The 144,179-nt window shown below is 39.4% G+C and overlaps 1 protein-coding gene across 2 annotated transcripts; it reads right to left on the bottom strand.

The window, feature by feature from the left end:
* Positions 1-67,205: 67,205 nt before the first annotated feature.
* LOC126162035 (tubulin-specific chaperone E) lies at positions 67,206-143,948 on the bottom strand. Of its 2 annotated transcripts, XM_049918262.1 has the most exons (12): positions 143,792-143,948; positions 142,759-142,986; positions 130,452-130,655; positions 103,646-103,834; positions 103,365-103,512; positions 91,107-91,237; positions 90,705-90,834; positions 86,832-86,963; positions 70,737-70,902; positions 70,559-70,624; positions 67,723-67,871; positions 67,206-67,536 (listed from the first exon to the last, which is right to left on the bottom strand). In XM_049918262.1, the coding sequence occupies exons 2-12, from the start codon at positions 142,971-142,973 to the stop codon at positions 67,447-67,449; spliced, it is 1,620 nt and encodes a 539-aa protein (XP_049774219.1). In that variant the 5' UTR covers positions 142,974-142,986; positions 143,792-143,948; the 3' UTR covers positions 67,206-67,446. The 2 variants fall into 2 exon arrangements, 1 of the variants encoding a protein (XP_049774219.1); XR_007534986.1 differs by lacking the exon at positions 67,206-67,536 and having other exon boundaries at positions 67,733-67,871; positions 70,733-70,902.
* Between the last annotated feature and the right edge of the window lie 231 nt (positions 143,949-144,179).

Genomic DNA, 144,179 nt, shown 5'->3' with positions numbered 1-144,179 from the left:
GCTGGCAGGTCGATAGACACACAAATAAACACAAACATACACACAAAACTCTAGCTTTCGCAACCAAAGGTTGCCTCGTCAGGAAAGAGGGAAGGAGAAGGAAAGACAAAAGGATATGGGTTTTAAGGGAGAGGGTAAGGAGTCATTCCAATCCCGGGAGCGGAAAGACTTACCTTAGGGGGAAAAAAGGACAGGTATACACTCGCACACACACACATATCCATCCATACATACAAGACGCAAGCAGACATTTGTAAAGGCAAAGTTGCCTTTACAAATGTCTGCTTGCGTCTTGTATGTATGGATGGATATGTGTGTGTGTGCGAGTGTATACCTGTCCTTTTTTCCCCCTAAGGTAAGTCTTTCCGCTCCCGGGATTGGAATGACTCCTTACCCTCTCCCTTAAAACCCATATCCTTTTGTCTTTCCTTCTCCTTCCCTCTTTCCTGACGAGGCAACCTTTGGTTGCGAAAGCTAGAGTTTTGTGTGTATGTTTGTGTTTATTTGTGTGTCTATCGACCTGCCAGCGCTTTTGTTGGGTAAGTCTCATCATCTTTCTTTTTAAATATATTTTTCCCACGTGGAATGTTTCCCTCTATTATATATATATATATATATATATATATATATATATATATATATACCTAAAAACAAAGATGATGTGACTTACCAAATGAAAGTGCTGGCAGGTCGACAGACACACAAACGAACACAAACATACACACAAAATTCCAGCTTTCGCAACAAACTGTTGCCTCATCAGGAAAGAGGGAAGGAGAGGGAAAGACGAAAGGATGTGGGTTTTAAGGGAGAGGGTAAGGAGTCATTCCAGTCCCGGGAGTGGAAAGACTTACCTTAGGGGGAAAAAAGGACGGGTATACACTCGCACACACACATATGTGTGTGTGCGAGTGTATACCCGTCCTTTTTCCCCCCTAAGGTAAGTCTTTCACACACATATGTGTGTGTGCGAGTGTATACCCGTCCTTTTTTCCCCCTAAGGTAAGTCTTTCCGCTCCCGGGACTGGAATGACTCCTTACCCTCTCCCTTAAAACCCACATCCTTTCGTCTTTCCCTCTCCTTCCCTCTTTCCTGATGAGGCAACAGTTCGTTGCGAAAGCTTGAATTTTGTGTGTATGTTTGTGTTCGTTTGTGTGTCTGTCGACCTGCCAGCACTTTCATTTGGTAAGTCACATCATCTTTGTTTTTAGGTATATTTTTCCTTCGTGGAATGTTTCCTTCTATTATAACCATATATATATATATAATAGAGGGAAACATTCCACGTGGAAAAAATATATCTAAAAAGATAGATGATGAGACTTACCAAACAAAAGCACTGGCAGGTCGATAGACACACAAACATACACACAAAATTCTAGCTTTTGCAACAAACGGTTGCTTCGTCAGGAAAGAGGGAAGGAGAGGGAAAGATGAAAGGATATGGGTTTTAGGGAGAGGGTAAGGAGTCATTCCAATCCCGGGAGCGGAAAGACTTACCTTAGGGGGAAAAAAGGACAGGTATACACTCGCACACACACACACACACACACACACATCCATCCGCATATACACAGACACACAAGCACCCATATCCTTTCGTCTTTCCCTCTCCTTCCCTCTTTCCTGACGAAGCAACCGTTTGTTGCGAAAGCTAGAATTTTGTGTGTATGTTTGTGTGTCTATCGACCTGCCAGCGCTTTTGTTTGGTAAGTCTCATAATCTTTCTTTATATATATATATATAATAGAAGGAAACATTCCACGAAGGAAAAATATATCTAAAAACAAAGATGATGTGACTTACCAAATGAAAGTGCTGGCAGGTCGACAGACACACAAACGAACACAAACATACACACAAAATTCGAGCTTTCGCAACAAACTGTTGCCTCATCAGGAAAGAAGGAAGGAGAGGGAAAGACGAAAGGATGTGGGTTTTAAGGGAGAGGGTAAGGAGTCATTCCAGTCCCGGGAGCGGAAAGAGGGACTGGAATGACTCCTTACCCTCTCCCTTAAAACCCACATCCTTTCGTCTTTCCCTCTCCTTCCTTCTTTCCTGATGAGGCAACAGTTTGTTGCGAAAGCTCGAATTTTGTGTGTATGTTTGTGTTCGTTTGTGTGTCTGTCGACCTGCCAGCACTTTCATTTGGTAAGTCACATCATCTTTGTTTTTAGATATTGCCAGGCTGAGTGAGAACTTGCACCTTCCCTTCATACAATCACATGTGAAATTCAAGGAAGTGTTCAGGAATGTGTGAATAACATTACAAATATGATTTAATGTTTCACTTGACATGTCCACTTCTGAGACCAATGGTCAGCTCAAGAAGTAGCCAGTTTTTTGGCAGTGATGAATGTCTTTATGCAGTCAGGCAGGTATCACTGTGGCAATTTTAAGATTTAGCCCAATATCACAATATTTTGGGCTGAGATGACAAAGGCACATGTGAACAATTAAATAAAGCAGTAAGAATGTTAATGAATAGAGGTCTTGATTTCAGTACATAGTTTGAAAAAATGTAGTATAGTATGGGTGCTTATATGGAGGATTTGAGACAGAGTGATGTAAAGTTCTCAATAACATCTGTGCTTTTGAGCTGAAAATTATCAATGGGGTTTACAGGCCCACAAATAGATTTAGCTAGTCTATTGTCAAACTTCAGAGTTAAAATTCCTTTGTATCTCCTTAAATAATAATTTAAAAGGAAAGCAACACACTGATAAGCTGATCAAAACTCTCTAGACCTACTTTGCACTATATGTATTCTATTGTCTTGATCTACACACAATAACGCTATCACATTTTGCATATTTCTACCCTTACAGAATGATCTCAGGCATTGCAATAAAGGGCAACAACCTAATCAATGTCAAAAAAGTAAGCAATAAGAATGTTACATACCAATAATAAATTAATCTCTTGCAGAGCCCTCTTCAAGGATCTAGAAATTCTTTAACTAGGGTGCTACTACTTTAGTGTTACTCGTTGCAAACAATAAGGGTCAGTTTCATTTGAAGTGTGATGTACATGTAAATACACAACACAAATGCAATCTGATGTATAACATCTGCTTTCCTGTTTAGGATGAAATTAAAGTTCTTTTTCTCATGCAAATCATTGCTGACAAACATACTGTGGAAACTCAAATTAAAATCAAATTTTATTACACACTAATCCTGTAAATGGTCTGAATATCTCAATTCTGGGTTTGTAATTCCTGTTAGCAATGCAAAATCTGAGTTTTTGTTGTTATAAATAATGTCAATTTAATAACAAAAACAATCAATTTTTGACAAAATAATTTAACTGGATAGATAGAAAATCTACTCACCAAGCAATGGCAGAAACCACACACACAAAAGGCAGTTGTAATTAGCTAAGCTTTCAGAGCCAGTGGCTCCTTCTTCAGGCAAAGGGGTTGAAGGGGAAGGAAGAGGGATGAAGGAAAAGGACGGGAGGGGTCGAGGAAAAGAGGTGGATTTTGGGAAAGTCGCCCAGAACTGCAGGTCTGGGAAGACTTACCGAAGGGGATGAGAAGGAAAGACTGAACGTTGGGGATTGCATTGGACAAGATTTGAAAACCTGAGAGCTTAAAGCAACATGAGTAATATGCAAGACAGAGATAACTGCTTGAACATCATGCATGAGTTGATAAGAATGAAAAGCTAAGTGCATTTACATAACAGAGGTGAGAGGGGGACAGCAAAAAAATACAGGTCAGACAATGAAAGACACAGATAACTAAAACAGAGTAAAGCAAGGAGTAGTTACTGTGAAGAAATGCTGAGACAGAAGGAATTAACATAAATTAAGGTCAGCTGGGTGGCGAAAACCGAGGACTTGGTGTAGCACTAGTTCCCACCTGCGTAGTTATGAGAAACTGGTCTCTGGGAGAAGAATGCAGATGGTGCGTGTGGTGAAACAGGTGCTGAGGTCATGATTGTCATGTTGTAGAGCATGCTCTGCAACAGTATATTGCATGTTGCCAGTATACACCCTCTGTCTATGCCCATACATTCTAATTGATAATTTTGTGGTAGTCATGCCAATGTAAAAGGCCAAACAATGTTTACATAACAGCTGGTATATGATGTGTCATTTCACATGTAGCTCTCCCTTTGATGGTATATGTTTTGCCAGTTACAGGGATGCTATAGGTGGTTGTAGGAGGGTGCGTAAGGCAAGTCTTGCAGTGGGGACGGTCACAGGGGTATGAGCCATAGGGTAGGAAGATGGGTGCAGAAGGAGTACAGGGTCTGACAAGAATATTGCGGAGATTGGCAGAGCGACAAGAAGCTATTCTAGGTGTGGTAGGTAAAATCTCAGACAGAATGTATCTCATTTCAGTGCATGACTTTAGGAAGTCATGGCCCTGTTGAAGTAGGTGATTAATACATTCCAGACAAGGATAATACTGAGTCACCAGTGGTGTGCTCTGAAGTTGTTTTATGGAGGTATGAACAGTACCAGGAATGGATATGATGGCCTGGGAAACGTACTTTTGAACTAGGCTGGTGGGGTAATTACGTGCAGTAAAGGCTGAGGTGAGAGTGGTGGTGTATTGCTGTAAACAGTCTGCGTCTGAACAAATAAGTTTGCCTTGGATGCCAAGGCTGTATGGGAGGGAGCATTTGACATGGAAAGGATGGCAACTGTCAAAATGTAAATACTGTTGTTTGTTGTTCAGTTTAATGTGGACGAAAGTGTGTAGCTGGCGTTCGGTGAGGACGAGATCAACATCAATGAAAGTGGTATGTGACTTTGAATAGGATCATGTGAAATTTAATTGGGATAAGGTATTCAGAGATTCCAGGAATTTTAACAGGTCAGCCTCACCATGAGTCCATATGGTAAAAATGTCACTATGTATCCAAATCAAACCAGGGGCTGAAGACTTATGAATCCCAGGGAAGTTCCCCCCCTCCCCCCCACCCCCAAGCGACCCATGAAAAAGTTAGCATAGGAATGAGCCATCCTGGTTCCCATGGCTGTATCTCTGATCTATTTGTGTGTCTCCCCACGAAAGTAAAGTAGTTGTTGGTAAGTGAGTATGAAGGGTGTCATAGGAGTGGAATCAGGTGGGGCTGACTGACAAAATATTCAACAGCAGACAGACCATGTACATGAGGGATGCTGGTATAGAGGCAGGTGGCAACAGTGGTGACAAGCAAGGTGTGTGGTGGGAGTGGGACAGACACGGATTTCAGACATCTCTACAACATGACCCTAACTTGTCCTCTGGAGAACTCCAGGCTCTACATTCCCTAAAATCTGATGACTCCATCATTATCCTCCAGCAGACAATGGATCTACCACTGTAGTACTTGACCGAAAGGAGTATGGTAGTGAAGGTCTATGCCAGCTGTCTGACACCTGTATTTACAGCATTTGCCATCAAGATCCCATCCCTGTGACTCTAACTGACCTGCAGTCCCTCCTTAAAACCTCAAACCTCTCACTAGGACTAACACCTCAATCCATAGAACTTATGACCCAACTCAAACCACACAATCCCAACTTTTACCTTCTTCTTAAGATCCACAATGGTTGTCCTACTGTTTCTGGCTTGAAAGCACACACCAAACCGTATATCTGCCTTAGTTTATCAGCACCTGCATCCCATAGTACAAAGACTCCCCTCCTGTATCAAAGATACCAACCATTTCTTATATCATCTGAAATCTATGCCTGTCCCACTCCTACCATGCACCTTGCTTGTCACCATTGATGCCACCTCCCTCTATACCAACATCCCCCACATACATGGTCTGTCTGCTGAACATTTCCTCAGTCAGTGGCCACCAGATTCCAAACCTATGACATCCTTCCTACTCACCTTAATCAACTTTATACTTACCAACAACTACTTTACCCTTGAGGGGCAGACATACAAACAGATGAGGGCTATGGCCATGAGAACCAGGATGGCTCCTTCCTATGCCAACCTTTTCATGGGTCGCTTGGAGGGGACTTTCCTGGGATCCATAAGCCTTCAGCCCCTGATCTGATTTAGATACATTGATGACATTTTTACCATGTGGACTCATGGTGAGGCTGACCTTTTAAAATTCCTGGAATCTCTGCATACCTTCTCCCAATTAAATTTCACGTAATCCTATTCCGAATCCCATGCCACTGTCATTGATGTTGATCTAGTCCTCACCGAAGGCCAGCTACACACTTCTGTCCACATTAAACCCACCAACAAACTACAGTACTTACATTTTGACAGTTGCCATCTTTTCCATGTCAAATGTTCCCTCCCATACAGCCTTGGCATCCAAAACAAACATATTTGTTCAAATGCAGACTCTTTACAGCAATACACCACCACTCTCACCTCAGCCTTCACTGAATGCAATTACCCCATCAGCCTGGTTCAAAAGCAGATATCCCGGGCCATTGCATCCAATCCTGGTACTACTGATACCTCCAAAAAACAACTTCGGAGCACAACACCATTGACCCAGTGTTATCGTGGTCTGGAATGTATTAATCAGCTATTTCAACAAGGCCATGACTTCCTAAAATCATGCCCTGAAATGACATCCTTTCTGTCTGAGATTTTACCCACCACACCTAGAATAGCTATTCGTTGTCCTCCCAATCTCCGCAATACTCTTATCAGACCCTGTGCTCCTTCTGCACCCATCTCCCTACCCTATGGCTCCTATCCCTGTGACCATCCCCGCTGCAAGACTTGCCCTATGCACCCTCCTACCACCACCTATAGCACCCCTGTAACTGGCAAAACATGTACTATCAAAGAGAGACTACATGTGAAATGATACATGTCATATACCAGCTGTTATGAAAACACTGTTCAGCCTTTTACATTAGCATGACTACCACTAAATTATCCATTAGAATGAATGGACACAGACAGAGGGTGTGTACTGACAACACGCAATATCCTGTTGCAGAGCATGCTCTACATGACAATTGAGACCTCAGAAACTGTTTCAACACATGCGCCATCTGGTTTCTTCCCCCAGACACCAGTTTTTCAGAACTTCGCAGGTGGGAACTAGTGCTACACCACACCCTTGGTTCTCGGCACCCACCTGGCTGTAATTTATGTTAATTTCTTCCATCTCAGCATTTCTTCACACTAACTATTCTTTTCTTCACTCCGTTTTAGTTTTCTACATCTTTCATTTACTTAACTGTCTATTTTTCACTGCCCCCCCGCCCTCCCATCTCTGTTATGTACCATGTACTTAAGTTTTCACTCTTATTAACTCATGCATTATTTTTAAGCAGTAATCTCTATCTTGCACATTACCCTGTCTTCCACATTTAAGCTCTCTGGTTTTCAAATCTTGGTCGATGCAATCCCAACAATCAGTCTTTGTTTCTCATCCCGTGCAGTAAGTCTCTCCTGACCTGTGTTCTAGGTGACTTTACTGAAACCTACCCTTTGTCCTAGACCTCTCCAGTCCTTTTCCTTCACCCCTCTTCCTTCCCCTTCAACCCCCCTGCCTGAAGAAGGAGCCACTGCCTCTGAAAGCTTGGCTAATTACAACTGCCTTTTGTGTGTGTGTGTTCTGCCATTGCTTGGTGAGTGGTTTTTTATCTATCCAATGAATAAATAATGTCAGTTGTACAATATGCAAATGCCCATAAGTTAGGAATCAAGACATCTGAAAGAACATTGTGCCATGGCAACAATATGCTGACTAAACTCTGGCAAAGCAAAAACAGAGACTTTTCACATACACAGCACAACAGGAGGAAATCAAAGTGTAACATCAAACACATTTAGATTAACTATGTGTATCACATTGCTGTCAGGCTGTGTATTTCACCTGTGAGAGTTTATTCAGGATGTTCAGTGATCCATCAAATGTATTCACGTCACATGAAAGCATTGTGTGATCAGATGAATGTGATATCTTGTCCACTGTGAATGAAGCTAGAACAGTAGGATAATGTCCTGTTCATGGATGAGTTGCAGTTTAGCTGTGTGTGTGATGGTCTCTGTCTGAAGTCACATAGCAACACAGCCATTATTGCCGAACAGTACCAGTATGGCTTTGCTAGTTTTCTTGTCTGATTGATGGATTGATTTTTTATTGGTCCAGTTATATCATACAGCACAAATTGCACAATTGATATTGGACAGGTCAAATAAAAGTTGAAGTAATATCCTGAAGATGAAGTAATGAAGATGTCTTAGCAAAGAGTAGCAAATTAAAATTAAGTACATATTCTTCCAATTTAATTTTTAAGTTTTTTTTTTTTACATATTCAGAAATTTTTTTACAGAATAGAAACAGTGCTTTATTAGAAATGCCTTTAGTTGCTTTAAATATTGGATAGTGGCAATTTTTATTTCCTTCAGTTTCTTATTTTATAGTATTACACCAACATTAATTATTCTCTTCTAATACACTGTAGTTCTGTGATATTTTTGGTGAATATTTGATTTTCCTCTTGTACAATAGTTGTGTCCATTTTTGTTTTGTAGTAGATTGCCTGTTTTCAAGAGGTAGTCTCTAGTGAACAAGATAGTTTTATAAATGAACAAGCTTGGAACATTCAGAACACTAAGCTCAGTAAAATGAGATTTACAAGACTCCATATTTTTAAGGCCAAAAATTATTCTTAGAACCCTTTTTTGCATTCTAAGTGTTGAGTGTCCCCTAGGGCATCGAGATGTTGATATGGTTACAGCTGTAATCTATAAGAATGACATCCTCCAATGGTATGTGAACATACTCGTATTTTGTGGTGCATGTGGACCTAGGTTTCATCAAGGGATGATAATGCCTGACTACACAGGGCTGGTATTCCAGATGAGTACCTGCAGCATAAGGGCATGCCCCAAGTGGCCACCCTGGTCCACAAATTTAAATCAGCAGAACCTGCATGGAACAGTCAGTGGATTCCTGCCATAACACTGCCATCATGGAGCATTTATAATCAGCTTCTAATCTGTGTGTTGGTAGTGTTATGCTGAAATAATAATAATACTTATGCGGTGAGAAGAAAATATAAGCATTAGAATTACAATTCCTCATCATTTTTAAGTTGCTGTTGAGAGAAATAATTTTTTACTTGGCTTGCAGTGGTAGGATCCTGCTTGCAAAAGAGTTTCAGATTTTCAGTATATATTGTAAAAGCGTGTTTTATTAATAATCTTGTCACATACCCACATCCAACTAATGGCAGATCCAAAATACAGCACTGCACCCCAAACATGCTCTACACAATACTAATACTTTAATGATACGAATTCCCTTCCTCCTGCCACACTGACTCCAAACATGATAACAGTAAAAAGTAAAGCAGTCAACAATTTGAAGATTGTTTTGAATACTACAGTGCTTTACTAGGCTAGGTCCTGTTAGAGGTGATATACCATTTCCTTCCTCCAACCTTTGAGCTGACTTATCCAGCCAGTTATTGTGGGACTTACAGTTTATAGTTCTGAAGCATAGAGCAGCTCAGCATTTTTCACTTGAACACACATTGCCAGAGCTGATAGAAGCACTAAGTGACAGATAAGAATGCTAGGACTTACCAGTGATCGAACCCAAGACCTTTGCATTTGTCGTATGGCATTTTAGCAATGAGCCACCATACATTATAAAATTATCAGTCACACTTCATACAAAAGCAGCTTATTCCTATTGCAAATTTTTTATTTTGTAAATGTTTCAATAATAATAATAATAATAATAATAATAATAATAACAATAACAATAATAACACCCAATGTATCCAGTTATGCAAAATGTGTACAACAATTCTGAAATTACATCATTAGAGTGAAAGCAATTTTTATTTCTGCATTTTCTATTAATACATACATTAATGTTAAATTAATAATACCTGTATTATAATTATAAATATAAATTATTGTTGTATATGTTTTATTGAATCACAGTGTAAGTGTACATGTTCTTTACTGAATAATGAGAAAAATACCACTGACCAGTTTCATTACACACTTCAAACATTACATCGTGGTTTGCAGTACAGTCTGTAGTATACAGAGAAGTTGCAGCATTAGAAAATTGCAGCGAAATGCAGGAAGGTCTGCAGCGGATAGGGACTTGGTGCAGGTACTGGCAACTGGCCCTTAACATAGACAAATGTAATGTATTGCAAATACTTAGAAAGAAGGATCCTTTATTATATGATTATATGATAGCGGTAGCAGTTACTTCTGTAAAATATCTGGGAGTATGTGCACGGAACGATTTGAAGTGGAATGATCACATAAAATTAATTGTTGGTAAGGCGGGTGACAGGTTGAGATTCACTGGGAGAGTCCTTAGAAAATGTAGTCTATCAACAAAGGTGGTGGCTTACAAAACACTCATTCAACCTATACTTGAGTATTGCTCATCAGTGTGGGATCCATACCAGGTCGGGTTGACAGAGGAGATAGAGAAGATCCAAAGAAGAGCGGCGCGTTTCATCACAGGGTTATTTGGTAAAAGAGATAGCGTTACGGAGATGTTTAGCAAACTCAAGTGGCAGACTCTGCAAGAGAGGTGCTCTGCATCGCGGTGTAGCTTCGTTCCAGGTTTCGAGAGGGTGCGTTTCTGGATGAGGTATCGAATATATTGCTACCCCCTACTTATACCTCCTGAGGAGATCAAAAATGTAAAATTAGAGAGATTCAAGCACGCATGGAGGCTTTCTGGCAGTCGTTCTTCCCACGAACCATACGCTACTGGAACAGGAAAGGGAGGTAACGACAGTGGCACGTAAAGTGCCCTCCGCCACACACCGTTGGGTGGCTTGCGGAGAATAAATGTAGATATAGATGTAGATGAACTGTTTTGAGAGTACAACATTTATATTGCCGTTCAATATTCCACTAGTGGTGAGAAATAGTTTTTAACTAAAGTAATCTATAGCAGCAATTCATCACAGCTGTAACTGAGGTACTGTCTGTTTTGAACTCCTCCGTTCTGCCTTCTTATGAGATCTAAGGAACACAAAGTAAGAGTAGCGGATGAGGCCTCAGTTCTCACATTAAAGAGGAATACAGCATCCCTTTTCTGCATAGCAAATGGAATATGCATTACAAGACAGTTGATAGTGGCACAGAAACTGCTCACAGTTTGGTGTACCACAGCAAATTGCGACTACTTTCAGGACGCGCCAAGGAGTCTTAAACTCTATGACACCATGTCAGCACCATGACAAATTCTCAACTTCACGGAAAGAAGACATTTCAGTCCCATATATCAAACCAGGGAAAGCATCCTCTGAAATTATTATATTGTGTCTTCACTAACTATATAGAGAAGTCCTTCAAGCACATGGTGAATCATTGCTTGATTTAGATTTTAAAATCTATGAAGCATTCTTGTCACTCTCATGTGGGCTGTGCGATTGACTCATTTGACAACTTGACACTCTTTACAACAAGCTTTCCTGTATTGGAATATATCCAACAAACAATTGTGGTCAGTGGATGTAAGTGCTCCTCTATTATGAAGACGTTGGTGCAAGAGAGCAAATTGTGCTGCATCAAACCAGCCAAATGACTGACAATTGCCACAAAATATTATGAGTTTCAGGGTGTATAGCTAAATCTTAAAACTACCATAGTGATGCCAGCTTGACACCATAAAGACATTCATTAGTACCATAAGACTGGCCACTTCTGGAACTGACCAGTGGTCACAGAAGTGGGCTTATCAGTGAAACATTAGATCACATTCATGATGTTATTCACACATTCCTGAATACTTGTGGTGGGAGTACCTGTCTCTGCAGTGTGTGTCCCAAGCAGCCTCAAGTGACACTCCCCCTCTGCACTTAAACACATTTTTAAATTTTTATTTACACATTTTCTTTATCTTACAGTTTTATTTTCTCACCATGTTTTAGTCATACTGAATATGATGATCCTTCTTGGTTCATCCTTCAGTGATGCTGATATTGGACAGGAGTAGAGAGTGCACTTCTCACCACAGATATATGGCATGGGGAACTCCAGCTGCAGCCGCTTCCACACTGGTATCCATTTTCCATGAATGGCTACAGTTTCTAATTGCCTCGGTTTTATCTCACTAGGTCCACAACTCGTGGTCTCACAGTAGCGTTCTCGCTTCCTGAGCACGGGATCCTGGGTTCGATTCCCGGCGGGGTCAGGGATTTTCACCTGCTTCATGATGACCAGGTGTTGTTGTGTTGTCTTCATCATCATCATTCATCCTCATTTTGGTCGGAGGAAAGCAATGGCAAACCACCTCCACCAGGACCTTGCCTGGTACAGCAGTGCAGGTCTCCCACATCACTCCCCTACGCTCTGTAAAGGAGTATGGGACTTTGTCATCATCATCATCATCATCATCATCATTATCTCACTATTAACCATCCAACTTATGCTACTTTCATGCAGATTTTCTACCACAGTGACAAGTCACATACCCTGGAGCTGACAAAATTCCTTTTCTCATTTCACATTGTTTTATGTGAATTTTCATTGCAATTAAGGACTGATATCCAAGATGCATAATCCCTTTAAACCCATAATCATCATACATTGCCTGACAAAACAAGGGAAGCACTCAGAAAATACTGTAAGATATCAATGTAACTTTGTTCACATACACACCATTGGGCGGGTACATAAATGATTAAAGGTGAAATTCCCTGTGACAGGCAGAATTACCACCAGAGAGCATTGATGTTGTTACCACGCTTGTTAGCATATATAAGACGCATGAACAATGTCAGATGTTTTTTCACTGTGAAGGACATGAGGATGCTACACCCAGTATTAACAGCACTTGACAAAGTATGAAAGGGGCCTCATTGTGAGCTTCCATTTGACCAATTGGTCAAATCATGCAGTATCCATATTTGTGAGGCACTCAGATGTGACAGTGACAAAATGCTGGACTGCATGGGACTGCAGGTGTGCTCATCGTCAAGATTCCAGTCGAAGACATCACACCACCACCACCACAAGGGAGGACTGTTGTATTGTCCACCAAGCATTGTATCCCGTTCGCCTATGCACCTGCCATCTGAGAAAAAGTAATGGATTCCCTGCAACATTCTGTGTAATCCTGCACCACTGACCAGAGGCTCACAGCAGCCACACTGGAGAATTATGGTCCCATGTTAAGTATACTGTTAACACAACAACACAAATGGCTATGATTGGATTGACTCTGTGACTAGGATGCGTAGAATGCTGATGAATGGTGTCACAATGTGTTTAGCTATGAAATCACGGTTCTGCACTATCCCAGGTGACCATCATCAACAAACATAGCAGTAACTTGAGAGAGGTCCTTCTCATCCACTGTTTTGGAGAGGCACAGTGGTGTCACTCCTGGTGTTATACGAGAACCATCAGGTACGACTTCAGGTCTGGGTGACAGAGACTGAGGGAAAACTGATAGCACAATGGCGCATCGTGGACATTCTATGATTCGTGTGTTATCTCTCACACGACAGTATTGGGGTGCCATTATTGAACAGAACAATCCTTGTCCTTACATAGCACATCTCTGTGAAATGTATGTTTGATGTTGTGGTGCTCCTGTGGCCAGCAAAATCTTCAGCTCTGTCCCCAATAGAACTAGTGTGGAACCAGCAAGGGCATGAACTTCATCCCAGTGCCAGTATCCAGGATATCAAGGACCAGTTACGACAGTTGTGGATCAGCTTGCCTCAGGAGAAGAGACAGTGGCTTTATGACACCATTACCAACTGAATCCAAGTCAGAGGGTGTGCAATGTCATACTGATAAGTGGGCTGGTACTGCCAAGTTCTTTGCAAATTTGACTCAGTTCTCTAATCACTGAAATAATCTCACATCCCTTCGGTCTATGGAGATACAAGCACTGTTATAATAGCTGTATGCACTGAATTAGAATCAGGTGTTTCCATATATTGCCCAGCTATTTGCAATACTATCATATCATAGCCCAGTGAAAACTCTAATCAGCATCATTGAATGATGAACCAAGAAGTATTAGCATATTCGGTATTACTAAAACAAGGTGAGAAAATAAAAAATATAAGGACTGAAGAGCTAATTACCTTGAACTGTAAGGTAAAGAAAATAAGTGAGGCCACTTGGGACACATGCTGCAGAGCAAGCTACTCCTGCCACATTCACAGCTCACACTGAAGTGCCTTACAGTTTTTCTATAAATTCCACTTTCCCACTTTCCCTCAGGAAACTTATGACTGTTAACTGCTATCCCATCATCAGATAGTATCTGGGAAAGGTAGGTCAACAGATTGATGGCTCATCTCAGACCACTCAGCAGGCCACACTGAAAAAATAGCTTACTGAGAGATGACTACCACAACCCTCCTGGCAGTGGAATGTGTTAGCAAGTGGCTTCCATACCCAAGTCCCACCTCAGTTATACATTTCACAAACATTTTGAACGCAGTCATGCACCTTCATTATGATAACACTAATCTCAGAAAGTTATAGCTTTCAAGAATCGCAGAAGAACTGTTTTGTATGCACCTCGAGATATGTTGCTGAGAAACCTGAGAGTATTAAGTTTCCTAATGCAGTTTGCTTTTAGCTGGCATACATGTGGTGTAACTATGTTAAGTTATTGTCAGATAAAATGCCTAAAAATTTAAAATTTTCAATTACTTCAAGTAACTGTTTACTGATGGTACAGTTCTGGGTGCAGATGCACAGTCCTGAATCGACTAAAGTGCGGGATGTGAGTTTTCGTGGGGGAAAATTTACATCCATGATTCAAGGCACAGTTATGCACTCTCTGTATGCACTACTGAATTTGGTGCAATGATAGAGGGCTGTAATATACACTCCTGGAAATTGAAATAAGAACACCGTGAATTCATTGTCCCGGGAAGGGGAAACTTTATTGACACATTCCTGGGGTCAGGTACATCACATGATCACACTGACAGAACCACAGGCACATAGACACAGGCAACAGAGCATGCACAATGTCGGCACTAGTACAGTGTATATCCACCTTTCGCAGCAATGCAGGCTGCTATTCTCCCATGGAGACGATCGTAGAGATGCTGGATGTAGTCCTGTGGAACGGCTTGCCATGCCATTTCCACCTGGCGCCTCAGTTGGATCAGCGTTCGTGCTGGACATGCAGACCGCGTGAGACGACGCTTCATCCAGTCCCAAACATGCTCAATGGGGGACAGATCCGGAGATCTTGCTGGCCAGGGTAGTTGACTTACACCTTCTAGAGCACGTTGGGTGGCACGGGATACATGCGGACGTGCATTGTCCTGTTGGAACAGCAAGTTCCCTTGCCGGTCTAGGAATGGTAGAACGATGGGTTCGATGACGGTTTGGATGTACCGTGCACTATTCAGTGTCCCCTCGATGATCACCAGTGGTGTACGGCCAGTGTAGGAGATCGCTCCCCACACCATGATGCCGGGTGTTGGCCCTATGTGCCTCGGTCGTATGCAGTCCTAATTGTGGCGCTCACCTGCACGGCACCAAACACGCATACGACCATCACTGGCACCAAGGCAGAAGTGACTCTCATCGCTGAAGACGACACGTCTCCATTCGTCCCTCCATTCACGCCTGTCGCGACACCACTGGAGGCGGGCTGCACGATGTTGGGGCGTGAGCGGAAGACGGCCTAACAGTGTGCAGGACCGTACCCCAGCTTCATGGAGACAGTTGCGAATGGTCCTCGCCGATACCCCAGGAGCAACAGTGTCCCTAATTTGCTGGGAAGTGGCGGTGCGGTCCCCTACGGCACTGCGTAGGATCCTACGGTCTTGGCGTGCATCCGTGCATCGCTGCGGTCCGGTCCCAGGTCGACGGGCACGTGCACCTTCCGCCGACCACTGGCGACAACATCGATGTACTGTGGAGACCTCACGCCCCACGTGTTGAGCAATTCGGCGGTACGTCCACCCGGCCTCCCGCATGCCCACTATACGCCCTCGCTCAAAGTCCATCAACTGCACATACGGTTCACGTCCACGCTGTCGCGGCATGCTACCAGTGTTAAAGACTGCGATGGAGCTCAGTATGCCACGGCAAACTGGCTGACACTGACGGCGGCGGTGCACAAATGCTGCGCAGCTAGCGCCATTCGACGGCCAACACCGCGGTTCCTGGTGTGTCCACTGTGCCGTGCGTGTGATCATTGCTTGTACAGCCCTCTCGCAGTGTCCGGAGCAAGTATGGTGGGTCTGACACACCGGTGTCAATGTGTTCTTTTTTCCATTTCCAGGAGTGTAGACAAAAGTTGTCCGAAACTACAGTGAGACCATGGACAGCACTACAGTCATGATACCATTGATTACAATAGTGAACAGGGTTACACTAAGAACCAGTCCCCGAAGCTCCATTTTCCTTTACGCATAGACTGCTGACAGCTGAACCTATACGGACCTGTGTTATGATACATATTACTTCAGAGTATTATTCCTCAGTTGTTCCGACTCAACAATATGTGGCAAGTCACATTACCATTTTTATCTTAGTATTGGTTATTGAATGCATATTAGTAGAAATTTAAATTGAAAAAAAAGACTAAAAAATGACTGTTTCTTTTTTACGTGAGCAACACTGCAAATATGTGAGAGACGATAGCAGTTTTCACCGCAGCACTAGAGTTTGCATTGCCAGGTGTAATCCTCCCAGAGTAGATGGTCATACACAGGAAGAAAATGCCTAAAGTGGCACTGAATTGCTGTGTTAACTGCTACAAGAATGTAAAAAATAAAAATACTGTATGTGATGGAATATGTTCAGTTCTGATCTGGGCGTAACTGGTTTTCCATAGATGCTGATTAAATTGAAGTTTCATTATTTGGCAGTAGAATGTACATTTCTCTGTGCATATGTTTGATATGTTGAAGAGAACAAAATATGTCGGTGTAGTGATTTGTTACATATTACCCTAACAAACATATTTTTGAAAATTATCTACTGAGGAGACACTTAAATAAATTGATAGTAATGATTTAACACTTACAGGCCATTAAGACATTACAGTGATATTTTATAGTTTATGTTATGAATACTTGAATTTAGCATTGAATATTGAATATTTTGATGTTAGTGAAAGGATAGGAGCAAGGCGTTGCCTGTGAAAAGTGTAATACTTAAATATCCGAAATGTAATCGTAGTCTTAGTGGTACATGTTGCTATAAAGCATAGCAGCCGGTCTCACTTTCCTTTTACTAGACCAATGAAAGATGTCATGTGAAAAACATGACTAATTAGTAGTAGCGTAAAGAGCATCCACTGTGTCCAGGTTTGTCAGAATTAATGAGCAGATATGAGAAAGATAACTCCATGCACAGCCCAGAAAGTGACAATTGATGTGTAAATTTGGACTGGCCTGTGAGGGGCACTTGCATTTTGCAGTCATGCTTTTGGGGTGCTGAGGACTTCAAAGAAGAAAGGAGTCTGGTGACAATAGTTGAGCACTAAAGAAAAACAAACGTTGTTACATAAGACTCTATGCCGTGCTATTTTGAGTCAACTACAAACTTATGGTTTTGGCCATGCATTGAAACATCATGTATGAATAGGTTGTCTGAAAAGCTTTGTCAATTATCAGTTATTGCAAGTTGAGAACTTATTTGAATATAAAAGAATTATAGAAACTGCGCTTCGTGATTTTGTAGTGAGTTGTTTAAATGTAGAAGCTCTCTTGTAGCCCTTGCCCCTCTACAATCAGAAAAGAAGTCAGCAGTCAAAAACATAGCACTGCCCTAGCAGTACCACATCAAGAGAAAACAAAGATGGCCATTGGGAAATTCAGAAAAGAAGGTAACTGTTAGTACAGGGAATGAGTAAGACTTGGCATCCTACAATATATCAATCACTTAAAATCGACCCACAACAAGAAAAACACCTCATAATGGACACAGACTTCAAAATACCAGTTAATAATGGACTGAAATTAACTATTTTACTTTTCACGGGTTGTTGCATACTATGACACTGCACTTGTAGATTATCTCTGGTTGATACAGTAACACAATCAACTACACAACTAATACACATCTTTTTATTTGAACATTTAGATATTTGTTATTATAAAAGGAAAGAGACATTGTGCCCACAATTTAACTGCAAGAAAGTGGTAAAGTATCTGTTTCGAAACAATTGAAATATTTGGAAATCAGAGAAGTGTGACCCTAAGGGTGGTAGCCAATTCGATAACAAAACAACAATACTGATGTCAATTCAATACAGCACAGTCATTATGCTAACACCAGAAGTGTCATACCATTTCAATATAGCAACCATTTAGAAGAATGAATTGTGGGCATAAATAATGTAATAAAAAAATTACCTGAAAAAGGAGAAACAACAGATAATAGGAAGTAAAGCTAGAAGAAACAAAATGTAAGTAAGTAAGTAAGAAGAAGACAAAGAAGTAGTAGTTAACTATGCATGTGCAAGAAAAGAATAAGACACCATTTGGGGGGAAAGGAATTTTTTTGTACACATGTTGATACCAATAAGACAGGGTGAACTTCCAAGATGTCCAGCCATAACCAACCCTTTCAGTCAATGTTGTTGCAGTTTGCAGTGCTGTGCTGAGCCAAATTCCTGCCAGTACACCACAATCAGGCAGTTGCTGCACATCACAACATCACCAGTGTCTCCTGCTACCATCAGACACACTCAGAGTTGCTTTGGACTCACTATATCATAACTGACATGTTGTGTCAGATTAATTGGTAGACCCTTGGCTAAGCATTTAGTGACTCTAAAGTAAACATTACAACTCACTGAAATAGCTAGTTTGTCACTCAGATAAGATGGAAAGCTCAAGAAGATTTTGTTTCAAGATTAGTGTTTGGCTAAATAATAGGTATTTAAGGTGTTGTGGAACTATCATTATTTTACAAAATAAATTATAATTATACAAAGTGGAAACATGGTATCTTCATCTGATCTTTACCATCTTATCAAAGAACTATCAGATATAGCTTATAGGCAAGAAAAAGCAATGAAAGGAGTTACTGATAGTTTAATAGCTACCAATACCAAATAAAAAATAGAGCTGTGAGGTAAAATGGAAGAAATGGCAAATAATAATGACAGTAAAATGGAAGACATAACAAGTAAGCAGGATGATCATATGAAGCAAGTTTTAGCTAGGACAGAAAGAAGGTCAGCATTGGTTGTAATATGATCCTTGTACATGCCAAAGTTGTATTGTAATATGTACTGTTGTAACTATGCTAAGTCTACATGACTATCTGTAACACACTGATGATAGCTCTCCTGTTAGCTGAAATCTAGATCTGCAATAAAATACAGATGATATTTTGACGGATGCTGACTTTCTTCCTGTTTTGGATTACATCATGGTTGTGGGGCACAATTATTCCCATGGAATCAAACCTGATGTAGTTTTAGTTGTTAGTAATAACAAGATAAGATAAAATAGGAATATCTGATCAGTAGTACCCTAAAGATAAAAACTGAAATGGAGGAAGAAAAAATTAATGTAACTGAACAATTAGATATCCATGTTAAAGAAACTCAATTAGAAAAGGAATCCATCACAGCACAAACAGAAAATTTTAACACTACAAGTTTAGATGCACACTTTCAGGAGTATACATTAGAAAAAGAACAAATGAATCAAAAGGTACATAAGCCAAAGAAATAAGTAATTTTAAGGCTATGTCTAGAGAAAATCTTGAAATGAAGCTAAAGAATGTCCAATAGAGAGTAGAAAAGAAAGTTGCAGTAATAAGGGGAGGTTTAATGTATTTGTTAGAAACATTAAGGTCAGACAGCGCCAAACTACATGAAGAGAAATTTAAAAAGGTAGAAGATACAGCAGAGCACTTAAGAGTTCAAATATAAAATATTAATGTACAAAGAGAAAGTGACTAAACAGAGCTTGATAATATAAAAGCACAGCTTAAAAATTTGTGTTTCCCATGAGTAAGAAGTTGGCTATGGGAATCCTAAGATTTCTAATGAAGTAAATCAACTGAATCCCAATACGTTTTCTTTGCAGTTATCAGAGGCTAGCATTGATGACAGTTCCTATGATGTAAGCTTAAATTGCTCTTAGGAGAGATTGCAGGAAAAATCAGCATTAAGCGGAGGAAACTCCTAGTTCAACTAGAAATCTACAAGATGTATGTCATTTTGAAAGCAGTAATGGTATCACAAATAAGTTCCAAACTCTAAACCTGGCAATATGGTACACCTCACCAGGTTTTAAGAACATTTGAGCCTGCTTTTCCATCCTGGTGGGATATAGAAAGATTCAGTTTCTTATAGGATATTTAGGAAGAGAAGACTCAGAATAGACAGTATTGAACTAGCTAGAAGGAATTTTGTAGAATATTTAAAGAAAAATGTTGGTCCACAGCAGAGCAGCAGAAGCTCTTCAGTGAGTTAACTGATCCAAGACAATGTGGAAATAATTGGGGAAGGGTGGGGGGGATGTAGGAAATATTTCAAATGGCTTGTGAATGAAGTGAAATTAATAGAGGCATCCATTGATGAAAGGCAGTTGGTAGGAGTATTGACAAACCTTCTACCCAGTCAAGTGACCAACAAGATGTTAGGGAAAGATCTGAGCAAAGCAGGCAAAATATTAACCTATCTAGAACAGTTCTATAGTTTAGATAAGGAAAAAGAAGACAAGTGGGGGGGGGGGGGGCCTGCAGGAATGAATACAGGTTTCAAAATGGAAACGATAATCTAAAAAGGGATGCAGAGGTAGTGAATAGACAATATTATGAAATGTAAATGACAAAATTTAACAGTTCTGAGAAATGTAACCAAAAAATTATAACAGTCAAGTACAATATCACTGAAGCTCTCTCAAGAATCACATCCAGTAACAACAGAGATTAATGAAAATATGTAAAACAAAGGAGGTCCCACAGGAGGAACCAAACTGGGAGCCCAATAATGAGTAGCAGGAGGTCCAAAAGATTATGAATACAAACATAATATCAAGAAAGAAGGCTGAGGCAATAGCTATTAGATGAAAATGAATTTCAACAAGAAGTTGAACGTACAAGACTGGTAGTGGCAGGATAGGTGGGAAATCAAACTATGAAGATTGCTCTAGATTCTGGTAGTTACATCAGTGTGTTGAGCAAAGATTTTATGAGCAAGTAAGTAAGAAAGAAAAATATCCTAAATTCTTTGTAATGGGGGTACATATTGTTGGTGTAGCTGGTTGTAGAGAAAAACCTATAAAAGAGGTGGTTCTGATAGCATTTTCAATTGTAAATGTACTGTGTGACCACAGTTTCCTAATTATCCTTATTATAAATGTTTCTATACTCATGGGATTAGACTGGTTGGAAAAACATCAAGCTTTATTAGATTTTGCCCATAAAAGGTTAGTTCTGCCTTACCTAAATCCAGTAACTGAGATCCCCTTTATCAGTAATAGTCAAAGGAATGATAGCAAACCAGTTGATGGTTTGCACCAATGCTAATAACATAGGATTTTCAGTTAATAAAAATATTGATGATGATAAAAAGGCAGAAAATAGGGACATCAGATATAAAGTTTTGGAAAAAGTTTGAGCTAGTGAGGTATTAAGTTGAACTAAGAAGGAGGAATTACTGAACATTCTGGTACATCACAAGAAGATATTATTGAATCAGCTGGAGACTATACAAGCTTATGAATGTAAGACAAGAATTAAGAACCATAAACTTTTCTGCATTAAACCTTATCCTGTTATCTTTGCTTTAAAGGAGGCAATCAGTCACGAGATTAGCAAAATGCTTCACCAAGGCATTACTGAGCAATCATGAGGTTTATATAACAATCCTTTGCATGTTGTAAAAACATCTTGTGGAGATATTATGTCTAGTACCTGATGCCTGTATCCTTAACAAAAATACTGCAATGGAAAGAAATAGCACTGACATGGAGAACAGATGCCTTTTGTAGTCACTCCTCTGGAGTACAGATGCTATGTTCCTTTCTGACTAATCTGCCTACTGCACCATATCAATGGCCTCCATTTCCACTGTAATTGCCATTTAGGCTTAACAAAAAGAAAATGATATAAGATCCATGAGGAGTTGGGACCATAAACATTGAAGAGTAACCTTATCTACCACAAGTAACAACATTTAAGTATCCTAGTGATAGTCAACTTACAGATAAAGTCAACACAAGGACACAGGCAGCCTGGATGAAGTGGTAAATGACAACAGGATTCTTCTGTGATTGGCGGATGATGGATCATCTGAAGTCAGAGACCTACCAGACTGCTACCTACCCCACCACTCTCTACAGCACAGAGTGTAGGCCAGCTACAAAAGAGGCAGAACAATGGAGATGAAGGTGTTTGTTTGGATTGACAAGTGGCATCACTCAACTTGAACTTGTTTCAAATGATACCCTCAAGAAACATTGTGGGGTCACATAGATGCAGAAGAAAATTTGAGAAAGCTTTCTGCAATGGTTTGGACACATGCTGCATGGAGAGGACAATTCTTTAGCAAAAGCCAACTATACACTGGAAGTCATGGGAAAGAGACCCAAAGGATAATCAATGATATGCTAATACTCTGCACAATGACCTGAAGGCTGTAAATCTTCATCCAGACATAGCCCACAACAGAACAAAATGGAGACAACAAATCCACTCAGTGGACCATGCTGCCAGGTGAGACATCTGACGAAGAAGAAGAAGAAGAAGAAGAAGAAAGAAAGAAATATTCTTATTCCCATTGAAAAAATTCTGGTAAAACTAGAAGGTATCAAATATGTAAATTACACGAATCTCACCTCTGGATATTGGCAGGTTCCTTTACATCCCAGTTCTATGCTGATTAAGGCATTCTTATTTGAAGGCAGGTCTTACCAATTCACATTTCTACCATTTACAAAAACTTTTGGAGAAAAGAATCACTATAAAATTGTGAGTCAATTTTCTTTCGGCAATCAAGAGGTTAATTATTTAGGGGGTTGGGTTGAGTTGTTTGGGGTAAGAGACCAAACAGCGAGGTCATCGGATTAGGGAAGGACGGAGAAGGAAGTCCGCTGAGCCCTTTCAAAGGAACCATCCCAGCATTTGCCTGGAGCGATTTAGGGAAATCACAGAAAACCTAAATCAGGATGGTCGGACGCGGGATTGAACTGTCGTCCTCCCGAATGCAAGTCCAGTGTGTTAACCACTGCGTCACCTCGCTCGGTCTAATTATTTAGGGCACACTGTAAATGCAGAAGGTATAAGATCTGACTCAAGTAAAATAGAGGCCAATGAATGAGAGAATGAAGAGAATCATTGAAGTATTATGTTTACCAGCTGAGTTTTGGGGAAACACAAACTAAATTGTACTATCACTGAGAAGGAAGCTTTTGTCATAATTCAGGGATTCAAAAGATTCCAGTATCTATGGGCAGGACATAGAACTATAGTATACACAGACAACAAGGCTCTCTCATTTCTAATGAATAGCAAACAGCTGCATGAAACAACTGAAGAGATGGGTATTATTTCTTTAGGAATCGAAGTTTGAGATGCATTACATGGAGGGCAGTAGAAATGTCATATCAAATGCTCTATCAGGATTGCCCATAGGATTAGAAGACCATTATGTGAGGGACATATGGGAGAATGAGTGCCACATTTATTTCCTGAAATCAAGAGTCAAGAATGTAAATGAAAAGGCACTAGTATTAGGTATAATGAGCAACCAAGGCACAGATCCTTATCTACAAAAGGTCATATGGTCTTTGGAAAATAAGAGCTGACCCAAAGACTAAACAACAATTGGCTAATTTTTCAAGGTATATTTTACTGGAGAAGTGATTTGGAAAGTGACAGCTATAAGATTTATATACTGAAACCTGTGGTAGACCTGCTGATTTCATATACTCATCAAGATTATGGTCATTTTGGTATAAAAAAATTTTAACCCACATAAATAAATTTTATTACTTGGTGCTTGAGGAGCTGTATAACATGCCAGTGGGCAAAAGATATATACACCAGATGTAAATTCCAATTGAATGTCAATTTAATTGTGGTTGACTTCTATTGACTATGTCGAAGGGAAGACATAGTTTAAAGCATGTATTTATTATATTAAAGTGTTGGTCTAAGTTCATATGACCATATTCATTAAAATATAGTAAGGTTAATAGTGTCATTCATTGCTTAAGGAAAGATTATTTTATAAAGTATCAAATTCCAGAGTGATTAATATCTGATATTGAGAGTCAATTCATAGAGAAAAGTTTAAATTGTTCTTAGAAGAACACAGAGTTGAGAATATAAAAATTTCTAAGTATCATCTCCAAGGAAACCCCTGCGGGTGATGAAAGAATTCGGAAGATCATGTGGGACATATTGTACAAAGTGACATAGCAAATGAGTAGAAAATCTAACAGATTTTGAGACACGGCTAAATGAGTTACACATGAGAGTAGCGCCACTGAAAATTTTGGACAGAAAAATAATGGGAGAGTCATCGTTAGTTACTCTAAAATGCCCCCCCCCTCCCCCACCCACGCCACCAATGTAAAAGAGATATACTAGTTTCATCACATATCACTGAATAAAAGCATAAATGGAATGCTCAGCAATGACTAAAAAAACATAATGCACTTGCCTATCTATCTACATTTTATATACGGGATTTGGTAATGGTAAAAGCCCATGAACATAGTTCCAAGTTAAACAAAAAGATGGAAAAATTTTGTTTCAGAAACCACAGACCAAGGGAAATTGTTCAGATAAAACACCCAAAAGCAGTAACACTGAAATACCATAATGCAGGAGAATATAAAGGCTTACATAATGTAGAAGAAACGAATAAGTGCTGATTATTATAGATATGTAAAGATGCTGGTACTGTAACTTTACAAATATTAGAAAGTGGAGTGTCTGGGAGAGGTATGTTTCAGCTCATATTATTTTTGTTTAGGCTTAGCAGAATATTATGGAAATACTGCATCTTATGATGCTCAAAAATACAAATTACAGTTTAGGTATATGGACAGATACCGTGATCTAACATACATAAAAGAAAAGGTGGGATGATATCATGTATTTCACATATAAAAAAAAGTAATGTGGTTTCATATGTTCCACATTCACAAAAAAAAAAAATTGACTGCAACTGCCAACACATGCAGCAGAAACTACAGATGAACAATACCGATTATGAGTTTTGGGCAAATGTTACCTTGACAGAAACATAACGGAATGAAGTACCCTACTAGATACACACATAAGAACTGACCAAGCGATATGGCGCAGTGATTAGCACACTGGACTTGCATTTGGGAGGATGATGGTTCGAACCTGTGTCCAGCCATCCCGATTTAGGTTTTACATGATTTTCCTAAATCACATCAGGCAAATGCCAGGATGGTTCCTTTGAAGTGCATGGCCGACTTCCTTCCCTATTTCCAATGGGACACTAATCTAATGGGACCAATCACCTCACTGTTTAGTCCCCTCCCCCCACATAAACAACCCATTAGTACTGAACTAATAAAGCCAAACAAATAGTAAGTGGGTGATGGTAAGAAGTTCGCAATGATATGTTACACTCATTATGAATGGATGTAGCATCTTAGTTATTCTTAACTAAAAAAAGGATAACACATGTGGTAGTTGACTGCTAAGTATTAGTGACTGCATTGCTTATTAGTTAAAGTGATTAACTATTTAGTATTAAGTTACTAGTACTGATGGATTCTGCAGCACAGCAGACATGGCAGGTAATGAGGACAGGCTGTTAAAAAAAAAAGTTTCAAATATTTTTAGAGGTGGCAGACCCATCAAAATGAGGAAAAAAGTCCATGACACATGGGTCTGGAAATGCTTGCTTTCTGAGATCTACACACTTGCTCATACTGAAAACAAAAGTGTCAAATATTGCGAGTGGTGGTAATACACATCACAACATGAAAACAGACAGGTCCAGAAACACATACTTTCTGTGACCTCCTCTAGCACTACTTTTCCTCAACAGAAGTAGTCAACACCAAGAATAATTACAAATTTTTAGACAGATTAATATTATCTCAACTGTGTTTTTAAAAGAACTGCCAATGATTTTGTATGTGATGTATTATATTTCAGGCTAAAATGTAGTAAAAGAAATTACATTATTTTCATTGTTACAATCGATATGTACTAGCTCTGAATGGTACAGTTGAAATTATTTTCTTTTAGAAACATTTGAAATTATGAAATATTCAGTACACTTAAAATTTGTATTATTAATTATGCAATGTGACACTAATTATTAAATTTATTTCTGATTTCATTTATAAAATAATGGTATAGAAATTAATAGAAAGTCTTTTGTGTAGAAAATTTGTAAACTCTTTGAAATATTGTTAGTATCGCAGAGCGGATTAGTAGTTGGCATACCTATGATGTGGTTGGACATGTTTTTATTTTTGGCAATAACAATGTAATTTTCAGTTTTGTTGAAGTGGAAATTGTAAAGACAGTGTGATACAGAAAAATTTGAGAGAACAAAATTAACATAGAACTGTAAATTGCTGCTCAGGCAATTCTTCATAAGTTATTACATTAACTGGAACCATGAGAACCTATAATGTCAAAAATTTCAGCTTAAGAATCAGCCCCTTGATGTGAAGAATGGGAGCCAACTATGAGAAAAGAAATTAAGTTAAAAGTTTATTGTTAATCTTACTCCTCTCAAAGCTTATTAAAAGAGTTTACTCTGAAGACGGAGACAATCAACAAATGATGTGCATGAGGGGTAGATTACAACCTGCATACTTGTTCATAGCAGAGATGAAACCTAATGTCCATTCACAACATTATAGGAGGTACTCAACATGACTCCTGTCCATGGCAATACATCCCTTGTCAGCATAAGGAATCATACACTCTTTGGAATACATGCATTGCCGGACACAACTGCTAGAGTGGCATGGACTAATGTATTCAAGTGTCTTCATAGCCAAAAATCGGGTGGACTGAAGCCTGGGGAATAGGGAATGCCAAGCTGTGGGGCCTCCTTGACCAATCCAGTAGACTTGAAATGTCGGCATCAAATGTTCACTCACACTGTGGAGGAAATGTGCTGATGTGTCATTATGTATAAACCACATTTCTAGGCTTTGCTGACACGATACGTCCTGTGACAATGTAGGCACAACATTAACAAGAAATTAATGATAATGAGCCCCATTTAATTTTATGGTAGGATGTGTGACCCTAGTAATTTATAACCATCCATTGGTGGAGAAACAGTGTTGATGCCCTCTTTTTGCAACGGCATACAGATCTTCAACAGCCCAAATATGCTAACTATAAAAGCTCACAATGCCTATCTTGTGAACACCACCTCATTGGTAAATGAAATCTTTAATAAAAACAGTCAAACTGCAGCACACTTCTGCAAGAGTCACTGACAGAACTGCAGTCTGCTACATTGGTCTTCTGGACTGCCTGAATGCACTGAAGACGGTATGAATACGTCAAATGTTCATTAATACCACCAAAATAAGATGATGACTTACGTCTTCTGCTCCTGTGAACTGCCACACACTGGTTCCAGGTTTTTTGTCCAATAAATGAAGCACATCTCCTCCATCTGAGGTGCGCAGGCCAACTGAGGCCATACACTGTTCACCTTGTGGAATGTTAGAGAACCTGTGTGCCGAAGACAATGAAAAGTCAGCTGAACAACTTACTAGGTGGTATTCCATGACACAGATATTTTTATGTATAGAGGGCATGGGCTTGCAGGCTACTTCCTTTTGCTAAGCAACAGCAGAAAATCTTATCTGCTATATTAATTGTGGAATAGTACACTTCCGTTGCTAACATGTGGAAGAGAAAATTTACTTAACCATTCATGTATGGGACAGTACAAACATCTGTCACAGAGGAGTACACATTCACAATCAGATGTCTTCCACCATTAGAGATAAATGTGTAGATCTCAGAGAGCATAAACTTCCAGAGTCACATGTAATGGACTTCTTTTCTTGTTTTGATGGTTACTACCCTCCCAAAATATTTGACACTTCGTTTACACCCTGTATATTTTAGAATAGGTGGAGGAAGCTTCTCATCATCGCTACATATTATGGATTGCTGGGGATTTCTCATGGGAGCAAGTCCCTTGGTGTTTCTTACAAGAGCAAGGCATCTCTTGGACCATTGGGTCTGTGAAGTAAGCCAATGGTGGCCATCAAAAGATTAGTTCTTTATTTTTTTTAAGTTCACGGTAGACTTGTAACATAAATAGACATATCCACACATGTATTCTGTTAAGAAGAGAATGGCTGGAAATTAACTTAATCTCTGGGGTACTATTGATAGTTGGAATAAATGGATCCAGTGGTATACCAGCATAACACATTCTTGTTAAGAGGGGTTTTACTATCTCTTGGTCCAAAAAATCGATATTTTTTTTCAAAAAATTGCATTTTTGGATCCATAAAAGTGTTTATAATCCACCACTGAAACGTTTTTTCCAAATACATAACAGAAATTTTTGTTATTCGCAGTTGAACAAAAAAATGCACCTGCCTGAAATCGGCCTTTTTCATGCACCAGTTTTTTACGGGAATTTCGACTTCGTAGCCATGAAAAATTATTCTATGTGCTTGCCCATGACTAAAACTGACTCGAGCGATCGCTAGATGGTGCTGCATGTCTACTTCATTTACTGACTGTTGGTAAATATTGTGATATAGATTCCTATGTAAGATTCACTTCTTGGACCAGTTTAGTCCATGTTCCCGGCATGTGAACTTGTGACGAAAATACCGCGAAAACCCAGGAGAGACCATTGCTCGATTGAAAGTCCAAGGAAATTCAAAGGGAACCAGCACACGGCTGAGCATGAGACTAAGTTCGCGAGCACATCAGCAAAAAAGCCGAAATTCACTGAATATGATGACATCGAGATTGATCCTGGATTTTCCTATGTGATTCTGGACTTTTTGGCAGTCTTCAATTTTTTATTGACAATGTTAAAGTGCAAGACATGCAATGGTGATGTTAAATTCACCTGGACCAGTGAACGAGGCCTTGGTTTCAAGCTGACTTTGCAAGTGTCCTGTACGTCATGTCAAATCAACATTGATGGTGAACCAGTCGTATGAAATTAATTGTCGCTTTACAGTCATTATGTGCCTGTTAGGACAAGGTATGAGCGGCGTGAACTTATTTTGTGGGCTCATGGATGTGTGAGATGGCTTCTCTACTTCTCTGTACTACAATTGCCTGTAAAATGTGTATGTTGCTGCGAAGGCTGTATTTGAGGTCGTTCAGATGAGAGCAGTATCTGAGGAAGTTGAACTAAATGGACAGAGGGGTCATAAACGAACACATTTGTCAGTCTCAGGTGATGGATCATGGAAGAAGTGTGGCTTTTCCTCATTGTTCGGAATAACTTCGCTCATCGGCAAATATTCCAAGAAAGTATTAGATTGTCAAGTAAAGCCATCGTTCTGCCAGAGTTGTTGTGATAAGAGAGCATCACTAGATAACGCAGAGTATGAAAAATGGTACAAGTCTCATGAAGAACAATGCAGCGTGAATCATTCCGGAAGTGCGGGAAAAATGGAGGTCGACACCGTGAAGGAGATGTTTTGTCATTCGGAAGAGTTATTCAGCGTGAAGTACAAGTACTATATTGGGGACAGCGATACAAAAACTTTCAAAGGCCTCGTTCATTTGAACTGATAAAGTGATCAAGCTTACAACATACTATGGCTTGGCAATTCGACGGCATTCCAATTCAGTGGAACAGATGAAGAAGGCTATTTGGGCAATGTATTTCCACAAGTGTTCGACAGATGACCACCCACAACACCAAAATTGTCCGGCTGGGGAAACTAGTTGGTGCAAGTGGCGCATTACAGCGGCTACCGGACATCTGGACGAGTATCAACACGACGAGTCGCTCTCCAAAGAAGTTCAGAAAGTGATTCATCCAATCTACGAGGCCCTTCCAGAGGATGAGTAATTGTACTGGTGCTTGGGAGGAAACACACAAAATACAAATGAAAGTTTGAATGCGTGTGTTTGGAAGTCAGCCCCCAAGCACTTGCATTCTGGTGCGAAGACTGTGGAGATTGCGACTTTCCTGGCAGTGAGCAGCTTTAACAAAGGGTATTCAGCAATTCTGAAGGCCATGACAATGATGGATGTCACCCTGGGACTCTATTCGATGCAGTTCACCAAGCATTCAGATGACCACCAGATTCAAGCGGCCGAAAACTGCTTGTCGCTGGCTGTCCGAGCGGCTCTGGAGCAGCGCAGGATGGCCCAGATTAAGCAGAATGCCCTCTATGAGGAACAGTAAATACTAGTTTATGGACCTGGAATAGCAGATTGAAAGTAATTTGCATAATATTGCATTTATATGTAGTTGAAACTTCAAACGTGTTTTTCTCAAAATGACTTTTTTTTTTATCACGCAGTATGGTAACTTCAAATCTACTGAACCGATTGGCATGATTCTTTCTTTCTGATGAAGCTAACTAAATTGTCTAGGAGTTGTACCACTTTTATTCTGACCCATCAAGTATAAATATTTTTACTTGGCCGACGAAGTCGAAAAATCGATGACAAAAACCCTATTTTTTTTTTTTTTTCAAATGGCCTCCATTTTGTTTCCTGTGGTCCAAATAACTTAAGCAAGGTATAACCCCTAGAAGTGCCATCGGAAGGAAACAAAATTTCCTTTTCCTTCACCCCTCTTCCTTCCCCTTCAACTCTTCTGCCAGATGAAGGAGCCACTGGCTCCCAAAAGCTTGCGGTGTGTGTGACTTTTTTATCTATGCGATCACATTATAAAGCATTTATAGTGTAAGACAATAAGTAATTTCTTTTCTTATCAGTTATTTACTGATGTATTATAATCTTGAAAAAGAATTATTGTGTAATTTGGTGTTTCCTAATGTAAAGCAAAAATAATTTGCAATATAAAATAATTTCCTTAATGTTAACAGAATCTTTCGTCGGTTCTTGGTAGAACAACATTATAATAAATGAAAAGCACCAGTAATATTATAGAACAATATTGTAGAAACTGGTGCTTTTCGTTTATTAATTTCCTTAATATTAATAATGGGTTTGAAGTTGATGGAACTATATATTGCGAGACTTTGGTGTATCATTTTGTAGTTGTGCTGCCTCAATGATATATGGTGAGTCACTTTACCATTTTATCATAGTGTCGGTTAATGAACACATATTAATAGAAATTCAAATCGGAAAAAAGACCATGAAAAGGTTGCTCACATTTGTTCCTTTGTTACAGGAGCAAACAGCAATGTGTAGGAACAAATGGCAGTTTTCATCTCTTGAAAGGGTATGGGATTTGCTGCTGTTTTATTGTTACGGATTTCAAAAAAGGAAACCATTTGATTAATAGGAAAATCCCATACTAGCTTGACATATAAGTGAAGAAGTGTACATTGTTGTGCCTTTTGGTAAAGTTGAGTAGAAAGGTCCTTTTGAGGGTTAGAACAATCTTTATTATGTATGAAGGTTTATTACAAACACATTGTATTGTGGTTGTTCTAATTATTTGCCTGAGGTATTCCTGTGACAAGAACTGTAGTGCTCCTTGAAGCAGCAGAACCAGGTAGAGCAGAGCAGAGTGCCAGCAGGTATAACAGAGCAGTGGAGGTTGGCAGTGGAGTTGCAGTTCACTGAATCACTACAAGATGGCACTAACAGAGTAGCAGTAGCCAGTCGCAGCAGTTGTGGATAATGTGATGTGATGAGACATAACTCATGACAAATCAGCCCGGTAGGTGCAACAATATTTATTTTATTTTATTTTATTTTTTTATGAAGCGTTGCGATTTTGTAGAGAAACAGATGCTGGTACATGAGATATAGATTTCTCTAGTCAGTTATTATAATGCAACACATTTACCTACAGGGATCATGAAGTTAGGCAGATAAGTAATGAATTATGTTTGTACATTAGTAAATTTACCTTTTGTGGTTTAACACAGAAATATGTAGATTTCAGACTACGAAAAGGACTTTTGCAGAGTGTGGTATGACCATGGAAGAATTCATGCAGACAATCTTAGAACAATTTACACATATGAATAACAGATTCACATAAACTGAAAATGGATTCGCACAAATTGACAACAAATTAACGCAAATTGATAACAGGTTTACAAATTTAGAGATTAGATTCAGTGATATGGATGTTAAACTTGATAACCCCACTGCCCAGCTTAACAGATAAATGATTAGATTAGAAACACAATTGAACTTAGGATTTGTCACATTTCAGAAACAGATGAGCAATTAGAAATTATAGAGAATAAGGTTGATGGTAAACTTCAACATGTACATGATGTAAAGACAAAACTGACAAAATGTTGCACAGCAATTGAAGCTTTAGAAAAAGAACTGTCAGACACTAGAACGCTGTTACATAAATATGCAAATAAGAATATTGATATTTTGTCTCCAATTATCAATGAATTAGAAATTATGTTGCAAAAGCTTGAACTAAAAGGACAGTCACAAAATAAAGAATCGCACACTAAGTCTAAATAATTTTTCAAAAATAGGTCCACATGTCCCGCAGCTACACTTGTAGCAGAGGGAGCTTTAATAACAAACAGTTGTGGAAATTTTTCTATCCCTACAAAAGAAGGACCCCACAGTAATACTTAAAGTATATTACATAATTATATTACATTACATTTATCATTTTCCATGGATTCCTTTGAGAGGAGTCTCTGGGATATGGAAAGAGTCAAAGTTTTTTTTATTTTAATTAAGTTCAGAAGAAACAACAAAGGAATTAAGAAAGGAAGTAGAAGACCTGTTAACAAAAAGTAGAATAGTAAGCAATAATTGTGACAATTTCACTCTGATACAAAGTAAAAGATTGAATAAAAAATTTACACTTTCAGGAGACATGCATCCTGTACCGTTTCTAAAATCTTTTAAGGATATGTTACCAGAATATTTTGACTGATTGCAATATGATATGATTTGTAATAAGTCATATGACAGGCAATGCAGCCTAATAAGATATACTACAATTAGAATATTTTACAACTTATCATGATTTTGAAACAGTTTTCAAATCTAAATACTGTAGTGATGATGCACAAAGGAAATTATGATTAGAACTTTCAGGTTCCAAACCTTACAACAGTAATGCATGGAGTGACTATAGAGATTTTGTAGAATGGCACATTAACAAGGCAAAGTATTTAGGCAATCCAATAAGAGAAGAATGCTTACTGAAGGTAATAATTAGCCAATTACCATGGAGAGTGAGAGACAAGCTAGTAGAAAAGAAATGGACAAAAGTTAACAATTTATTAGAATACCTAGAATGAGCTGACACAGGGAAAGACAGTCAGGAAGATGGCAAATAGGTAACATTATCAGTATAACAGTAACAATATAGAATCCTGTTTACCTAGAGAAGACACTAAAAATGTAGCAAACAGAGGACACAACAGTAAGGATCATATTCAGTATGGAAATAGATACAAAAATGGAGATAACAACAAAAATTATCATATTAGTACAATCAACAACAGCATGAACACAAAGAGGAAAAACAAATACACTTCCAGAAAGAGGCTTTGTCCTCTGATGCAATGCAAAATGAGCCACAAGAAATTGCTTCAGGTTTGATAAGGCATGATCATGACAATACATTAACAGAAGAATTACTGAAAGAGAATATACAACCAGTTCATACTGTTATCGTCAATTATAGGCTTAAACTTAATTGAGCTCTTTTAAAATTTTGGATAACTGTAGGCCTGTCCTCATTCAAAACAATCATTCCCTAATTTAATTGTACAATTACATGAGAAATGGATTATTCTTGAAAATTCTTAGACGTTTACAAAACTATATTTTCATACGTTACTGGTACGAGTGTTTTGGACACAATTTATTTCATAGTAATCAACATTTGTTGTTCACTGCTCTGCCAAGAATATGTCACCCCTGAATTTCATTGTAAATTAACAGAAATAAAAGTGTGCTTTTGAGAATTTTTGGAAGGTACCATTGTCCTTTGCATAACTATGAGCAATTTGTAGTAAATCAGCATTTGTGATGTAGTTACTGTAGCAGATATTCTAACTAACTTACTTTGTTACATGTACTTTTTCCTTAAAGATGAGTAGTGCTGTATATTATCTGCATCTGTCATAAATAATATTTGAGTTAACAAACAGCTATAATTTACTTCAAAAGTTTTAAGAAACTGGTAATTTTTACCACAGGTTTTTGTATTGGTTTAATAGAAATCTTGTTTTGTGTATTTGTTTCAATCTTTACAGAGAATTAGCAACTTTTTAACTCAACAGATTAAAAGATAATCAGTAGGTTTAAATTAAAGTTATTGTTTCATTGCCTTGTGCTACATTGCACCAGCCAATGCTGTTCTCAAACAGAGGATGACTTGGTTGACATTCATATGCAGTTGGAAATCACCCTGACTACTGTCAAATGACTGGCAGCTGCTACAAAATCAGTGTGCTGGAAGAGCTCCTGAGAGTTATGTACCTGTGATACTGGTACCAGAGGTACCTCACATACTATCATCTCCTGTGGATCCTGTCTCCTCTGCAGAAAGTACAAGATCTGTCATTACCTGTCCACTTAATGGTGAGTGGCTTGTCAATGGTGCCATGTGCGGGATGGACAGAGACCAGGGAAGACTCAGAGTGTTGTACTGATCCCCCTAACCAACAACTTTCAGGTGCTGACTTTCACTGAAACTGAGCCAGTGGGACTCACTTAGCCTGTTTTGGGGAAACCTATTTTGTCTGGTGTCAGGAGAAGGTAAACGCAAAAGGCTAGGGGTCTATTAATCGTCGGCAGTTCAAATGTATGGTGAATGATGCTACCCCTGAGGGAAATGGCAACAAAGGACAGGAAAGGACACCAGGTGCACTCAGTGTGTATGCCTGTGGGCCTCATTCAACATGATGAAGAACATATTCCAGCATCCATTGAGGGAACAGGGTGCAACCAACTGCATATTGTGGCACGCATTGGAATAAATGATGCCTGTTGTCTGGCATCTGAGGTCATATTTGGGTCATTCCAGTGACTGGCAGAGAAGGTTGAGAACACCAGCCTTGCGCATGGAGTCTCAACAAAGCTATCAGTTTGCAGCATTTTCCCCAGAAATGATCATGGCCCTTTGGTCCTGAGTCAAGTGGAAGGACTGAGCCAGAGACTTCTAAGGTTCTGTGACATGCTAGGCTGTGACTTCCTGGACATGGATCACAGGGTTGAGAGCTGTAGGATCTCCCTAAATAGGTCAGGTGTGCACAAAACATCAGAGGCTGCTATTCAGGTAGCTGCTGTGTGTGGGATGCGCACAAGGTTTTTTTTTTAGATTAGGTGACTCTCCAGCCAACCCAGATACAAAAGCTGTAGGAAATGCAAAAGTATCAATGTAAGATCGAAAGAAATGCTTCTCACAGGTGAGAGTATTAAAATCTTAAGGTAAACTGCTGAAACATTTGCAACAAAGTGCCAAAGTTTGAAGTGTTCATGAAAAGCAGTTAAGCTCACGTAATACTAGGTACAGAAAGCTGGTTGATGCCTGAAATCAACAGCAATGAGATTTTTGCAGAAAATGTTAAATGTATATCAAAAGGATAGGCAAACAGGAAATGGAGGTGGTGCATTTCACACAGGAGACAAGAAACTCAAATCCACCCAGATTGAAATCAAAGCTGCATGTGAGATTGTTTGGGCAAGACTCAGTAACAGGTGTGGGCTTAAAATGATAATTGGATCCTTCTACTGCCCACCAGACTCATCTCCTGATGTAACCAAAAACTTTAGAAAAAACCTCAGTTCACTTGCATGCACTTGTATGTAAGTTCACCAATCACACTGAAATCATTGGTGGTGACTTTAATCATCCAACATTTAATTGGGAGAGTTACACTTTTGTTAATGGTTGGTGTGAAAAGACATCCTGTGAAACAGTACCAAATGCCTTCTCTGAAAACTACCTAGAACAGATAGTTAGGAACTCCACTCATGAAGAAAACATATTGGATCCAATGGTAACAAAGAGACCTGACCTCTTTGAGGACATTCGCGCTGAAACTGTTATCAGTGACCATGATGTGGTTGTGGCAACAATGATTACAAAAATACAAAGGACAACTAAACCAAGCAGAAAGATATATGTGTTCAGTACACTATATAAAGAAATCAGTACTCTTGTATCTCATTGAGGGACTTGAAACTTTCAGCACCGGGCAAGAGCATGTAGAGGAACTATGGCTTAAGTCTAAAAGAATAGTTGGCCATGCACTGGATATATATGAACTGAGTAGAACAGTTTGTAACAGGAGGGAACCTCCATGGTACACAGTCACTGTAAAGAAACTTGTGCAGAAACAAAGATTACTCCATAATAGGTGTAAAATAAAGCATAGGGCTATAGATATGCTGAATGGACATGTTTGGCTGTCAAGGGAGCAATGCGTGATGCCTTCAAGGACTACCATAGCAGAATACTGTCAAGTGATCTTTCACAGAACCCAAAGAAATTCTGGTCATATGTAAAGGCTATTAGTGGCACTCAAGTTAGTGTGCAGTCGCTAGTGAATGAGACAGGAACTGAAACTGAAGTTAGCAAAGCAAAAGATGAAACGTTTAACTCCATTTTCAAATGTTCCTTTACAAAGGAAAACCCAGGAGAATTGCTCCAATTTAACCCTTGTACCACTGAAAACATGAATGAAGTAAGTATTAGAATTGGCGGTGTTGAGAAACAGCTGAAATAGTTAAAATTTAACAGAGCTCCAGGTCCAGTGGAATACCTGTAGGTTCTATATTCAATCTGCAGCTGAGTTAGCCCCTCTTCTAGCTACAATCTATCGCCGATCCCTCGAATGAAAGACCATTCCAAGTTCTTGGAAAAAGGCACAAGTCACACCTGTCTACAAGAAAGGTATTAGAAGTGATCCACCAAACTACCAACCAATGCCTTTGGCATCTATTTGTTAATCTTAGAATGTATTCTGAGCTCAAACACAATGAGTTATATTGAACAGAATGACCTCCTCAATGCCATCCAGCATGGGTTTTGCAAACATCGATCACATGAAAACCGACACGCAGTTTTCTCACATGACATATTGAAAGCTTTGGGTCAAGGCAATTAGGTAGATGCTGTATTTCCAAAAAGCGTTGGACTCAGTACCACACCTACACTAATTGTCAAAAATATGATCATAAGGGTATCAAGTGAAATTTGAGACTGGATTGAATACTTTTTGGTAGAGAGGATGCAGTATGTTATCCTGGATGCTGACTTGAAGAAACTGAGCTTGTAGTGACCCATGCCACACATGGAAGGGCATGTATCATGTACGGTAAATATAGAGCTTACACTAAAGGTGGTGGTGATTAGTGTTTAACGTCCCGTCGACAACGAGGTCATAAGAGACGGAGCGCAAGCTCGGGTTATGGAAGGATGTGGAAGGAAATCGGCTGTGCCCTTTCAAAGGAACCATCTTGGCATTTCCCTGAAACGATTTAGGGAATCACGGAAAACCTAAATCAGGATGGCCGGAGACGGGATTGAACCGTCGTCCTCCTGAATGCGAGTCCAGTGTGCTAACCACTGCGCCACCTCGCTTGGTGAGCTTAGACTAAAGATGTGCATGATCCCAATTAGTTTGCAAACATCAGGCCACATACTGTGGGAGAATATTACTCAACAGGTGTGCAGTTTACTGCTGTAGAGCATTTGTAATCTCCATGGAGTGAGGAGGAATGAAGGAGCTCCGGTACCATGGAAGATTTCTGGCACCGAGGAAGATGATATTATTTGTGTAAGCAATTGTTGTTATATACTATTCACAGAATGTTAACGAGAGGTCTTTTAGACAGTTGTATTAGTTGGTTCCCATGTAACATGTAACATTTTGTGAAAGATTGTGACAATATAGAGAGTTAACTGGAACCAATCTACACTTTATTTAAGTAGAGAAGCACTGTCTTGCTTTATAGCTTTTTCACACATAGGAATCTGCATGGAACAAAGAACTTTGATGCCGAGGAAGAACAGGGCACAGCATAGCTGGACCCTGAGGTAAATCACAAGAGTTACAAGGTTAAATATTTACACCAGTCTAAAAGGGAGTGTTAAGGCAGCAGTGTTAGGTGTAGATGGATGGAGTGATAGTTCTAGAACAGGCATTGCTCAACCAGTCAAAACGTCACCACACTAGCTAAATACAGCAGTCATCAGCTGCTAATAAATGCTACATGTGGTGATCATAAGGTTACAAATGGAATGTGTCAGATAGAAAACAGATTGAAAGGAAGAAATTCTGTAATAAATCAGCAAAGAGAAGACGTGTTTTCAGGGGCAACAGGGAGCATAAATAACAACTTCGATGCACCTGGGCTAAGAGCATCTGTCTAAACCGACAAAACACGCAGCCCTAGATCACCTGCCACACGCGAGCACATAGCCAGTGATGTCCAGCCAGCATGCAGCCTTTGATGACTGATCCATTAACAGAGCGCAGTCTACACATCGCGACACCGGCACACAGTCCATGCCATTGCAATGCCAGCACGCAGTCTACACCACCGCAGTGTCAGCATAGAGGCTAAACCACTGGGTCATCATCACACACTCTTCGACAACCACACCACTGCCAGCATGCAGTAAAACTACGGTGAGCTATACCCAAGTTTCACTTCAAAATTGTTTTTATGGGTGTAGTATGGTGATTCAGCAATATTTGTGAGTTTGTTTATGCCAGTGATAACAAGGAAAATGTCAATAGAGGTTAATAGTGAAATGTTATTATAAAAACTGAAAACACACACAAACACTTAGGAAATCAGATGAAAGACACTCATAAGCACATAGTGAAAAACCAAAACAGACTGCGACAAGAATAAGAAACTCAGATTAAAGACACTTATGAAGTGTTAGGGGCGCATTTATGACATAAACTAGACCAAAGACTCATTGTGTTTACAGAAGAAATTCACACCAAAGTCTTGAAACAATGTGACTTAGTTTGGGAAGAGATTCATGAACATATTAAAGATTTGCATACAGACATAGATAGTTCATGTAACTTCACAGAAACAGAATGTGACTTGGTATAAGATCAGATGCCAGATACACAAATGTGCATAGAAATGTTAGAACAGAGAAGTGACAATGCAGATTCCATATATTCACATGACATACATTCAGGTTTGGAGGAAAAAATACAAGCATTGTTAGATCAAAAATTTCTGGAAACTCCATGCACTTTAGGAAGTGGGCCACTTTCTGTGGAGGAAGTCACTAACACCAAGGAGTTTAAAAGATCATGGGACGGACTGGCAAAAACTAAAAGGGAATTAACATAAAGTCAAATTTTTCCATACAACAGCACTATTACAGGAATTACAGCTGGGAAATGGAATGAATTTTATATGCATTTTCCAAAGTTTAAACCAGATGGGGAAGTACATCCAACGTACTTACTGCAAGTGTTTCCCAGGTCATTATCACAAAAGTAGGAAGACTCTACAAAGATAGATTTCTTTTGGAGAGTAAAGAAAATTAGTCTCAATTGGAGACAGTATATACCGAAATCTGTAGAAGCATTTAATTACTTTTATTCATCAAGGGTATGGACACTTTGGGGTAAGAAATTGTGTTCAACTTAGTGTAAAATTTTACTGCTTGAAGAACTTAGGTAAAAAAGTACTGTCTCTACTACATGCATGTCAAACGTGCCAAAATACAATAATCAATTGGTATTGTTTAAGTTAGACTCGATAATAGCTATAGGCTTATATGACCTCACGGCTGGTAATTTCTTTGGCCAGTTACCAATGAGCAGTGATAGCACCATTATTGTTTACAATATATATAAATGATCTAGTAGAAAGTGTCAGATGTTCTTTAAGGCTGTTTGCAGATGATGTGGTTGCCTAAACAAAGTACCAGTGACAGAAGATTTTAACGATTTACAGAATGACCTCCAGATGAATGGTGCAAGCTCTAGCATTTGACCCTGAACATGAATAAATGTGACATATTGCACACACATAGGAAAAGAAATCCACTACTGTATAGCTACACTATTGATGAGAAACCCCTGGAAACAGTATCTGCCACAAAATATCTAGGGGTAACTATCCAGAGCAACCGTAAGTGGGATGACCATATAAAACAATTAGTGGGAAAAGCAGATGCCAGACTCGGTTTCATAGGAAGAATCTTATGGAAACATAACTCATCCATGAAGGAAGTGGCTTATAAGGTGCTTGTTCGACCCATTCTTGAGTATTGTTCATCTATCTGTCTGGGATCCAGCCAGATAGGACTGATAGAGGAGAGAGAGAGAGAGAGAGAGAGAGAGAGAGAGAGAGAGAGAAGAACCAATGAAGAGCGGCACATTTAGTCAAGGGATTATTTACTCGACATGAGAGCATTACAGAGAAGACATTACAACAGAGGCACTGTGCATCACGGAGAGATTTACTACTGAAATTTTGAGGCAGCACTTTCAGGGAAGAGTCAGACAACATATTACTTCCCCCTATTTATGTCTCGCGTAATGACTCTAAAAAGAAAATTCGAGAAATTAGAGCCAATACAGGGGCTTACCAACAATCTTTCTTTCCACGCACTGTTATGAGTGGAGCAGGGTTGGAGGAATATGTAGTGACTCATGCAGTTCATCAAAGGGCATATACCACATATATCAAATATAAAGCACAGAGTAAAGATGTGCATGAGCCCAATTAGTTTGCAACATTGGGCCACATACTGTGGGAAAGTATTACTCAACAGGTATGGAGTTCACGTGCTGAAGAGCATTTGTAATCTCTGTGGAGAGAGGAGGAATGAAGGAGCCCTGGTACCATGGAAGATTTCTGGCACCGAGTAAGATGAATATTGTGAATATAAGCAATTGTTGTTATATGCTGTTATATACTATTCACAGAATGTTAATGAGAGGTCTTTCAGGCAGTTGTATTTGTTGGTTCCCAAGTAACATGTAACCTTTTGTGAAAGAATGTGACAATGTACAGGGTTAATTGGAACCAACCTACACTTTATTTAACCCTAGATCAGGCGCGCCGTTTCTCATAACATGAGCAGGCGCATGGCGTACTTTGTACACATGTATAGAATAGCTTTCCTTATGTTACCAAGGTAAGTCAGGTATGATCAAAATCACAGTTTAATCTTAGTTTATTTAAACAAGGAGTAAATAAACTTACATAATATGAGCTAAACTACTGTTTTATTAAACAATAATGAAATAAATTTTCACTATAACTATCTGTGACCAAGGACAGGTGTTAAAGAGACAGTAATGACTCATTCAAAGCATTAAGCAATGCATTTGCATCAGGTCTTGGTCAGCTGCTTATTTGACCACTAATTATCTCATAGACAGCTGCCTCAATGTGGGATTATGTTGCTAGTTTGTAACTGGGATCATTTTTTTGAACTGATTGTAAATTTTTTCTCACCTAGCTTGCTTTGTATTTTATATTACTGCTGCTCACTTGGACATATGGCAACACAAATTATCGCTGTGTTACCTGAAGCAATACTGAAGGCATAGGTATAGGTTTGCAGTTGAGGGTTAAGTAGAGCAGCACTGTTTTGTTTTATAGCCAATTCATTTATAGAAATCTGCACAGAAGAAAAAAATCTGATGCCAAGGAAGAACAGGGCACAGCATAGTTGAACCCTGAGGTAAATCACAAGAGTTGAAAGGTTGAATATCTACACCAGTTTCATAAGGCAGTGTTAAGGTAGCAATGTTAGGTGTAGATGGATGGAGTAATAGGTCTAGAACAGACATTGCTCAACCAGTCAAAACATTTGCTACACTGGCTAAATCGGCAATCATCAGGTTGCCAGTAAACACTCCAAGGTGACCACATCAAGGGTGTCCAACCTGTCTAGTTCCACCTTCACGATGTCCTGGAGGACGTGAGGAATTGGACATGCCTGCACAAAGCACGAGGCTGAACCTGGCATCAAATGAAGGTGTACCTTGACAGATGCCAACTGATCCAGACCTGGACTGAACAAATCTGAAAAGGATGTCGTCAGATCTTCAATGCATTGAAACTCAGTATCCAGGGATACCAAATGTTCTCAGAAATGAAAAACTCAAACTGCTTGAAGCCATCTAACCCAAAAATGTTTTCCACTGTTCCCGAAGAAATCACCAAAAATGAAAGCAAGTGGGGCACATTTTTATATAAGACCTCTGTCAAAAACACACCCTACACTGGAATTTCACCACTTCCTCTGAAATGGGGACAGTGGAGGAGGGCACAGTATCACACAGGTAAAGCTGTTGATCAGAGAAGAAAAAGTATCAGTATCCACCTGGAAAGCTACCACCTCACCCATCACGTGCAGTGTGACTAGGAGCTTGACAGGTTTCCCTTATGCCACATTAAGCACAGTATCAATGGTGTGAATGGCACCAGCAGGAAAAAAATGATGCCATGCACAACCATGACATCACTAAGCCTCTGTGTGGGCATGACACAGCACAAAGAAACAATGTGGCCACCAGCACCACAGGCAAAACAGATAGCTGACCAGTGCAGACAGCACAAGTGTGAATGCTGAGGGAAACACTGAGGACATGAGGGCACACCACATTACCCCATGTGATTGCCAGATAGGGAAGGAGACATAACCTCCAAAAAGGAACTATGACTGCCAGACAGGGAAGGAGACACAACCTCCAAAAAGGAAGTACGACTGGGAACACTCGATGTATTGCTGTCCAACTCAGAATGACTGCAGGGAACAAGTAGTTTACCCGGAATGCTAGGATGCACCCTGGTTTTCCTAGTGCATGCTAATGGTATGTGCGCTACCAAGCTAGCTCTCATGGCTGAGACTCTCCTCTACAGCCTCTCCAGTCCAAGTCCCATGTGAGTTCAAAAGCCACAGCAACTTTACGAATTTCGTCTAAGGAAGAATCTGCATGGCACATAGCTTGTGTGCACACTTCACTATCTGGTGCAAATTGAAGAAGAAAATCCCTGATCACAGAACCAGGATACAATCTATGACAAGCATCTGCCAAGCAGGTGAAAATGCAATGATGACTGATACCCTGAAGCTCTGTGACCCTATCCTTATATGATTCTGGCAGCAACTTCCACCACTGATAGAATTCCAACCTAGCACATGCCACCTGAAACTGCCACTCACAGCAGTCTGACAACAAAGTGCAAATAACAGGAATTGACAAAATATCGGGATTTGCCATAGAAGACAACTTGTGGAGGCAAAGCTAACATATCTTGAGAGGACCTTGGCAGAAGAAAGGATCACTTCCAATTGGTTTTAATTACCTGGTACACTTCAAAATGATTGCTGAGGCGCTGTAAATGCCTGTCCCACTGTCAAGCTATCCACAAAGGAAGGAAATGAAGGAACAGCCAGGAGCGAGTCACCCCTCGCAGATAACATCAACAACTGTTATTGCGGTAGGCCCAAATGCTGATGCTAATGCTAATGCTGTTGCTCCATTAACTGCCCATATAACACAGGTTGGTCCTGTTGTTGTGCCTGCTACTGCTGCAACAATTCTTGGTCCATAATGTCAGAGTAATCAAGGCACTGCAGGTCCAAAAAGACTCGTCACCACTGTTGAGGTTAACACTTACTAACACTCATTATTCGTTATTCACTGGATAGACTAATAGTGAACAAGAAGTACAGAGTCACACAGTCGAAGAACAATCTGAGTCCTAAGTGGTAGTTGTCATCACAAGGTGGCTGGCTCAATATGTGAGTCATATGTAACAGCAATGGGAAGTGAAGTGCCCACTTAAATGAGGCAGGTTGGCTACCAGATCCCACCAGGTAACATGGCAATCACCTCGTGGGCGTGGCTTCCTTCCAGCATTTGTCTTGTAGTGGCGAATCACAGCTCACAGCAGCATCAGTAGTGTGGACAGCACGTACAGACTGGTTTTGGACAGTTGTGATATATCCATTTCACGTTGGAGTTGGTTGTATCAGAAGACAGACCTGAAGGACTGATACCCATCTCACCCCCTACCCCAGTCCTCGACAGGTTCTTTACCAAAGAATTTGTGAATGAAGTTGTTTGGCATACCCTGCAGAACGGACTTCGCCAGCTACAACCATACAGGTCCTGAAAAGTGGTTAAAGAGAAAAAAAAAAAAACACACACACACACACACAAAACCACACTTGAGAGTGTGGTTGCATTTGCATGAGAGTTTGTGTGTGTGTGTGTGTGTGTGTGTGTGTGTGTGTGTGTGTGTGTGTGTGCGCGCGCGCGTGCGTGTGTTTTCTCTACTGTTGGTGAAGGCCTTTCTGGCCGAAAGCTTTATCTGTGACAGTCTTTTTGTTGTGTCTACCTGCGACTCAGCATCTCCACTACAAGGTGAGTAGCAACTTTCCTTGTCAAAATACTGCTACATACCATCCTGGATTTTCCATTGTTTGAAAAAGAAAATAGAAATAGAGATTCTTCTGAAAGTAGTATATGAAACTCTACAAAAATCACAGAGCTTTACTGGGATGTGGCCTAGTGTAGTTGTTACAGGGAACATTACATTGACTGTTATAAGGCCAGTTTCCTCATCAAACACCTCCAGCACTCTTAAACTGCCACTGAAGCAGAGGTTACATGTTCTAAACAGTTAACAAATATTTGTCGGGCACTTGTCTCATTATCATGGCATCTTTAAATTAGCAAGTTGTAAGGGAACAGTTCAATCCAACACATCAAAACCTACCCTGAAAACTTTCACGTATATCAAAAGAAATGCACTGTCCAAATTTTAGCTGTTAAGGCACACTGCAAGTATTTTTTTAAAAAAATGATGAAAATTTCCAAATTTATAGCTTGCCAGGCAGCTGTAGAAACATATACCCCTACTACAGCTGTAGCAGAAAGCCCATGCATAACATGGCATGCACATATTCTTGACTAACAGCACATCAGTAAACAATCATAATTTGTAATGTGAATTTCTGTTTCCATTGTTAGTTTCACTGACACATTTGTTCACAGTTACTATTCACTCATATCTGTAAGTCATTTACTATCGATAGTAATTAGCAGGTGTCTTTGTGATATCACTAAGTGTTGAGAATGGAGGTAAAACTGAATTAATTTTCCTTGTATTTTCCTTGTACATGCTTGCTAACAGCATTTGTCCTTGTGCAGGTTCCAGAGTTTCACAATAACGTGGTATCCAATCAATGTTTTCAACCTCACAAAGGCAAAATAAAAAAGTGGTATGCATTTGAAATCAGCTGTCTCTCCTGAAGACCACCATATTGTTATTTATTAGTTAATTTCTTGAGCATTCATTCGAATGATGTTGACATTTCATTTGGATTGTGGAAACAGGGATGTCATTAATAGCTAGTAGTACAGACAAATTTGTAGCTTCTTGTTATCACCTATAATGATGTGTATAAAGCCAAAGCCAAAACCAAAACCAATGAGTCATGTTTCATGCATGAAGTGTGCAAACTGCACTTTATCATATCGAGAAAAAACAAAGAAATAAAACCACTTTCACAGTTGATGAAGAAGCTATGACACAGTTATATGCAACAATGCTAGTGGTATCAGTGGATTACTGTTTCTGCACCTTTCTTATTTGTCTTAAGGGTCCTCAAGGGAAATTAGGGCCAAAAATTAAAAAAAAAGGCCTGTTTCTATGCAAAAATCCTTTAACATAGAAAAATTGGAGAGAACAATTTTCAATACTACATCCAAAATGTTTTCTTACAAGTAGTAAGACTTTTGTTAGACTCGTGGCCTGGACATAACAACACCTCTGTCTTGAAGAGGATGAAAAGGTTGTTAATATAATTTGGATTCCACCTGGAACTAATAATGTGATTCAGCCCTTCAATAACGAAATTTTTCAACAGTGTAAAGCATGTTTCAGAAGACTGTTGGACAATATAATTTCCAATAATTCTTTGTCATTTCAGCTTTATCAGTGTAACATTATTGTTAAACTACAATCATTTGTACAATATCTGTCTGCATCACTGTGTTTCAAGTATGTCTGGCATGCAACACAAAATGTAGGACAACAGCCATGATCCTTTCTTACTCCATCCTAGTTCTGTCTAAATAAAACTAGTAATTACTGTGAAGTGCCTGAATGGATTAATTTTGCTTTTATCAGGTGTGCTTTGTATAAGGAAATTGTTTGTTTTCATCATCCAATATACATTTTGCATTTGTGTTAACTGCTGGGAATTAATAAGGAATGTATAATTGTTAATAAAATATACATTATTCAAAAATTATCATAAAAACTGTGCTATGGCAATTTTTACAAAATATTTGTCAGCAAATTAAAGTCTTGACTGACAGATGTTGTCTGTAATGTAACAAATGTAACATGCTGCCCTGGTAGAATCATACCCTATTTTTTAAATCATCAAATGTACAGACTCTTGGTCTCAGGCTGATTGCTTTAATTTTTAAAATAGTTTTAAGATTAAAGATTTGTTCTGGGCATGATCCATTAGGTCAAAAGTCTGTTTGGTAATCTGAAATTGTACATTCTAGTTGTTCTTGTGCCCTCTTTACGTGACACAAAGCTTCTTGGATGATTGAGTGATTTCTTTTAAGGAATTTGGACCAAGGTTCTTCAATAGCTCAGCTACATTTCCATCTTCTCCCAATGAGATTACTTTTGAGCTTTTTAATGTGACTATAAATTTCTTCTTGAGTTGGTGGTACTGAAGTTTCAATCGCGTGTTCTGATTGTAATCTGAAGAATCTTGTACTTGGTTGTCAGCAATTTAGAAGCTGTGAGAAATATTTGGCTAATTATTGACAATTTTCTTTGTTAGTTAGGGTTGATTTTCCATGTTGTTCCTGAAACAGAGGTTGCATGGAATGTGTCCTTGGATTTGATGTGTGAACATTTTAAAAGTCGTGTGTTTCGTGGTTCCTAAAGTCTTTTTCAGTAGAGTTCAGCTGTCCATTAAGATATTTTCTTTTAGTCTGTTTAAGTATTTTAGCTGTTTGTTTTCTGACTTCAAAAAATTTCTGATGTGTGGTTTCTGATTTGTCACAATTGTAGTTTAAGAACGTTTGTTGCCCCTCTTCTATTGAATTATCACGATTTGTATTCTACCATGGGTGTTGAAGTTTTCTTTAATGGGATCATATCTTTTGCTTTCCATATAATCTCTCCAGTTGTTCGTAAGATGTTTTTACCACACTTCTGTAATTTTTGGTTCCTGGGTTTTTTCAAATCAAATTTGAGAATTAGTGGTGTTTTTTCTTACGTTAATTTAATTTTGACTCTGATGAGAATGTGGTCAGAATCTATAATTGCCCCTCTGCGGAGTTGAATGTTGCCTATTTCAATGTGGTTTATTTGAAATTCACCTAGCTAAAGGATTGCAACCTTTTTTTGTTTCTTAGGCTTCTTTCAAAGTCATGTGGACATGATTTTTAGATTCAACTTGATGCCATTCTTGTTCATGAATTTGTGTGCAGGATAACTGCCGACTGGCTTTTTATATTTTCTCTCATTGCCATTTGTGCGTTGAAATCACAGAACTTTTACACCCTCTTTAGGAATTTTGAGCATTTCAATTTCAAGTTTTTCCCAAAATTTTTCAGTCTTCTCAGGTAATTTTTTGTTGTCAATGTTAGTAGGTGCATGAAAATTAATAATTGTTTATGTTTTGTTGCTGTGCTTATACACATGGTCATTAGTCTGTTGCTGATTTGATTTACATCTATAACAGAGTCAAGGATGTCCTTATTCACAATGAAGGCCATGCCAAATAATGCAGTTCCTTTTGCATATTTTCTTGTTTGCTTTGCTTTTAAGGATACAGTAGTAATTTTAGTCTGCTGTTTCTGAATTGGTGAATCTCATCTCTTGAAGTGCACGGACCTGAATTTTCTGTCTGTTGAGTTCTGTAATAAGATTCTGTAATTTTCCAGTTTGAATAAGTGTTTGGATGTTAAAAGTGCCAATATACTACATGTATGAGATTTTCATGGAAATTTACCAGAGAACTTCGACTTTCTCTGCCAAGAGTGGATTGACTACCTGGGATAATTTTAACATTACTTGTACAACTCATTCTGCTTGTAATTAGGTTTCTTCTAATGTTGGTTGGGTAGAACTAGGGACTGTTAGTTTCTGGAGCCTAGTGTTCAGATGTGAGGTCACATGGTGAATAGACACTGACCAGAGTACCGGTGGTTACCACACAGACATGTCTGAACTTTTAAATATTTTATCTTCTTTATAAAGCTTGCCTCTTCCACCAGTTCAACTGTTCCAATGATCTGCATCTCCACTTTCACTGCCACTGAGATCTTCGCTGTTATCCTGGCAAAGAGAGCTTACAAGGTACTATCACCCGGGTCAGGTGAACTAAGATTTGTTTAACAATGTCTTAGTCCTTTTCAAACCGGTTGGGACCAGTTTAGGTGGAATTAGTTTGTTACTATTTACTAATGTAAAACTTTGTTAATTGTAAAGTGATGTTCCTTATGACACATATATTTTGTACATAAGTATATTATAGAGACCTTTTCTTTTTGACTCTTAAGTGTCTGCTAAGAAAGCAGCTTTTGGATGTGGAATCCCTATAATTTTGTATCGATTTTCATAATGATGGAAAAGCTTGCTCATTTCTTTCTTTAATTCTGAATTGTTATGACAGACCTTCACTAGCATCACGTCGTGTAATCATCCAGTTCACCATTAAAACCATGCACAACAGACTTGATCAAGTGGACCATTGATTGGTTGAGCCCACATTCGCACTGAGGGTCGTTCGCGAGGCCCCATGTTGTCATCATCTCCCTGAATCTTCCGACACCCGTCCTCATAGGGTTCTGCGTAGTCCACACTCTTCTGGAAAGCTTAAAGCCCTCTATTGGTATGCTTGGGTCAGTAACCAGTTTTCTGTTCTTTACTGTGCTTCTACTCCATAAACTTTTCCATTAATTTTCTGGGTCAAAGGGAAACAACTCTTCACCTGTTTGCCATATGCTCCACTGGTTCTTTACTGTCCATGATACTGGATGGCAAAGTAAAGTCTGATTGGGAGCTAAGACTTCCTGTTATTCAATCTGGTTCATCTTTTTCACCACACTACTTCTGATCGAACTTATTTTCTCAAAGTGCTGCAATTACTGCTGGAAGTTAAGACTACATCCAATTCTCAAAATAAATATGACTCTTCTGATGAACGACAGTCATACATTGTACTCTTTTTTTACAGTGTTTATGCAGTACAAAAGTACTTTACCACGTGGAACATAAAATATATTTATATGGACTACCAGTCCAAAAATGTCTGTCTTATGTAACAGATTTCAATTGAGTCCCTGTATAACAAGTTTCTCTCTTGTCTCCACGATGTCATACGCATCCTCTACGGTGTGCATCATACCTCCAAGGCAGGAACCGATGACACAGAATAAACCATCCAACCAGCAGGTACCGTGAACATGATCCAATGTTTATCATTTTTTTGTTTCCAAATAGTAGATTATCAAATATATTATCAAAATAAACTTTTTATAGCGGTGACCACCATCCGTCAGTATGAAAAGTGCTTATACAACACATCATGTGTTACACTACAAATGGTAATGCATCTTGTACTTTATTCTGTGACCCTTTTATATGATTACTTTCTATCTGACAATGGAAACTCCAGGTTGGAATATCAACAATGTAGGAAAAGATATATTGCTACTTACCATAGAGATAATACATTAAATTACAGACAGGCACAATTAAAAGACACTTACACATCAACACAGCCACAGACTTCATCAGAAAAAGAAAGATAAACACATACTACTCATTTACATAAGCCAAGCACACCTCACACAAACAAGACAACCAACTGTGTGCTGAGGTGTGCTTGCTTGTGTTAATGAATGATGTGTGTTTTTCCTTCTTTTTATGATGAAGGCTGTGACCAAAAGCTTCTGTGTGTCTTTCAATTGTGCCTGTCTGTGACTTAATGTGTTATCTTTATGGTAAGTAGCAAACTAACTTTTCCTACCTTATTAATTCCTATCTGAAATATTCCTTAGGAAGAACACGCATTGCATTAATTGATTATGTAACAATCTACTTTCCATAAGAAAAGCTAATGCTTGATGATATGTCTAAATAACTAATTTAGAGCCCCAAATTAATGTCTGAAACTTTTGTATGCTCCATACAATTGCCAACAGTTTCTGTATAGTTACTTGTTACTGTATAGTTACTTGTGTTTGTTTAAACTCCTACTTGCAAAGGCAATCGTATTATGCTCTCATAAATTACGGTCGCATTCACCCTGAAATAATTCACATGCACCTTCATATTCTGAGGTATATGTCACACAGTTAAATGTTTTGAATATCACTGGGTGTTCTAATATAGGAACGACTACCAAGGATTCTTTTATATTTTGAAAGGCTTCCGACACACCTGCAGCCCATATTCACTTTGACCACTGTTTTAGTAAGGACAACTGTCTTGGATCGTTCATAGGCTGATCTTTAATAATCCTGCCAAGTAATTTCTTCACATTTCTAGGTTCTGAATAACCCATGCTCACTCCTATTCATTCTGGATCTGCTTTTATTCCATGTACATCTACTAGATACCCGAAAAACTTTATTCATGAAGTTTGATAGTAAAAAAAAGTAAGGTTGGCTAATAATTTACAATGTTCTTCTCAGGTCTCAGAACTTACTACATGTATGATTAATTCCTGTAGCATTTCATTACCAAACTGCTTACCATGCATGTATAAACACTGCTACAGGAATGTTTAACTCGTAATGCAGAATTCTAAACTGATATGACTTCGCTTCAAACAGAAAAGCAGTGAAACTGCCTCGAATTTTCATGCAGTATTACCAGCCAACATCCATCAGTTACGTCTGTTGAACTACAGTACTTTGCTTATTTAAATTTAGCCAATAATTCAGTACAAACTGCTCTGTCTCTCCCTGTCTCTATAAGTTGGTCAAGTGTTTGTGCATCTAATACCAAATGCACTTATCCATTAGATTTTCATACTATTAATAAAGAATTGTTACACACACTTACATTACTTCAATAATCTCATTTTCAACTATTTTACTAATTTCCTTTTGTATTGCTGATCTTAAGCTTGGAGGTACTGGATACAGTTTACACAAGAAAAGTGTCTCATATTTTATCTTAAACTGGCAAACGTATTCTCCAATCACTCCTGATTTATTTGAAAATATCTGGCCATATTTAAATTTAAATATGATCTTGCACAAATCTTGTTTGTGCTCTGAGGTTAACAGACTTGATTCATAAGCTTCGACATATTTGCTCATCGATTTCCCCAAATCTGCTAACGACTCCTCTCTGGTCGCTACTTGTGCAGAAGCAACTAAATGCTTTCAACTCAACTGTCCATTTTGTTTTTCTGTTAAGTAAATAGTCTTATATGGTACTATACAAGTCGTCCAGTACAAGTCTTTAGTGTCAAAATTCAATGCCACTTTATACGTTAACAACCAATCAATGCCTAGCAATGTTTTTAAATTTGTATTTGGCACTACCAATAAAGCTTGCATAAACATAAAATTACTTACGATTAAGGATAATCTCATTTATTCTTTAATTAATTTTTCTACATTGCCATTTATTCATACAATATGTACATCCATCACAGGTAATATAGGACACAGATTCTTATTTGCAATTGTTTCAAAAAAATTCTGGGATACTAAGGATTTTTACTCCCTGGGTATATGCAAAGATCGAATTTATTTTCCTATTCTTCTACTGTTGTAGATTTAGTTTGATCCTTCCCTAATATTTTGTCTTCTTCTAATAGATACTTACGTGTTGGTACAGAATGCATGAAAGTAATTAATTCTTCTACATATGGGCCTACTATTGCATTGTAACGTACTAGATCCTGGCCCCTGCCACAGGACATTCCATGTTTCCCACTATGATTATTGGAGAAGCTCCCATTAAGGGTCCTTGATTTTGAAAAGGCTTGTTACAACTTCTAACTGCAATACGGACAAAAATTTGTGATTTTATATTTTTCTGCATATTACACACCTGGTTACATCGACTGTGATTTCTTTCATTCATGCTAAAAAAAATTCTTTTTTCTTTGGAAACTTATTTGGGTAACAACCAGTCTCATTGTTGTCATTCATGGGACCTTCCCCCCTGTGTAGTTGCCTCTTTCTTCAATAAAAAGTAATAGATTGTTATCATTAGTCCATCATCTATATCAGATCTCGTTTCTTACATGATAACGAAGTCTTCATTCTAATACTTTTACTGAATGTGTCTCTTCAAATGGGCTGTGGAAGTATTTTGACCTATCAAATGCCACTCTATTTCTTGTGACTACCCCATGTATTACTATAATATTGAGGATCTAATCATTTCAATGTCAATTTCACTTTTTACTTGATGATCAGTACCTTCTTTTAAATTTCTCTTGGAAATCATTCCACAATTTGATATCCTCAGAATGAGCATTCCCTGTCCTGCTGCATCGCCTACCAGGTAACTGAGCACAAAATCTATGTTTCTTGGGTAAGGACCCGGAGAAAACCCTCAAAAAATATATCAGATGCACTTCTCCATCTGGTTTAAATTTCAGAAATTGTTTGGACAAATTGAGTTCATTTCCTAACTGTAGTTCCTCTAACAAATCCCAAAATACCAGTACTACCAACAGTCTGTCTTTTTCTAACTTCTGTTTTAGTTTTTTCTAATTCATCCCACAGCTTTTGAAACTCCCTTCCGTTTTCTTTAGTATCCCTCACAAAATCAGTTACAGTATTAGGAGAGTAAACTCTTTCTTATAGTTTCTGCTCCACTAGTTCTTGTAAGTGCTCCTCAAAACTAATCACTGTATTCTGTGGACTTAATGCTCCATTTCATCCATTACTCTGCCCTAGCACCTCTATCTGTTAATTGCATCTGAGATTTGCTCATTAACACACACAAATTCATGTTTAGTGAAATCTTTTCTTTGTTTCATTTTGTCGTTGCATCTTTAAACTGCTCTTGAACTCCATTCCTGACTGAGTCACATTTTTTAATTATTTCCATTTGTAACTCCTTAAGTAGAGACGATATGATTGCTTATACACTTTTTCTCTTCCCCTTGGGTTTTAATACCTTTACACACACCTTCCCCTTCAGTTTTAATCCTAGAAGACAAATCTTACACTTGTATTTTGATAGTATCAAGAGGTTCTGTCTTTAATACAAGATCACTATAGGTCAGCTGTTCTTTAGAGGCTTTAATGCTATTCGGTAACTCTTCAAATTTTTTTAATGTTTCTGCTAAACTACTTTCCATCCTGCATGTCATACTTACAGTATAGACAACAACGTATATATAGTTCTTAAATAATGCGACTATGTTTTCACACCATTGCACAAAACCAGAGAACTTTCTTTGTCACAATGAACAAAGGAAACCAAGTTTTGGGTTGAGTATAGCTCACTTCTACTTCAAATACCTTGGCGTTTTGCAATACCAGCGCATAGCTGAGTTGATGTGACGCTGAGCTGCAGCAATGTTAGTGTGTACATGACTGGATCTCCCAACACTGTTGCATAGTGAGCCGCCTTCATGATGAATTCTGACTGCTATAGCATCATTGGGAACTGATGACCTAATTGTAGTCCTCCGATCCAAACCAAGAAATTTTCTGTATTGTTAAACAAATTTCCTTCTATTGTTGTGCCCAGTCTAGCTTTAGCACAAGCATATTTACAGCTGCTGTTCTTGTTATATATGACCATGTTAGTTGCTGAACTCTCTGTTAAAATTTTAAAAATTCTTTCTTCTTAATTTATTTTATGTTAATGTTTCTTATATATGTAAATCAATCCATGGAACACCACACTTGTATACACTGATGTTTTCTCTGTTGTTGATGTAGGCTATTCAGAGCAATGACATATTTTTCTTTTCTGAAATTTTTCTCTAAATAATCTTTTTCCAGTTATATCTCTCTCTTCCTTTAGCACTTCTAATTCGCATCTTGCACTAGGGTGCCAAATTATGTGAAATATGGTCAAGGAAGTGTGATTTGTGGAAACTGTGATCTGTCACCCTCTTGCCCTCGATGATGACATCTTCTAATAAAACTTCATGTGCAGTCACCTATATTGGTGTTTTGCTGATTCGGAACTGCAATGTCCGTGTTCCAATAGTAGTTTATGGACTACGCCTCCCCTTGCATTGTTTATGTGATGGAAGAGCACCCAAATTTTCTTCCAAACTACTAACATTTCTCACAAGAACTCCACGCTTAACTCCTCCATTAACTCTTCTTAATACAACCCATTACTTACACTCACAATGACTTCAACAGTCTTCAAAATATTTCATTATGACTGACTGATCTTTATATAATCTTAGTTCAGACAAGTTAGTTTAGGCAAGTTACCACTATCAGTTCATTAGATTATTTGATTGTCACACCATTTACATTGTTGTTGTCGCAGCCATTTTCTCCCTGGCTGCAAATATCTCCAAGCTATGGTGTCAAGGGTGGCTCCACAGCAGGTGGAGATGCTAACTTGCTGTCCTGCCTTGTAGATATGATGTGCCCATGTGTTTCATCATGCTTGTACCCATTCCTCCCACAGTGTGAAATTCACAAACTAACTACTAATAAAATAAACTTTCTTCAATTCTTGCAAGCATCTTTCATAATTATGAAGGCTCGAGAGGTTTGATATGATATACCCTGTTATCAAAATTGATGTCACATCTCACATTGCAGTGAGTACTAAAAGATATAGCCTAATACAGGCTGATTAACATGACTGAAGTCAAGAATCAATAAAACCAGGAGATACAAATAAGTAGAAATGAGAAAGAGATAAAGGGTGAAGGTAGCGGGTTGCTCCACCCAGAAAGCAGCTGAGCTGTAAGCCCCCAGGAACACATGATGGGATGGAAGACGCACCCTCTGCATCTGACCGGTGATCCTCACCCTCCATTATCACAAGAAAACTAGCAATACAAACAAGTTGATAAAATCTCAGGAAAGAAATTGATCATGAGGCAGTAAATCAACAACAGATGTAAAAGACAAAAGACAGGAAGTGCAGAAGCCACGCCGAATCACTGAGAAAGGGCAGCCATGGGTCCCCTAGGTTGGAGCAATGGGACACCCCTTCAGTCCCTCAAGTGGCAAAAGGGGGCAATGTGTCCTAACTCACATAGAGGAGCAGAAACCACCTTCAAGTGTAAAACATAAAACCAGATCAGCCAATTTGGTGGTGTCCATTGGCACCAGAGGCAACGAGTCAGCAAGTTTAAGGTTTCGCTGAAAGGTGGTCAAACTAGGACAGTCCAGTAGGATGTGAATCACAGTCAGACAGGCACCACACCACCAGTGTGGTGAATCTTCATGTCATAGGATGGTCATGGGTCAGCCAAGTATGGCCACTGCAAAGCAGACAGAGTATGATAACGAGTCCCTGTGAGAAGCACAAAGGGAAGACTGTTATGTGGCTGTGGTCTCCTTTATAGCTCCCAGTTTGTTCAGAGGAACAAGGGCACACCAGTCCATGTTCCAACCTTCCGGCAACTGACAACATAAGCGACGACAGAAGATCTGGTTCTGGTATCCCCATCTCCACAGTCAGCATCGTGGTAGCCAACTGGTCAGATGTTCATTTCCTAGGACTCCAACGTGACCTGGGGTCCAGACAAAGATGACCAACCATCCAGCTCAATAGAGGTCACGAAGAAGATCCTCGACAGTCACAACCAGCAGGTGTTGAAGGTAGCACTAGTCAATAGCCTGAAGACTATTCATAGAGTCACTGCCTATTAAGAACATCTTGTCAGTGCAAGAACACATTTGACAGGCAGCTTGAGCAATTGTCACTAATTCTGCAATGAATGCACTGCATCCATTTGGCAGGTAGTGGAATTCATTGCACCTTTGTCCATTGAATGTAGAGCTGTCAGTGTATAGCACTACCGAACCCAGAAATGCATCAAGAATGCCAGGAATAGGTAGTGAAAAACCGTAGGGTCACCTGAGTCAAAGGGTATATCAAGAAAGATCTGTGGACGGGGTACACACCATGGGGGCATACACAATTGCTCCCTGACAAGAGATAATGATGTGAAATGTGATCGTCACTCCAATCCTACCCCTCTGTTGCAGGAGGTAGATCTTCCTACAGGGACAGAGGACACGGAGTCTTGGTTATTCAGCGTAGCAGCGAATGTGCATAGCATAGTTGAGCAGCAGTTTTGGAGCCTGATCTGTATTGGAGAGATCACAACCTCCACTAGTAGGCTGTTCACAGAGTTGTTCCAGAATGCATCTGTTGCAAATCTGACTCCACAATGGTGTATTGGTTCCAGCGTCTGCAATGCTGAGCCGTGACTGAGGCAGAAAAGAATATTAAACTGTGTCCGAAGGTTGGGAAGCAATGTCAACCAGGTATCAAAGGACCAGTGCCAAAAAGTGATAAGACTCCAGCTTATTGAGCAACTGATCATCAAGGCAGAGCTTTGTATGTGGATGGGTCAGTATGCTCTTTTCATATGCAGTTGGCATTCAGCAACACCCCTGTGGAGGAGCAATAGTCAATACAAAAGCTGTCAACATACAGGGTGACACTGAAGACCCCACAGCTGCAGCTGGACAACTGATAGCCACTAGAAAAAGACACACACTCAATCCTGAGCCCTACAGCACCCCATTCTCTTGTATCTGGGGGAAGGGGGTGGAGGGGTGGGGGGGGGGGGGGGGGGGGACTGGGCTTATTGTGGGAAACATCCACTTGAACCCAGAAAGTCAGGTGTGACAAGAAGTTACAAATAAAAATTGGGAGTGAGCCCCATAGACGCATGTGGATGTGGATGCAGTCTGGCCTGGAGCCATGTTAGAGCAAAGGGCTAGAGTACTGAGGAATTCCCACTCAATGAATAAAGCATTATATTGCTTCAGGTGACATGTAGTGAAAGGGAAGTGAATTTGCTCCACTCACTGTCTGTGGACATGGTATGCAGCGTGATGATTCTCAGACACAAAGTTTCGCGCATAATGTTCGGTGACAGCATTTGTGCAGTATAGACAACACTATTCCGGACGATGTGAAGTACATCTATGGATCTATGGGGAACTAGTGTCCACAGAGGAATCAAACCTCTGTCCAAACAAGCACAGGAGCGGTATGCGATATAATAGTAGTAACATACCATTTCCAGCATTCTTGTTTCTGTCTTTTTTTGGTGATGGACCTGAGCGGGGAGCCATTTAAAGGCAATGAGATGCTCCATCGCTGGATGTCACTTATGGCATTGAAAGGCTCACCTGAGCTCATCTGCAACCTCTAACAGCCAAGACGATTTCTGAAGTCCACCTAGGTACTGTTTACCAAGAAAGGGGGGTGGTGGGGTGGGGATCCTGAGGAATATGGGACTGCTACGTCTGCTGCTGACATAATGGCTGCAGTTGTGATCTGGACAGCCTCATCGATACTTCCATGTGGCGTGGTGCTAACAGCGAGGGCAGAGCCAGAGGCAGATGCATCCCTGTCAGCATTGCTGAGAGCCCACCTGTGTGGATGCAGAGGTGACAAAACCAGGCTGCAAATGAAGAGATGAATGGCTGAATAAGATCCATATGCCACACTGAAGTATGTAGGGGCATTGGTATTTGAGAGACAAAACTGCTCCCTGCAGTTGACACAGAAGGGAGAGGGCCACAAGCAGTGTCCGAGTGCAACTGATGTCCACAATCCTCTACAGACAGTGCAGGCGTTACAACACAAAAACATGTGCCCAAGTCTTGTGCATTTGGAGTCAGCATGGGATGGTGAACATAAGGTTTCACATCACATTGATACACCATCACCTTGTTCTTTTCAGGCAAATCATCATTTGGTACCAAATGGACACAGCACACAAAATGCACATACCAGCACTCAACACTGGTCTCTATAAGGTCACAATGGAAGATGATACCCCGTACTATATTGAGATTGTTTTGGGGAGTGATAGTAACAGAAATGTCATCCAGCTTGTTACATGGTGTGTGGCTAATAATACCCGCAATTGAGCAAGGGGTGCCACTTCCAACAGAACTGAAGCACTTTCCATTTTCAAAATCCGTGATACTTCTCCAAACTTTTTCTCAAGGTATTCAACAAAGAATAATGGCTGTGTGGTCATAAAGGAATCCTTTATGTTCCTCCCAAGGTTTAGCCATGGAATGAAACATTGTGGGATCTTATCTCTCTGCATTATAGTAACTCTTTCCTGAAGAAAAGACTGCTGGGGCCATTTGGCGAGCACTAGCTTCATTTGTGAGTCATCCACCTTGCTGCCACCCACTCCAAAGGGGGGGGGGGGGGGGGGGGGGGCTCTCCCCATGGCGCCATCCACCCACAGCAATGGCTACCTTGCTGGTTAACCATCCCCAGTCACCGTGCCCCAGCCATAGCAAGTGCATACTCCCTGGCATATCCATGTACTTTCCAGCATAGGTGCCAATAGTGGGATTTCTGTGTAGTTGGGGGCACCACTGTGCAATTACTTCGTGACCCCACCCCCTTATCCCTACCTACACTCTCAAACACACACACACACACACACACACACACACACACACACACACACACACACGTGATGGCTACTGTGTTGGCTTTTGGGGATATTACTATATTACTTCACACACACACATACACACGTGATGGCTACTGTGTTGGCTTTTGGGGATATTACTATATTACTTTTGCCAGCCCCTCGCCACTCCTCCCCCATTAATCACGGACCTTGCCATTCGTGGCGAGGCTTGCATGCCTCAATGATACAGATAGCCGTACCGTAGGTGCTTCCGCAATGGGGAGGCATCTGTTGAAAGGCCAAACGAACATGTGATTCCCGAAGAGGGCCAGCAGCCTTTTCAGTAGTTGCAGGGGGCAACAAACAGTCTGGATAATTGACTGATCTGGCCTTGTAACATTAACCAAAATGGCCTTGGTGTGCTGGTGCTGCGAACAGCTGAAAGCAAGGAGAAATTACAGCCGTAATTTTTCCCCGAGGCCATGCAGCTTTACTGTATGGTTAAATGATGATGGCGTTCTCTAGGGTAAAATATTCCAGAGGTAAAATAGTCCCCCATTCGGATCTCCGGGCGGGGACTACTCATGAGGACATTATTATCAGGAGAAACAAAACTGGCATTCTACGGGTTGCAGTGTGGAATGTCAGATCCCTTAATTAGGCAGGTAGATTAGAAAATTTAATATGGGAAATGGATAGGTTACAGTTAGATATAGTGGGAATTAGTGATGTTCAGTGGTAGGAGGAACAAGACTTTTGGTCATGTGAATACAGAGTTATAAATACAAAATCAAACAGGGGTAATGCAGGAGTAGGTTTAATAATGAATTATAAAAATAGGATAGTGGGTAAGCTACTACGAGCAGCACAATGAACGCATTATTGTAGCCAAGATAGACATGAAGCCAACGCCTACCACAGTAGTACAATTTATATTCCAACTAGCTCCGCAGATGACAAAGAGATTGATGAAATGTATGATGAAATAAAAGAAATTATTCAGATAGTGAAGGGAGACGTATGTAGATAGTATGGACACATGAAGAGAATGGATGAGGGAAGAATTCCAAAGAGGATGTTTGATCTGCAACTGGAGGGGAAGAGGCCCAGAGGAAGACCAAGGGATAGATGGGTGAAGGGAGTGAAGGAATGTGTGATGAGAAGAGGAGAGAACTGGACGAAGGTGGAAGAGGGGGAATGGTGGAAAGACAGAACACGATGGAGAGGCTTGTGTTCCCGACAGACCCAGCCAGTGGCTGGAAACTGTCCAAGATGATGATGATGATGATGATGAAGGGAGACGAAAATTTAATAGTCATGGGTGACTGGAATTCGATAGCAGGAAAAGGAAGAGAAGGAAAAGTAGTAGGTGAATATGGACTGAGGGAATGAGAGAGGAAGCCGCCTGGTAGAATTTTGCACAAAGCATAACGTAATTATATCTAACACTTGGTTCAAGAGTCATGAAAGAAGGTTGTAGAAATGGAAGAGGCCTGGAGACACTGGAAGGTTCCAGATAGGTTATATAATGGTAAGACGGAGATTTAAGAACCAATTTTTTCAATTGTAAGACATTTCCAAGGGCAGATGTGGACTCTGCCCACAATCTATTGGTTATGAACTGTAGATTAAAAACGAACAAACTACAAAAAGGTGGAAATTTAAGGAGATGGTACCTGGATAAACTGAAAGAACCAGAGGTTGTAGAGAGTTTTAGTGAGAGCATTAGGGAATGACTGACGAGAATGGGGGGAAGAAATACAGCAGAAGAAGAATGGGTAGCTTTGAGAGATGAAATAGCAAAAGCAGAAGAGTATCAAGAAGGTAAAAATATGAGGGCTAGTAGAAATCCTTGGGTAACAGAAGAGATATTGAATTTAATTGATAAAAGGAGAAAATATAAAAATGCAGTAAACGAAGCAGGCAAAAAGGAATACAAACATCTCAAAATTGAGATCAAAAGGAAGTGCAAAATGGCTGAGCAGGGATAGCTACAGGACAAATGTAAGGATGCAGCGGCATATATCACTAGGAGTAAGATAGATACTGCCTACAGGAAAATTAAAGAGACCTTTGGAGAAAAGATAGCCACTTGCATGAATATCAAGAGCTCAGATGGAAACCCAGTTCTAAGCAAAGAAGGGAGAGCAGAAAGCTGGAAGGAGTATATATAGGGTCTATACAAGGGCCGTGTACTTGAGGACAATATTATGGAAATGGAGGAGGATGTAGATGAAGATGAAATGGTTGATACGATACTGCATGAAGAGTTTGACAGAGCACTGAATGACCAAAGTCAAAACAAGGCTCCGGGAGTAGACAACATTCCATTTGAATTACTGATAGCCTCGGGAGAGCCAGCCCTGACAAAACTCTACCATCTAGTGAGCAAGATGTAGGAGACAGGCGCAATACCCTCAGACTTCAAGAAGAATACAGTAATTCCACTCCCAAAGAAAGTAGGTGTTGACTGGTGTGAAAATTACTGAACTATCAGTGTAATAAGTCACAGATGCAAAATACTAACACAAATTCTTTACATATGAATGGAAAAACTGGTAGAAGCCAACCTCGGGGAAGATCAGTTTCGATTCCGTAGAAATGCTGGAACACATGAGGTAATACTGATCTTACAACTTATCTTGGAAAACAGATTAAGGAAAGGCAAACCTATGTTTGTCGCATTTGTAGACTTAGATAAAGCTTTTGACATTGTTGACTGGAATACTCTCTTTCAAATTTTGAAGGTGGAATGGGTCATACAGGGAGCGAAGGGCTATTTACAATTTGTACAGAAACCAGATGGCAGTTATAAGAGTAGAGGGGGAAGCAGTGGTTGGGAAGGGAGTGAGACAGGGCTGTAACCTATCCCCGATGTTATTCAATCTATATATAGAGCAAGCAGTAAAGGAAACAAATGAAAAATTCGGAGTAGGAATTAAAATCCATGGAGAAGAAATAAAAACTTTGATGTTTGCCGATGATATTGTAATTCTGCCAGAGACAGCAAAGGACCTGGAAGAGCAGTTGAACGGGATGGACAGTGTCTTGAAAGGAGGATATGAGATGAACATCAACAAAAGCAAAACCAGCATAATGGAATGCAATGCTGAGGGAATCAGATTTGGAAATGATACACTTACAGTAGCTGATGAGTTTTGCTATTTGGGGAGCAAAATAACTGATGATGGTCGAAGTAGAGAGGATATAAAATGTAGACTGGCAATGGCAAGCAAAGCATTTCTGAAGAAGAAGAATTTGTTAACATCGTGTATAGATTTAAGTGTTAGGAAGTCTTTTCTGAAAGTTTTTGTTTGGAGTGTAGTGATGTATGGAAGTGAAACATGGACAATAAATAGTTTAGACTAGAAGAGAATACAAGCTTTCAAAATGTGGTGCTACAAAAGACTGCTGAAGATTAGATGGGTAGATCACATAACTAATGAGGTGGTACTGAACAGAATTGGAGAGAAGAGGAATTTGTGGCACAACTTGAGTAGAAGAAGGGATCAGTTGGCAGGACATGATCTGAGACATCATGGGCTCACCAATTTAGTACTGGAGGGAAGCATGGAGGGTAAAAATCGTAGAGGGAGACCAAGAGATGACTACTTAAGCAAATTCAGAAGAATCTATGTTACAGTAGGTACTTGGAGATGAAGAAGCTTGCACAGGATAGAGTAGCATGGAGAGCTGCATCAAACCAGTCTCTGGACTGAAGACTACAAGAACAACAAAAACTACTACTTTTGCCAGAAAGAAAGGCACAAAAGGTGGAATGTACACTGTGTAGGGTGACCTCCCCATATGAACCACACTTGAAGGAGGAATGGTAGGTCTAACCCAACAATGCGAATCATGTATTTAAGGACGAAAAGTTGTTTAAAGTGTTGGATGAGGGGAAAACAAACCAGTGTGTCCAAAATCATAAACCAAATCCAAGTGTGATTGGTGTAGTGTCATCCAAACAACAACCCATGTCAAAGCTGGTACCTCATGACAGAACAAGTAAGGATGGTCGCTGCACGACACAGCCAGGAATGAGAGATGTTGGCGTAGACACGCCCTCAAGAGGTTCCATATGCCGCTGCTGCTGAAAGAGTACTTACGTCAGAGCACAGTGCTGCTCATCCCACTCTGTAATCATCGTTTAAATGACAGCATTGTCTTACATCAGATCCAGCAGTATGAGTTGTATTAGAAGCCACAACTGTATAAGTTCATGATATGAGGTTATCATTCTGCATTGTGTTAAGTGATAAAGAGTTGAGTGACTGTAACAAATACATAGATATTCCTGTGGACCTGGATTGTTTTGTTTTCAATTTAAGTTCAGATTGTTCAAGTTTTAATAAAGTGATTTAATATATTGTTTGTGTTGTAGTATCTGCTCAACCTCCTCCAGAAGTACATCAATGATTGCTAGGATCCACTACCATGCCGACACAAATATCTCAGGTGTTTCTTCAACTTAAACTACAGTTGACACCAAGAACGTAATCCAACGTAAAGGCAGTGGAGAAAAAAGAATAGTAGAAGGATGGACTTACAGCACGAAAAAAGCAGCAGCACTACAAGGGCCAGGGCCCTGTGTTGGACAAGCACATACTCACAAGTGAGAGGTGACCCAACTTAGTTATATCAGAGGCGCACACATTTTAAGCTAGAGAAAATCTGTTCAGAATTTGTGTAAACAGTCTGAATTGGCAACTACTGAACTAATAAAGCTGGATGCCCAAAAGAAGTTCATCATACTGTGTGTATACAACTCACTCAGTTGTAATGTGGACACTTTCTTCAATAAATTAACTGAAGTCCAGGAAAGGCCTCAGCCCCCTAAACTAATATGACATGTGGAGACATGAATATTAGCAAGGTGTTGAGGGCAAAATTAGTAATAATCTTATAAAAAATTTGAACACTTTTAGCATGTTAGAAATGGCAAATTTAGTGAATGATTTTTCTCTGCAGAAAAGTTGCGACAAACTCTTCCTACTACACATGCACTACCCACAAACCCACAATGACTTACAGAGCGTGCACAATGTTGATTCCCACCCCACAAACAGAGCTTAAGCAGGAAGACAATATGGAAATTAAAAAAATAAGAAGTCAGTAGGTACGAATCAAGTTCCCGTCTCTGTTCTGAAGATGTGCACAGACAGCATACAAGCCCCATAACATGCATGATCAATGAATTTTTTAGTTCAGAAGTGGAATAGAAGGAGCACAATATCAGCCATTAGTGTTGCCAAAAGTGGTACTTGAAGCTCTTGACAAGTGTGAATGTGTTACAGACATATTCTTAGACTTGGCCAAGGCTTTGGATGCTGTTGACTGTGAAATACTATTAAAAAGCAAGGTGTGTGAGGAATAACAAATGAGTGGTTCAGTCTTACCTGGAAAACAGGGTGCAAAAGGTAGAGGTAGTCTGTTGATGATAAATTTTTAGCAAAACAAATGTCGGACACAATGTATATATAAACATAGGTGTCTCTCAGGATAGTTTACTGGGTTCTGTTCTGTCTTTAATATATATCAATGACTTTTCAGGCAGTTGAAGATATGGAGAAAGACAACAATACTATAATCACTGGTAAAATAGCAGAACTCCTATTACAGAAAGCAAATGAATTCATCAAATGATAGGGCAGAATGTAATAAATTTACATTGGATATAAAGGAAACAACAGTGTCCAGACAGAAAACAACTCTGTTGTATTAAACATAGATGATAAATCTATAGATTGTGTAACTAACGCAAAGTTGTTAAGGATGAATAACATTTAATGAGCACACACAAAGATATTAGCAAAAAAAAGTCATCAGCACGTTACACTCTTAAGGTTCTATAAAAAGTTTGTAACAGCATGTGATGGCATACTAATCTTACTCACATTCCATTCTTAGCTATGGACTTCCTTTCTGGGGACTGAAGGCATGAAACATGGACACAATTTTTAAGTTGCAGAAAAGGATTATATGAATAACCAGAAGTAGTAGTAAGGCTCATTGTAAAGAACTATTTAAAAAAAACTGGGTATCCTTACTGCACCAAATGAATACATCTACTAACATAGTGTGCAAATCATTGAAACATTACTAATTATTTTGCTAATATTTCTACAATAATCATCAAACAAGAGCCAGTTTGGACCTGCATTTATCAAGGAAAAACAAACAAAAACTCAAATCTTAATTTTTATGGGGGATTAAGATTATATAACAAATTCTCCAAGGAGTTGAAAGAGATTACTAAACTACATCTGATTAAAAATGCAGCTAAAAATTCTTTGTAACTGATGCACACTACACAAAGATTAAACAATGGAAAATCCTAGATGGAATAACAAACAATATGAGAAGACAGATTGTTCCTCATTACATTGAGGGGCACACTCAAAAAATTGTTAGTTATTAGCTAACAGACTTAGATCTTGATCAGACACAGATAAAACAAAACTTACACATATGCCCAACTCATACCTATATAGCCATTATCATTTCCGGATACTGGCAGTCAAGCCTCCTGGATATGACAGTGGCCATGTGTGCTTGAGTTGTGTATGTGTGAGTTTTGTTTTGTCTTTGTCTGGTTAATGACTAAGTCTGACAGCTGACAAAAAACTGGCAGTTGTTTTCAATGTACCTGTCTGCCACTATGTGGCCTATGTGTTGAGTAGCGATCTATTCTCTCCATACTACAATTAAAGATTACTCGGAGAATTCAGAGTAGTGGTTAATAATGAGAGGGGATAACTACAACATCTTGTCACATTAAAATACATGATCACAACGCAATGCTTTGAGAAGAAAATTATATGCTAAGATCTAGAGTGCATGACAGTAATATCTTGTCATTCTCCTGAGCTATACATCTCAATCATGAAAGGGGGATACTGACTCAGTTTTTCAGGTAGACATAGGGGAGAATATGAAGACATATGAGGTCCGTTCAAAGAACCTCGAAACATTTGTAATTTCACGTCAATTGTGTATGGGAGCAAAATGCAGTTGGCATCACCGCACATGCCTGTGTTCAGTGTGTAACTGTCCGAAATTTCATTGTGATATACCTGTTAATTATTGTTCAGTGTTGTACTTAGTAGAACATTGTGTCGCACAGTTTCTGAATTTCAAGATGGCACAGTTAGAGGAGCAATGCATCTGCAATAAATTTTCCATGAAACTCAAGGAAGCCTTTACTGAGACACACCAAGTGATGCAGGAAGCCTATGGCAATGAGTGCTTAAGCCGTACTTGGTGTTATGAATAGTTCACATGGTTCAATAACGGCTGGGAGCAAGTTAAAGTTGACCCTTGTTCAGGACGCCCTTCAACATCAACCGATTGTGATCTTGTCAGAAACGCCAATGAAACCGTGCATGCCAGTCAAAGACTGACTGTGTCGAGCAAATGATAACAAGATCTTCCTTAAGAGAATCGTAACTGGTGACGAGACATGCGTCTACGGTTATATGATATTGAGACCTAGTTTCAGCCTTCACAACGGGTCAGGTCACATTCTCCAAGATTTAAATAAAAAATTTAAAAAAAAATTTAAAATAATAATAATAATAAAAAAAAGCTCATTAAGTCAGGTCAAATGTCAAAGCCATGCTGATAGTTTTCTTTGTCTTTGAAGGAGTAGTTCATCATGAATTCGTGCCACAGGGACAAACCGTTGATCGATGGTACTATTGGGATGTGTAGCGACGCCTACGAGAAAATGTGAGAAGGAAAGGGCCTGAAATGTGGCGAGACAATTCATGACTCTTGCATCACGATAATGCACCTGCACATTCATCCTTGTTGGTGTATGACTACTGCACGAAAACAAAATCACTGTGCTACCTCCGCTTCCACATTCTCCAGACCTGGTCCCTGTGGACTTTTTTTTTAATTTACAAAGTTGAAAAACCCATTAAAGGGATGAAGGTTGGCAACAATAGATGAGATTAAAGAAAATTCACAGACGGCATTTTGTGCAGTCCAGCAAGAGACGTATCAGGACTGCTTATGGAAATGGAAACGGTGTTGGGAGTGGTGTATTGATTGTGGAGGAGAGTATTTCAAAGGAGACAACACACAATAGTAAAAGGTAAGTGTACAAAAATTTTGTGGACAAAGTTCCGGAATTTTTTGCACAGACCTCATACATAGAGTATATTTGCATGTTTTGGGCCTGGAGACACTTTTCTGAACACACTGAAGTTAGTGCAAGTGGTGTAGCCACATGTTCTTGTTGTCCTTAGTGTGTGCAGCAATGAAGTGCAAAACTGTTTCATATCATAAGTTATTTGGTGCAAATCAAAGAACATTGTAGAACAGGCACCAACCAAATGTGACACTGACCAACATATTCAGGAGGATGGGGTTTCCTCTGTCCAGCCATCTTGGTTTATGTTTTCCTATACCATTTGAGGCAAATGCCAGGATGGTTCCTTTAGCAAGGAACTCTCTCTCTCTCTCTCTCTCTCTCTCTCTCTCTCTCTCTCTCTCTCTCTGTGTGTGTGTGTGTGTGTGTGTGTGTGTGTGTGTGTGTTTATTTTGAGATATTTATTTTAATTACATTATGATGACAAATCCTATATCATTGCCAAATGATCTCTGAATGAATAGATCAAATCAAATCACATTAAGTTTAGTCTTTACTGTAAATTTGAGAATGATCAACACAATACAAACATACATGACAAAACAGTGTTAAATTTACAACATAGTTTTAAAGCACATTTACAAAACAGTCATCCTGCTAACAATGTTCTAAAAACTTTCCATGGTTATAAGTAAATACATTAAATGTTAATGCATTTTATGATTCACAGCCATATGCATAACGAATTAAACATCTGGACGGACTGCACAATTTTATTATTGTGCTACAATGTGGTCTCCATCAGAAATTGCGAAGTATGCAAGTTCCTCCAAGTCATTGTCAATGGGATATTCCAGGTAAGGAGCCTGTAGATTTAAACATTTTTCTGTATTAGTAACAGCACAGCAATGTGCAAGAGAAGTATGACAAGTCACTTAGCTCATATGACATGTTACTCATTATGAAATCGCTTTAAAGACCACAGATACTTGGAAAAGATACTTAAAAATTAAAATTTCAATGTAAGTAAACATTTTTTGTGTAATACATACTTTTTTATTTCTGCAAGACAGCTGAGAAATTTCATTTTCTAATTTAAATAATTTTTGTATCAATCCTTTAAACTTCTGAACTGTCATGTTTCTAGGAACTCTCTTTGTTATAGGTTGGTGTTTACTTTCTGGAACATGAATTTCTACAACTGTCAAAATTTTAAGGAATTTTACTCGAGTTGAGAACACAACAAAGAATTAATGTCCTTATACATTACTGAGAGACAGACAATTCAATATTTACATGATCTAGAGGTATCCACCTAGGCAAGTAACGGAGGATGACACACGTAAGAGCATATACAGAGAAACTCGGGTCCAGATTGTTTAACAACTGGCAAAAGCAACATCAAATGTAGCATCACAATAAAAGTATGTAAATAATATACCATATTGAGCGATGTATGGTCTTCAGACAGAAAAACTTCAAAAATATATCAGACAGAACAGACTACAGTTTTCAAAATATGCAAGTGAGGTCGTATTTAACCATGAGGCCTTTGGTTCTAATTCAGGATGTCTAAGAAAGTTCTATCACTATTATCTAGTCAGTAGGAGGGGAGGTGGAAGCATTAAGTTTTTGATCACTTGGCACATTAAATCACAAACCTTTTCACAATGTTTTATAAGATGGGGGCATGTGATTCTGATGACGGATATCAGCCTGAGAAACAGGGTCATTAAGTATCTCCCTTGGGTGCTACTCAACAGTTAGGTTATTAGTCACTCACATAAAACACACACACACACACACACACACACACACACACACACACACACACACACACACACACATATATATATATATATATTCACATTATTTATTTTTAATGATCCAGTGAATCTAGTTTTGTGCTATGTACAACAGACATTGGAAACAGTCCTCAAGTACTATAAAGCACTATAACAATTATTTTCCAATTAGAAGCATAGTACGTAGTACTGTATTACTGATGACATTTCATATTTTTTCTACATCTACATCCATACTCCGCAAGCCACCTGACAGTGTGTGGCGGAGGGTACTTTGAGTACCTCTATTAGTTCTCCCTTCTATTCCAGTCTCATATTGTTCGTGGAAAGAAAGACTGTCGGTATGCCTCTAATCTCTCTGATACTTTCCCCATGGTCTCTTCGCGAGATATACGTAGGAGGGAGTAATATACTGCTTGACTCCTCAGTGAAGGTACATTCTTGAAACTCAACAAATGCCCGTACCGAGCTTCTGAACATTTCTCTTGCAGGTCTTCCACTGAAGGTTATCTATCATTTCTGTAATGATTTCGCGATTACTAAATGATCCTGTAACGAAGTGCGCTGCTCTCCGATGGATCTTCTCTATATCTTCTATCAACCCTATCTGGTACGGATGCCACACCAGTGAGCAGTATTCAAGCAGTGGGCGAACAAGTGTACTGTAACCTACTTCTTTTGTTTTCGGACTGCATTGCCTTAGGATTCTTCCAATGAATCTCAGTCTGGCATCTGCTTTACCGACAATTAATTTTATATGGTCATTCCATTTTAAATCACTCCTAATGCCTACACCCAGATAATTTATGGAATTAACTGCTTCCAGTTGCTGACCTGCTATATTGTAGCTAAATGATAAAGGATCTTTCTTTCTATGTATTCGCAGCACATAACACTTGTCTACATTGAGATTCAATTGCCATTCCCTGCACCATGCGTCAATTAGTTGCAGATCCTCCTCCATTTCAGTACACTTTTCCATTGTTACAACCTCTCGATATACTACAGCATCATCCGCAAAAAGCCTCAGTGAACTTCCGATGTTATCCACACGGTCATTTACATATATTGTGAATAGCAACGGTCCTACGACACTCTCCTGCGGCACACCTGAAATCACTCTTACTTCGGAAGACTTCTCTCCATTGAGAACGATATGCTGCGTTCTGTTATTTAGGAACTCTTCAATCCAATCACACAATTGTTCTGATAGTCCATATGCCCTCACTTTGTTCATTAAATGACTGAGGAACTGTATTAAATGCCTTGCGGAAGTCAAGAAGCACGACATCCACCTGGGAACCAGAGTCTATGGCCCTCCGAGTCTCATGGATGAATAGCGTGAGCTGGGTTTCACACAATTGTCTTTTTCGAAACCCGTGCTGATTCCTACAGAGTAGATTTCTAGTCTCCAGAAAAATCATTATACTCGAACATAATACATGTTCCACTATTCTACAACTGATCGACGTTAGAGATATAGGTCTATAGTTCTGCACATCTGTTCGACGTCCCTTCTTGAAAACGGGGATGACCTGTGCCCTTTTCCAATCTTTGGGAATGCTACGCTCTTCTAGAGACCTACGGTACACCGCTTTAAGAAGGGGGGCAAGTTCCTTTGCGTACTCTGTGTAAAATCGAACTGGTATCCCATCAGGTCCAGAGGCCTTTCCTCTTTTGAGCGATTTTAATTGTTTTTCTATCCCTCTGTCATCTATTTCGATATCTACCATTTTGTCATCTGTGCAACAATCTAGAAAAGGAACTACAGTGCAGTCTTCCTCTGTGAAACAGCTTTGGAAAAAAACATTTAGTATTTCAGCCTTTAGTCTGTCATCCTCTGTTTCAGTACCACTTTGGTCACGGAGTGTCTGGACATTTTGTTTTGATCCACCTACCGCTTTGACACAAGACCAAAATTTCTTAGGATTTTCTGCCAAGTCAGTACATAGAACTTTACTTTTGAATTCATTGAACGCCTCTCGCATAGCCCTCCTCACACTACATTTCGCTTCGTGTAATTTTTTATAGTTTCTATTAATGTAATTTCTAAGGCTTGATGAAAGTTTTGTAAAAAGGATACGAATCAGTTGTGACTTTAATGTATGGGATGTAACTTCAGTTTCTCCCTTTTCAGGTGCTCCATATTCTGCCAACAGATTATACAATAATTATTAGGAGAATATATCATTAAATCTATCCAGATAAAAGATCATATAATATTAAAACAAATATAATTTAGAAGCATGACTAATACATACTGTCAACTAGGTATTGGTAACGAGGATGGTGTACATTGAATTCATTCAGCTGTTCTTTTTTCTCCGAATTACTTGTCAAAGAGAGCCATGAGTGAGCATGACGCTTCATATAGTCATATTCAGCTCCTCTCCTCTCTTCTGGTGTTACTGATATTCCATTCAGAATCTGCAACATGAAAATGGATGACAAACATTTGGATATCGCAATTCCCATAACTGTTTAAAAAATTATGTTTTACACAACCACAATCAATTAACCTAACCAACCACCCACCCACTCATCCTAGCACCCTCCCATTCCGTGCCTTATATTCAGCCAATCAGAACCGGTATGGTACTTCTCCAATTTCATACAGAACCATACATGTTTATGGGCTAATTACGAGCAGGTCACAACTCTCAAAGACATTTTAAAAATAATGCCAGCTTCCCAATCCCTTGCCTCCCCAGGGAGGCACCCATGTACCTGTTCTGTCTGTGTCTAGTGTACACTGCATGGTCAAATGTGACTTTGTTTATCACAGTGTTTGCACATTATATAACTGAGATGGAACGTAAGAACCAGGTTCCACATAAATGGATGTGGAAAACTGCATAACGACCACATCCAGGAAGGCTAGCACAATGGCCCCAGCAGCTAATCCATAATGTGGATTCGATCTGTGGCTGGCGTGCCTCCCTGTGGCCTGGAAGCAGATGCTTTAACATGCTCAACAAACCCTACAGACACACAACTGCAATGAGACAAAAATAATTTTCATCTAAATTTTTCCTCTATGCCTCAAATTCGGAGTGGGCTTTCATATTCTGGTGAAAATACCTTCAATGAAACTGTTAATTTTACAGTGGTAAATTTAGCTACTGTAAGACATAAATACTATATACAGATATATAGTAATCAGCTATTATTAATGTGCTGTGAAGATTTAGTTATCAACAGCTGCATCTCTTTCATTAATGTATACCTTTACTTGTTCTCATCTATGATGGACTAATAAGTGTATAGTGATTGACTGAAACTTAACTGCACTAACAAAAACTATCACTGTACTGCTTCATAGTATTTGTGGCTATACCATCTTAATGTAACTTGGTAAATTATAAGGATCGTTATTTTGATAACAGGTGCTGCCTCATCAGTTCTACTGAATAGCTGCTGTTGATTTCCTACCACTAACTTAACAACAACTTTATTACACTGGTATTTTTCATAAAAACAGTTAACTACAGATGAAACTACTGGGTCCCATCTACAGCACATTATCACTTGTCACGCAGCTTCACAATGAAAGCTGCACTACTTGTCAGGTAACTAACAGAAATTTCCAACCCCTGTATCTGTAAACACAGATAATCTGAAAAAAAGAGTTACTAATAAATAATGAGGTATGTCTTTAATTTTCTTTTGAACTAGTTTGAGATTCCCAATTCCTTACTTTATGTTAGACTAGCTGTTACCCATGGCTGTGTTTGCATATCGGCAGCTTTTTTATGATAAGTTATGGTCAGTAAGTAAGCTGCTGTACATGCAATGACATCAGCTACCTTAATGTGTCTGCCTGTTTGGGACAGCATAGCATATGAAGTGCTTTCAACTCTCCCTCCTCCCAAGTTGTACCAACGCATGGTGCACTGGCGTGCGTAGTGTCACTGCCGAGCAGTGCATACAGAGGGGCATGGGCAGGAGTGCGTATCTGTGCTTCATGCTCTTGAAATAGTGTGAGGGTATGGACTAAACACATTGAAGATTGTATAAGCACTGTATTCATTATTTTGAATCTTATCAAATAGCACGTATCAACCAATAAAATCATTTTCACAAATATCATGAAGTTCAAGAGTAAATATTATTCCATAATTTGCATAACATTTTTTCAAATCAATAAGTACCTTTCCTACACACTCTCTAAAGTAGACTATGTTCTTCTTCAGGGTTCAAGCCATACTGTTACCAAATTTCATCGAAAGAATTCAGGGGGGTTAGTAACAATAAATTTAAGCGTCATGCATAATGTGCCAGTTTTTCACACAACTCATTGTTTACGATGTCATATATCCTGAACCATGTGTTGTACAATGATATAACTTTGCAGCTACATTCAGTGGTATATGTGAACACTGTCAGAAAAATGTGTCATGAATAATGAATAAGTAATAAATCAAAACGACATGCCTGATCGAAAACCGGAGGAGCGGGGGCGTGGGGTGGGGGTGGGGGGAGTTGTCACTGAGATAAAGAAGTTTGCTGCAAGTCACTACGTACTGTTATTCTCAAAACCTGGATGAATAAAATCCGGGTATTTGCAAGTCGTAGCCTACACTACTACTTCATCTCTGTCACCACACCTCTGATACATAGGTTCTTATTGCCACAGTGATTCTTTCCAGAATCAAGACAAAGTTTGGCTGAAATCAAACCAGTGCTCCAAAAGGAGATGTGGAAGGTACATACATACATTTTTGCAATATGAATGAGTATCTTTTTTTTCCATCATGCAGTTTTGATACAGTGCCCCTAACTATGCTTACGTAATCTGAAAAAACCTTGTGAAAATTCATCTAGTAATTTAGAATAAAAGTGTGTCCAAAAACAAACAAACAGGCAGGCAGACAGATACACAGTTTTTCAGATTTGTTATTGGTATAGGCGGGAGCTTGTTGCACCAGAGTAGGTAACTTCACTTTGAACCCACAACAAAGAGGCAAACACTACATGAATATTACATGTGTGTCTTGTATTCCAATTCTGTAGATCACAGTTAAACTGAAACATATCTTTATCATTGGCTATAAAAAGCATTTAAGAGTAAATGTATTTGGAAGTTTGTGTAAGAATTAAAGATCTTTAAATAGGCTACTGCAAGATGTGCAGTTATCTACTTTGCACAATATTTTTACTGGTCACTTCTACTGAATAAATACTGTATTTAATTTAGGTGCCTTGCTTCCGAAGATAATTATATAACACAACAGGGAGTAGAAATATGCAAAATTGGCCAATTCTCAAAATTTTAGATGAGAGATGCTTCTTTGGAAAAAAACATGCTGAAATGCAGTTTTTGATTAGTTTCTTTCTGTGTAGACTCAATTTTAATTTTTTATCCAGCTGAGCCTCAAGTAATTTTAAATACACAAATAAACTGCCCCCCCCCCCCCCCTATGAATCATGGACCTTGCCGTTGGTGGGGAGGCTTGAGTGCCTCAGTGATACAGATAGCCGTACCATAGGTGCAACCACAATGGAGGGGTATCTGTTGAGAGGCCAGACAAACATGTGGTTCCTGAAGAGGGGCAGCAGTCTTTTCAGTAGTTGCAGGGGCAACAGTCTGGATGATTGACTGATCTGACCTTGTAACACTAACCAAAACAGCCTTGCTGCGCTGGTACTGCGAACGGCTGAAAGCAAGGGGAAACTACAGCCGTAACTTTTCCCGAGGGCATGCAGCTTTACTGCATGGTTAAATGATGATGGCGTCCTCTTGGGTAAAATATTCCGGAGGTAAAATAGTCCCCCATTCAGATCTGCGGGCGGGGACTACTCAAGAGGACGTTGTTATCAGGAGAAAGAAAACTGGCGTTCTACGGGTCGGAGTGTGGAATGTCAAATCCCTTAATCAGGCAGGTCGGTTAGAAAATTTAAAAAGGGAAATGGATAGGTTAAAGTTAGATATAGTGGGAATTAGTGAAGTCTGGTAGCAGGAGGAACAAGACTTCTGGTCAGGTGAATACAGGGTTATAAATACAAAATCAAATACGGGTAATGTAGGAGTAGGTTTAATAATGAATAAAAAAATAGGAGTGAGGGTAAGCTACTACAAACAGCATAGTGAACGCATTATTGTGGCCAAGATAGACACGAAGCCCACGCCTATTACAGTAGTACACGTTTATATACCAACCAGCTCTGCAGATGATGAAGAAATTGATAAAATTTATGATGAGATAAAAGAAATTATTCAGGTAGTGAAGGGAGATGAAAATTTAATAGTCATGGGTGACTGGAATTCGAGAGTAGGAAAAGGAAGAGAAGGAAACATAGTAGGTGAATATGGATTGGGGCTAAGAAATGAAAGAGGAAGCCATCTGGTAGAATTATGCACACAGCATAACTTTATCATAGTTAACACTTGGTTTAAGAATCATGAAAGCTGGTTGTATACATGGAAGAATCCTCGAGATACTAGAAGGTATCAGATAGATTATATAATGGTAAGACAGAGATTTAGGGACCAGGTTTTAAATTTTAAGACATTTCTAGGGGCAGATGTGGACTCTGACCACAATCTATTGGTTATAAACTGTAGATTAAAACTGAAGAAACTGCAAAAAGGTGGGAATTTAAGGAGGTGGGACCTGGATAAACTGACTAAACCAGAGGTTGTACAGAGTTTCAGGGAGAGCATAAGGGAACAATTGTCACGAATGGGGGAAAAAAATACAGTAGAAGAAGAATGGGTAGCTCTGAGGGATGAAGTAGTGAAGGCAGCAGAGGATCAAGTAGGTAAAACGACGAGGGCTAGTAGAAATCCTTGGGTGACAGAAGAAATATTGAATTTAATTGATGAAAGGAGAAAATATAAAAATGCAGTAAATGAAGCAGGCAAAAGGGAATACAAACGTCTCAAGAATGAGATCGACAGGAAGTGCAAAATGGCTAAGCAGGGATGGCTAGAAGACAAATTTAAAGATGTAGAGGCTTATCTCACTAGGGGTAAGATAGATATTGCCTACAGGAAAATTAAAGAGACCTTTGGAGAAAAGAGAACCACTTGCATGAACATCAAGAGCTCAGATGGAAACCCAGTTCTAAGCAAAGAAGGGAAAGCAGATAGGTGGAAGGAATATATAGAGGGTCTATACAAGGGCCGTGTACTTGAGGACAATATTATGGAAGTGGAAGAGGATGTAGATGAAGATGAAATGGGAGATACGATACTGCATGAAGAGTTTGACAGAGCACTGAAAGACCTGAGTCGAAACAAGGCCCCCGGAGTAGACAACATTCCATTGGAACTACTGACGGCCTTGGGAGAGCCAGTCCTGACAAAACTCTACCACCTGGTGAGCAAGATGTATGAGACAGGCGAAATACCCTCAGACTTCACGAAGAATATAATAATTCCAATCCCAAAGAAATCAGGTGCTGACAGATGTGAAAATTACCGAACTATCAGTTTAATAAGTCACAGCTGCAAAATACTAACGTGAATTCTTTACAGACGAATGGAAAAACTAGTAGAAGCCAACCTCGGGGAAGATCAGTTTGGATTCCGTAGAAATATTGGAACAAGTGAGACAATACTGACTCTACGACTTATCTTAGAAGAAAGATTAAGGAAAGGCAAACCTATGTTTCTAGCATTTGTAGACTTAGAGAAAGCTTTTGACAATGTTGACTGGAATACTTTCTTTCAAATTCTAAAGGTGGCAGAGGTAAAATACAGGGAGCAAAAGGCCATTTACAATTTGTACAGAAACCAGATGGCAGTTATAAGAGTCAAGGGACATGAAAGGGAAGCAATGGTTGGGAAGGGAGTGAGACAGGGTTGTAGCCTCTCCCCAATGTTATTCAATCTGTATATTGAGCAAGCAGTAAAGGAAACAAAAGAAAAATTCGGAGTAGGTATTAAAATCCATGGAGAAGAAATAAAAACTTTGAGGTTCGCCGATGACATTGTAATTCTGTCAGAGGCAGCAAAGGTCTTGGAAGAGCAGTTGAACGGAATGGATAGTGTCTTGAAAGGAGGATATAAGATGAACATCAACAAAAGCAAAACGAGGATAATGGAATGTAGTCGAATTAAGTCCGGTGATGCTGAGGGAATTAGATTAGGAAATGAGACACTTAAAGTAGTAAAGGAGTTTTGCTATTTGGGGAGCAAAATAACTGATGATGGTCGAAGTAGAGAGAATATAAAATGTAGACTGGCAAGGAAAGAGTTTCTGAGGAAAACTTTTTTAACATCGAGTATAGATTTAAATGTCAGGAAGTCGTTTCTGAAAGTATTTGTGTGGAGTGAAACATGGACGATAACTAGTTTGGACAAGAAGAGAATAGAAGCTTTCGAAATGTGGTGCTACAGAAGAATGCTGAAGATTAGATGGGTAGATCATATAACTAATGAGGAGGTACTGAATAGAATTGGGGAGAAGAGGAGTTTGTGGCACAACTTGACTAGAAAAAGGAATCAGTTGGTAGGACATGTTCTGAGGCATCAAGGGATCACCAATTTAGTATTGGAGGGCAGCGTGGAGGGTAAAAATCGTAGAGGGAGACCAAGAGATGAATACACTAAGCGGATTCAGAAGGATGTAGGTTGTAGTAAGTACTGGGAGATGAAGAAGCTTGCACAGGATAGAGTAGCATAGAGAGCTGCAACAAACCAGTCTCAGGACTGAAGACCACAACAACAACAACAACAACAACAACTTATTTGTAATCAGGGGATTAAAATACCACAGAATACGAAAAGAGAAATTTATATAAAGTTCAGAATAAGTCTCGACCCAAAGTTACTTGCATTTACCAAAAAGTACTACAATATTTTAAGGAAAATCATTAAATTGTACAGAAACATGCACAAAAAAAAATTACTAAGACTATATGAAATGGATCACTGGACAAACAGTTAGTGTACAAGATACTGTAACAATTAAACTAAAGGAAAATGATGTGGCTGATATTTCAGAAGTAGCAAGTGTTTTAACAATCATTTTCTAAATGTAGCAGCAAAAATATGGTTAAATGGTTCAGTTGAAGAAACAAGAGCATATATTAAAAATTGTCATTCCACAAAACTTTGATCAACTAGAAGTGGCACCAACCTCTTTCACTGAAATTAACAGAATTCAAAAATTTCTAAGAAACGAAAGCATGAATGGTGCTGGAATTTCAAACAGAATGCTGGAACTTAGTTTTAACTTAATAAGTATTGTCATCAGTGATGTATGTAATCCAGCAGGAAATTTTCCCAGACACATAATAATACCTATCTGTGGAACTTCTTTATAAGTAACAAAAACTTAAATAAGTATCGTCTAATTTCCTAACAGATATCTTTTTCCAAAATATTTGACAAAGTAATGTACTCCAGAATACTCTCACATTTAATTGGTAACAATTTACTTAGCACATTGCAGTTTGCATTCAAGAAGGATTACTCAACTGAAGATTCTACTTATAAATTCGGTCACCAAATATTACAGGCCTTAAACAATAAAATACAGCCACATGATATTTTCTGTGATCATTCCAAGGGTTTGATTGCACAGATCATGTTACTCTCCTACAAAAACTTGGGTTTTATGGAACTGATGTCTTTAAACACGATTAGATTAGATTGGATCATGAATACGATATTTCGTAATGATGTGTAACGAGTCAAATTTTCCTATACATGACATAATTAAGTTAATTTAACAACATACTTAAGTTAATATAACGACTTTTTTATTTTTATTTTTTATTTTGTTAATTTATATCTAAAAATTCCTCTATGGAGTAGAAGGAGTTGTCATTCAGAAATTCTTTTAATTTCTTCTTAAATACTTGTTGGTTATTTGTCAGACTTTTGATACTATTGGGTAAGTGACCAAAGACTTTAGTGGCAGTATTATTCACCCCTTTCTGTGCCAAAGTTAGATTTAATCTTGAATAGTGAAGATCATCCTTTCTCCTAGTATTGTAGTTATGCACACTGCTATTACTTTTGAATTGGGTTTAGTTGTTAATAACAAATTTCATAAGAGAGTATATATACTGAGAAGCTACTGTGAATATCCCTAGATCCTTAAATAAATGTCTGCAGGATGATCTTGGGTGGACTCCAGCTATTATTCTGACTACACGCTTTTGTGCAATAAATACTTTATTCCTCAGTGATGAATTACCCCAAAATATGATGTCATATGAAAGCAATGAGTGAAAATAGGCGTAGTAAGCTAATTTACTAAGATGTTTATCACCAAAATTTGCAATGACCCTTATTGCATAAGTAGCTGAACTCAAACGTTTCAGCAGATCATCAATGTGTTTCTTCCAATTTAATCTCTCATCAATGGACACACCTAAAAATTTGGAATGTTGTACCTTAGTTATATGCTTCTGATTAAGGTCTATATTTATTAATGGTGTCATACCATTCACTTTATGGAACTGTATGTACTGTGTCTTATCAAAATTCAGTGAGAGTCCGTTTACAAGGAACCACTTAGTAATTTTCTGAAAGACAGTATTGACTATTTCATCAGTTAATTCTTGCTTGTCAGGTGTGATTACTATACTTGTATCATCAGCAAAGAGAACTAACTTTGCCTCTTCATGACTATAGAATGGTAAGTCATTAATATACACTCCTGGAAATTGAAATAAGAACACCGTGAATTCATTGTTCCAGGAAGGGGAAACTTTATTGACACATTCCTGGGGTCAGATACATCACATGATCACACTGACAGAACCACAGGCACATAGACACAGGCAACAGAGCATGCACAATGTCGGCACTAGTACAGTGTATATCCACCTTTCGCAGCAATGCAGGCTGCTATACTCCCATGGAGACGATCGTAGAGATGCTGGATGTAGTCCTGTGGAACGGCTTGCCATGCCATTTCCACCTGGCGCCTCAGTTGGACCAGCGTTCGTGCTGGACGTGTAGACCGCGTGAGACGACGCTTCATCCAGTCCCAAACATGCTCAATGGGGGACAGATCCTGACATCTTGCTGGCCAGGGTAGTTGACTTACACCTTCTAGAGCACGTTGGGTGGCACGGGATACATGCGGACGTGCATTGTCCTGCTGGAACAGCAAGTTCCCTTGCCGGTCTAGGATTGGTAGAACGATGGGTTCGATGACGGTTTGGATGTACCGTGCACTATTCAGTGTCCCCTCGACGATCACCAGTGGTGTACGGCCAGTGTAGGAGATCGCTCCCCACACCATGATGCCGGGTGTTGGCCCTGTGTGCCTCGGTCGTATGCAGTCCTGATTGTGGCGCTCACCTGCACGGCGCCAAACACGCATACGACCATCATTGGCACCAAGGCAGAAGCGACTCTCATCGCTGAAGACGACACGTCTCCATTCGTCCCTCCATTCACGCCTGTCGCGACACCACTGGAGGCGGGCTGCACGATGTTGGGGCGTGAGCGGAAGACGGCCTAACGGTGTGCAGGACCATACCCCAGCTTCATGGAGACGGTTGCGAATGGTCCTCGCTGATACCCCAGGAGCAACAGTGTCCCTAATTTGCTGGGAAGTGGCGGTGCGGTCCCCTACGGCACTGCGTAGGATCCTACGGTCTTGGCGTGCATCCGTGCGTCGCTGCGGTCCGGTCCCAGGTCGACGTGCACGTGCACCTTCCGCCGACCACTGGCGACAACATCGATGTACTGTGGAGACCTCACGCCCCACGTGTTGAGCAATTCGGCAGTACGTCCACCCGGCCTCCCGCATGCCCACTATACGCCCTCACTCAAAGTCCGTCAACTGCACATACGGTTCACGTCCACGCTGTCGCGGCAAGCTACCAGTGTTAAAGACTGCGATGGAGCTCCGTATGCCACGGCAAACTGGCTGACACTGACGGCGGCGGTGCACAAATGCTGCGCAGCTAGCGCCATTCGACGGCCAATATCGCGGTTCCTGGTGTGTCCCCTGTGCCGTGCGTGTGATCATTGCTTGTACAGCCCTCTCGCAGTGTCCGGAGCAAGTATGGTGGGTCTGACACACCGGTGTCAATGTGTTCTTTTTTCCATTTCCAGGAGTGTATATTAAGAACAACAAAGGACCCAAGACTGACCCTTGTGGAACCCCATTCTTGATAGTTCCCCAGTTTGAGGAATGTGCTGATCTTTGCATATTATGAAAACTGCTTATTTCAACTTTCTGCACTCTTCCAGTTAGGTATGAATTAAACCATTTGTGCACTGTCCCACTCATGCCACAATACTTGAGCTTGTCTAGCAGAATTTCATGATTTACACAATCAAAAGCCTTTGAGAGATCACAAAAAATCCCAATGGGTGGTGTTCGGTTATTCAGATCATTCAAAATTTGATTGGTGAAAGCATATATGGCATTTTCTCTTGAAAAACCTTTCTGGAAACCAAACTGACATTTTGTTAGTACTTCATTTTTACAGATATGTGAAGCTACTCTTGAATACATTACTTTCTCAAAAATTTTGGATACAGCTGTTAGAAGGGAGATAGGGCGGTAATTGTTGACATCAGATCTATCCCCCTTTTTATGCAAAGGTATAACAATAGCATATTTCAGCCCATCAGGGAAAATGCCCTGTTCCAGGGAGCTATTACACAGGTGGCTGAGAATCTTACTTATCTGTTGAGAACAAGCTTTTAGTATTTTGCTGGAAATGCCATCAATTCCATGTGAGTTTTTGCTTTTAAGCAAGTTTATTATTTTCCTAATTTCAGAGGGAGAAGTGGGTGAGATTTCAATTGTATCAAATTGCATAGGCATGGCCTCTTCCATTAACAGCCTAGCATCTTCTAATAAACGCCTGGATCCTACTATATCCACAACATTTAGAAAGTGATTATTAAAAATATTTTCAACTTCTGACTTTTTGTTCGTAAAGTTTTCATTCAATTTGATGGTAATACTGTCTTCCTGTGCTCTTGGTTGACCTGGTTCTCTTTTAATAATATTCCAAATTGTTTTAATTTTATTATCAGAGTTGCTCATTTCAGACATGATACACATACTTCTGGATTTTTTAATAACTTTTCTTAATATAACACAGTAGTTTTTATAATGTTTGATAGTTTCTGGGTCACTACTCTTTCTTGCTGTCAGATACACTTCCCTTTTCCGGTTACAAGATATTTTTATACCCTTAGTAAGCTATGGTTTGTTACAAGGTTTCTTAAGAGTATATTTAACTATTTTCTTGGAGAAGCAGTTTTCAAATGCATTTACAAAAATGTCATGAAATAAATTATATTTTAAATTGGCATAAGGTTCACAGTACACCTCATCCCAGTCTAACTGCTGTAGGCTTTCCTTGAAATCTGCAATTGTTAAATCGTACTATTTTGGAGGACTGTTTAGTATTGCTGAATGGAGCTATGTCATATATTGTAACTAGCTGTGCACCATGATCAGAGAGACCATTCTCAACAGCCTGAGCATTTATCTGGTTAAACTTATCTTGGTCTATACAGAAGTTATCTATCAGTGAGCTGCTATCCTTTACCACCCGAGTAGGAAAATCAATAACGGGTGTCAAATTGAAAGAACCAAGTAATACTTCAAGGTCATTTTTCCTATTACTCTCTTTCAGAGAATCTACATTGAAGTCTCCACAAATAATAATTTGCTTCCCCCTGTCTGACAGATAGCACAAGGAGTCCAAATTTTTCAGAAATAGATGAAAATTTCCTGATGGGGACCTATATACAGTTACAATTATAAATGTGCCTTTATTTAATTTAAGCTCACAGGCATATGCTGGTTTCAATAATATTTAACAAACTGAACACAAAATGTGTACTGGGTAATTCAAATAATGCTACAAGGAGAACAAATTTCAGTGACTGGGGAGAAATCATGAACAGAGTCCTTCAAGTTTCAATTTTGTGTCCACTCTTATTTTTCATATACAGGGTGGTCCATTGATAGTGATCGGGCCAAATATCTCACAAAATAAGCATCAAACGAAAAAACTACAAAGAACAAAACTCATCTATCTTGAAGGGGCAAACCAGATGGCGCTATGGTTGGCCCGCTAGATGGCACTGCTATAGGTCAAACGGATATCAACTGCGTTTTTTTAAAAATAGCAACCCCCATTTTTTATTACATATCCGTGTAGTACATAAAGTTTTATGTTTAATGTTTTAGTTGGACCACTTTTTTCGCTTTGTGATAGATGGCGCTGTAATAGTCACGAACGTATAAGTATGGTATCACGTAACATTCTGCCAGTGCGGACGGTATTTGCTTCGTGATACATTACCTATGTTAAAATGGACCGTTTACCAATTGTGGAAAAGGTCAATATCGTGTTGATGTATGGCTATTGTGATCAAAATGCCGAACGGGCATGTGCTATGTATGCTGCTCGGTACCCTGGATGACATCATCCAAGTGTCCGGACCGTTCGTCAGATAGTTACGTTATTTAAGGAAACAGGAAGTGTTCAGACACATGTGAAACGTCAGCCATGACCTGCAACAAATGATGATGCCCAAGTACGTGTTTTAGCTCCTGTCATGGCTAATCCGCACATCAGTAGCAGACAAATTGCGCGAGAGTCGGGAATCTCAAAAACGTCTATGTTGAGAATGCTACATCAACTTCGATTGCACCCGTACCATATTTCTAGGCAACAGCAATTGCATGGCGACGACTTTAAACGTCGTGTAAAGTTCTGCCACTGGGTACAAGAGAAATTACGAGACGATGACACATTTTCTGCACACATTCTATTTAGCGACGAAGCGTCATTCACCAACAGCAGTAACGTAAACCAGCATAATATTCACTATTGGGCAATGGAAAATCCACGATGGCTGCGACAAGTGGAACATCAGGGACCTTGGAGGGTTAATGTATGGTGCCGCATTATAGGAGGAAGGATAATTGGCCCCCATTTCATCGATGGCAATCTAAATGGTGCAATGTATGCTGATTTCCTACGTAATGTTCTACCAATGTTACTACAAGATGTTTCACTGCATGACAGAATGGCGATGTCCGGCACATAGCTTGCGTGTGGTTGAAGCAGTACTGAATAGCATATTTCTTGATGGGTGGATTGGTCATCGAAGCACCATACCATGGCCCGCACGTTCACCGGATCTGATGTTCCCGAATTTCTTTCTGAAGGAAGTTGAAGGGTATTTGCTATCGTGATCCACAGACAACACCTGACAACATGCGACAGCGCATTGTCAATGCATGTGCGAAAATTACGGAAGGCGAACTACTCGCTGTTGAGAGGAATGTCGTGACACGTATTGCCAAATGGATTGAGGTTGACGGACATCATTTTGAGCATTTATTGCATTAATGTGGTATTTACAGGTAATCACACTGTAACAGCATGCACTCTCAGAAATGATCAGTTCACAAAGTACATGTATCACATTGGAACAACCGAAACAAAATGTTCAAACATACCTACATTCTGTATTTTAATTTAAAAAACCTACCTGTTACCAACTGTTCGTCTAAAATTGTGAGCCATATGTTTGCGACTATTACAGCGCCATCTATCACAAAGCAAAAAAAGTGGTCCAACTAAAACATTCATATTTCTTTACATACTACACGAATATGCAATAAAAAATGGGAGTTCCTACTTTTAAAAAAATGCACTTGATATGCGTTTGACCTATGGCAGCGCCATCTAGGGGACCAACTATAGCGCCATCTGGTTTCCCCCTTCAAGCTAGACAAGTTTCGTTCTTGGTAGTTTTTTCGTTTGACACTTATTTTGTGAGATATTTGGCCTGGTCACAATCAATGGACCACCCTGTATGTGAATGATCTTCCACTTAACATCAATCAAGCAGAATTCGTCATTTTTACAGACATGACTAGTGTCATCATAAATCTCATTAGAGAGGAGCAACAAAAGAGACTGTTAAAAACACACTATACTCGGTCCTGTACAACAAATAGGGTCTTACCAACTACTGACGCAGCATCTGTGCAGGAATCAATAAATAGGGCTCCAAATTTTTGGCTGTACATATTGATGAAAATTTCAACTGTACGAAACATATCACACCAATATCACATCACTGAGATGCTCAAATAATTAAGTTCAGTTATTTTTACACTCTGAATATTTCCATTCTATAATACATATCTTATGTGATAATTTTCTGGGGTACCTCATTCATTAGTAAGAAAGCACTGACTGCACAGGAGCGAACAGTAAGAGTAATATACAGTATTCACCAGCAATCATCATGCAGGTACCCCTTCAGAGTTAGAAATTTAGACGCATTATGCAACACATATGTACGCTAATAAAATTCATCATAAATAATCTTTCACAATTTGAGAAGAACAGTGATGTCCATGCCTACGACAACTGGAGGAAAAAATGACATTTATGATCCATTATTCACACATCGAGTGCCATGTGGCCGCTGGCTGCTACAACAGGTGGCTCTGCTGTGCAGCCACCCACCTCATGGACATCAACTTGTTAAAGCTGCAAATGGCTCAAAAATTAATTCAATATGCATTAACAAAATTTTTTATTTTCCCCAATAAAATAAATTGTATGACAGGTAGAAATGCAAGTTTTCATTCTACTTCTCCATTTTATTAATCTACGACATCCTTCATTTCTAATATTTTTACGATTGTCACAACCGAATTTCATTATTAGTTGCATTTGGTCCTTACCAAATGGTTTTCCAACTTTTTTCCCCACAAGAATATACAATTGACAAACATGCTGTTCTCACCAATGTCTACTACTGCTATCATTTTTGCTATCATATCCAAAATTTACAACGAAAGATATGTTCTATGATTTTTCTCCTGCTTCTAAACTAAAATTATAGTTGTATGTTATTTGAGGTATCATCTGTTGTGCTTAAACAATGCTATTAATGTTTCGAAACAACAGTATGTGGAGCAGATAACACATTCAAAGGGATTTTGAATATTGCAATAGAAGCATCTGAGGTGCAAATACAATTCTCCCCAAAACTCATTCCACGATGGAATGTAACAATATTATGAAAAGGAAAGTTGCTACTCACCACACAACAGAGATGCTGGGTCACAGATACACACAACAAAAAGACTGTCACAAATAAAGCCTTCAGCCAGTAAGGCCTTCAACAAAATACGATACATGCACACACACATGCACGCACGCAAACAACACGTTTTGTGTGTGTACGCGCGTGCGCGCATATGCATGTATGTCTGTAATCTATTGTTGATGAAGGCCTTACTGGCCGAAAGCTTTATGAGACAGGCTTTTTGTTGTGCCTATCTGCGACTCAGCATCTCTGTTATATAGTGAGTAGCAACTTTCCTTTTCATAATATTGTTCTCCCCAGAAGATTTGCCAAATTTGTGATTGTAGACAGGTGTTGAAAGTAACAACCTTGTTAACAGAATGGTTTGACTTTTTAAGTGGGAAGGTGCTGCTTGGCAAATGACAGTAGTCACTTTATCGAGACAATGTTTGTCTGAGAAAACTGGAACCTTACAATATATTGTTGGTTTAAGTACCAACGGTTCCCTTCGTGGTCTTTCCTCTTAATGAGCAAATCCTGTCTTGCGCAAATCAAACTGTCAGTACACTGTTGGTGCTGCTTCTCCTTACAAGTGCCAATGTTCCACAGCATTACTATTTCAATTTAGTCAGTAACACAATGATATACCTTAGTGACCACCAGATTACACTTTATTGGCTCATATGTTGCAGAGTGTAACACTTAATTATGATTATATGTTGTTGTTGTTTTTTTTGTGCAACATAATAAATGGTATTTTTAGGCCCAGGATGGAATAACAACAATATGAAAAGGACAGATTGCTAATCACCACATACAGGAAGTGTGGAATCACAGACACCAATGAAATGACTATTGAACCTTTAACCTTCAGACAAAAACACCCTCCTCCAGAAGCAGAAGGAAGAAAAACACACACACACACACAAATAGCTACTGTTTACGGCCACTTGGGTCCAAGTGGTCATAATAGACATTAGCCGTGTGCAATCTATCTTTTTCATACTATTGTTAAATGATGTTTGTGTGGCAGATAGCATACTCATAGAACATGTAAAATGATCTCCAGTCTTATCAAACTTAGAATATAAATGTTTACCAGTGATCACACTATCATCACACAACCTGTGCTACAGAGCAACAGTTGTCACGTATGAGAGGACCTACTACTATTTCTACTCCTACGTGAGGTCTGTATCTATAGTATCAACATTGAAGATATGAAACTTCACCTGCATTGTTTGCAAAGCTACCATTTTGAAGATCCATTAAAATATGAAATACGGCAGAGCAAAAGAGAGACCTTTCCAAATTTATTAACATTCAACTTATGGAATTGATTAATCATTCATACCTTTAAATTGCCAATTCTAGCTATTATGAGCTGAAAGCATGTTTCCACAGTTTCATGCTGTAAAACCGGGTTGTCTCTGAACTTGAGGTCTTCTAGGCTTTTTAGTTTTTCCAGTTCACTGATATACTTCCACTGAAATTTTTTAAAGGGGGAAATGAGAATTTATTGACAATATACATTAAGTAATTATTACTATGGAAAAAATAAACAAACACACACACACACACACACACACACACACACACACACACACACAGAAATGAAGAGTGGGTGGGAGGGAGGGAGGGAGGGAGGGAGGGAGGGAGGGAGGGGGAGAGGGAGTGGGAAGGGGATTGGTGGAGAGAGAAGGGAAAGAGAGAGGGGAGAAAGAGGGAGATGGGGGGGGGGGGGAGAGAAAGAGAGAGAGAGAGAGAGAGAGAGAGAGAGAGAGAGACAGAGAGAGTCTTTTGATTAAAATAAAATCACTGACAGCAGGTGTTCAGAAGAGGGTGGAATTTTTGAAATAGTATACCAACTGCTGGTGTCAGTTTGATGTTGATGCTAGCAAGCAGTAGCATTACTTAGTTTGTGCACAGTGTTTAGCTAAGGTTGTTTTCTTACAGCTTTCTTTGTAGAAGTGAACAAAAACTACCTACCAGTGTATGACTATATATACTGAAATATTTTTATTAATTTGGTTTTCGACTTTGCCTATTTTGTAGGTGCTTCTGTTAACTGATACATAATTATTGACACAGTTCTTTAGACAATTTGACCAGACAGCAAGAGATCTTTTTATTTCACTTTTTAGATCCAAAACGGACTGTGCTTGTTGTGTATGGATGCCAGGAGAATTGAGTACAGACCTCCAGTATACTGACTGAATGACCCTTTGTGCCTTAACAACAGGTGCTGCCCTTTGCTGAAATTACAACTGAGCAAGTAGGAACCATCTCACCTTTTGTTGGACTACAGCTGACCTCCCAGCAAGGTACAGATTTCCACAGAGGTCCGGATTTCTAGCTACTGAAAGCTCCTATGTTAGGTGAGTATGGTGCCCTTCCAAGAAGTGGCAGCTAGATTGGGAAAGAAGGCCAGTGTGGATTCTGTATGGTTACCACCAGGTCTGTTCTGAGAAATGGAATAAGGTTTGCTTGCAGCTACTGAATTCAGTGTATGGAAATGAGTGCAAGCTGTGGCTTATATTAGCACCACTGATGCCTACTGCCTACATTCAGTGAGCATCTTCAGTTCCTTTCAGTGGCTGGCTGAAGTGATGAAGGCTGTTAGCCTCTTTCATGGTATGAATACAGACTCCATCACTTGTAGGATTGTCAAGGACCAACTGTGGTCCTTTCATTGCAGACACATGGAAGGCTTAAACCAGAGGCTCCATTAACTCTGTGACTATCTCAGGTGCTGATTTCTTGATCTGCACTATCGGGGTGAAACAGTAGGCCCCTTCACAGGTTACACATCCCAGAAGTAGCTACTTTAGTAGTGGGTACATGTGGCATGCAGATGAGAGATTCCCTAGGTCACAGAATCCTCTCAGTATACTGGACGGTCAGCTAGGAATAGTACACCAAGGAATCATGTGCAGGTTACATGTAGTTGTTACAAAGGAGAGTGAACATCTTTGTAAGCCACATGAAGAAAATTTAAAACTAAAATCAGTGGACTGGAGAAGCTTTCAGGGTAAAGTTCCAACATTATTAATAACTCATTAGTTGTAACAACACACATGCAATACTAGGAAATGGAAAGTAAACCAAAAGGATAGGATGGATACTAATGGCAGAAGTGTATTTTTAGCCACAAAGAATTTCATAATGTAAACTCCAGGCAGGAATATCAACAATGTAGGAAAAGACAGATTGCTTACCATTGTGAAGAGACCTTAAATTGCAGACAGGCACAATTAAAAAGACACTTACATAAAGCTTTCGGCTACAGCTTTCATCAGTAAAAGAGAGACGCACACCATTCATACAAGCAAGCAAGCACACATCATACACATATGACTGCCAATGCCAGCAGCTCGGGCATCCCAGCCAGAGCTGATGGTATTGGCAGTCATGTGTGCAAGATGTGTGCTTGCTTGCTTGTATGAATGGTGTGCGTCTCTCTTTTACTGATGAGGGCTGTAGCCGAAAGCTTTATGTAGGTGTCTTTTTAATTGTACCTGTCTGCAACTTAAGATGTCTTCATTATGGTAAGCAGCAATCTGTCTTTTTCTACATTGTTGAACTTTGTAATGTCTAATGAGATAGTATGAAGTCAGAATTCAATGCAGTATGGGTGAAGACAAGTGCTAAGGTGAGACTGAGATGGTTTTGAAATGTTACCATCCATTTGCATTAAGTGTTTAAGTGGCAGAATGCTTGTAAGAAAACCAAGAAAATATCTTCATTCCCCTATCGGGCCATAGTGATGAGAGGAGAGAGTGGAAGATGCATACATTAAGAATAAAAGACAAGGACAAAGCATTTTGTGACATTGTATTAAACATATTTTCAAACAATCGTTTAGAGCATTTGGTGAAACACCCAACTTACTAGGGAAACTTATTTGATTAGTTAGCAATGAGGAGGTCTGAACTTTTTGATTTAGTGAACATAAAGACAGGATTTTTTTAAATCACATTTTGTTCGCTTTTGCGCTTTTGTTAGTTGAATCTGCTCGGGGCGGATGTCGTAAGACATCCGTTTAAGTTCGTTGTTGATCGATTAACTCAGTTTTTTATTACAGAGGGCAGCTAACCCTTTGACCGAACATGCTGAGCTACCGTGCCAGCTATCCAACCTGAACTATGGTATCAATTTTTGTGCAGAGAACATGGCCACAGGGCACAAGTAATGATAAAGTCACCAGTAGGATTAATGAAGGACAAGGTGCAAATAGAGCAATGAACTCTGTTTTATTGAACAAAGGCTAAGAACAACAATGAAGAAGAGAATGTAAAATATGGCCACAATATTCAAATTACAGAAAAGGTCCATAAGAACAACCGAAGTAATAATAATTGGGATAATTCTAAAATTCTGTTTAAAGAGCCTGGGATCCTGACTGCTCCGTCAGAGTGTAATTATTACACTAACAACTGTAGTCATGATCATAGAACAAAAGTCAACTCAACTTTTATGTACGAAGAAAAATTAAACAAAAAATTCAAAACAGTATTTCCTACCTGAAAATCAATATGTAGAATAAACTGCTCAAGGAAACATAAGACATAATTAGAACCAATATGTTTAAAGAAGGCAGTTGCGTCTTTTTTTGGAAAAGGCTATGTCAGGAGTGTTCAAGAGTCATAGAACAAACACCAAACATTACCACCAACTGCTTCTACCCCACCATTCACTAAGTGATATGTAGAACGCGAGGTGGGGCAAGGGGAGGAGGTTGGAGGGGGGGAGGGGGATGGGTGGGTGGAAGGAGCTTCTGTCGTCACTATTAAACCCAGGAATGTGTTTCTTCTACTCTAAGGTGGAGCAGGCAGCATAACTGGGCTGGTTTTACAAGATGTTGAAAGCCATTCTCAACACTGCAAGCGGAATACTACTACACAGTATGTCTCAATGACGTATGTTTGATGCTACCATAGCATATTATTGAAAAATGAAAATAAAACACATTTTATGAGATCATGTAAAAGCATCATTTTCCCTTGATGTGTTGATAAAGGGCAGTTGTTTCACTGTGTATGCATAATAGCAAGATGTAAGGTGATAGTTAATTATTACCTTGAGTCATGCATACCTCACTACAAGCAGAACAAACATTTTGCATCTTTTCTTTAAGAACTGCTCAGTTTCTGTAAGTTTTAGTGAAAGCAATGTCATGTGTTCAGGCATTCTGATTACTATAAAAGTGTACTTAGTTAATACCAACATCACTGATGTTATTCTCTGAAAGATGCAGCTGTTTTAATGATGGAAAAAGTTCAGTCTTCTGTTGTTCATTCTCCAGCGGGAAGGCAATTTCACTCACACCTGTGTTTGAGATGTTCAAAACTTCTAACCTGTTAGGAAAAAAATTAAATCATGTCAATAGGAATCAAATAACATGTATGTATTACAGGTATGACACTTATTTCCATTACAGAAACATGACAGTCAAAAACAACGAACATAAATGCCATTTTTCAACGAAAAGCATCCAAGCAAGATTAAAAGGAAGATGATGAAGTGACTTTAAAAGATACAGCAATATTCATCACATCTATTTGGTCATATAAGGTAAATCTTTTCCAAACTTAATTATAATGGCATCACAATTGGAAGGAAAACTTACGTATTAAGTTTACCAAGTTTGTTGATTTCATGCCAGTGTCTAATTTTATTTCCTTCCAAATCTAAAAGTCGGAGGTTCTGTAGAATATTTGGGGGGGGACTGCTTACAGTCGTTATGCAGTTGAAGGGTACCTAGAAACAATATCACAGTTTCAACCACTTTATAGTACAGAAAGTGCACAATATATGATTATTATTTCATTTTATGACTTATCTGCTCTATGAACTATTGCTGTTGGTGTCTTCACCCTCACTTGCTCATTCTGTTGTAATTTTCTTATGCCTACAGTTTTTGTTTCATCTCAGGTTTCAGTTTAAATATACTGAAATGTATGACCACAAATCACACGGACAGAAACTACCTGACTGATACATATCTGAGGCAGTGATAGATTTCTTTGCAAAAAAGAAACCAGTTTCTCCATCTAGTGAAATCTGATCCAGTTGACAATTATTAAAGAAATGAGAAAAAAATTAGTCTCTTACCACTGAATAGCAAACTAGCAAGAAGATTTTGGTGAATATTTTTTTGGTTATATGGAGCTAATATTTTTAAAGTTTGTGTGCTGTGATGCTCATCAACTGGCCCTCACTCATCAACTACACGTTTTGTCTTTTCTTTCCCCAAGTCCTCTTGAATGTTTATTTACATGTTCCAGTTTTTTGTTGGCACTTGGTCAGCTTCTAAAGACTGTGCTTAAATTCATTTAATGTTTTAATATTACAGCACTCTCTTGAAAGCCAGTTACAACAGTCAGCTGCTAGCAGCACTTGTGATCAAAAATTCATTGCTTCTCTGTATGACATGCTCAACTTAGGCAAAAGATGCAGAAGCTACCAGTAAACAAACACAAGAGAGACAAGTAGATAGGGTGTACTAGTAGGAATGGCCAATATTCAGGGATATGACAGAAATGATCATTCAAAGCAAAAACAATCTTGTAAAAATGGGTTCTGAAATGCATAATTGAAGAGCCATGAACACTTCACCTTTGAGACCTCTTTGCTTTCCATAATTTGAGAGCCGTAGTATGGATTGAACCAAGAAAAAATTGTCCAGTAAACATGAGCTCATAGGTCCAAACCTTAACAGCTATAAGAACTTTTTCATCTTTGCTACTGTGAAACATATCTCTTCTGCTGATAAAGTGCTCATAGCTCTTATATCATCCATTTTAGAGCCCATGTTTACTAAACTTCTTTGCTTCAAATATTTGTTCCTGTCATATTCCTGAATACTGACCATTCCTCCTGGGACACTTTGTATAATGACTTTGAAAATTTAAATAAAAATTGCATGTTTACAGGCAGAATTTAAAAGTATTCATTATGAAATAGTAAATTCATTAGTATTCATTATGAAATAATGTAGTTGTTACTGTCACAACTACATTGCGCTCATGATGGACAATAAGGGAGCAAATATTATATCTGGCTTCCATGTACTCAAGCGAGACATTGTTATTTTGATTCACACACAGATAAAGTGATGATTCTAAATACTTTTTCAACAACATTAGGAGGAGGATAGACTGCAACTAACTGTAAAAATAATCCACTGAGTTGCAGACAGACACAATGAAAAGACTGTTACACATTAATAGCTTTTGGCCAAAGCTTTCTTGAGCAAAGAAAAAGAAACACACATACACAAGCAAGCACACCTTATACATACATGACCACTATGACTGGCAGCATCTCACACACACATGACCGCTTCCACTGGCAGCCCTGAGCGGATTCCGGTCAGAATTTTGTTTAACAATCTTTCTGTTGTGCCTGTCTTCAATTCAGTGGGTTATCTTAACAGTGAGTAACAATCTATCCTTTTCCTAATACTGTTGGTATTACAACCTGGAATTTGTACTGTTTTAACACTTTTTCAATTCTGAATATTCTAGCTTTTGCCAAAATATTCAATGATACATGGGTTCCCTTCTGCCAAGATGATCCATTACTCAGACATAATTTATATACGTTCATGCAAACAATGGAAAATCCAGGATAAAATGCAACAATATTATGAAAACAATAGTTGCTACTGGCCATATAACAGAAATACTGATTTGCAGATAGGCACAACAAAAAGACTGTCACAAAATGAGCATTTGGCCAACAAGGTCTCTGTCAAAAATAGACAGCTGACACACACACACACACACACACACACACACACACACACACACACAAAATCACCACAGCCTCTTGTAGCTCAAGCCAGACTGTGAGCAGCAGCGCATGATGGGAGAGGCAATCAAGTGGGGGTAAGGAGGAGGTGGGGTCAGGGAAGGGGAGGGATAGCATGGTAGGGGTGGGTGATGGTAAAATGCTGCTAGGGCTAGATACAGGGACAAGTTGGAGAGAATTGGGCAGCTACATGCAGAGTTGGGAGGTTAGACACAGATGGTGGGGGGAGCTTAGCAAAAAAGGAGAGAAGTAAAAAGACTGGGTATGTTGGTGGAATGGAGGGCTGTGTGTGTTGGAATGGGAACAGGGAAGAGGCTAAATGGGTACGCACAATGACTAGCAAAGGATGAGGCCAGGAGGGTTACAGGAATGTAGGATACATTGCAGGGAGAGTTTCCACCTGCACAATTCACAAAAGATGGTGTTGGTGGGAAGGATCCAGATGGCAAAGGCTGTGAAGCAGTCACTGAAATGAAGAATATCGTGTTGGGTGGTGTGCTCAGCAACAGGGTGGTCCAGTTGTTTCTTGACCACAGTTTGTCAGTGGCCATTCAAGTGAATAGACAGCTTGTTGGTTGTCATGCCCACGTAGAATGTAGCACAGTGGTTGCAGCTTAGCTTGTAGCTCACATGACTGGTTTCACAGATAGCCCTGTTTGAAGTGGAGGTATTGTTAGTGGTTGGTAGGTTTGATACGGACAGAGGTACTGATGTAACCACCTTTGGAGTGGAGGTCTACATTGAGAAAGACGGGTTGTTGGATTGAGTAGGACCACATGAAGCAAATTGGAGAGAAAATGTTGAGGTTCTTGAAGGCTGTGGGTAGTGTGTCCTCATCCTCAATCCATATGACGAATATGCCATCTGTGATGATGACGATGATGATGATTAGTATTAGTCTGCTGTCCTTCCCCACCAATTTAGGGGATGAGGCCTGACCGTTCACAAAATTTCCCCACTCTTGTAACACTGGTATCGGTATCTCGAGGATGGTAGGCAGGTCTCCACAATGAATCTGAAAGTGGTGAGAGGTTTAGGATTCTGAGGGTTTAGGAAGGATTCCTCTATATGGCCCATGAAAAGTTTGGCACAGGATGGTGCCACGAGGGTGGCATACCCCAAATTTGTTTATAGGTACGTCTTCAAAGGAGAAGTAATTGTGGGTGTGGATATAGTTGGTCATGGTGACTAGGAAGGATGTTGTTGGTGTGAAATCTGTCGGGCATTGGGAAAGGTAGCAATCAATAGCAGTAAGGCTATGTGCATTAGGTATGTTAGTGCAAAGGGAGATGACATGAAGAGTGATTTACCAGGATACTGTGTAGTAAAGGAATAGGAACTGTGGAGAGTAAGTGGAGGAAATGATTGGTATCTTTGGTACAGGAGGATAGGTTGCAGGTAATAGGCTGAAGGTGTTGGTCTATGAGAGCAGAGATTCTCTCACTGGGTCATAGTAACCGGCCGTAACGGGGCACCCTGAGTTGTTGGGATTATGGACTTTAGGAAGCATGTAGAAGGTAGGAGTGTAGGAAGTGGTAGGAGTGTGAAGAGAGATGGATTACGGGGAGAGTTTCTGGAATGGGCCTAAGGATTCCATTTCTGGAATGGGGCTACTGTGGCAGGGTATGGAGATGTGTGAATCTGACAGCTGGTGGAGTCCTTCTGGCAGGTAATCATTGCGGTTCAAGACAACAGGAGCACAGCCTTTGTTGGCAGGAAGTATTATACGGTCGGGATCAGTTTTTAAGTGGTGGATTGTAGTTCTTTCTGCAGATGTAGGGTTAGTTTACATATTCAGGGATCTGGGGAATGATGGCGAGGCAAGGTTTGAGGTTACTAAATTCTAGAAAGTTAACAAGGGGTGATTTGGGGGGCAGTGGGGATGGTTCACAGTTGGATGGAGGAGTGATCCGAGTCAGACAGAATTCAAAATTGGTCTTTGGTTGAGTCTGATTGGTACGGCTGGTGCCAAAAAAGTGTTGCCACTGTAGGGGCCAGGAGAAGGAGAGAAGGGTTTTAGATGTTTCTGCGAGGCTAAGGCTTTTGGGGGAATGGTTTGCGACTGTGTTTTGGGTCTGTTTATATTCTGGATTCTGAGTGGTGGTGGGAGGGAGTTTTGGAGGGTGAGGTAAATGTAGTAGTCTGCAAGACAGGGTTTGCCAACTATGAGAGGACATGGGGGAGGTTCGGAAGTTGTTGCAGAGGTGGTGGTAAGTGGTAATCCAAGGCAGGAGTAGGAAGTGAGCAGGATGGAGAGCTTTTTGAGGTGGTGTTGTGCATGTCCTTCTAGTTCCTGGAGGGCAAGCATTTCAATGTGTGTTACAGGATCCAGGAATTTTGGAGCTACATGAATACTCTGCAAATCACATTTAAGAGCCTGGCACAGGGTTCATTGAACCATCTTCACAATTCTCTATTATTCCAATCTCGTATAGCATGTGGAAAGAATGAACACTATATCTTTTTATAAGAACTCTGATTTCTCACATTTTATCATGGTGATCATTTCTCCCTATGTACATCGGTGTCAACAAAATATTTTCGTATTCGGAGGAGAAAGTTGGTGATTGTAATTTTGTGAGAAGATTCCACCGCAGTAAAAAATGCCTTTTTTTTAATGATGTCCACCCAAAATTCTGTATCATTTCAGTGACACTCTCTCCCTTATTTCGTGATAATACAAAACATGCTGCCTTTCTTTGAACTTTTTTGATGTACTTCGTCAATCCTATCTAATAAGGATCCAACATCGCACAGCAGTATTCTAAAAGAGGTGGGTTGGTTGGTTCAAAAGAGGGGGGAAGGGACCAAACTGCTAGGTCATCAGTGCCTCGTTCTGATTAAAATACTTTCACGAGGGTGGGAGTAAAGTAACTGAGACATACAAAAAACAGCTGGAAGAAAAGCAGGAGAAAACCACAAGAATGACAGAAGGGCAACAAAGAATAAAATGGACAAAATCAGACAAGAAAACCACAGAGACACGCAAGAAACACGTAAAAGAGATCAAAACAAGAAAGCAGATTACCATGGCTAGTTGACCATGAGAACAAACATGAGAAGCCAGCCACTCTGCAACACATTAAAATCTCCACCCTAAAAGCACTAGGGTGGAGGACACAAGAGGGACAAAGGACATGCGCTAAAACTTAGATCAAATGATAAAACCCACTCTCACGAATAAAACATAAAACTTAAGCTGCTGTTGAGGCACTGCAGCCCAACACCGAAGATAGGGTGCTGGGAAAGTTAAAAGTCCACCAAGAGATGGACGACCGTCATTTGTGAGCCACAGCAACACTGAGGTGGGTCCTTGCAATGGAGGAGGTAACCATGCATTAGCCATGTATGGTCAATGCGGAGGCAGCAGAGGACAACTGATTCCCTGCAAGAGGACCGTATGGAAGACTTTCGCACATTCATAGTCTCCTTAGTGACACACAGTTTGTTGTGCGTACTGTTATGTCATTCCATCACCCAAAGCTGAAAAACCCTGTGGCGTAAGAAAGAATGCAGATCAGTTTCGGAGATGCCCATCTCCAGAGGCAGTTTCTGCGTAGCCTGTTTGGCCAGCCAGCCTGTCGGCAAGTTCGTTGCCTGGGATTCCAACGTGTCCTGGGGTCCACACAAACACCACTGAACGACGGGACCATTCCAGGGCATATATGAACTCCTGAATGGACGCTACCAAAGGGTGGTAAGGGCAGCACTGGTCGATAGCTTGCAGGCTGCTCAATGAGTCAGTACACAGGAGAAATGACTCGCCTGGGCATGAGCGGACGTGCTCAAGAGTATGAAACTTCAATACTTCCTTGCTATGAATTCAACATCGGTATTCCAGCTTAAATTCTAGTCTTTATGAAAAAAAAAAAAAAAAAAATTTGCATCAAACTTTTCCATAGGATGATTGTTATGATAACCTGGTTTCTAATATATTGAAGGTGTCACAACATTCAGGACTTACCTTTAATTAATACAGATTATTATTTCCAATTATTACTGACAGAATATAAATCTATGAGCAAGTGACTTACATTGAACAGGCCTTATACAGGGTGTACATAAAGTCTGGGAACACTTTCAATTATTTATTGCACAAGAACCAAACATTGTAAAGATATCATACATATGTCATTTTTAAGAGAAACCCTTAAAAGTTAGCCCCCCCCCCCCCATGTATACCACCACAGCATAGTTTGGTACTTTGCCGATAGTCAGCGCTAGTCACAAACATGGCGAATTCAGGTGTGGAGCAAGCTTTCTGAATGTTGGAGTTCAACAAAAACAAGTGTGCTACAGCTATTCAACAGATGTTTAGAACCAAGTATGGTAAGAAGCCACCACCAAGGACGGCCATTTACCACTGTCACAACAAATTCATTATGACGGTTTGCTTGTGCCCGACAAAGAGAAGCGGACATCCCAGTGTGAGTGAAGTGAATGTGGAGTGCGTACGAGAAACATTCATAAGGAGTCCAAAGAAATCGGTGTGTCGTGCATTCCGTGCACTCAAAATGGCTCCAATGACAATGTGGAAATTCCTGCGACAGAAGCTCTCTATGAAACCATTCCAATTGCAGCTAGTGTAGAACCTCATCGACGATGACAAAGACAAGCATTTTGAATTTTATTCACAGTTGCAACAACTGAATGAGGATGGGGTTGACATTGTTGATCGCTTAATTTTTAGCGATGAAGCCACTATTCACACTAATGGGAAAGTGAACAGGCATAATTGTCGAATCTGGAGTACAAAGCATCCACATGAATGCATTGAATTTGAGCGTGATTCCCCAAAGGTAAATGTTTTTTGTGCCTTGTCACATCGAAAACCGTGCAGGCCATTCTTCTTCGCCGAGAGCACTGTCACTGAATATTCCTACCTGGACATGTTGCACCAATGGCTGATGCCTCAAACGCAATTGGACTCTCCGTTAATCTTTCAGCAGGATGGGGCACCACCCCATTTTCATCGTGAAGTTTGTGGGTACCTGAACACTGAGCTGCCGCATCGATGGATCGGCTGTGCTACACAAGGGGACAGCTGTTTCATGAAATGGCCTCCCCAATCACCAGATCTGAAATGGCCTCCCCAAAAGCCACTCCGTGTGGCTTTTTTCTGTGGAGACACATTAAAGATCTGGTGTATGTACCGCCTCTACCATGTGATGTAGCAGAGTTCAGGACAGGAGACGGGAAGCGACTGCCACTGTTGACAATGCCATGCTGGGACAGGTATGGCAAAAATTCGATGACCTAATGGGTTACTCATGGTCTGCATATCGAATGTTTGTAAAAAAAAAAACTTTCAGAGTTTCTCTTCAAAATGCAATATGTATGACATCTGTACAATGTTTAGTTCTTGTGTAATAAATAATTGAAAGTGTTCCCAGATTTCTGTACATCCTGTAATAGAACTTTAAGCATATCATATTGTAGACTGTTTCAAACAATAAGTCTTTTCATTCACAGTGAAAACCATTGTTGGCTTCTGTTCATCAGGTATGATATAAGCCATTCTAGAGTGCTGTCCTTATCCTCATCATCATCATCATCATTTAAGACTGATTATGCCTTTCAGCGTTCAGTCTGGAGCATAGCCCCCCTTATACAGTTCCTCCATGATCCCCTATTCAGTGCTAACATTGGTGCCTCTTCTGATGTTATACCTATTACTTCAAAATCATTCTTAACCGAATCCAGGTACCTTCTCCTCGGTCTGCCCCGACTCCTCCTACCCTCTACTGCTGAATCCATGAGTCTCTTGGGTAACCTTGCTTCTCCCATGCATGTAACATGACCCCACCATCTAAGCCTGTTCGCCCTGACTGCTACATCTATAGAGTTCATTCCCAGTTTTTCTTTGATTTCCTCATTGTGGACACCCTCCTGCCATTGTTCCCATCTACTAGTACCTGCAATCATCCTAGCTACTTTCATATCCGTAACCTCAACCTTATTGATAAGGTAACCTGAATCCACCCAGCTTTCGCTCCCATACAACAAAGTTGGTCGAAAGATTGAACGGTGCACAGATAACTTAGTCTTGGTACTGACTTCCTTCTTGCAGAAGAGAGTAGATCGTAGCTGAGCGCTCACCGCATTAGCTTTGCTACACTTCGCTTCCAGTTCTTTCACTATGTTGCCATCCTGTGAGAATATGCATCCTAAGTATTTGAAACCGTCCACCTGTTCTAAATTTTTTCCTCCTATTTGGCACTCAATCCGTTTATATTTCATTCCCACTGACATTACTTTCGTTTTGGAGATGCTAATCTTCATACCATAGTCCTTACATTTCTGATCTAGCTCTGAAATATTACTTTGCACACTTTCAATTGAATCTGCCATCACAACTAAGTCATCCGCATATCCAAGACTGCTTATTTTGTGTTCACATATCTAAATCTCACCCAGCCAGTCTATTGTTTTCAACATATGATCCATAAATAATATGAACAACAGTGGAGACAGGTTGCAGCCTTGTCTTACCCCTGAAACTACTCTGAACCATGAACTCAATTTACCGTCAACTCTAACTGCTGCCTGACTATCCATGTAAAGACCTTTAATTGCTTGCAAAAGTTTGCCTCCGATCCATAATCTTGTAGAACAGACAATAACTTCCTCCTAGGAACCCGGTCATATGCCTTTTCTAGATCTATAAAGCATAGATACAATTCCCTGTTCCACTCATAACACTTATCCATTATTTGCCGTAAGCTAAAGATCTGGTCCTGACAACCTCTAAGAGGCCTAAACCCACACTGATTTTCATCCAATTGGTCCTCAACTAATACTCGCACCTTCCTTTCAACAATACCTGAGAAGATTTTACCCACAACGCTGATTAAAGAGATACCTCTGTAGTTGTTACAATGTTTTCTGTTTCCATGTTTAAAGATTGGTGTGATTACTGCTTTTGTCCAGTCTGATGGAACCTGTCCCAACTCCCAGGCCATTTCAATTATCCTGTGTAGCCATTTAAGACCTGACATTCCACTGTATTTGATGAGTTCCGACTTAATTTCATCCACCCCAGCCGCTTTATTGCACTGCAATCTATTGACCATTTTTTCCACTTCCTCAAATGTGATCCCATTTCCATCATCATTCCTATACCATTCTACCTCGAAATCTGAAACATTACTGATCACATTTTCCCCTACATTGAGCAACTCTTCAAAATATTCCCTCCATCTGCCCAAGGCATCCACAGGATTCACCAGCAGTTTTCCTGACCTGTCCAAAATACTTGTCATTTCCTTCTTACCTCCCTTTCAAAGACTGCTAATTACACTCCAGAATGGTTTTCCAGCAGCTTGACCCATAGTCTCCAACCTGTTTCCAAAGTCTTCCCACGATTTCTTCTTGGATGCTGCAATTATCTGTTTGGCTGTGTTTCTTTCTTCAACATAACTTTCTCTGTCTACCTGGGTTCTGGTATGTAGCCATTTTTGATACGCCTTCTTTTTCCTTTTACAGGCTGCCTTGACTGTATCATTCCACCAAGCTGTTTGCTTCATCATACTTTTACACACTACTGTTCCAAGACATTCTTTAGCCACTTCTAGTACTGTGTCCCTGTACCTTGTCCATTCCTTTTCCAATGACTGTAATTGACTACATTCAACTAACTGGTACCTTTCTGAGATCGCTGTTATGTACTTGTGCCTGCTTTCCTTATCCTGAAGTTTCTCCACTCTTATCCTCCTACATATGGACCTGACCTCCTGCACTTTCGGCCTCACAATCCCAATTTCACTGCAGATTAAATTATGATCAGTGTCATCAAAGAATCCCCTGAATACACGTGTGTCCCTCACAGCCTTCCTGAATTCCTGATCTGTTATTATATAGTCAATGAGATATCTGGTTCCCCTGCCTTCCCAAGTATACCGGTGAATGTTCTTATGTTTAAAAAAAGGAGTTTGTGATTACTAAGCCCATACTGGCACAGAAATCCAAGAGTTGTTTCCCGTTCCTGTTGGCCTCCATATCCTCTCCAAATTTACCCATAACCTTTTCATACCCTTCTGTTCGATTTCCAATCCTGGCGTTAAAATCACCCATGAGCAGAACACTGTCCTTGTCCTTTACTCTAACAACTACATCACTGAGTGCCTCATAAAAACTATCCATCTTATCTTGATCTGTCCTTTCACAATGCGAATATACTGACACAATCCTAATTTTCTTGCTAGACACTGTCAAATCTATCCACATCAGTCATTCGTTTACATACCTCATTGCAACTACGCTGGGTTCCATTTCTTTCCTGATGTAAAGCCCTACACCCCATTGTGCTATTCCTGCTTTGACTCCTGACAGGTAGACCTTGTATTCTCCCACTTCCTCTTCTTTCTCACCCCTTACCCGAACGTCACTATCAGCTAAAACGTCCAGCCCCATCTTACTTGCAGCCTCTGCCAGCTCTACCTTCTTCCCAGAGTAGCCCCCATTGATATTAATAGCTTCCCATCTCATTACCATTTGTTTGCCAAGTCGTATCTTAGGAGTCCCTGGTTTGTCAGTTAGAGGTGGGACTACGTCATCTCCAAAGGTCCGAGGCATTTTGCTCTGATTGTTGCCAGCATCATATTTAAAGTACCAGGGAAGCGGGTTGCTAGCCTTCCTTGCCCCGAGTCCCATTGGGTTTTACCCCTAACGGGTGAGGGACTAACCGGTGGATTTGGTAGTCTTTGTCATATGAGCACAAAGGTGACCACGACTCAGAATATGTCCGAGATGCCCAGCCTTATTCCAAAGTAACTGGTATCCCGACTGTCGGGACCACTTACTTGGCCATTCCCTAATCCTGTATTTCTCAAACCGGAGATAATCAAGGAATGGTTAACTAAGTTTAAGGACTTGAAATTACGGAAGATACCTGCAACTTGGTTCCCATGATCTAATGCTTTGCTAATCTTCCGGGCAAAATTGCTTTCTAAAATCATAGTGATTTTTCAATGTCAGGATTAAAATTAATCACTCAGAATAATATTACATTTTGTAATAAAATTTTGAATTGGGATTGCAGCTACTTTCACCAATCTTGTTGATTAGACTGGAAGAATAGAAACACACCAATAGTTTGACATGTTTTCTCTTGATCCAGTTGTGATTGGATGTTTCATATCTGTTATGCCAACACATTAAAACGCATATGTTCGAAAGATTGGTTGGTTATTAGTATTAATCACATTGGTGACGGCAGAAAAAACACAAAAACAGTTGTTCACTACGCACCAAAAACATACATGTATTGATCACCTAATGGAACGTGCAAGCGAAACGTGATGTGACAAATATGGATGAAAGAATGTCAGCAATTGGCCAGCTGGAGTTTGAAAACTAACAAATACATCTCCAGGACCACACACGTGTTAAAAGCGCTGGAAATCTTAAGTAACACTGAACAATACATTTACAATACAGAACTTTTACTACAAAAGTTGCTTCTAACCTAAAAAGCAAGAGAAAAATATGACAAAATGTAATATAGGAGCATATTATATCCACCATGTAACACATTTATTGTACGTATCAAACAAAACATGGATTTCAGGCCACTGATGACGCTTCCCAAATAAAAGAAACAAAATGTGTATGGCAATATACAAACTGCCTTCATTTAGTTGCCTAGACGGTACACACTTCCACAAATTTAGAGCAACAAAGGGAAAGACGGAAAAAAGATAAATTGACCTTTATCACATCTTAAAAACCTTTAATAAATTACTCAGATTCTTTGCGAGTCATTTATTCATACAATCAGCCCTCACTATATTTGTGAATAATTTATTTAAACACTCTGATACTTAAATTGGATTAACAATGGTGTTTTGTTTAACTTATTCTTCAATATTTAATGAGTGCAAACTACAATACGTAAGTCTGATTGAACAACTGACCAAACAGCATCTGTCTTACTGTTAAGTTTTAAAATTAAATTATTATTTACCATCTGCTGTGTTGCTTTCACAACATTTTTCCATATAATTTTGTTCTGTCTGGCACAATTTAAAGCATAAAAATTATGTCTAAAAGTTTTCTGTAGCACAATACAAACCTGCAACTTATGGATATGAGGCCACATGGTGGCGCAAATCAATACATCACACCAGGAGTATGACATTTTTCCAACTATGATATGTTCCAATGATAGAAATGATGACTTCAGAGATAAAGCATCATCTGGTATCACTAAGTGATTCTCACTGAAAAATAAATAAGGAAGTTAAATAAAATAATATGTGGATGCAAGCCAAACTCAAGTTTCTTTTTATTACAGTAATCACATATAATCTTTTTTACAGTTATCATCCATCCTCTCCACACAATAAAAATTACCTAACATTCAGTATCCGCAGGAACTGTAGTTGAATAGCTATTTCGGCCACTGCTGTCCAGTTATTCAGCAGATTCCTTGAGAGATCAAGCTCCCGAATTCTTGGACATAGTTGGAATAGCTCACCTGGACTACCAGCAGTGCTCACTTGATGTTCCCTTAACCATACAACTTGAAGTTTACTGAAATCACTGTAAAAAGCAAAATTACCTGTCTATCAATAAAGATATAAAGAAAATAATTAAAACTAATCTATCAAACTAAATTACTGAGTTTCACTGCTGTGCTAATACGAAGGGTAAAAAAATACAACTAAATGTAACAGTGGGTGATGGCTGAGAATATCAAGTGATGATAAAACAGACATAATTAAGACATAATGGGAAGGGTAAAGGTGACGACTCACTGTATAGTTGAGGAGCTGAACACATTACTGCCATGAACAAAATCCCAATGAGGTAGGGAGGGGCTTCTTCTAAATGAGACTATGGGAAGTCTTGTTTGTCAACAAAGTTAGGCAATCTCTGTCTGGAAATGTTTTAGTAAGAGCTACAGTATACTGGGCAAAACACTGCTGTTAACTTTAGATGTGCCAATTATAGGCAGATAGACTCTATGAGAGAGACTTTTTAGAGCAGAGCGGATGGTAGCTGCTCAACTGGAGGTACTGTTGATGGATGGTGGGCTTTATATGGATGAAAGTTTTAATGGAGTATTGAAGAGTCAGATCTCAGTATCCATGAAAGTGGCACACTGGAATGAAGTGGATCAGGTGAAATGGACAGAGGAGAAGCTGTTGAGGAATAAGGGTACAGTATCTTATATTTGCTTCCAAATTGTAAAGATCATCAATGATCCTTAAGCACTCAAGTGATTTAGAACCTTGGGTGGCTGGGAAGGATTTGGTTATCTCTGAAGGAGGACACTTTCTGCAAGCTTAATAATGTTTTCAATTTTGTATGTGTGCCTTTCTATACTTTAACTATATGGTGTTTGGTTAACATTACTCCTTCCATTCCTTGTATTCCATACAGGATTTTTCCTGTAAAGTATTAATTTTAATTTGGACTTAATAATGTTGTAAATAGTAGAAAGATCAGTCTACTGCTTTCTCCACACCAACTAACTAGTATAAGTAGCATATTTAATTAAGGAGAGGCTCATGTGAAATGTCTCTGTGAAAATTCTTTGAACAACTGCAGCAAGATACTGTGTTTACTGTGATGACTGATGTAAATGTGAACTGTATTCTGTGCCACCCTCAATCATTTTGGTTTGGCGACTTTTAGAGCAAGTACTCATTCCTGGACAATGTTTCTAAATACATTGCTTCAATAGCAATATAATGTATCCAACAAATCCTGCCACTGGATTGTTGTTGGCTGCAACAGCTCACCTAATTTAGGCATTACTTGTGCAGCAAAGTTAAGACGCGTACCTCAATAATATGATTTCTTGTTTAATTAATGTGTGGAAAAGTGAAACCAAAATTGTGGTGTTGCTTTCATTATTAAGTAAACACAATCCAGTATTCATTAAGATTTTCAGGTTCATGAATACAAACTTGTGTGCTACCAAACAGGCAACAAAGAAGAGACTACAGAAGTCAGGTTGGTTATCTTACAAGACTGCACAGTGATAGACAGAACTTGTATTCTCAGGAATGATAGTTCAAATCCTCATATGACTAGCCAGAATTAGAAAACACCTGCTTCTCTAAAATGCTTAAGTTGAATGCTGGAATGTTTTTATTGAAAGGCCAAGGTCAATTTTCATTCAAATTCTTCCCTGGTCTGAGCTTGTTCCCTGCTCTAATGATTTCATCCTTAAAAAATTCTAAACTCTAATTTTCCTTCCTTTTCCTTCATAATTTACAAGTGGGTTATTCAAAATCAGTGTTTTGGAGGATTTTTTGTATTTTTTCTCATTCCACAGGCATGGTATTCCATTGGCTCACAGAATAAATATCCTTGAAGATGAAAATCAAGTATAAGATTTACACAGTTATGGTACAACTCATTTTATTAAGGTCTGCAGCTGGTGGATGCTGTCCGAAACCAAGAACAGCCAGTTTAGTTTTTGGAGTTCTGTTAGCAGGTGCTCAAATATCAAAATCAATATTCATCATCATAACTGATAATGAAATATGGTTCCACCAATTTGATTGAAATACAAAGTGGCAGTCAGGTACCACGAGAAATCACAAAGGTAGGTCTGTGTGAGACTTTGTCCCACACAATACAGCTGCTCGTCTTGCATCTAGGATCCAAACATCTCTTGAGGGGTCTCAAACCCAGGCACCACACTTTCCAGTTCTGGTTCCAGCTAATTTAATTTTCTTTATGAAAGTGATATAACCCAGCTATAGGCATAATTTTGAGATACTGAAAGCAAATGTGTCTGTCTTGAAACTGCTCTGAAATGAACTTCAATGTTGGTGGTACTTTACTGGAGGTTATAACATTAAGAATGCTGAAACAACGTTCCACAACAACTGCAAGTAACACGTGTTCTCACACGAGGCCATTTGACTAAATATTTAACTTAGGAGCTGTGAAAGAAACATTAGCATATCTCTTCTTTTGTACATGTGTATTACATATTTTTGTTTTTTATGACATGTTATGCCACCATGAGGATCACCTTAGTATGGATTTGTGGAATGTAAATATATCTACCTATCAATCTCTATCTTACATATGTTCAACAATATAAGGGAAAAGATAGATTGCTACTAAACATTAAGATGACATGTTGAGCTGCAGACAGGCGCAATGAAAAAACTGTTACACATTTAGCTGTTTGGCCAATGCCTTCTTCCGAAAAGGAAACAAACACACACACACACACACACACACACACACACTTATTCATACCAGCAAGCAAACCTCATGTGCACGTGTCTGCCATCTCCAACAGCTCGGACTGGATTACAACTGTCACGTTGAATGGAAGCAGTAATCTGGACAGGGTGGGGAAGGGACAGCAGGGTATGGATGGGGGGAGAGAGGACTGCTGTCTGGCAAACTGTGCAGGGACTAGAAAGAGGCATGACAAGACTGCCACCAGGTGCAGCACTGGTAGGCTGTGGGGTGGGGAGGGGGGAGGGAGCAGAAAAGGAGAGAAGCAGGAAAGAGGAAAGATGCTTGGGCACATGGACAGAATTAGGCACACAAAGTGGGTGAGGGGGCATAAATAGGGAGGAGATGATAGAGAGAGGGGCAGAAACTGTTGGGTGGAGGGTGTGGGGACAGTAGGTTACCTTTGATTCAGGCTGGGAGTGGAGAATGTAATTTAAGGATAACTCCCACTTGTGCAGTTCAGAAAAGCTGGTGTGCCTCAGGGTGGTCTACTTTTCTGTAGGGCACAGTTTGGCAGTGGCCATTCAGCCTGGTGGACAGCTGGATGGCAGTCAAACCAATATAAAAAGTTGTGCAATGGCTGCAGCAAAGCTTGTATACGACATGGCTGCTATCACAGGTGGCCAGCCTCTGATCATGTTTGACAAGCCTTTGACAGGGCTGCAATAGGAGTGCTGGGTGTGTGGATTGGGCAGGTCTTGAACCTGGGTATTTCACAGGAATGTAATCCCTGTGGCAAGGGATTGGGACTGTGAGTAGTGATGGACTAGGATGTTGTGGAGGTTGTGTTGGTGATGGAACACCACTTTAGGAGGGGTGAGAAGGATCTTGGGTAGGATGTCCCTCATTGCAGGGCATGAGGATAGATAATCAAAGCCCAGATGAAGGATGTGGTTAAGTTGTTCCTGTCTGAGGTGATATTCGATGATCAAGGGGGTACTGCTTTGTATCTGGTTCTTGGGGACAGTGGGAGGATTGGGGGAGCTTGGGGAAATGGTGCGAGAGATCTGTTTGTGGACTAGGTCTGGGGGGTAGCACCTGTCTGTGAAGGCCCTTGTGAGACCCTCAGCATACTGAGCAAGGGAATTCTTGTTACTGCAGATATGCTGTCCCCACATTGCCAGGCTGTATCAGAGGGATTTTTTGGTGTGGAGGGGATGACAGCTTTCAAAATGCAGGTACTGTTGGTGGAGGAGAGGGTCAAAGTCCAGGAAGATAGCACACTGGGTTGAGCAGGACAGGTAAAGTGGATGGGAGAGAAGGTGTTGAGGTTGTGAAGGAATGAGGATAGGGTGTCTTGGCACTTAGTCCAGATCACAAAGTTATCATCAATGAACATAAACCAGATTAGGGGTTTGGTATTTTGGGAGGCAAAGGTGATCTCTTCTAGATGGCCCATAATCAGGTTGGCATAGGAGGGTGTCGTGCAGTTGCCCATGGCTGTGCCATGGATTTGTTTTTATACCTTCCCTTCAAAGGAGAAGTAGTTGAGAGTTAGAATAAAGTTAGTAATGTGTTTGAGGAATGAGGTACTGGTTTTGGAGTCTGAAGGATGTTGGGAAAGACTGTGTTCAATAATGGGAAGACCACTGGCACAAAGGATGTTGGTGTATGTGGAAATGGCATCAATAGTGAAGAGTAGGGATTCAGGAGGTAAAGGGGTAAGGAATGTAAGGTGAGGATTGTGGAGAGTTGGTGAAAGGAGTGGTTGATATCTTTGATGTGGGAGGCTAGATTATGGGCTATTGGTTAGAGGTGTTAGTCAAAGAGGGGTGAGATTCTTTCAGTGGGGGTACAATAACCAGCTACAATGGGACATCCAGGATTGTTGGTATTGTGGATTTTGGGTATCATATAGAAAGTGGATGTGCAGGGTGTCATAGGGGTGAAGAGGGAAATGGATTCAAGGGAGAGGTTCTGGGCAAATGGTGGAGCTCTGCAAAAAATTTGTCAGAAATCAGGCAAATAAGTTAAGCTACTCTGATGGTGAGAGGAAGTGGACAAGATTTTTGGAAAATTCTTGTTTCCAGAATACAAGAAAGTAACAGCTCTTGTACGTAACCTGGCTGATTAAATTAAAGTATTGCTGTGTTACAGGTTAGCACACTGGACTCATATTCGGGAGGATAACAGTTCAAATCTGTGTCCGGCCATCCTGATTTAGGTTTTCCATGATTTCCCTAAATTGCTTCAGGCAAATGCTGGTATAGTTCCTTTGAAAGGGCATGGCCAATTTCCTTCACCATTCTTCCCTAATCCAATGGGACTGATGACCTCGCTGTTTTGTCCCCTTCCCCAAACCAACCAATCGACTGACACAGGGATAGCTTTTAAACAATGAGAGACTTAAAACGAGAAGGCCCCCGGGGTGGGATCAATTTTTTGAAACCACCTGCATGGTTATGTAGGTTAGGGACCACGGTATAAGACATCAGGTATCAAAGAACCATGATCTTGAAACCTATCAAAGAAGATGAACTGAGGAAAACTATACCACAACTGAAGTTCCAGAAATCAGCTGGTGAATTTATACTTCCTCCAATTCACACTTCCTTCAAACGGTCTAGTCCACCTGCTTACAGTAATATCAGCTGCCACAGAGGGTGCTGATACCTGGAACTACTTTCCTCTTCTGCAAAACTGATCACAGATGCAATACTATTCAGCCAATTGTGAACAAAAGCTGACACGCAGAAACACTTGGCCAGTTCGCCAGATGCAGTTACAGTTCACGCAGACCATTGGTTCACACAGCTGCAGTTCCTGTCACAGTTCATACAGTACCAGTTCGATGCAACACATAACATCATTTGCCAGTTTTATAGCCAGCTGCTATTAACATGTGATCATCAGACAGTAAACACCAATTATCAAGTTATATTTCCATCTGTGTGCCGAAACAATGACTTTTAGTTACAGCAGCTCAGGCTGAATGTCTATACATTAAATAGTTTTCTTTCATGTTAGAACAGCATATAGAACTTAAGCTACAGAGTCATACACCATCCACCCCTCAAAGCTGAGTAAACAAGTGATTTCCAAATTGGTCTATATCGATCCCCAGGAGTTGACTCCAACCTTCAAGTGGTCCATGTCAGCAGGGGAATAAAAAAGGAAGGAGTGCATTAAATGTATACCCAGTTAGGGAAATCACAATTGAAATTCCGAAGCTTGGTCCTCTGTACATCACTGTTTGTCTCATCTGATGAAAGAGACGGTGAAGTAACTTTTTTATTTTCACTCTCTTGCTCGCAACATCATTAATTACCTTTCTAGCTCCACTCAGTAAAGTACTACCCATTGTTGTTCTCCAAGGAGTGAAAAGAGTATCCAGCACTGCCCATCATGGGCCAGGAAGAGCTTCTCACTCATCTGGAGCCATTTCAATTTCTGACACTACACAACACAGCACAACAACCACTTCACAATGGCCCCATACACAAGGTTCTGTGTTACAGCACTAAGTTTGGCAGTGGTTGCACACAAAACAAGTGTGAGGAAGTAATGTCACCATGTTTGGAAATGTTGGAGGAAAGTCATTTTTTATCAAATTTTATCTTTGTAGTTACTTCAGTTGTATAGAGACATGCCAGCCATGACTTGAGGTTGAGAGGATCAATTTTGATTGCTAATGTCTTATCATATTTATCTAAATAGCTTAGTTCTTGTCCATAGGTAACTCATACTAAAGATGTCAGACTCTAAAAGTAAATGTAGACATTAGTGTTGAGTATTTAAAGGTTGGTTTCATTCCTCACTGTCAGACAAATGATTACCTATGTGCCTTTTAACCAACAAAGTGTGAAGCAATGACACTACGAGAGCTTCCAAGCTGGAGGATCATCTGAGGTGTCACCTTGACAAGAAAGGTAATGGTCTGAAATGCTTTCAAGTACTTAAAGAAAAGCTGCAAAAGAGCCCCACAGTGGACAGTACGTTAACTTCAATTTCAGAAAAAGATGGTGATGGTCTGCAAGTGCCTTACATCATCTTGCTACTTATAACTAAATCTGGAAATTCACATACCATCGGGGAACAGATAATTTTGTCAGCCATTGAAGTTTTAACAACTGTTCTACCCAAACCTGCTTATGATGTACTCAAAAGACATGTTAACGAAATGAATTTCAATACTCAAAACATCTTGCATAATTATTTGCAAAAGACTTTCTCTCCACACAAATGGATGAGTCAACATTATCTTGTAATGAAGCATTATTACTGGCATATGTTCATTTTGTTATGGACTAAGAAATCCATAAATAACTGCTCTTCATGAGAACTGTGATAACACACACAAAAGGTGAATAAATATTCAATGTTATGAAAGATTATTCTATGAAAAAAAGCAATCCCTTTATCAAATGTAATATCAGCAACAGCAGACGAAGAATATGCCACGTGTGGGCACTATCATGGATTTATGAATCATTTAAAACAAAATGTACCTGGGGTGTTTGCAATACACAGTGTCATCCGTTGACAACAATCAGTTTCGAAAAATCTGAGCGGTAGTTTGCACCCGTCTCTTCAATTTGTCATTAAAACAGTAGACAAAATTTGAGATGACAAGTTGAATTCAAAGTTATTTGCACAGTTATGAGAAGAAAATGACAAGAACTTTGATCGATTACTCCTTCACACTGAAGTACACTTCTTGTCAAAAGCCTTATTTTTGACAAGATTTTTCTCACAGTATCTGAAACTTTTTTTAGAGTTTTAGGATTCTAAAATTCCAACTTTAAAAAATAATTTAATCAATTTAATTGTGCAAAATTACAAACTTTAACTAAGTTACTTTGCAGTTACTAGGTGGCAGTCTAAATTTCATAAAACATTAAGTCTATCATTTTAGCTTTTCTGTAGGATTAGACTAATGAAGCAAAACAACGGACAGTGAAAAGTTTCTCAGTTTCCCAATTTGTCACAGACAATCTGCCAGGATGATGTCATTTCAACCTACATTCAACATTTAATTGTCCTTCATAGAAAATATGAAGCCTAAGTTTTGAGGATGTCTTTATTATGGAAATAGGACAGTGGATTATGTATCTATACAGTAGTACTGAAGAAACGGATGCCATATTACAAGAAGTAGTGACCAGAATAAGCACCAGTGATATACTTAACATACAGTTCTGGCTTCAGAGAGACGTTCCTGTTACTTACACTGTATTATGAACTACCACGAGAAAGTTTTTGATAACTTTCCCATCTTCATACCTTGTGTAAAAGGGTCGCAGCGCTTGCTGATATTTTTCTTCAGACCAGTCCGAGGCGCCAGAGATGATGGTCATTTGTGCATGAGGTGTGCTTGCTTGTGTGAATGAGTGTGTGTGTGTGTGTGTGTGTGTGTGTGTGTGTGTGTGTGTTTCTTTTTCTGATGAAGGATTTGCCAGAAGTCTACCTGTACGTGTCTTTTCATTGGGCCTGTTTACAACTTAATATGTCATCTTTATGGTAAGTAGCACTCTATCTTTTCCTTATATTGCTCATCTCTAGTTCAACCTATTAAAGTGAGTAGCACTGTATCAGAAGATAAAAATACATTTGAAGTTGATGATGAAATTACAATGAAATCACTATGCTTAGCCGCATACAGGCGTTGATATACGTCAACGTGGACAGTCAAAAATATGGGATCTCCTGCTTACATGACAGACGCTCTATCTGTCTGAGCCACTGAGAACACAGAGGGTAGTGCAACTGCAGGGACTTATCTCTGGCACGCCTCCCGTGAGACCCACATTCCCAACTTATTGTCCCGCACTATATTCATTGTGCCCCTGCCCATTATACTCATTACTCGTGGCTTTTTGCCAATTCCCGTAAGAGTTCAGGCACTGTTTGTGCATACGCACTGAAGAAAGTTGGTCAAATGGCCAGTGGACCATATATATATATATATATATATATATATATATATATATATATATGGTTATAATAGAAGGAAACATTCCACGAAGGAAAAATATATCTAAAAACAAAGATGATGTGAGTTACCAAATGAAAGTGCTGGCAGGTCGACAGACACACAAACGAACACAAACATACACGCAAAATTCAAGCTTTCGCAACAAACTGTTGCCTCATCAGGAAAGAGGGAAGGAGAGGGAAAGACGAAAGGATGTGGGTTTTAAGGGAGAGGGTAAGGAGTCATTCCAGTCCCGGGAGCGGAAAGACTTGCCTTAGGGGGAAAAAAGGACGGGTACACACTCGCACACACACACATATCCATCCACACATATACAGACACAAGCAGACATATTTAAAGACAAAGAGTTTGGGCAGAGATGTCAGTCGAGGCAGAAGTGCAGAGGCATAGATGTTGTTGAATGACGGGTGAGGTATGAGTGGCGGCAACTTGAAATTAGCGGAGATTGAGGCCTGGTGGATAACGGGAAGAGAGGATATATTGAAGAGCAAGTTCCCATCTCCGGAGTTCGGATAGGTTGGTGTTAGTAGGAAGTATCCAGATAACCCGGACGGTGTAACACTGCGCCAAGATGTGCTGGTCATGCACCAAGGCATGTTTAGCCACAGGGTGATCCTCATTACCAACAAACACTGTCTGCCTGTGTCCATTCATGCGAATGGACAGTTTGTTGCTGGTCATTCCCACATAGAATGCATCACAGTGTAGGCAGGTCAGTTGGTAGATCACGTGGGTGCTTTCACATGTGGCTCTGCCTTTGATTGTGTACACCTTCCGGGTTACAGGACTGGAGTAGGTGGTGGTGGGAGGGTGCATGGGACAGGTTTTACACCGGGGGCGGTTACAAGGGTAGGAGCCAGAGGGTAGGGAAGGTGGTTTGGGGATTTCATAGGGATGAACTAAGAGGTTACGAAGGTTAGGTGGACGGCGGAAAGACACTCTTGGTGGAGTGGGGAGGATTTCATGAAGGATGGATCTCATTTCAGGGCAGGATTTGAGGAAGTCCTTCATGAAATCCTCCCCACTCCACCAAGAGTGTCTTTCCGCCGTCCACCTAACCTTCGTAACCTCTTAGTTCATCCCTATGAAATCCCCAAACCACCTTCCCTACCCTCTGGCTCCTACCCTTGTAACCGCCCCCGGTGTAAAACCTGTCCCATGCACCCTCCCACCACCACCTACTCCAGTCCTGTAACCCGGAAGGTGTACACAATCAAAGGCAGAGCCACATGTGAAAGCACCCACGTGATCTACCAACTGACCTGCCTACACTGTGATGCATTCTATGTGGGAATGACCAGCAACAAACTGTCCATTCGCATGAATGGACACAGGCAGACAGTGTTTGTTGGTAATGAGGATCACCCTGTGGCTAAACATGCCTTGGTGCACGACCAGCACATCTTGGCGCAGTGTTACACCGTCCGGGTTATCTGGATACTTCCTACTAACACCAACCTATCCGAACTCCGGAGATGGGAACTTGCTCTTCAATATATCCTCTCTTCCCGTTATCCACCAGGCCTCAATCTCCGCTAATTTCAAGTTGCCGCCACTCATACCTCACCCGTCATTCAACAACATCTATGCCTCTGCACTTCTGCCTCGACTGACATCTCTGCCCAAACTCTTTGTCTTTAAATATGTCTGCTTGTGTCTGTATATGTGTGGATGGATATGTGTGTGTGTGCGAGTGTATACCCGTCCTTTTTTCCCCCTAAGGTAAGTCTTTCCGCTCCCGGGACTGGAATGACTCCTTACCCTCTCCCTTAAAACCCACATCCTTTCGTCTTTCCCTCTCCTTCCCTCTTTCCTGATGAGGCAACAGTTTGTTGCGAAATCTTGAATTTTGTGTGTATGTTTGTGTTCGTCTGTGTGTCTGTCGACCTGCCAGCACTTTCATTTGGTAAGTCACATCATCTTTGTTTTAGAAGGAAACATTCCACGTAGGAAAAATATACCTAAAAACAAAGATGATGTGACTTACCAAACGAAGGTGCTGGCAGGTCGACAGACACACAAACGAACACAAACATACACACAAAATTCTAGCTTTCGCAACCAACGGTTGCCTCGTCAGGAAAGAGGGAAGGAGAGGGAAAGACGAAAGGATTTGGGTTTTAAGGGAGAGGGTAAGGAGTCATTCCAGTCCCGGGAGCGGAAAGACTTACCTTAGGGGGAAAAAAGGACGGGTATACACTCGCACACACACACACATATCCATCCACACATATACAGACACAAGCAGACATATTTAAAGACAAAGAGTTTGGGCAGAGATGTCAGTTGAGGCAGAAGTGCAGAGGCAAAGATGATGTTGAATGACAGGTGAGGTATGAGTGGCGGCAATTTGAAATTAGCGGAGATTGAGGCCTGGTGGATAACGGGAAGAGAGGATATATTGAAGAGCAAGTTCCCATCTCCGGAGTTCGGATAGGTTGGTGTTAGTGGGAAGTATCCAGATAACCCGGACGGTGTAACACTGCGACAGGATGTGCTGGCCGTGCACCAAGGCATGTTTAGCCACAGGGTGATCCTCATTACCAACAAACACTGTCTGCCTGTGTCCATTCATGCGAATGGACAGTTTGTTGCTGGTCATTCCCACATAGAATGCATCACAGTGTAGGCAGGTCAGTTGGTAGATCACGTGGGTGCTTTCACACGTGGCTCTGCCTTTGATTGTGTACACCTTCCGGGTTACAGGACTGGAGTAGGTGGTGGTGGGAGTGTGCATGGGACAGGTTTTACACCGGGGGCGGTTACAAGGGTAGGAGCCAGAGGGTAGGAGCCAGAGGGTAGTGAAGGTGGTTTGGGGATTTCATAGGGATGAACTAAGAGGTTACGAAGGTTAGGTGGACGGTGGAAAGACACTCTTGGTGGAGTGGGGAGGATTTCATGAAGGATGGATCTCATTTCAGGGCAGGATTTGAGGAAGTCGTATCCCTGCTGGAGAGCCACATTCAGAATCTGATCCACTCCCGGAAAGTATCCTGTCACAAGTGGGGCACTTTTGTGGTTCTTCTGTGGGAGGTTCTGGATTTGAGAGGATGAGGAAGTGGCTCTGGTTATTTGCTTCTGTACCAGGTCAGGAGGGTAGTTGCGGGATGCGAAAGCTGTTGTCAGGTTGTTGGTGTAATGCTTCAGGGATTCCGGACTGGAGCAGATACGTTTGCCATGAAGACCTAGGCTGTAGGGAAGGGACCGTTTGATGTGGAATGGGTGGCAGCTGTCGTAATGGAGGTACTGTTGCTTGTTGGTGGGTTTGATGTGGACGGACGTGTGAAGCTGGCCATTGGACAGGTGAAGGTCAACATCAAGGAAAGTGGCATGGGATTTGGAGTAGGACCAGGTGAATCTGATGGAACCAAAGGAGTTGAGGTTGGAGAGGAAATTCTGGAGTTCTTCTTCACTGTGAGTCCAGATCATGAAGATGTCATCAATAAATCCGTACCAAACTTTGGGTTGGCAGGCCTGGGTAACCAAGAAGGCTTCCTCTAAGCGACCCATGAATAGGTTGGCGTACGAAGGGGCCATCCTGGTACCCATGGCTGTTCCCTTTAATTGTTGGTATGTCTGGTCTTCAAAAGTGAAGAATTTGTGGGTCAGGATGAAGCTGGCTAAGGTAATGAGGAAAGAGGTTTTAGGTAGGGTGGCAGGTGATCGGCGTGAAAGGAAGTGCTCCATCGCAGCGAGGCCCTGGACGTGCAGGATATTTGTGTATAAGGAAGTGGCATCAATGGTTACAAGGATGGTTTCTGGGGGTAACGGATTGGGTAAGGATTCCAGGCTTTCGAGAAAGTGGTTGGTGTCTTTGATGAAGGATGGGAGACTGCATGTAATGGGTTGAAGGTGTTGATCTACGTAGCCAGAGATACGTTCTGTGGGGGCTTGGTAACCAGCTACAATGGGACAGCCGGGATGATTGGGTTTGTGGATTTTAGGAAGAAGGTAGAAGGTAGGGGTGCGGGGTGTCGGTGGGGTCAGGAGGTTGATGGAGTCAGGTGAAAGGTTTTGTAGGGGGCCTAAGGTTCTGAGGATTCCTTGAAGCTCTGCCTGGACATCAGGAATGGGATTACCTTGGCAAACTTTGTATGTGGTGTTGTCTGAAAGCTGACGCAGTCCCTCAGCCACATACTCCCGACGATCAAGTACCACGGTCGTGGAACCCTTGACCACCGGAAGAATGACGATGGACCGGTCAGCCTTCAGATCACGGATAGCCTGGGCTTCAGCAGTGGTGATGTTGGGAGTAGGATTAAGGTTTTTTAAGAAGGATTGAGAGGCAAGGCTGGAAGTCAGAAATTCCTGGAAGGTTTGGAGAGGGTGATTTTGAGGAAGATGAGGTGGGTCCTGCTGTGACGGAGGACGGAACTGTTCCAGGCAGGGTTCAATTTGGATAGTGTCTTGGGGAGTTGGATCATTAGGGGTAGGATTAGGATCATTTTTCTTCGTGGCAAAGTGATACTTCCAACAGAGAATACGAGTGTAGGACAGTAAATCTTTGACGAGGGCTGTTTGGTTGAGTCGGGGAGTGGGGCCGAAGGTGAGGCCTTTGGATAGGACAGAGGTTTCGGATTGGGAGAGAGGTTTGGAGGAAAGGTTAACTACTGAATTAGGATGTTGTGGTACCAGATTGTGTTGATTGAAATTTTGAGGTTTTGGAGGGAGTGGAGCTGGAAGTGGGAGATTGAGTAGATGGGAGAGACTGGGTTTGTGTGCAATGAGAGGTGGTTGAGGTTTGCTTGAAAGGTTGTGAAGGGTGAGTGAGTTGCCTTTCCGAAGGTGGGAAACCAGGAGATTGGACAGTTTTTTGAGGTGAAGGGTGGCATGCTGTTCTAATTTGCGGTTGGCCTGTAGGAGGATGCTCTGAATAGCCGGTGTGGATGTGGGAGAGGAAAGATTGAGGACTTTTATTAAGGATAGGAGTTGACGGGTGTGTTCATTGGCTGAGTTGATGTGTAGGTGAAGGATTAGGTGGGTGAGGGCAATGGATTGTTCAGTTTGGAACTGGTATAGGGACTGATGGAAAGAAGGGTTGCAGCCAGAGATGGGAACTTTAAGTGTGAGGCCTTTGGGGGTTATGCCAAATGTCAGACAAGCCTGAGAAAATAAAATATGCGAGCGTAATCTGGCTAGGGTAAAGGCATGTTTGCGGAGGGAATGTAAATAAAACTTAATGGGGTCGTTGTGGGGGTGTTGTGAGGGTGACATGGTATTAGAAGGTGGAAAGTTTAGTATGAGGTTGAAATGAAAATGAAAGATAGAAATATATGGGGAGAGATAATGGTGAACTAGAAAGCAACTGGAGATCTGGTATGAAAAAAGGCGAAAACGTGTTGGTTAAGTTGATCCTGTGGTGAACTTGGGTTGGTAGACAGCGATGTGCATAAAGGTTAGGTGGTTGTGTTGCCGCTAAATCACGTTAGAGGACGAAGAAATTCGGGAAAATTTCGAAAAAACGTATTAAAAGGAGTGGTGTTGTGGTGAAAGATTACGAAAATGGGGCTAACAATTGTCTGACGAAGAAATAATGACGTTAAAACCTGTGGGGAGCGGCTAAAATGATCAGTGATGTGCGAAAAACAGAAGTGGAAATAAAGTGAAAGTTATAAGAACTGGGCGAAATGGTTGTTTAATACGTGAGAGCAGCTGTAATTGAACTAGAAACGGTGGATTTTATAGCAGCGGTAGTGTTGAAAGCGGATAATAAAAATTTTTTTGGTTATGGTTTGGAAGTGGGTTACATATTATTGAGCATATATAGGGGGGATAAAATTGTATAGTAGATTACGGTAAAAGGGGAAGGTGAATACAAAGTGAGACTACTGGTAAAAACAGAAAGAGAAAATAAAGAGAAAATAAGACGACAGGAAAGATTTCGAAATGCAACAGCGACAATAACAAACGTAATTGTTGGGTTCAAATTAATGATATGGTTATAATAGAAGGAAACATTCCACGTAGGAAAAATATACCTAAAAACAAAGATGATGTGACTTACCAAATGAAGGTGCTGGCAGGTTGACAGACATACAAACGAACACAAACATACACACAAAATTCAAGCTTTCGCAACCAACGGTTGCCTCGTCAGGAAAGAGGGAAGGAGAGGGAAAGACGAAAGGATTTGGGTTTTAAGGGAGAGGGTAAGGAGTCATTCCAGTCCCGCAAGCGGAAAGACTTACCTTATATACACTCCTGGAAATGGAAAAAAGAACACATTGACACCGGTGTGTCAGCCCCTCCATACTTGCTCCGGACACTGCGAGAGGGCTGTACAAGCAATGATCACACGCACGGCACAGCGGACACACCAGGAACCGCGGTGTTGGCCGTCGAATGGCGCTAGCTGCGCAGCATTTGTGCACCGCCGCCGTCAGTGTCAGCCAGTTTGCCGTGGCATACGGAGCTCCATCGCAGTCTTTAACACTGGTAGCATGCCGCGACAGCGTGGACGTGAACCGTATGTGCAGTTGACGGACTTTGAGCGAGGGCGTATAGTGGGCATGCGGGAGGCCGGGTGGACGTACCGCCGAATTGCTCAACACGTGGGGCGTGAGGTCTCCACAGTACATTGATGTTGTCGCCAGTGGTCGGCGGAAGGTGCACGTGCCCGTCGACCTGGGACCGGACCGCAGCGACGCACGGATGCACGCCAAGACCGTAGGATCCTACGCAGTGCCGTAGGGGACCGCACCGCCACTTCCCAGCAAATTAGGGACACTGTTGCTCCTGGGGTATCGCCGAGGACCATTCGCAACCGTCTCCATGAAGTTGGGCTACGGTCCTGCACACCGTTAGGCCGTCTTCCGCTCACGCCCCAACATCGTGCAGCCCGCCTCCAGTGGTGTCGCGACAGGCGTGAATGGAGGGACGAATGGAGACGTGTCGTCTTCAGCGATGAGAGTCGCTTCTGCCTTGGTGCCAATGATGGTCGTATGCGTGTTTGGCGCCGTGCAGGTGAGCGCCACAATCAGGACTGCATACGACCGAGGCACACAGGGCCAACACCCGGCATCATGGTGTGGGGAGCGGTCTCCTACACTGGCCGTACACCACTGGTGATCGTCGAGGGGACACTGAATAGTGCACGGTACATCCAAACCGTCATCGAACCCATCGTTCTACCATTCCTAGACCGGCAAGGGAACTTGCTGTTCCAACAGGACAATGCACGTCCGCATGTATCCCGTGCCACCCAACGTGCTCTAGAAGTGTAAGTCAACTACCCTGGCCAGCAAGATCTCCGGATCTGTCCCCCATTGAGCATGTTTGGGACTGGATGAAGCGTCGTCTCACGCGGTCTGCACGTCCAGCACGAACGCTGGTCCAACTGAGGCGCCAGGTGGAAATGGCATGGCAAGACGTTCCACAGGACTACATCCAGCATCTCTACGATCGTCTCCATGGGAGAATAGCAGCCTGCATTGCTGCGAAAGGTGGATATACACTGTACTAGTGCCGACATTGTGCATGCTCTGTTGCCTGTGTCTATGTGCCTGTGGTTCTGTCAGTGTGATCATGTGATGTATCTGACCCCAGGAATGTGTCAATAAAGTTTCCCCTTCCTGGGACAATGAATTCACGGTGTTCTTATTTCAATTTCCAGGAGTGTATATATATATATATATATATATATATATATATATATATATATATATATATATATATAGAGGGAAACATTCCACGTCTGAAAAATATATCTAAAAATAAAGATGATCTGACTTACCAAATAAAAGTGCTGGCAGGTCGATAGACACACAAACATACACACAAAATTCAAGCTTTCGCAACCAACGGTTGCTTCGTCAGGAAAGAGGGAAGGAGAGGGAAAGACGAAAGGATGTGGGTTTTAAGGGAGAGGGTAAGGAATCATTCCAATCCCGGGAGCGGAAAGACTTACCTTAGGGGGAAAAAAGGACAGGTATACACTCGCGCACGCACACACACACACACACACACACACACACACACACACACATATCCATCCGCACATACACAGACACAAGCAGACATTTGTAAAGGCAAAGAGTTTGGGCAGAGATGTCAGTCGAGGCAGAAGTACAGAGGCAAAGATGTTGTTGAAAAACAGGTGAGGTATGAGCGGCAGCAAATTGAAATTAGAAATTAGTGGAGATTGAGGCCTGGCGGATAACGAGGGGAGAGGATATACTGAAGGGCAAGTTCCCATCTCCGGAGTTCTGACAGGTTGGTGTTAGTGGGAAGTATCCAGATAACCCGGACGGTGTAACACTGTGCCAAGACGTGCTGGCCATGCACCAAGGCATGTTTAGCCACAGGGTGATCCTCATTACCAACAAACACTGCCTGCCTGTGTCCATTCATGCGAATTTGTGTGTGTGTGTGTGTGTGTGTGTGTGTGTGTGTGTGTGTGAATATGTCCATTCAAGCAACAAACTGTCCATTCGCATGAATGGACACAGGCAGACAGTGTTTGTTGGTAATGAGGATCACCCTGTGGCTAAACATGCCTTGGGGCACGTCCAGCACATCTTGGCACAGTGTTACACCGTCCGGGTTATCTGGATACTTCCCACTAACACCAACCTGTCAGAACTCTGGAAATGGGAACTTGCCCTTCAGTATATCCTCTCTTCTCATACTAAAATATAGATTTTCACAGCCGGAAATATCATGTCCATTGTAATTATCCGGGCTGTTATGCCGTGGTCGGTTGATGAAATCTGTGGTGATTCCCAATGTTTGGCAGTCAGTAGCGAGCCAGTGTGTGTGTTGGACCTTCCACCAAGCTACGGACCCCCTTGAAGATGTCTCCCGCAGTCGGAGACGAAACGTTGGGAATCACCACAGATTTCATCAACCGACCACGGCATAACAGCCCGGATAATTACAATCCTCTTTTCTCGTTATCCGTCGGGCCTCAATCTCCGCTAATTTCAATTTGCCGCCACTCATACTTCACCTGTCTTTCAACAACATCTTTGCCTCTGTACTTCCGCTTCGATTGACATCTCTGCCCAAACTCTTTGCCTTCACAAATGTCTGCTTGTGTCTGTGTATGTGCGGATGGATATGTGTGTGTGTGTGCGCGCGCGCGCGCGCGCGCGCGCGCTCGTGTATACCTGTCCTTTTTTCCCCCTAAGATAAGTCTTTCCGCTCCCGGGATTGGAATGACTCCTTACTCTCTCCCTCAAAACCCACATCCTTTCATCTTTCCCTCTCCTTCCCTCTTTCCTGACGAGGCAACTGTTGGTTGTGAAAGCTAGAATTTTGTGTGTATGTTTGTGTTTGTTTGTGTGTCTATCAACGTGCCAGCGCTTTCGTTTGGTAAGTCAAATCATCTTTGTTTTTAGATATATTTTTTCCCACGTGGAATGTTTCCTTCTATTAAAACAGTGCCCTAACTCTTATGGGAATCGGCAAAAAGTCATGAGTAATGAGTATAACGGGCAGGGGCACTATGAATATAGTGTGAGACAGTAAGTTGGAAATGTAGGTCTCACGGGATGTGCGCCGGAGATAAGTCCCAACAGTCGCACTATCCTGTGTGTCCTCGGTGGCTCAGATGGATAGAGCGGCCGCCATGTAAGCAGGAGATCCCGTGTTCGAGTCCCTGTCGGGGCACACATTTTCGACTGTCCTCATTGACGTATATCAACGCCTGTATGCAACTAAGCTTAGTGATTTCATTTTAATTTCATTCTAAAAATGAGCTGCATGGTCACCGATGGTACCTATTCTCTCGGACGTGTTCGAAAGAACAGATATCATCTTCATATATATGAAGTTGATGAATCTGCAAACATTTAATATACGAAAGGCAGGTGTCTACCCAAACCTGAAAAAAAGTCAGTTGGTCTACAAGACAAAAAAGTTTGGGGATCTCTGGTCTAAACATATCTTTTTTAAATAAAGGTTTATTACTTGTTTCATTTTGTGTTGCCCATATTACTTGTGTGTTGTAGTTGCACCATCCTGTGGTCACACCAGCAACTATTTATCTCTGATAGGATGTTTGCTTCCTGCTACCTTGGCTGTTGCCATCAGACTTACTTTTTTTGTAAATGCAATAGCTGATAAGGGAAAAACTAAAGGTATGCAGTTTTGTATCATTATACACAAAAGAGGGTAAGGATGACCCCAATAACTACACACCTGTCTCACTGATATTAGGTCTCTCAAAAATTCTGAAAATGCTTGTATGATATATTATCTGTATCTCTGGCTACATGTAATGTTCCTGTACCATCACAGCATGGTTTCAGAAAGGGAAAATCTGCAGAATAAGCAATTGCCAGTCTGACAATATGTTACAGAGTGCCTCTAGGAAAAAGAAAGTTTGTATCTACAATGTCTCTGGATCCCTCCAAAGCATTTGAAACTTGTCCATGAAATACTGAAAACTGGAAGACTATGGGAATTGAGGGCAACCAGGAAACTGGACACAATCATACATATGTAAAAGGAAACAATATGTATCAATAGAAAATTCCTACTACTTACAAACCAAATCCACTAAATACAGAGTGCCGTACAGTTTGATAATGGGGGCATTATAGTTTAATCTTTTCATAAATGGTACAGGTGTTGAAGAGAAAGAGAAGAAAATATGTACTTAACACTGACCAAAATGTGGAACAACTTAAGAGAAGTTGCAAAGTATGTATCACCATGGCTCATGGGGAAAAAAAACTTTGTATGCAGTGTTCAGAAACAAATAAGAACTGAAAGAAGTAAGAGTCCACTAGATTCTTAGATACTACTGTAGATAATGAGCTGAAATGCAAACAGCATATTAATTCTGCCTGTAAGAAACTCATAATGCAGCAGCAGTTATAATATGCAAAGAAAGAACTCCTGTGCACAAAATACCATGGATTTTTTGAACTGCTTCTGCAGTATGGATTGACAGTGTTGGGAAACACAAACATTCCAGAAACAAGACGCTCAGAATCATTCTAAGAAGGACTTCTGAAGCATGCAGAAATTGCTTTAAAAATCTATAGGCACCTTCACTTTTACATATGTAAATTGATAATGTGCAGCACAAAAGATAGTTCAGAGTGGATTACAATACTAGTGTACATATCTGCAACTCAGAAGAAGAACGATGTACAAAGCATATCCTACCAATTGACAATGCTTGATAATGAATCACACTGACTCAGGTATCAAATTACTAAGAAGTTTGCTTAAAAACCTGCATGACAGTTTACATGACACTAACTTTCCAAAGAAACTTAAAAGACTACCTGGTGGATAAGGAATTTTACAGTACTGAAGAGTACATATCAAATTAAATTTGTATGTTTCATTCTTTATAATCAATGATGATGTATAGTGCAATCAAAATGGCTGCCTCCTTAGATAATAAGTAACGATAAATGGTCTTTGATTTTGACATGTCCTATATTATGTGTGTATTTAATGTATACAATGTAATCCTATAGGATCAAATAAAATTCATTTCAATTCAATCACACAGCAGTCATTCATCCTGCTAGGCCCCAATTTGTGAGTATCTGGCAAACAAGAATTTCTCAATATACATTTAGAGTCCTGAAAATAGCCCTGATTTTTCAAATGGCAGTGTACATTAGTGGATTAGACAGTTAGTTATTGTTGCATGTTCCATGAATCACTCTGGATGATTGATCGTAATGATGTGGAACAAGTTTTATATTCACATCACACATTAATTTGTACACACGGTTGCATTCTGAAGACTTCTAAGTTTTTTTAAATTTTTTTATTACAAAACGAAAAAAAGATCTACAGATTTGAGTTAGTAATTCCTATTCACCACCTTTTACACATTAAAGTAATAGAAATTCTTCCACGGAATAGAAGGAATTGTCAATGATAAACTTTCTCAGTTTGTTTTCAAATTTTAATTCCAAAATACATTTTTTTCCAATTTGAATTCTCATCAGTATGGACACCTAACAATTCTGAAGTTTCCATCCTATTTATTATCTCCTCACCATGTGTTACACTTATCACTGGTGCAGTACCCCTAAACGTACAGAGCTGAATAAGTTGTGTCTTTTACAAACTGAGGATGAGATCCTTCACAGAAAACCAGTCAACGATACTTTTAAGAACTCTGTTTACAATTTATTCTCTTGTTGTATGTATGATTGGATTGATTACAATACCAGTGTCATCTGCAAAAGAACTATTTCTCCTTCTTGTACATCAGATGGAAGATCATTTACATATATAAGGAACAGTACTGGGCCTAAGATTCAACCTTGGCGAACCCTACGAGATTTCTCCCCAGTCAGAATTATATCCCTGAATTATATTACTTGAATTAATGAGTACAACTTTCTGCATTCTTTTGGTTCGATATGATATTATCCTTTGGGTGGCTATACCATCAATCACATAAAACATCAATTTATCTAAGACAGGGGCGGGCAAACGTTGCACGCGACTCATGAGCACAGCGCTGCACGTGTGCTGCTCGCGTGCAATCGTCAAACGGGGCAGTGGCGACAGCCGGGAGGTTGCGGCAGTGTAGTACCAGGCTAACCTGCGGACGTTGAAGCGAAGCGACCACTACGTAATGAAAGTTGTATTTAAAGAACCGGAAAATGCAGAGTGAATCAAGGAAACAGAGGAGTGGAGATTTGCTATCTTTTAAAAAGGAATGGGAGAATCATTTTTTCATTGTGCAAAAACGTGAAAATTTGAAATGTATAATATGTGACAGTATTCTCGCTGGTCAGCGGAAGTTTAATATTGAACGCCATTATAATAAATTTCAATACGTTCCCGTACTTAGTGTAATAAAACAGGAATTTCTCAAGCGATTTGGGGATATATCATACTTATCCCAAGGTTTTGAATAGTTCTCGAGACAATTTGCTGTTTCTGTATATGATATTCATCCCAGTTTGCAAATGGAATTAATAAATCTACACTCTACAGTGTAATTCTCGTCTGAGAGACAAGTTCCTTTTGGCAAGACGCATAGTAGATTTTTATCACGACTTTCCACAGCAAGAGTTTCCTCGTCTCCATCGTGAAGCCGCAAAGATAATGTCAATGTCTGGCTCGACATACGTTTGTAAGAGATTTTTTTCTGTTACGAAAATTAATAAGCCTCTGTTAAGAGCAAACATCAGTAATGAAAATTTACGTAACTGTTTGCGTTTGTCTGTATGTAGGAATTTTGTTCCAGACATTAAACGTATTGTAAACGACACCTTTGATAATTAAATAAAACGTATCGTAGGTAATAGGTACTCTTTCAAACCATGATTTCTTTCAAGCACTCCTACTTACCTTATTCCCTCATTCAATAAAGCAGGCCAGGAAACAAAACGCATTACAGAGGAAGAAGCGGAGAGACGGTATGGTGCGGAGGGGAGAGAAGCGGGTGGCCAGCTTGCCCCTGTGTGGACGCAGAACACCTGTTAACTGCACACGTGCAAGTGCACCACACATGTGCAGGATTCCTGCCTGCCCCTGATCTAAGAGAACACCATCATTCTCAATTTCTCATATGCCTTAGAAATGTCACAGAAAATACCAATCACCACTATTTTATTATTTAATGCTTGTAAAATCTCAGTATAGGAGCCCTTCTCAAGCCCAAGCCCAAGCTGTGATTTGCTAAAGACACTATTGTTGCTAAGATGAGATACTATTCTACAGTACATCATCATCTCAAAAATTTTGGAGATTGATGTCAGCAGTGAGTAAGTTGGTATGATGAAGTTTGCAGGTTCAAGTCCTGGTGGATGCTATCTATTCTTTTTTAATCTTTATCGAAAAGACTGATCATTAACCATATCCAGTACTGAGTTGAAATATATTGCTCTCATTTTTCAATTCCTTTTGTTCTTTTTCCATTTGGCATCTTTGTCCATGTTATTTTAATTATTTTTATTTATTTGTCACAATATTTAAATGTTAAAAAATACTGATTCAACAGTTAAAAAATTCTTTTTGTATCATGATGTACATTTCTTTGAATCGTAATTATCACACAAACTGTTACAAACTCTCCTTACATCATGGACAAAGAAATTCAGATAAAGATTTAAACAAAAGAGTGTTATACAAATAAAACAAAATTCAAGCAAAATGAGTAATAGAAATAACAATTGCAATAATAGTGGCAAAAATATAAAATGATGAACAGGAAGACATTAAATCAAAGTAAATACACAAAAATAATCAAAATCACATGAACAAAAATTCCGAGTGAAAACTGAATCAAGGGAAAAATGAGAGGAAGTAAAGTTAATATAATGACTAAAATTATGCTTCAAAACACTACAAATAAAGAAATTATATTTACCCAATTAATCAAATAGAAATGTCATTTTGATAAAGATGTAAAAAGAAAGAAAAATACCTGGCAAGCTATCATACTCAAACCTACTACCTACAGTAAGTTAACCACTACACTATGGTGGTCTGGTGGTCTTATGAGAGAGAGAGAGAGAGAGATAGAAGCAATAAGGAGCCTGACATCAAGTAGGAGGCAGGAGTACTGCAGGCCATTATTATTCACAAAACTGGGAGTAATGACTGTTTATAGTCACTGTGCCTCCTTCATGTTACTGAAGATCTACATCCCTTCAGTAGGAGGCATGAGACACACGACCACAACACCTGTAACAAAGTCATTATAAATGTACCAATCTATTGGCTGTCCAAAACAGGAGACTGCTTTCCAACAATTGCCCTGAGAATGTTTAGACTGCTACCAATGGAAGTGCATGTCCTGCCACAGGAGAGATTCAAAAACAAAGTTCCAAGAGACTTAAAAGTATGACCACTATCCTCCATCCAGGAATTTTTTTTCTTTGAAGAAAGTGATTGGATTTACTGAACTTGCACTAAAATTGCAAATCTGTCAAAGAACTAAAATGCCAACAGCAGATGAAATGTGTTTTATTATAAAATACTTAATCTGTGGAAATTTGTTGTAATGTTAAATATTATTCATATAGTAACATATCAGTTTGATGCAGTTCATCCAGCCAGTGAATGACACAGATTTGTTAATAAAAATGATGATAAACCACATAATGGTTTAACAAAGGTAGACACACCTCTGGTGGTCTTCTTTTAACTAATACACATGGAGCTGAACTTGGATAATATCATGAAGTAGTAGCTATGTCTTCATTAGGTTATGACAGATGAGATGAGAAGAGAGGTATTTCATTCTGTTTGCATATTTCCACTATACACCTCCTCTTCTAATTTTTAACCTACACTACTTCCCAAGCAATCTAACCGCCACTCAGTAACCAGTGACTTTAGGTTACAATTATTAACATTTTTAATCTTCATCACAGCTGAACTGTCTTTCCTACAAGCCATTTCAATTTTTTTTCTCTAACTGCAAATTTTTCTTCATGATGACACAAACCTTTCACAACTGCTCTGTAACTTTCAAACAAAAACTGCACATATCCATGCAAAACAAAATACTATAGAGGGAAACATCCCACGTAGGAAAAATATATCTAAAAACAAAGATGATGAGACTTACCACACAAAAGCGCTGGCAGGTCGAAAGACACACAAACAAACACACAAACACACTTTTGTTAAGTAAAGTCTCATCATCTTTGTTTTTAGATATACAAAACAAAATACTGATTGATATAAATGCCATTTACCAAAAATATTTTTAAAGTTTGTTTGACATGACTTTAGCCTCCGAGCCATTGAACATATCAAAGATCATCCAAAATAACATTATCTGCGTTATTTCATCAATCACATACATTACATAACTGGCAAAAATTGGCAATTACATCATTCATTTAAATGAAGTTATGTTTATACTCAAGAAATTTCACATAGTGAAAGTTTCTGCTGGCAGTACACATAATTAAAAGTATTAAATCAAACTACAAAGACCAAATCTCTTGACTTCAGAGATACATACAAATAGCCTTGCTAATAAAAGTTACAGATACATATCTACTTTTGTTGAATTCAGATCATTACAAGAGAAGGACCCTAAATAGTACACAGTTACTGTGAGGAAACTTCTAAAGAAACAGAGACTATGACACAATAGGTGTAAAACATAGCTTAGGACAGCAGAGACAGAGAGATACTCAATGAAACACTTTTGGCTGTCAAGAGAGCAATGCGTGAAGCCTTCAATAACTACTGTAGCACAATTTTTGTTAAGTGATCTTTCACAAAAGAAAAAAATTCTGGTCATATGTAAAGAATTTGGTGGCACCAAAGTTATTGTCCAGTCTCTAGTGAATAAAACAGGAATTGAAAATGAGGGTAGCAAAGCAAAAACTGAAAAGATTGACTCCATTTTAAAATGTTCCTTTACAAAAGAAAACCCCAGAGAATTGCCCCAATTTAGTCCTTGTACCACTCAAAATATGAATGAAATAAGTATTAGTGTCAGGATGTCGAGAAACAGGTGAAATCATTAAATTTGAAAAAAGTTCTAGGGCCCGATGGAATCCCTGTCAGATTCTATACTGAATTTGCAGTGGAGTTAGCCCCTCTTTTAACTTTAATCTATCGCAGATCCCTCTAATAGAAACCCATGTCCAATTGATGGAAGAAAGCACAGGTAACACCTGTTTACAAGAAGGAAGTAGAAGTGATCCATAAAACTACCGTCCAATATCACTGACACTGATTTGTTGTAGAACCTTAGCACATATTCTAGGCTCAAATATAATGAGGTATCTCGAACAAAATAACTTCCTCTATGCCTATCAGCATGGATCCTGGAAACATTGAGCACATGAAAGCCAACTCGTACTTTTCTCACATGATATCCTGAAAGCCATGAATCAAGGCGGTAATTAGGGCAGAGCATTTCTCGATTTCTTACACTTATTGTCAAACACTCGATCATATGGAGTATCAACTTAAATTTGTGACTAGACTGGAGAGTTTTTGGTAAAGAGAACACAACATGTTATCTTGGATGGAGCGTTATCATCAAATGTAGAAGTGACTTCAGGTGTGCCCCAGAAAAATGTGTTGGCACTCTTGCTGTACACATTGTATATTAATGATCTTGCAGACAATATTAATAGTGACATCAGACTTTCTGCAATTATCTATAATGAAGTACAGTCTGAAAGAAGCTGCATAAATATTCAGTCAGATCTTGATAAGATTTCAAAGTGGTGCTAAGATTGGCAACTTGATTTAAATGTTCAGAAATGTAAAATTGTGCACTAGACAAAATGAAAAAAATGTAGTATCCTGTGACTATAATATCAATGAATCACAGTTGAAATCAGCCAACTCATAGAAATATCTGGGTGTAACACTTTGTAAGGATATGGAATGGAATGGTCATACGCTCAATTGTGAGTAAGGCAGATGGTGGACTTCGGTTTATTGGTAGAATCCAGGGGAAGTACAATCAGTCTACAATGGAGATTTCTTACAAATCACTCATGCGACTCATTCTAGAATATTGCTCAAGTGTGTGTGACTTGTACCAAATGGGACTGACAGGGGATATTGAACATGTACAGAGAAGTGCAGCACGAATGGTCACAAGTCTTGTCTGACCACAGGAGAGTGTTACAGTGATATGGAAAAAACTGAACTGGCATACTCTTGAAGACAGACATAAACTATCCCATAAAAGTCTACTAACAAAGTTTCAAGAACTGGCTTCAAATGATGACTCTAGGAATATACTACAAACCCCTACATATTGTTCTCTTAGCTATTGTGAGGACAATATTAGAATAATTATAGTAAGCATAGAGGCATTCAATCAATCATTCATCCTGCACTCCATATGTGGATGGAACAGGAAGACACCATAATAACTGGTATAACAGGATGTACCCTGCCATGCACTTTGTAGTGGTTTTCAGTGTATGGATGTAGATGTAGATCAAAAAGTCACCACAAGTCAGAATTACATGAACTGTTTTATAATGACAATTAGTGAAACTGCACTTCAATGTAACTAACTAGTTTCAGAAAGTCACAAGAACAATTGGGAACAACAGTCAGACAATACTAAAACCATTCTATTGCTCTTACCTCTGTTGTCTATTAACCTTGTCAAACCCCACTACTTCCAGAAATCTAGCATTGATTTCCTTTTGTAAGAGTTCCAATCCTTTCCTGTCAATTCCAGCAGTTTCATCTCCTTTCACTTCTCCATACCGTTCCCTGATTGCTTCAGGGCAACTGACTCCAAAGTTAGCTTTGGCTGGGCGGATGAAGGATCCTGACTGAGGAAACCTTTTTTTAAAAGAAAGTATTTCTATTACTGGCTTGTTGTACAACAGTTCAGAAAATTATTTTTGTAAACACAGGTGAGAATGACAAATACAATTAATGATTGGAGACATCATACTGTGACACATATGTCCAATCATTAAATTATTAACACATAAATACAACATTCTGCATTTAAATATACCCACAATATTATGCTTGACTAGATAATACCTACTGAACAATCCCACAGCAATAACAATTATCATGCAAGTTGTGGGTTGTAGGTAAGAAATCCAACCACCACCAGGCTACATCAGGTACACATCAGAAGTGTTCAGAAGACATTTTGATACATTACGTATGTTACATCAACTAACCAAAGTAAGAAAAGCAACTCCAAAAATCCAACAATTTTCACAAAATTATGCTGCAGCTTAAACACTGGGTGCATAACACACTATTGGTTTATTTAACAGTAGCAATAGGTGTGAAGTTGAACATTAGCAATCCACACCACTTCTCTCAGCATTCTCTAAAGTATTTGTGAGATTAATGACAACAAATCACCAAAAATAACATCTAGCTACTGAATAGTAATCAACATGGCTTTCAAACAGGTAGAAGTACAGTACCAGAAATAATGGGTTACACAGATGAAACGATAAGCAGCCTAGAAAACAACAATATTGTTGAGGGAGATATTTCAGGGCTTTCTAAACCTTTCAGTAGCGTTAATCATGAAATTCTTTTAGGTAAGTTGGAAACAATGGAGACAGAAAACAAGTGGTTGCAAAAATATATGCAAAACAGACCAAAGATTGTGCAACTCACGTCAACTCACAAAATCAGGTCAGTAACTGATGTAAAAAAAATTTCAATAGGAGTACTACATAATAGTGTGTTAGGCTCCCTTCCATTCCCTCTTTGTATAATTAACATACAGGTCTCAGAGACTACAGCTAACATCATGTTTGCAGATGAAATTAGTGTAATAGTAAGTGATGTTAAGGAATCTCTATCTACAAGAATCGAACAAGCCTCAAGTCCCAGCATTCATGGTTCAATGCCAACTGTCTGATGCATAATGTGAAAAAAAAACTACATTCAATTTGGAAAAATGAATCAAAACCAAGATTTCCAAGTTTTACTGGACACAAATGAGTTAAAAAGGGTACAACTTAAAGAGATGTATGTCGATTAAGACTAAAATTGAAAAGACCATTGTGACATAATTTCATAGTCAACTACTGATTATTTAGCAAGGTTGATCACAAACACCAGCAACAAACTCTCTGACCAAAACCTATATTGATAACATGTAATTTCAATAATTTTATACGTAAGATGTGTTGATATTAGAAATGAAATTGTATTTCAAATGCAGCTTTGCGGGCAGAGCTGTGTGTCAAAGTTAACTTTCTTGCAACTGAAGTGCACAAATCTGAGGACAGGGTAGCTGTGGTAAAAATCTCTTTAAATGATGACACTAGTGCTGTAAGAAAGAAGTACTTTTGAAAAGTGCAACAGTAAACAGAAATTCAAAGGAGTTCATGATCCCCTTGAATCAAAAGACCACAAATTTAAATCAAAACTTGCAACAGCTGAGTCAAATTTAGAGACACACAATTTCGGTCGGTGACAGTATTCGAGCCCAAATGGTTAATGTACTTAATAAAGTTGAGGCCATAAGTAATTTTGTAGTACAAAGTATAACTAATTTAAAAAGAATAGAAACTGACACCAACCAAGCCTAGAAAACATTGATGTTAGAGTAAAGAATCTGCAGGAAGTTTGTTTTGCAATTAACAATAATGTTATATGGGGCAATGTGAAAGTGAAATGTTTCAGGGAAAGAAAAATATTATGCTCTAGATTTTACTCAACGTTGCAGCAATAATTTTGTACCTTGCATGACAGACACCTAAGACTTTTAGAGGGAGATGTGGTAAAACAGACTAACTAAAGAAAATTTAAAAAATTAAGTTATCAGTAATTTGAAAGAAGTTTTCTTGACTATTTCTGGTCTGAAGCCAAATGGATTAAAATCCAGAATGAGATCTTGAATGGATTAACCTACTGGGAAGAAAAAGGTAGCAAGAAGGAATTGTGTAAAAATTGGTTAAAGAAACCTGTCGCTTTAAGTCTTAACTGAAACTGCCACTCTGAGAAGGTGAGTTCCCAAGAACTTTCAGTGGGGTCGAATGCATCTGCTAATTCAATGGAACACTTTTTGACTACCTCCAAAAGTTGGATGGGACCTTGAACTGCAGTTAACCAACATCTGGGCAGTTCGCATCCAAATACGAATTTCACATACGAAGAGAAGGTAATGGATTTGGGAGGGAGGGAGGCATCAAAATAGATAACAATGCAGTAGAAGCTGAAAATTAATGATTTAAATGAAAACTCTATAACAAGTAACATACGTAAAGTCAATATGAGTCTTTGGTTAGGAAAGCGTATTTTGGTAACTGTTCTGTTATTACTTTTGCAAGTATTATTGTAATTTTATGTCTTTTTGTTATCTGTATGTGTATTTATTACTGAAAGTGTAATTTAAGTACATGTACTGTTGCTGAGTGTCATTTTTTTCTAATAAAATATCTCTATTGAAACATATCTTTAATTTTGCTCTATACCTCAGTCATTCAGTTCAGTGGCAGAATCTTATATGCTGATGTTAATATTAGCTCACTACCTCCCATGATTGTAAGACATGCATTCAATTTTTGTAGGTTACTATGTGAAAGCCACTGCTTGGTCAACCTGCAATCCATTGAAGAGAAGTAAGATGTAGCAGTTATAGGACAAAGGCTAAGACCATGAGATGTGAAACACACGTATGGACACACTGCATACCACTGAAGATGATTGAAATGATGTAGCTACAGGGAAACTTGCTAAGACCAAGTGATGTGAAAATCCACTGCATGAACTGATTATACATCATGGGAGTCGATATAGTAAAAACATTTTTTATAATTTTTCTCAATTAAATACATTTCTTTTAGTTATAGTGAAAAAAAATTGTGTGTGTTATATCAGTATGTCTTCCTCAAATTATTGTGAGTTCTTATACTTAAGTGATATATCATGTTTTATGCAATAGGCCCTAAACTTGAATATAATGCTGACAGTAACGTGTATTTGTATTTCACTTCCCATGTTTTTGCACAGTGTTACTTAAGTAACTTACTTATGGAAACATGGACACGCGCTTAATTTAGAGTATGTATACTTTATCTAAACAACATAAAATCCAGGATGGAATGTTACAATTTTATGAAAAGGAAAGTTGCTACTCACCATATAGCAGAGATTCCAAGTTGCATATAGGCACAACAGAAAGACTGTCACAAAGCTTTCGGCCAGGAGGCCTTCATCAAAAATAGACAACAGAGAACACACACACACACACACACACACACACACACACACACACACACACACACACACGATTGCAGTCTCAAACTACTGAAACTGCACTGCAAGCAGCAGCACCAGTGCATGATGAGAGTGGTAACTGGGTGGGGGTAAGGAGGAGGCTGGGGTGGGGAGAGAGAGAGGGACAGTGCAGTGCTATTCGGGAACGCACAGGGATAAAGTGGATAGAGGTCAGGGCAGCTAATAGAGAGTAGGGCTGCTATGTGCAGTTGGGAGGTTAGACTGTGGGCTAGACATGGTGACTGCAGACCAACTGCAATTGTCGCAGTTATAATAATAATAACTGTTTTTTTCCCATGGTTTTCCCAAATTGTTAAGATGGATGCTCAGATGGTTCTATTGATAAGACCTTGGCCAACTTCCTAGTCTAACATCGCCTAATTCTATACAATTTTATATAATATGTTTGATACATCCTAAACTGTTGTGCCAAATGGGCAAATGACATACTCCTAGACAAACAAAAATAATAAAATATAATAAATTGGTGATCATCTCATCACCATTCACCTTGATGTGAATTTGCCAGTATAAACCTCCATGACAATATAAATAAATGAATACAGGCAGCAAAACCAAAATCAACATGTAATGAAAATTTTGGCTTAATCGCAATCTGGGATGTTCAAAGTCAACCGTTAATAGCTTCAGAATAATTAGTCAATACCAAAGCTGGAATAAAAGAATGGAAAATCCAGGATGGGATGTTTCTAATGTCTTGGCTTTTTTTGGTCACTTGCTCTTGTCTTAACCTACAAACAAAAAGGAAATGTAATCAAAATGTAAACGAATACTTATTTCCTATCACTGAAAAGCTGGCTAAATATATGTCAAGCAAAATGGGCTCTTGGCAAGGATCTACTGCATAATGGTTGTTACTGACTCCTGAATGGTATGTTATGTGTAATTTGTAACAGTACTGTGTGAAAGACTGTAATCATGTTCGGCAAGGTAGTTTGTGTGTATACTGTTATGTTTTTCAAAAAGAATGTTTTTCAAAAAGAAAGTGAGAGAATGCTGATACTTACTTTTGAATAGCAGTATGAGATTACAGAAAAGAAGATCTTATCCACAGAATGGATTATAATCTCACGCCCTTCCTCAAAGGGAACACGATATTTAATTCAGGACACAGATGCACCATGGGTAATCAGGAATTTTGAACTATTTGTACACAACCACCTTTTTTCCCTTTCTGGACAAATTCTGATAATGACATTTTCTTTTTCCCAACACCAAGATTCATATTGGCACTTCATGTTAAAGAGTTAGAATGCACTAATATGTTTAAAATTCTCAGCTACAGAGGCAGCAAACAGTAGCCAGAGAAGGTGCAGAATAGTATTAGAGGACATGGAAGCATGAACTTAACAAATTATATGATAAATTTACAACTTGAGTAAATTCAATATCCTTTGCTTTCAACATTTACAATGAATTGAGTATGATAATGTCCCCACTTGACATCTAGGTTGTTGTGACAGTCTGAGCTGTGGCATAGCCCAAGTTGTTAAGTTTGGTTGGAAGGTGACAATTAGGTAGCAAGTTGACAAAGTCAACGAATGTGAATACAAAATGTAGGTTCTGGTAACAGATTAATTTAAAATGCAGCAGGAGGAGGAGATGGGGGTTACATGAAATCTGAGCTACTGGTATTTAAACTTGTGTTTGGGTTCTAGGTATCAATGGCTTTGTATGTGGTATACAGGGCAACTGAAATGCGCAGTACCACATTTTGGAGTTGCATGTGTTGCGTTTTTGGTATCAAAGGCTTCATTTAAGCTACATGGGCCAAGTGAAATTTGCGATACTGCATTTCTGAGATGGGTATGTTGGTTTTTTGGTACTGAGGGTTCTGTTTGAGCTATATAGCTCTAGTGAAAAGTATGATTCCTGTAGTTTTCATGTTTGTAGAATACATCATATTTTGAGAAATTTTGGTGTACAGTTTTGTGGATAATATTTGTTTTGGCACTGTGCTGTTTTGTGTATAGATTTATATTTAGATTGCCCCAACCCTAAACCCCAACTTCCTGACATTGTCACATCAGTTTCATTTTAGGCTACTGTTAGAGTGAAATATTTTCACGTTGTTTTTATTTTTGTACACATTTCTCTGTAGATACATTACGGTTGATGACGTCATGGGTCACAGCAGACAGGTGGAATCTGACACTTCCATAATGCCTAAAACTATTTTGAAGTTTCTTTAAAAAGCATGTGAAAAGATATATTGTAAATTTGGTTAGAGAAACAACTGACAAAGGAAATTATGAATATAACAAAGTAAATTATCTTATACTGGGTAGAAACCACATTTAGGCTCAATCCATACCAAGTGGTCCAGCACTGGTTGCTTGACCATCTCAGAAAAATATTATATTTGCTGGGTGAATTCCCCAATGTTTAGTAGTCACAAAAATATTTAAAAAAAATTATTGTTTATTATTTTGAAATGGCAGCCATATTTGTAAGCATCTACATTTTTTACAATTATTCAGTAGTGGATTGTCCTAAGCCTTTCAGATAAAATGCATTTAGTTCAGCACACTCTGGGCTACAAATTAACACTATTATCACTTAGCTGAATGTATTCTTTAATATATTTTTATCAGTTCAAACTTATCAGCCACAAATTAAGAAAACTCAATGTTTTAACAGTAGTTTTCCAAAGAAAGATTAATTGCTAAGCTTTAATATTTTTCTGCTATTACACCGTATAGTATAGTTACTTTTTATATAGTATCAATGGCAAGCAGCTGACACTCAGAAAAATACACTATTTAAAAAAAGGGAATTTTTTTAAAATTTTTCCATTTTGTGGCCTGCAATATCTTTGTTGGGGGACCAGATAAAAATCTGAAACTTTCACAGTTAATAGACCTTTATGACATCAACCTCAGTATAAATTGCAACTTTGAGATTCAATTGGAAGTTATGGGGAAAAAAATTACAAACACAAGTCAAAAATCCATTTTTTAACATCTGCAATATCTGGTAGGCTAATCAAATAAAGTATACCAACAGCTTAATGTAACACACCACATTACACTAGATAATGATTATTTGTCAAAACAATGCTGTGGGAATTGTTTCAGCAGGCTAACAATTGCATCTGCAAGCCTATACAAGTCTGATTGTTGTCTTCCCCCTTACACCAACAATTGTCGACACACACTTATTTAGCAAGAAGTTCTTGAAGTGTGCAGCTGAAAATGGTGTCTCAATGTTCTGTTGGTGTTATTATTAATGAAGCATGTCATAAAAGCGTGTATGGAGTGTATCCTAAAGCCATTACTTTAATTGAAGATTACAGTGAAGAAGAAAAGTGTTGTTTTACTTACAAGTCGGCCCAGAGGTCAAACCAACAAGCAAGTACCATGAAATACTTAAAACAATTTCATCACATTTTTAGTCAGTCTTGCATGGACCCTTTTGAGAAACAAAAGAAACCTATAACAAAAGGTCTGCGAGAAATAACATTTGATCATTATTCTAAAAATAAAAGCCCTTTTGTCAATCCCATACCAGGAAAAACATTGTGTCCACCATGTTATTCTAAGATATCTGTAATTCACAAGAGAAAAGATAGTGAAACCTCAGATACACAATTTTGTGATTTATCAGCAACCATTAAAAAAGTAGATACAGCTTGTGAAATCCTGGGTATATCACCTGCTAGTAAAATCAGAAAACTAAGTCAACATAAAAGACCAAGTGCCTTGTATACAAAAACTGAGAAAGTGGCAGCTATAGTCAAAAAGAATTTGGAAGTTTCATTTAAAAATACAGTTTGTACTAAAACAGATGGAAGTTCTAAAACTTCACCAACCGGATATGATGATTTGATAGAAAAACTAAATGCTGTACTTCAAACAAAAAGGATAAACTTAAGATTATCAGTTTACTGCCAAATTATTGGAGTCGAGCAAAAGTTAGTGATGAATTTAATGTGTCAGAACGTCTTGTTAAGTTAACAAGGCAATTAGTAAAAGAACAGGGAATTTTACCAGCATTACAAAAGAAAAGTCCATCTAATTTGGTAGATGAAAACACAATCAATAAAGTTGTAAAGTATTATGACGATGACAATAACAGCAGTTTGATGTCTGGCAAAAAAGACTGTGTTTCTGTGAAGGAAAATGGTTCTAAGATTCAAAGACAAAACACGTTAATATTGAGTAATTTAAATGAACTATTCACTGAATTTAAAAAAGAAAATCCCGACATTAAAATTGGAAGATCAAAGTTTTACAATTTCAGACCAAGATTGTGTAGTGTTCCAGGGGCATCTGGCACCCATAATGTTTGTGTTTGTTTGTATCATCAGAACGTAAAGTTGATGATAGTTGGGGCCAATCATAGAGTTGACTATAAAGACCTTTTGGAAGTTATGGTATGCAGTATTGACAGTTACAATTGTATGATCAAGGGAAAATGAGAAGATTTTCCAGGCAAACAAGCCTTACTTGAAATATTTGAAGACGATTTGATGCCTGACAATATAAAATACAAACAATGGGTGACACAAGACAGAACTGAAATGGTGACAGTCATAAAATCACGAGAAGAGTTTTTTGAAGTGTTGGTGGCTAACCTTGAAAATCTGAAAATGCATGCATCATTTTATCGGAAAAGCTAAAAGTAAATTTTTGAAAGACAAAAAGCAAAAACTTGGCAGCTGATGAATGCTTAGTTCTTGCCGACTCTTCAAAAAATTATTCCTTTGTTTTTATAGATGAAGTACGAGGGCACAACTGGGTAAACTAACAGGCCACAGTTCATTCATTTGTATTCTATTATAAAGGTGAAGATAAATTGATGAGCCACAGCTTTTGTATCATAAGTGACTACCTTGAACACAACACTACAGCAGTGCACATTTTTTAACTAAAATTAACAACCTAGATTAAACAGCACCACCCTTCCATAAAAAAACTGATTTACTTTTCGGATGGGGCAGCAAGTCAATATGAAAAAAAAAAAAAAAAAAAAAAAAAAAAAATTCTCCTTTCATAAAGAAGATTTTGGGTTTGATGTAGAATGGCACTTTTTCGCTTCATGCCATGGGAAGAATCCTTGTGATGGTGTCGGGGTACAACAGAGCGAGCTGTCACAAAAGCAAGTCTGCAACGGACTGATGACAATCATATCATAACACCTCAAGAAATGTTCGAATTATGTAAAAAACATATTAAAGGAATTACCTATGTTTTTGTACAATGTGAGGAAATACAATAAGTCTATATTCAGTGTCTTGAAGGAAAGGTACAACACTTGTCAGAAGATTAAAGGCACTCTATCTTTTCATTGTTTTGCACCCCATTCAGACAACTTACTGAAGAGTAAGATCACATCAACTTTGAATGATAGTGAACTTCATCAGTGTGGAAATCTTGTACAACTGGTTCTTCAAAATAAAGACATAGTGGCTTGTGTTTACGATGAACGGTGGTGGATTGGTGAAGTTGATAATATTGACTGTCAAAACCAAGATGAACATGTATTTTATCACCCTCCAGGATCAAGGACATCTCTTAAAAAAATTGATAAGGATCAAGGTTGGATGCCACTTAAAAATGTACTAAGGAAGCTGTCTCCCATGGAATTTACAACTGTGACTGTGCAAACTTATAATCTAACACCCAAACTGAGTGAAAAAATTTCTCAATGTCAATGAGCAATGTACTAAAAGCAAATAACAAGAGAACAATATAATGTAATTAGCAGCCTTATTTTCAATAAGAAAAAGTAAGGAATCATAGATATGATTAAATTATATACCGTAACTGATATATTTTATTCCATAAGCCTAGATATCACGAATGTTAAAAAACGTATTTTTGACTCATGTTTGTAATTTTTTCCATAGCTTCCAACTGAATCTCTAAATTGCAATTTATACTGAAGTTTGATATCATGAAGGTCTATTAACTGTGAAAGTTTCAGATTTTTATCTGGTCCCCCAACAAAGATATTGCAGGCCACAAAATGGAAAAATTAAAAAATATCCTTTTTTTAAAAAATAGTGTATTTTTAAGTGCAAGCTGCTCATAATTGATACTCTATAAAAAGTAGCCTAGCTATAATATACAGTGTAATAGCAGAAAAAAATATTAAAGCTGAGAAATTAATCTTTCTTTGGAAAACTACTGTTAAAAAATTGAGTTTTTTTTTCAATTTGTGGCTGATAACTTTGAACTATTAAAAATATATTAAAGAATACATTCATCTAAGAGATAATGATGTTAATTTGTAACTCAGAGTGTGCTGAACTAAATGAATTTTATCTGAAAGGCTTAGGATAATCCACTACTAAATATCTGTGGAAAAATTTAGATGCTTGTGAATACGAAAAAACGTATGTGCCCTGGTACAAATATGGCTGCCATTTCAAAATAATAACAATAAATTTTTTTTAAAATATTTTTGTGACTACTAAACATTGAGGAATTCACCCAGCAAATATAAATTTTTTCTGAGATGGTCAAGCAACCATTTTTTTTGCCACTTGGTATGGATTGACCATTGAGGTGACAAACGGTACATTCACTAGAAACAAAGATAAAATTGTATTAACATTTCATACTTTCCTTAAATGTTTGTATAGTTTGACAGTTTGAGAAACAATAGATTGTTGATACTCAAAATAAAATTTCAGACCTAATACCAGATAAGGTGTAAAAGACATCTGAGGTATGCAGAATGGCAAGCACCAAGAGATGACAAAGTTCCATCAGAACTGTTTTCAGTTGGAGGAAAATTCGGGTCTGGTGTAGCAGGGGATACAACCTGTCGGCTTTGAACAATGACGTCACAAGTCACCAGAGAGCATGTATCACAAAGATGAAAGAGCTGAGGAGAATGTTGAGAAACAAAGGAATGCGAGAGAGATAAACTTTATTTCACATATGTAAGGGCCAGTAGTATTTTCACGTTAACGATATCGCGTGTTTGTATCTTAGTATTTCTCCACAAAATACAATGGAAAGAAATGAATGAAATTACTAGCAAAGAATACATCACGTTACATGTATGTCAGTTGTATCTCGAAAGTCTTTCGAACTGTATTGCTTAAGTGCAGTATGGGATACAAGTTCAGCGTAGTCGATTTCTTAGTTTCAACTAGCATTGCTGTCCTGTTGTTTACTTGAACTATGTATCCCCTGCTTCACTAAACCGCAAATGAAACCCGATACAAATTAGAAGCTCATTCGAAGTGTGTTGCTCAAGTACAGTCCGGAATACGAGTTTGTCGTAAGGCGATTTCTTCGTTTTCACTAGCATTACTGTCCTGTTCTTCACCTGAATGATGTATCCTCCGCTTCAGTAAACCATAAGTGGAACACGGGATACAAATTGTAGATGTGCTGTTTATTTCGTCTCCGCTATTACTAACATAAAGTAGGATCAGTTTATTCTATCTCTTGAGATTTTTTTTTTTAGGCCAAAAAACACTTATCAGCTACTGAAGCATCTGTATCTTAGGATCAGTTTATTCTATCTCGTGAGATTTTTTTTTGTAAAAAAGCCAAAAAACACTTATCAGCTACTGAAGCATCTGTATCTTCTAATGGGTGCGGGAGTTCCGACTCACACCCACCCACCTCCCCAAGAGTCGGAACTCCCGCACCCATTAGAAGATACAGATGCTTCAGTAGCTGATAAGTGTTTTTTTGTTTAAAAAAAAAAAAAAATCTCACGAGATAGAATAAACTGATCCTACTTTATGTTAGTAATAGCGGAGACGAAATAAACAGCACTGATCCTACTTACGAATAGATGGAAATACACGTACGTTACATTTGCAACCTGTTTCACTTTATATGTTTTGATTGTTTATTTAACCTTTGTGTTTCACTTGTCTTTTGCTGTTATGTTTTAGTTTAGTTTTTTTATTGATTACTTAATAAAGTAGGATCAGTTTAGTCTATCTCGTGAGGTTTTTTTTTTTTTTTTTTTTTTTAAAGCAAAAAAACACTTATCAGCTACTGAAGCACCTGTATCTTAGGATCAGTTTATTCTATCTCGTGAGATTTTTTTTTTTTAAAGGCCAAAAAACACATATCAGCTACTGAATCATCTGTATCTAATATCAAGCGATCGTTTTTAGATTCACATTCAATTATTTTAATGATAGCGCTTATTAGAACACAGAACTGCTTTATTATCTATGCCTCGAAGTGAAGACATTACTATCTATGACTAAGGAATGGCGTCATTGTTCAAAGCCGACGGATTGTATCCCCTGCTTCACTACACCCGAAAATTCATACTACAGGAATCTGCAATATTATTTACCGAATGTTTGCAAAAGAAAGCATATCTCCAAACTTTATCCAGAGCAGTGGATGTCACATGGTTGATGATAATAAGTCTTTGATCATCATTTTAATACAACAAATATTAAATTAATTTGTCCTTTAAACTGTCAGTTACTGTAAGTAGACATTAATGTTCCCTTTTCATACACTTGTTCTCTTTCATTATATCACAGTCAGACTCACACAGTGGAAAACAAGGCATATTTTGTGTCTATGTCTAACTTCCCATTTCATCAATAAACAGTACTGTTTCTTGTACAATGTATAAGGTTATTTATGTGTGTTTCCACCTGATGGTAGGGACATGTTGTAGGTACTGTGAAGACATATAATAACGCTGAAGAATGCTGCCTTACCTTGCCTTGAAATATCTAACATCATTGTACATTCCATCATGCTTTCCTCTATGTGGCTCATCCCAGTCAATACCCAGCCACATTCCTTTAGTTGGTGGCACTTCTCCAATGTACTTCACAGTTCCATATGAACCACTGCATTCTATGCGCTGACCCAGCTGAAGTAACGAGAACTCATCTTTCGTTGTGTTCCCAGGAATATTTGGGCCAATCATTATCAAGACAAAACTGAAATATAAACACAACTTAAAGACACAAATTCAGAATTTGACAATAGCATTTTCAAACTGTTGTGACTATATATCTCTGCAAATTCTTTTTACTGATAGGTCTCGCTCTCACTAGCATCTAAATGATCTTAAATGGAATATTAAATCGGTTTAATATCAAAGGTGTGTTATTCTAATAGGGCACCTGTCAAATCGGTCCACAGATAAGAAAAAAACATATGAAAAGGTTGCATCGCAGTCGTAAATATAAACTGTAAAATACTACTGGTATCTCAGACGTCATATCCACTACACGCACTTTATTAATTCACTGAATAAATATGTTTTGTTTCTTTCAGCATAAATAAATTTCCTTCGCATCCAGTCAGTACGAGTGCTTTCAATTTCTCTCCAAGATAAGTGTTTAAGATGACTGTGTCATTCGGCCTGTTTTTCATATTACTGGAGAACAGGGCTCTTCAGTTCTAAACTCGAATAATTCCTCGTTCGGATAAACACGTTTGCAGTAACTTTGACAATGTGCATCCCATGAGCTATTGACACGCCCGCAACAAACGCTGACGCGCTTCATTATAGTGAAGTAACTAAACAATTGTACTCAATTCACATAGTGTAACGAGCAGACGCTATTTCATTTTATACTTTCTACGCAATCAGTAATATTTTTATAACCATGTCACATTACACTCAACACAAATTTCACTAATGAAAATACATTTCAGACTACAAAGAAGTGTGTAATTTGTTTATAATGTCTACAAAGGAAATTCATTACGCTAAACATCATAAAAATCTCAAGCTACCATTCATTTGACGTTCACAATTTTGTGCCGTTTACTGTATTCGAAGGAGCATAAAACTGTTTTATCTCTGGATCACCATGGAATTACTCAAGGATGTTTGTGGAAAGAATCTTCCTTTCCCGTTTCAGCAGTATTTATTTTATTATTTGAAAATTGTAATTTGAATTAATGTTTGCTAGTCGGTTAGAAAAATATTGCTATTACTTTCGCAGACTTTGGTGAAGCCAATCGCTGAATCGCTTCGCATATGTTTTACAACTAGCAGAGAAAGGGTGCAGAACATAACAATAGAGTACAGTTGGTTTCGGAAAAAACAAATTACAATAGGTTCTTCCAACAAATTATTGACGAAAAAGACAAACAGAATACTGACATGGTTACCGAGGAG

Source organism: Schistocerca cancellata, chromosome 2 (assembly GCF_023864275.1).
Source record: "Schistocerca cancellata isolate TAMUIC-IGC-003103 chromosome 2, iqSchCanc2.1, whole genome shotgun sequence".
Taxonomy (NCBI): Eukaryota; Metazoa; Arthropoda; class Insecta; order Orthoptera; family Acrididae; genus Schistocerca; species Schistocerca cancellata.
Note: the sequence above shows the minus strand (reverse complement) of the source record. Positions and strands in the feature narration are given on the sequence as shown.

Bases quoted from the DNA above. Each gene is read 5' to 3' on its own strand.
- LOC126162035 (XM_049918262.1), bottom strand. From the start codon at position 142,973: ATGATTGGCCCAAATATTCCTGGGAACACAACGAAAGATGAGTTCTCG. The intron at 91,238-103,364 runs GTTTGTATTGTG...TATTGTTTCTAG, and splicing joins CTCATATCCATAAGTTGCAG to GTACCCTTCAACTGCATAAC. The intron at 70,903-86,831 runs GTATGAATGATT...TTCATGTTGCAG, and splicing joins CTAGAATTGGCAATTTAAAG to ATTCTGAATGGAATATCAGT.